The 106,626-nt window shown below is 40.6% G+C and overlaps 1 protein-coding gene across 3 annotated transcripts; it reads left to right on the forward strand.

The window, feature by feature from the left end:
- The first annotated feature begins 7,844 nt into the window (after nucleotides 1-7,844).
- RPGR (retinitis pigmentosa GTPase regulator) lies at nucleotides 7,845-105,987 on the forward strand. Of its 3 annotated transcripts, XM_045002727.1 has the most exons (18): nucleotides 7,845-7,889; nucleotides 14,204-14,300; nucleotides 14,741-14,866; nucleotides 22,406-22,498; nucleotides 26,021-26,083; nucleotides 30,478-30,636; nucleotides 31,847-31,996; nucleotides 41,237-41,395; nucleotides 48,258-48,413; nucleotides 48,930-49,054; nucleotides 50,214-50,396; nucleotides 57,946-58,132; nucleotides 58,977-59,086; nucleotides 63,274-63,339; nucleotides 94,989-95,183; nucleotides 95,648-95,687; nucleotides 99,460-99,566; nucleotides 103,466-105,987. In XM_045002727.1, exons 4-18 carry the CDS (start codon nucleotides 22,423-22,425, stop codon nucleotides 103,691-103,693), a joined length of 2,004 nt encoding a protein of 667 aa, XP_044858662.1. In that variant the 5' UTR covers nucleotides 7,845-7,889; nucleotides 14,204-14,300; nucleotides 14,741-14,866; nucleotides 22,406-22,422; the 3' UTR covers nucleotides 103,694-105,987. The 3 variants fall into 3 exon arrangements, with proteins under 3 accessions (XP_044858662.1, XP_044858660.1, XP_044858661.1); XM_045002725.1 differs by lacking the exon at nucleotides 14,204-14,300 and having other exon boundaries at nucleotides 7,856-7,889; XM_045002726.1 differs by lacking the exon at nucleotides 14,204-14,300 and having other exon boundaries at nucleotides 7,856-7,889; nucleotides 103,481-105,987.
- Nucleotides 105,988-106,626: the final 639 nt, after the last annotated feature.

Consider the following 106,626-nt stretch of genomic DNA (forward strand, 5'->3'; position numbering starts at 1 on the left):
TGTTGTCCTCCTTTTCAGCCTGTTTGCCCAGAAAACAAGGGCTAGCTCTGAGACTGTTTTAAAAAATGTTTTCTTTTATTCATTCAACCTTGGAATCAAAAGCTACTTCCTTTTAATGTTCCCAATTTCATCCCTTTCATAAGCTGTTTTTGGCATCTGACGTACCCTCTTTACTTTGTTAAGTAAGTCAAGTTGCAAAGTAACTTGTGTTCATTTATTTGCTTAGTTGAACCTTTGATTCATGGGCGGCGGGTACAGTAGGCCAGGGGAAGCCTCCCCTGGAGCTGCTGCAGCTGCCGGACCCTCGATTGTGAGGTTTTGGGGGGATGTTTTTGATTTATTATGCCTCATGGACTCCAAGGAGATTACTGATGAACCCAGGAAGCTGAATAGCAAATATTGCATCCTCAGCCACCCTGGAACCTGCATGGGACATATCAAAAGCTTCTTCCGGACATTAGAGACACTTTTCCCCAGGCAGCTTGGGGTCTGGGGAGGGCAGGGAGGGAGGTGCAGCTGCAGCTGGCCCGGGATTCCTCCGGGGGGAGGTGGAGGTTTGGGCCTTCGGCTGGCCCGGGGCTCCCCTGGACAGGGGGGCTCTGACCGTGGGGTGAGGGTGCAGGGGGTCTCAGGGTTCTAGTCGTGGGGAGGGCGGCATGTGGGCAGAAGAGGCGGAGCTAGGACTAGCCTCCCAGAAGGGGGACTCCACCCACCGCCCATGCTTTGATTGCTTTTTCTCATTTCACCAATGCATCCCATATGTTTTAATCAAGAAATTCCCCACCCTAAAAATATTCAAAATGTTATGAGATGTGGCATGTTTCAGGTGTCTCTGAGGATATTTGTACTGTTTCTTTAAAATGTGCAGTCTGTGTGAGGTGCGGGAGTGGGAATGATTCTAGGCAGAAGCTTGAGAGAGAGAAGATACTGTTTTCCTTATTCTAATAATTCTTCTGATTCATGGAGGCTGTGGAAAAAGACTCCTTCTCTGATTCTGTACCATTGTTGCATGACGTTTATGGTCATGGAGCTATTCTGTAATAATTTATAAATACTATATGTTGACCTGGTTATTGTGATGTTTACTATATGAATAGATTGGTTCAGTTTATTGGGGGCTGTAAGGAAAAACAAGCAGAAAGGAAAAAGAATGACTCAAGATAAGCCACCCCTCAGCAAACACTTGAGAAGTAAAAGACAACACCTGGTTTTTTAGCTTTAAAGATTTTACTTCTCCCTAGTCAACCTGCAAAACTATGTTTGTCCTGAAGGACCAAAGCTCAGGAATTCAGAAGAACAAAAAAAACCTCTGGCAGTTTACAAAGGATCTCTCTCTCTCTCTCTCTCTCTCTCTCTCTCTCTCAAAAGAAGGGAATAGTTGTTCAATGAGTTGTTTGGAGACCAGACTAAGGTGCAGGCACCTGCAGGAGTGTCTGAAGAAGTTAGGCTTTCCTAGGCTACCGTCGGGATAGCAGGGGTTTAGGGTAAGGTAGACGTGTGTATACTAAAAAGCCTTTATCTCTACATACAGTATTTTGTTCCTACACATAAAATAAATACTACTTTGGTTTTTAGAAGACTGCCTGATCCTTGTGTACCACTGATCACACACTCCCAAAGTGTGCCAAACTCTGCTGGATCTGCTGAGCAAGAAGAGTTGATAAACAAGGTAATGTAGCCCAGGTCAGAGGCTAAGAGAGGGATAATTATGGAATTCCGTCTGCGATAGGTAAAGGCATAAGGCCTGACAACTGAGGGGGAGCACTCAGAGACCAGGGAAGGGAAAGAGGTGCAGCTAGCCCTGCAAATGTGACTATAGCCACAACTTCATGAAGCAGATATCTGGATTTAGCAGGCCTAATTCTCTTCTCACAGCATTGACTTCAGTGGTGTTACTATTGATTTACACTGGTGTTAGAGGAGGAGAATCAGGCCAGGTGATTCCAGAAGATGACTGAAGAAAGCTTTACATACCCTACACATTTTCTCACTTGTGATAGGTTTGTGAAATGCAATATTTTATTACTCACAGATTATACTACTCTCTTTACAATCACCAGTAAGAGAGCTAGTTATCATCATATTACTCTAAATGTCTTCTGCCAAAGGTTACATTGTATCACTGGTTATGGGAATGTCCCCTTATTCATATCTTCTGGACTCAAATCCACAAACGTTATTTGGCCATAGATTGAGAAATTCTGTCATGCTCTAGAGGGACAAAGCAGCCCTAAAGTTGACTTATTTGGCCTCTGGAGGATTGCTCCTCGCAGCAGAATTCTCAGGTGTCTCGGAACCACCACAGGAGCTTCTATGCCACACACATCCTGGCCACCAATTCAGGGAGTGTGTCTTGGGGAAAAGAGGCCTGGCTAGGGTACACCTGCTTTCTGGTGATCCTCGGATACCAAAATAGCCTTGTGTACCATTGGGAGTGACATACTTTAGAGCAGTCCTGGGACTGGTCTAATTTATTTTGAGATCTGGACTGGTGGTCTGATGGCCCCAGGATTAGACGTGAACCAGAGGGACCATTGTGTCCCTTCTGCTTGGCAGTGCCGAGTGCTCCTCAGCTGTGGTTTAGGATCTGGTCCTATAGGTCAGAAACACTCAAGCTAAGGAAATATTTCAGTAAACAGAAATGGAGGCTGAGACCCAGGGCCGGCCCTCAACATTTTGGCACCTGAGGCAGGGAGCTCAAATGACACGCTCATGCCTCCTTGCTTGGGCCAAAACTTTGAAAGATGTCAATTCTGCCGCCTTCCTGTTCTACTCCTCTCAAGGTACTGCTCTGCTACCTACCCCAATAAAGGAGAACTAACGACCCAGGGAGAGTTTGAGAAGGGAGCTTACTAGGTAAAGGGAAGGCAACAATTGTCCAGAGCTCCTGGGCAGAAGGATCTGGTGGGATAGGAACCTGTTGAGGGCTAAGTCTCAGCTGAGGGGCATGCAGGAACCAGGAGCCTACTGGGTAAGAAGCCCCAGCTAAGAGGATTGTAAAGGATTGTGAGCCTGGAGGGAAAGCTTTGAAAGGGGAAACTGAGGCAGCACCTGGGCCTGAAGCTGGACAAGGGAAGCCTTGCTATAGATGTTAAATTCAAAACTGATAAAAAGCAGAAAAAAGTCCGCACAATGCATCTTAGATTGTGGAACTCATTGCCACAAGAAGCCACTGAAGCCAAGCACTTAGCGAATTTCAAAATGGATTTGGTACTTCTATGGGCACCAAGTATATCCAGTTATGGTTGTTGCTGCAAACAAATTTGGGAAGAGGTATTAAACCTTATCCTTCAGGGTTGAAACCAATCCCTAACTATTAGCAATTAGGATGAAACCTAATGTATGGGACAGACTATCCTACTATGAGATTCTTGCACCTATTTCTGAAGCATCTGGTGCTGACTGCTGTTGGATACAGGATAGGGTAGTAGATAGACCTAAGGCTTGATCCAGTCGTCCAGTTCCTATGTAGGAGAGTGGGAGGACTCATTAGGTTTTTATCTGCATTGTTTGACCACTGGAAGTTATGGGGTAGCTCGGTGGTGTAGGGAAATCCCTGGATTAGTGGCTTTCAGAATTTGTTGATGGTTCACTAACTAAATGACTTACCAAACAACTTTACCAGTTAAAGCGCAAACACACATGCAGGTCAAATTGGCAATCACAATGGTAATGAGCCTTTTCAGAACATTTTGCCAGTAAAGAGACTCTGATGCAATCTTCTCTTGATGCTGATCATCTATGGTGGCCTTTAACCTTAGTCTCATCTCAAGCTCTTTCCATCTATGGAATGCTCTCTGGTGATTTGCTACCTTCTCATGGCATGCCACATTTCTAGCCAGATTTTTCCAGTCCTTTGTTCCTGTAGAACCCAATGTGGCTGGAACATTAGACTGGAAAAGTTTGCAACAAAAACAGTATGCAGCATTCTGGCCATAAACCATGGCCTCTCCACTTTGTCACCATTGGGGATTTCACGCCAGTAACGTGTTGGATGGAAACTTCAATTTTCATTGTCTTTGGGGAACATGAAGCTTTTTACTTGCTGTGGCCCTTGCAGTACAAGGAAGTCCCTCAGTCTACTGCTCAAATGGGTCCACAGTCCTGGATCACCTAGACTTAAGGAACTAAACTCAGCAGCAGCAGTTTCTTGCATTTCCACCACACTCTTCTCTGATCTACACTTTTCTTCAGGAATGTGCATGTTTACATCCATTTGAGATGGAGATATGGATGCTGCAGTTGCTGCCAGGCCACGTGCACTCTGACTAACTGGAAGATCAGGCATCTCCTCACCACTGACATCCTCACTGGGGCTGGAAGGCTCACCGTGAACATTTGTGTCTATGTATCTCAGGAAGGCTCCTTCCTGCTTAAATAGAAAAGCTTCCTGTGCTTTCTTTCTTTTTCTGAATGCTGCCTCAGAGGGGAGTTTTCTTCTCTCACTCATGACTGCTGTTCTGTGCCAGCTGTAGTGGCTCTCAACACTTAATTGAAGGGGACAAATAAGCAGGCTGGTAGCAGGGCCTGAGTGAGGGAACATCTCAGCGTCTTAAAGGCCTAACTGGCTCCTACTACTTCAGTTGACTGCCTGTTCTCCTCAAGTGGGTTAAGGGAAGCAGCAGGAAACAGGAAGCTCCCTGAGAATCTGGTGTTAATCAGTCCAGGCTCCTGGGGTGCTAGAGAGGTACATAAGAGGCTCCTCCTCCTCTATCCCCCTACAGCTCCTGCTGCTTTCTGTTATTCTCTCTTACCTTTTCTCCTGCCTGCCTGTTGTGTCTCTTCTTCCTCCAGCACAGCACTCCACATCTCTGTGCATCTAGAGTAGAGAGAATACATATGCACCAGCAGCAGACACAATTTCCCACACTCTGGGTCCTAGTGGCCTGCCCCCCGCACAGTCTGGCACCTGAGGCCTCAGTTCGCCTCATGGTAAGGTTAGCCTTGCTGAGACTCATCAACAGAAGTAGCATTGACTGATAGAATAATAACCTAATTAGAGACTGAGTGACAATGATGAATGAAATACGGGAAGTTGGCCTCAATGGAGAATGTCTTTGCTTTAAAGCTTGAGTCATGTGTAAAAGTAGCTCAGCTGCCATCAAAAGTCATGGAGCATGGAAAAGTGCAAGACATCCTCATCAACTGCTCCCCCTTCTCCTTGCTTGTTGACTTCTTGCTGTAAGTAATCTTGTTCCAAGAAAACTGCTAATTCTACAGCTGTCATACATGTCAGGGGGAAGCTGATGATTGAAGAACGTGGGCAACTCTGAAAGTGTTCAGAGACTCTTCTGATGCATGTGATGGAGCTATTTAACTAAAATCAAAAGTGGGAGAGAGTATTTGTTAAAAATGTAAGTGTGGAAAAAAACCCTATCATAACCTATTCTGCTACAAGTTGTCTCTAAAGTACCTTTCCATTTTGTTTTCACTCAATTTTTAGTGTTGCTGAGACTGAAAATTGACATCTTAACAGTTGGAAAAGTAAATCTTTCTCACTTAATGTACAAGCTTAATATTTGAGAATAACGGGAAAATAAAGCTTCAAATGAGCAATCTGGCTAGATTGGAAACACCTTTTATAAAATATGAGCTCAGAACCAATGGGCAAAACTAAGGCTACGTCTTCATTGTGCACCTTACAGCAGCAGAGGAGAGCTCTAAATAAAACCATCCCCAATGAGGGGTAGTAGCTTTGTTGGCAGGAGAATGTCTCCCGCTGACATAATACTGTCCACACCAAGGCTTTTTGTCAGTAAAACTTCTGTCAGTCAGGAGTGTGTTTTTTCACACCCTTGACCGACAAAAGTTTTACTGACGAAAGTGCAGCATAGACATAGCCTCAGATGCATCTAGCTGCTACAACCTGAAAACATGTTTGGTTAGTGTTAGTGATTGGACTAGCAATTTACTATTGCTTTGTGCTCATTTTGCATAAGGACGAAATAACTGCCCAGACTGCAAAACTGTGGAGAATCAGGCCCAATGATTCCAAATTAAGCCATTGACCCAGCAATAACTTATATGCACATGAGCACTCAATTGAATTCAAAAGGGTTTACTCATATGCGTAAAGAAGTTAAGCATGTGTGTAAACTTTGCAGGGTTGGACCTATGACTGTGAAAAATACTTATTGTGAATCCAAAACCTATGGAAATCTGAAACATTTGTGAAATGTCAGGGAGGGAGAGGGGAGCGAAGCATTCCATAAATGTGACCAAAACCTGTCCTTGTGTTTGAGCAAAACCTTCACATTTGTGAAATTTCAAATGCTGAAATTTCCTTACAAAGAAGATCAAATGACTGGACAAAAGTGTGCAATTGTGCATGTGCCAAAATGGCTATATTGCAACTGTTTTTCAAAAAGGAACTTATGACATGCAACCCATAAATTTTACAAGTACTTTTTTGAAAGACTGAAAATCGTTGGCTATTTTCACTTAGCCCTCCTGTCTTCAAATTCTGTTTCTCCAGTACCAGGCCTTGAATTGGGCCAAGCCATGCAAGGTTGGCAACTGCATTTTTCCTTTTTGGGGGGTAACCTCTTACTTACTGTTTTTTATAAAATGAAAGCTGGAAAATGTTATTAGTCCATACGGTTGCAGAGAAATGATGCAGTGAAATATGCCTACAGCTCCAGAGATACCGAAACACTAGCTATGAGAGTTGTAAACTACTAAATGAGATGTCAACTCAGGTGCCCAAGCTTGAAGACGTAAATGTCCACATGCTTAACTCTTCCACTGCTGTCCAAGCATACATGAAAGGAGAGGGAGGATCATATTATGAATCTACTATGGCTCAGTTTGGTGCCAAAAATGGTGGATGTGTGGGAGATTACCACCACCCTTTTTATACCAGTCTGATTAGACGTGTGAAAAAAGCCATATGGGAAGGATAAAACCAAGGAGTGCATCCCATCAGTGGGAGATAATCTCTTAGGATTTGTCTACACAGCAAAGAAAAACCCAGAGCTGCCACGACTTGGGCTCAGGCTGTGGGGCTGTTTCATTGCTGTGTAGACTTCTGGACTGGTGGGAGAGTCCCAGAGCTCAGGACCCAGCCTGGAAATTTATACAGTAATGAAACTGCCCAAACCCTGTTAGCCCAAGTTGGCTGACAAGGCATGGGCCAGCTGCGGGTTTTTCTTTGCTGCTCTGCACAGTTAATATGGGTGATGGTACCTGGGTCTGATCACCTGGTAACATGTGTTACTGTGCCATCCCTGTTTCTGCACTGCCCCAGTGTGTGGCTGGGGCCATGTGCCAGGGCTCTGTGTACAGAGATGTTCTGAGTGGGATTCTTTCCCAGTTGATAGCCCCCCCTTTTTTTTTTTTTGCTCCGCCAGCAGATCCCTCCCTCCATGTGTCCCGATATCCTCTGATCTGGTCACCCTAATCAGCCCTGGCGTTATCCCCCGGCACGCATACAGCACAAGGGCAGGCCGCAGCCCCAGTTAAAGTGGAGCCCGGCTCCTAACTCCCCTGCGGGGTGACGGAGCCAGCCAGGGCTGCACCGCCGCAGCTCAGGGCCGGGGGCTGCTGTGTGCAGGGCGGAGCGAGGTTTGGGCAGGCACGTGGCTGGGAGCCGGGGCTCACGGGGCAGCCCAGACCTCCCCTCAGAGCCCAGCAGGGCAGAGAACCCTGCAGCCGGCCCCGCCCCCAAACCCCGCCTCGCCCCCAGCCCCCGGGCCGGTGCCCAAAGCCGGACAGTCCGGGAGCCCCCGGCCCGAGCCCAGCGCCGGCCGGCAGGGGGCGCGCGCGGCTCTCCGTGGCCGGGCCCCGCCTCCCGTTGCTAGTGGCAGGAGGTTTGTTTACTTCCGGGACCCTCCCCCCCCCCAGCGCCGGAGCCCGAGCCGCCATGGGGGAGGCGGAGGAGCCGGTGCCCGGTGAGTCTCCCGGGTCCCTGGGGGTGCGGGTCCCTCGCCCGCCCGCTCGCTCGCTGTGACCCAGCCGGGGGGGGGGGGCGCGGGCTGAGTGTGTCCCCCGGCGGGGCAGGGGCGAGCTGCCCCCCCCGCCCGGAACACGGGCAGCCTCCGGGTGAGCAAAGTGCCCGGGCCCCGGATTTCTCCTGCAGGCGGGGCTGCTCCGTCCCGTGCCCGGCGTGTGTGTCGCGCCCCTCCCGCCCGGGTGCCTGCGCCGCTGGGCTTCAACCCCCCCCCCCCATCCCCCCGGCTTCCCCGGGGCTGCGGTGTCTGAGTATTTCCGCGGAAGGATCCCGACTCCCGTGTACGGGCTGCCCGGGGCGCTGCGGGGCGGGTACAACAATGACACACACCCACCCACCCAGACACCCACACACACCCCCGGGGCGCTGCGGGGAGAGCCCGGCTCAGGCCCAGCTGTTCTCCCGCCCCGGGGCGTTCGCGGGTGGAACGTTGGTACTTTTCTTTGGCCAACCTGCAGGCTCTTGTTAGAAGTTAGTGATACCTCATTGCTGCATGTTTGGTTTTTACCTTTTGCAATTTGGGCCACACAGTGTCCTCTTGAGAGCTAGTAAGAATTGTAGCCCCTATTATAGGTGGTTCATTTTTATCCTAACTAGTGATATCCGTCTAGGTTTATCGGTTTTAATGCTACAGATCATAAGATAACTTCTGGCTGAGGTTAGATGCAAGTGCCCCTTCCCCCATCATAGTAGCACACAATTATATGGATTTAGTTTTCTAATGCTTTTTTCTGAGATGCATCACACTCACCTCTGTTGAAGAAAGGTATCAGCCCCGGCTGACCATTGAGCCCTCCGGGTATGGTGTTCCTTATGTAATTCCATATAAAGCTGTTTATTCTATGGGTTTTTTTCCCTGGGTAAATAAAATAAAGTGTCTGTTGCAGAGCAACTGCTGTCGTACAAAATGTGTTTAGAAAAGAAAAAAATAAGTTAGGCAAAGAAAATATTGTCCCTGGAAACTAATAAAACATATTTAAAATCTTATCCTGGCAATTTTCCAGCTGGTAAAGAATGTGGCTTAGTCTATGACATTTTATAATAATGTCAATTGGAGCTAAAATATCTGAGTAATCTTGCTATGTGTTAAGAACATAACAACGGCCGTACTGGGTCAGACCAATGGTCCATCTAGCCCAGTATTCTGTCTTCTGACAGTGACCAATGCCAGGTGCCCCAGAGGGAATGAACAGAACAGGTAATCATCAATTGTTCCATCCCCTGTTGCCCATTCCCAGCTTCTGTCAAACACGTCAGAGCATAGTTTAGCATCCCTGCCCATGCTGCCTAATAGCCATTGATGGACTTATCCTCAATGAACTCATCTAGTTATTTCTGAACCCTGTTTTAGTATTACAAGTTGTATTGTTATCCTGGGAAATATTATGAAGATATTTACTAAATTGCTAAATTTAGCATTGAATAAGTTTTCAAAGTATGTGTTTTATGATGTGATTACCTGATGCAGTGCAAATTGTGACTACCTCTGCCTTTTTTGTGTGTACTGAATTGAGAATACAGTAAAAGCTGTTTTATCTGGTGCCATGCCTCCTTCTAGGAGCAGCCAGGACAGGTTGCCACTTGCGGGGAGCCGCCCGAGATGAGCACCCCCCTGGATCCAGCACCCTGCATCCTCTCCCGTATCCCAACCTGCTGTCCCGAGCCCCCTTCTGCACCCAAACTCCCTCCCAGAGCCTGTGCCCCGCACCCCCGCTTGCACCCAAACTCCCTTCCTCTTAGTTAACCATCATTTTTTACTTACTGGCACCACCCGTTCCCCCAAGATGCTGGGGAAAAAAAAACTTTTACTGTATATATATATATTTTCAGCCATAGGGCTCTTAACAGAACAAAATATGCTACTATTCAGCTTGGCAAACACCTCTGCCCTGATATTAATGTCAAGGGAATCACTCTAAGCCAGGGGTGGCCAACCTGTGGTTCTTCAGAAGTTAATATGCGTCTCCTTGTATAGGCACTGACTCTGGGGCTGGCGCTATAGGCACCAGCTTTCCAATGTGCCGGGGAGTGCTCACTGCTCAACCCCTGGCTCTGCCACAGGCCCTGCCCCCACTCCACCCCTTCCCATACCCTCTCCTGAGCCTGACATGCCTTCTCTCCTCCCAAGCGTCCTGCACACAAGGAAACAGCTGATCGGGAGGTGCAGGGAGGGAGGGGGAGGCGCTAATTGGCAGGGCTGCTGGTGGGTGGGAGGCGCTGGGAGCGGGAGGGCAGGGAGCTGATGGGGGGCTGCTGACATATTACTGTGGCTCTTTGGCAATGTACATTGGTAAATTCTGGCTCCTTCTCAGGCTTGGTTGGCCGCCCCTGGTCTAAGCATATCCAAATGACATGGAAAATGGACACCTCTCTGTAGGGGGACAAAGGCAAAAATTAAGACCACACTTTTGGTTAATATTTATTAGTTTAAGAGTAGCATTGTGGATATAGTAAAAAAAAGATACTTTCAATAGATTCCAAGGCCAGAAGGAGCCATTGTGATCATCTCGTCTGACTTCCTGTATAACACACACTACAGAACTTTCCCAAAATAGTTCCTAGAGCAGGGGTTGGCAACCTTTCAGAAGTGGTGTGCCGAGTCTTCATTTATTCACTCTTTCTTTAAGGTTTCACATGCCAGTAATACATTTTAACATTTTTAGAAGGTCTCTTTCTATAAGCCTATAATGTATAACTAAACTATTGTTGTATGTAAAGTAAATATGGTTTTTAAAATGTTTAAGAAGCTTCATTTAAAATTAAATTAAAATGCAGAGCCCCCTGGACCGGTGGCCAGGATCCGGGTAGTGTGAGTGCCACTGAAAATCAGCTTGCGTGCCACCTTTGGCACTCATGCCATAGGTTGCCTACCCCTGTCCTAGAGCATATCTTTTAGAAAAACATTCAGTCTTGATTTAAAAACGGCAAGTGATGGAGAGTCCACCAGGACCCTGGGTGAATTGTTTCAATGGTTAATTACTCTCACTGTTAAATTTATTCCAGTCTGAATTTGTCTAGCTTCAACTTCCAACCATTAATCATGTTATCCCTTTCTCTGCTAGATTGAAGACCCCATTATAAAATGTTTATTCCCCAGGTAGATACTTATTGACTGTAATCAAATCACCCTTAGCCTTTTCTTTGTTAAGTTGAACAGAGTGAGCTCTTTGAGTCTATCACTATAAGGCATGATTTCTGATCCTTTAATCATTCTTGTGATTCTTCTCAAAACCCTCTCCAATTCATCAACATCCTTCTTGAATTGTGGGTACCAGAAATGGACATAGTATTCCAGCAGCAGTCGAACCAGTGCCAAATATAGAGGTAAAATAACCTCTCTGTTCCTACTCAAAATCCCCTTATTTATGCATTCTAAAATTGTATTAGCCGTTTTGGACACATCATCACCCTGGGAGCTCACATTCTGCTGGTTGTCCACCAGAACCCCCCCATCTTTTTCAGAGTCATTGCTTCCCATGATAGAGCCTCCCATTCTGTACCTGTGGCCTACATTCTTTGTTCCTGGGGATATACATTAGTTGTATTAAAATGCTTATTGTTTGCTTGTCCCCAGTTGACCAAGCGCTCCAGATTGCTCAGAATCAGTGACCTATCTTCTTCATTATTTACCATCCAATTGTTGTCATCTGTATACTTACCAGTGATGATTTTATGGTTTCTTCCAGGTCATTGATACAAATGTTAAATAGCACAAGGCCAAGAACCGATCCCGCTAGAAACACACCCGCTCTATGATGATTCCCTGTTTACAATCAGATTTTGAGACCTAGTAGTTAGCCATTTTTAATCCATTTAATGTATCTTGTTAATTTTATATCATTCTAGTTTTTTAATCAAAATTTTGTGTTGTACCAAGTCAAATGCCTTACAGAAATCTGTCTGTTACACCAAAACTATTTTTATCAACCAAATTTGTAATCTCATAAAGAAAATCTCAAATTAATCTGACAGGATCTATTTTCCATAAACCCATATTGATTTGCATTAAGTATGTTACCCTCCTTATTTCTTTATTAGAGACCTGTATCAGCCATTTCACTATCATGCCTGGGATTGATGTCATGTTGACAGGCCTATAATTACTCGGGTAATCCCGTTTATGTTTTTAAAATCTGACATATTAACTTTCTTCCAGTCTTCTGGAACTTCCCCAGAGCTCCAAGATGTATTAAAAATCAACATTAACAGTTCAGCAAGCTCCTCAGCCAACTCTTGGATACAAGTTATCTAGACCAGCTGTTTTAAAAATGTATGATTTTAGTAGGTTCTGTCTAGCATCCTCCAGAGATACTAGTGGAATGGGGAGAGTGTTGTCATGATACGATGAAACTATATCATCTGTTTTTTCCTCAAATACAGAGCAGAAATACTTATTGAACACTTCTGCCTTTTTTGCATTATTGATAATTCTACTGTTTCAATCTTGTAATGGACCAATACCATTGTCAGAATTCTTTTTGTTCTTAATATATTTTAAAAAAACTCCTCCTTATTAGCCTTAACTCTGCAGGCCATAGATTTCTCCTTGTGTACCTTTGCTTCCCTTATCAGCTTTATGCAGTTCCTTACTTCTGATTTATATTTATTACCATCAGCTTCCCAGTTCTTCCATTTGATTTATACTTAATTTTTTTTTATAGCTGCCTTCACTTCCTGTCTAAACCTGGTCATTTTTTAAATCAGTATGGCCTTCTTCCTCAATTGGTGGCTTTTTTGGGCCTCTCGTAAAGTGTTCTTAAATGATTCCCAATTATCATTCACATTTTTTTGATTAAATTCATCCTCCCAATTGATTTGGCTCATAATTGTTTTCAACTTTGTGAAACTGGCCCTATTAAAGTACCAAGTATATATATTACTGGTCTGAACTTTATTCTGTTGGAACATTATCATTGTGATCAAGTCATGATCACTTGTATCTAAGCTACCATAAATTTTTAGTTCTGTGATCAGTTCCTCTTTATTCTATTTAGACAAAGTCTAATAAAGAATTCCCCCATGTTGGGTGCAACAGTTTTTGAATCAGGAAATTGTCATCTATAATTAAGGCTAAGATTATGTCACGGAAGTCACGTATTCTGTGACATTTTCTGCTTCTGTCCTGGGGCAGTTGGGGCTGAAGATGTCAGCTGGTGGGGGCCCTGGCGCTCTGAGCCACTATGGGTGGTGGGCCCCTGCAGATCCCAGCCGTCAGGGGACGGGACTCAGAGCTCCAATCTGCTGCAGGTAATGGGGCCGCTGGAGCTCTGAGCTGCCAGCGATGGTGGAGCTGTCAGTTGCAGTGGAGGTGGGTACTGGACCCCCTTCCCCCTTTTTTCATTCTCCTGCACTAATGCTAGTTTTCAGTAGAGAAAGCTATGAAAATCTCAAAGCTCTGTGGGCAGCAGATGCAGTTCTGGAATGTATCCTGAACAAACTGATGTGTAAAATAAGCACATTCTTCCTAAATGCAGGGAAAACTCCTTTAAGAAGACTTTAAATGTTGAGCATTAGAAATTGAAGCTAAGAAACAAAGTTGGGAATGTTGGGGGGAAATAGCACAATAGAAAGAAATGCAGCATTACAGTTGTTTATTAATTTTCAATGTAACCAATATCTCTAGAACTATATGACAGTATTTTACAGGAACAGTCATGAATATTACTTCATCCATTACTGTATGTATATGTGTGTATAGGCATGAGGGGTATGTGGTTTTGTATGTATAGGGCTTTCACCTTTCAAATCAATGAAAATTCTTTTTGCGGAAGAATGGTATAATGGTTAAAGCACAGGACTCACAGTTAGGAGATCTGAGTTCTGGTCCTGGTTCTTGGCTTTGTCACAGTCTTCCTGCATGATGTTGGGCAAATCCTTCAATTTAAATGTCCATTTCCCCACCTGTACTATGAGGATAATGTATTTATTTCAAATTCAAAGGTTATGGTAAGAGCTTAATTCATAACTGTTTATAAAGCATTTTGAGATACTCTAATATATTGCACTTTGAGAGTGCCTTCTATTTATTTAAAAGGTTTAAAAAAGCACTTATGCTACATGATTTTAACACAATAAACTTGAGACTTTTGCTCTTCGAAGTGGGAAGAATTGTGAGTGTTAGAAATAAAGATCTCTAGGGTTGGATTTTTGAAGATCATAATTTTAAAATGCAAGTGGGTTTTGGCAGCCCTTGTTTTCAAGGGCTGAGAGTCTTGCTTTTAGGGGGCAATTTTTAGAGCAAATGTATCTTTTCAGATGAGTGAGGAAGAGTGGTCAGATTTGGAGCCTGTCAACCTTTTCAGTCTCTCTGTCTAATCCAATTTGGAAAACCTGTTTGAATTCAAGTGTAAACGTAAGTGAGATTTTTTTTTTTTTTGGTCTCAACCTGCTTTCAGGATGAGCTTTTTGTGTTTTACTTTTTTGTGTCAAATTTTTCCTTTTTTTTAAGCCCTCTTACATGTGGCAATATTGCTGTATTTCTTAGAGGATAGTGGTAAAGGACAAAAGAACTTGATTATATTCTTAAAGCAAAATATATCTACATCTGTATCTAATCTATTAGCAAAGCCCATGAGACTAGGAAGGAATGGAGGGAAGAAAATGTGATCCTAAAAATGGTAGCCTTGAGGAAGCTGACTGAGAGAAACCACCAGAGCTTGAAGAGAATTAAAGAAATATAAAAAGACAGTGGAAAATAAAAAGGATGCTTAGATTAATGGGAAGTTACTATTTTGGATAAATGAGGTATAACTAATTTGCACTAATACTGAAACTGTCTTATTTATGTTTTAGAATCAGGTGCTGTTTTCACATTTGGAAAAAGCAAATTTGCAGAAAATATTCCTAGCAAGTTTTGGTTTAAAAATGACAAGCCTTTGTATATATCATGTGGAGATGAACATACTGCTATTGTTACAGGTTAGTATCAACACAGCTTAAAGAACATGTTTTGTAATACATGGCTTGTAAATGTATGGTTTAGTATCATGTCTGTGGTAGTATTATAAAAAACAATCCCCTCCTCCCGTTCTTTGAAGGAGTGCCTTCATTTCCATTGAAGTCACTGGGAATTAAATTCTGAGCACACTAAACAGGAGATGCCTGGTGCCCCATGTGAGTGCGTCTTTAGTGCAAAATGACAGCATCGGATCAAAATAAGAACATAAGAATGACCATACTGGGTCAGTCCAATGTTCCATCTAGCCTGGTATCCTGAGCAGATGTTTTCGGAGAACTATCCGCAATGGTCCCAAGATCTCTTTCATGGGCGGTAACAACTGATTTATACCCCCTTATTTTGTATGTATAGCTGGGATTATGTTTTCCAATATGCATTATTTTGCATTTATCAACATTGAATTTCATCTGCCATTTTGTTTCCCAGTCACCCATTTAATGAGATCTCTTTGTAACTCTTTGGTCAACTTTGGACTTAACTATCTTGAGTAATTCTGTATCATCTGCAAACTTTGCCATCTCACTGTTTACCCCTTTTTCCAGATCAATTATGAATATGTTGAACAGCACAGGTCCCAGTATGTATCCTTGAGGGACCAGCTGTTTATCTCTCTCCACCATGAAAACATACCATTTATTCCGACCCTTTGTATTCTGACTTTTAACCAGTTACTGATCAGTGAGAAGACCTTCTCCCCAGCTATCAAAATGATTTTGATCAACTTGAAAAAGAACACTGAGACTGACAGTATCTAATAACTATTCTTAAATAGAGAAAATTTATGTAGTGGAAATAATCAGGACTTGAAATGAAAATGAACCTGGAGGGTTCTTATTTATTTGAGAAGCAATGCTGAATGCAATTAGCAAAGGTCAATAGGAATCCTTGTCTGAAACTTAATGTTCAAGATGGTATATGTCTAAAATTAAAACTTTTTGGAGTTATAAATTATGTGTGAATGGAAAATAGCCCTACAAATCAACCCCAAAACATTTTAATAAATGCTACTACTGTACAGTAAATTACAACAACCACACAGAAGAAGTTTTGATGAAGCATAGTAAACACACTTTTAATAAAAATCTCATTTTTGTTTCTTTGAAATGCTAGTAGCAGTAACCAAAAAAGAACTAGAGTCCTGTTTGAACTAATGCAAGAGAGACTAGTTTAGTTGGTGATCATGTCATTAAATATATTGGCAGTTCATCTCATGTAAATGCCAGCATTAAAAAAAATAGGAAATGGAATTTTGATACAAAAAGTCCATGATGTATTTTCAGAGTGGGTTTTTATTCTGAGGTAGAATTCTCCCCATCTGCCACTCTAGGACATTTGAAATAGGTGTTCCCCCTTTTTACTTCTATGTTGCTTAAATGTTTACTTGTTATATAGGTGTTTGAGGATATCCTGTCTGTCCCCATGCTAGACTGCTTATAGTTTGCATGTGGGGAAATTGGGATTTGTGAAAAACAAGTGTTTTAACAATTAAAATGCTTTTATGCTTTTATAACACACTGCAAAATGTGTTGTGGTGAAAAACAAAAGCGTTTACTGCACAGCAGGGTTTTTCCAGTCTAACTTCAGAGAAAGTGATACTGCAATTTAATTATACTTGACCAAAACTTCAAAGTATTTTTTCAGGCTGTGGAAGTTTTATTAAATAGTTTCTATTTACCACTTAACATTTCTGATAAGCTAAACTTTTATTTTTATTCTTCTCTAACTTTATTGGCAAGACATTACATTAGGAAAGGGTGGCCATTACCAAAAAAAAATCCCTTCCCAACAGTTGTTTTTGGAGTTTGTATGTTAAGAATTATGTAGGTTTTAAAACTCTACAGTGATGTTACAAACATTTAGTTTTTAAAAATTTTTTAATATAGAATAAGTGCTTTTGCTATGGTATTTCAAAAATGAAAACTGACCGACTTATGCACTTTGAAATAGTCAGAGTTTCTGTAACCCGAACATAAGAATGGCCGTACCGGGTCAGACCAAAGGTCCATCTAGCCCAGTATCTGTCTACCGACAGTGGCCAATGCCAGGTGCCCCAGAGGGAGTGAACCTAACAGGCAATGATCAAGTGATCTCTCTCCTGCCATCCATCTCCATCCTCTGACGAACAGAGGCTAGGGACACCATTCTTACCCATCCTAGCTAATAGCCATTTATGGACTTAGCCACCATGAATTTATCCAGTCCCCTTTTAAACATTGTTATAGTCCTAGCCTTCACAACCTCCTCAGGTAAGGAGTTCCACAAGTTGACTGTGCGCTGCGTGAAGAAGAACTTCCTTTTATTTGTTTTAAACCTGCTGCCTATTAATTTCATTTGGTGACCCCTAGTTCTTGTATTATGGGAATAAGTAAATAACTTTTCCTTATCCACTTTCTCAACATCACTCATGATTTTATATACATCTATCATATCCCCCCTTAGTCTTCTCTTTTCCAAGCTGAAGAGTCCTAGCCTCTTTAATCTTTCCTCATATGGGACCCTCTCTAAACCCCTAATCATTTTAGTTGCCCTTTTCTGAACCTTTTCTAGTGCTAGAATATCTTTTTTGAGGTGAGGAGACCACATCTGTACACAGTATTCAAGATGTGGGCGTACCATGGATTTATATAAGGGCAATAATATATTCTCAGTCTTATTTTCTATCCCCTTTTTAATTATTCCTAACATCCTGTTTGCTTTTTTGACCGCCTCTGCACACTGCGTGGACATCTTCAGAGAACTATCCACGATGACTCCAAGATCTTTTTCCTGACTCGTTGTAGCTAAATTAGCCCCCATCATGTTGTATGTATAGTTGGGGTTATTTTTTCCAATGTGCATTACTTTACATTTATCCACATTAAATTTCATTTGCCATTTTGTTGCCCAATCACTTAGTTTTGTGAGATCTTTTTGAAGTTCTTCACAATCTGCTTTGGTCTTAACTATCTTGAGCAGTTTAGTATCATCTGCAAACTTTGCCACCTCACTGTTTACCCCTTTCTCCAGATCATTTATGAATAAATTGAATAGGATTGGTCCTAGGACTGACCCTTGGGGAACACCACTAGTTACCCCTCTCCATTCTGAGAATTTACCATTAATTCCTACCCTTTGTTCCCTGTCCTTTAACCAGTTCTCAATCCATGAAAGGACCTTTCCTTTTATCCCATGACAGCTTAATTTACGTAAGAGCCTTTGGTGAGGGACCTTGTCAAAGGCTTTCTGGAAATCTAAGTACACTATCTCCACCGGATCCCCCTTGTCCACATGTTTGTTGACCCCTTCAAAGAACTCTAATAGATTAGTAAGACACGATTTCCCTTTACAGAAACCATGTTGACTATTGCTCAACAGTTTGTTTTTCTACGTGTCTGACAATTTTATTCTTAACTATTGTTTCGAATAATTTGCCCGGTACCGACATTAGACTTACCGGTCTGTAATTGCCGGGATCACCCCTAGAGCCCTTTTAAAATATTGGCGTTACATTAGCTAACTTCCAGTCATTGGGTACCGAAGCAGATTTAAAGGACAGGTTACAAACCTTAGTTAATAGTTCCGCAACTTCACATTTGAGTTCTTTCAGAACTCTTGGGTGAATGCCATCTGGTCCCGGTGACTTGTTAATGTTGAGTTTATCAGTTAATTCCAAAACCTCCTCTAGTGACACTTCAATCTGTGACAGTTCCTCAGATCTGTCACCTACAAAAGCCAGCTCAGGTTTGGGAATCTCCCTAACATCCTCAGCCGTGAAGACTGAAGCAAAGAATCCATTTAGTTTCTCCGCAATGACTTTATCGTCTTTAAGCGCTCCTTTGGTATTTTGATCGTCAAGGGGCCCCACTGGTTGTTTAGCAGGCTTCCTGCTTCTGATGTACTTAAAAAACATTTTGTTATTACCTTTAGAGTTTTTGGCTAGCCGTTCTTCAAACTCCTCTTTGGCTTTTCTTATTACACTCTTGCACTTAAGTTGGCAGTGTTTGTGCTCCTTTCTATTTGCCTCACTAGGATTTGACTTCCACCTTTTAAAGGAAGTCTTTTTATTTCTCACTGCTTCTTTTACATGGTTGTTAAGCCACGGTGGCTCTTTTTTAGTTCTTTTACTGTTTTTCTTAATTTGGGGTATACATTGAAGTTGGGCCTCTATTATGATGTCTTTAAAAAGGGCCCATGCAACTTGCAGGGATTTCACTTTAGTCACTGTACCTTTTAACTTTTGCCTAACTAACCCCCTCATTTTTGTATAGTTCCCCCTTTTGAAATTAAATGCCACAGTGTTGGGCAGTTGAGGTGTTCTTCCAACCACAGGGATGTTGAATGTTATTGTATTATGGTCACTATTTCCAAGCGGTCCTGCTATAGTCACCTCTTGGACCAGCTCCTGTGCTCCACTCAGGATTAAATCTAGAGTTGCCTCTCCCCTTGTGGGTTCCCGTACCAGCTGCTCCATGAAGCAGTCATTTAAAGTATCGAGAAATTTTATCTCTGCATTTCGTCCTGAAGTGAAATGTTCCCAGTCAATATGGGGATAATTGAAATCCCCCACTATTACTGGGTTCTTAATTTTGATAGCCTCTCTAATTTCCCTTAGCATTTCATCATCACTATTACTGTCCTGGTCAGGTGGTCGATAATAGATCCCTAATGTTATATTTTTACTAGAGCATGAAATTTCTATCCATAGAGATTCTATGGAACATGTAGATTCGCTTAAGATTTTTACTTCATTTGAATCTACAGTTTCTTTCACATATTAGTGCCACTCCTCCCCCTGCACGACCTGTTCTGTCCTTCCGATATATTTTGTACCCCGGAATGATTGTGTCCCATTGATTGCTCTCAGTCCACCAGGTTTCTGTGATGCCTATTATATCAATATCCTCCTTTATCACAAGGCACTCTAGTTCACCCATCTTATTATTTAGACTTCTGCCATTTGTGTACAAGCACTTTAAAAACTTGTCCCTGTGTATTAGCCTGCCTTTTTCTGATGTGCCAGATTCTTTTTTATGTGACTGTTTATCATCTGATCCGGCCCTTACATTATCCTCTTCCGTCCTCTGCTCCTGACTATAACCTGGAGATTCTCTATCATCAGACTCTCCCCTAAGAAAAGTCTGTGTCCGATCCACACGCTCCTCTGCAGCGGTCGGCTTTCCCCCATCTCCTAGTTTAAAAACTGCTCTACAACCTTCTTAATGTTTAGTGCCAGCAGTCTGGTTCCACTTTGGTTTAGGTGGAGCCCATCTCTCCTGTATAGGCTCCTCCCATCCCAGAAGTTTCCCCAGTTCCTAATGAACGTGAACCCCTCCTCTCTACACCATTGTCTCATCCACGCATTGAGACTCTGAAGCTCTGCCTGCCTACCTGGCCCTGCGCGTGGAACTGGAAGCATTTCTGATAATGCCACCAAACTCAGAACCTTGACTGGGGAACCAGATTGTTGAAGCACAAAACAGCTACAAGTTAGGTGGGTGTACATGCGGGATCATGGGTGTGTGCAGTGCTGGTTTTAACAGTCAAGGCGGCTAAGGCAGCTGAAAAGTCAGTTGACATGGCCATTCTCTGATGAACCCCCTGCTGTAAGAGCTTTGTGGAGCTTCAGCAGGGGAGTGCACTCTGCTCCTCCTATTGGGAAGCACTGTGAATGAGTTGTGGAAGCACTGCCTTTTCCTCATCGGAGTGAACTTCTTCTGGAGGGTATGTCTACACAGCAGCTAGAAGGTATGATTCACAGCTCAGATAGACATACATTCACTAGCTTTGCTTGAGCCAGCATGCTAAAAATAGCACTGTGGCTGCAGTGGCAAGGGTAGCAGCTTGGACTAGCCACCTGATTACAGTCCTCCCTGACCCCTGGATATGTACTCATGCAGCTAGCAAGAGCCACTGTCGGTGCCATCAGAGCCACGCTGCTATTTTAAGCATGCTAGCTCCAGCAGAGCTTGTACATGTATGTCCACTTGAGAGGACATACATGCTGTGTAAACATACCCTCGCAGCTGCTGTGTAGACATACCCTCGTATACAAGGAACTTTGCTAGAGCAGGTATTGCAATTTACACCTTGCTATGCCAACTTAGCTAAATTTGGTTGATGGTATTACACAAGATCACCATTTAAAAAAAATAAATGTTATAAGCACTGAGAAAACAGTCAAATGCAGCTGTTTGATCTTCTATGTGTCTGAAAAGGATGACGTTAGGTTTTTCAAATTGTTGATCTGCTACACTTCTACCCTCAATCTATGGATCTCCTGTATGAAATCACTTGTGTATTTGTAATGATTGAGCCCATAAAGTTAATAAGAAACTCATTCTTGAAAAATGTGATTCTGGCATTACTTCTTAGCTAAGTTTTGTAGTATAGTTTTTACATTGTAGGCTTACAGAACTGTCTGAATGTATGAGGTTTTTAATGTATCCCACCGTAAATATTACATCCAGATGCTAAATCTAATTCACAGGAGAACGCACTCTTCTGGGAACAAGGTATACAGCAGACACATGTTCAAGGAGAAAGCCGCACAATATGTGGCCATATTTATAGAAGTTAAATACAAACAATGTTCTGCAAAAGTTCACATTTGGAAAATCCCTCCCACAGGCCAAATTGTGCACATACATCTGTAGAAATCACAGGGAAAATTTTGACACACACACAAGACCAAACCCAGACAAAACAAACAACCCTCCATCCCCAAACAACCTCTTCCAGTGCTTTAATAGGGCCAGAATCTGGACATTGTATAAAATATACAAAATGCAGGCATGCAAATGTGGAAGGAGTATATGCACCCTATTCTGACTTTCGTCAGTCACTTGCACAGATTACTCATTTTCCTATCTAGAATTATCTGCTTGTTCATGTGTCCATACTGTTGCTGTGTAAATAGATGCAGGGAGACCATGTTTCCTGATCCATAGGTCCTCTTATGTGTCCTCTTCTGAGTGCAGGGTTTCTGGTAGATCTCTGTGTACAGTGCCCTGTTAAAATTTGGCTGATATTACTGAAGAGATCTGCCAAAAAAAAAATATCATAAAAAGTGTAGAATATGGCCTTAAAAATGCTTTCACAACTGCCAGTTTGTCTCAATTGTCCACATCCTAAAAAGTGTCTGAGACTGTTTTGTCATGGATAACAAAGCAAACTGTTTTGTTATGGAGAAAGCTGTTTTTTTAAGCTATTCTCACTACTAGCCGTGGCTGACCAACTACAGAGCAAGCCTGTGATATTAATTTGTAGAAAAAAGTCAATTCCGTCTATGTGTATTGTAATTGACTATATTTTTGAAAATAGTCTGTTAGTTAAATATTAAATAGTTTTAAACAATTTCATTGTAAAATAAAGAATATTTAACTTCTCTCATAATTTTCCTTACAAAAAGCTTTAATAATTGTGTGCCATGAGTTGATGGCCATCCTTAATTATGATCTGCTGTAAAGTTGCTGTATATTCAAACACGTTTATGCGTTCCCACTGATGTCTTTATTTTGCAGGAAATGGTAAACTTTACATGTTTGGCAGCAATAACTGGGGCCAGTTAGGACTAGGAACAAAGAATACTATCAACAAGCCAACTTGTGTAAAAGGTTTGTCTAATTTTCTTCTTTGGCTTTTTGATAGATGGCTTGAATGAAAAAGTGATTTATAGTATCAATTTCCAAATTAAATACAAGGTCCCTATTTGATCTTCTGTCACCTCACGATTCTAGGTCTTGGGGAGTTTGAGGACTACTCAAGATACACAGAATCCGATCTTTTTGGATACCCATTAAGAATTCCCATTCAGTGTCATCTCTTTCTGACCAACTTCATTCCATATGCAGGGAAGTTATTGGACTGTTGATCGCTGAAGTGCTGTTTGGTGCATAGACACCGAGACAAAGTATCATTATATGTATGCATTGTTGTAGCCATGTTGGTCCCAGGATATTAGAGGGACAAAGCAAGTGAGGTAATATTTTTCATGGGACCAACTTCTGTTGGTGAGAGAGGCAAGCTTTCAACCTTACATAGAGCTCTTCCTCAGGTCTGAAGTTGGTCCAATAAAAGATACAACCTTACCTACCTTGTATCTCTAATATCATTTTGTGTAACCTTCTGCCAATGCAGCAAAGAGTCCTGTGGCACCTTATAGACTAACAGACGTATTGGAGCATGAGCTTTCGTGGGTGAATACCCACTTCGTCAGATGCATGTAGTGGCAATGCAACCCCTAGCAGAGAGACTGTCTCACTATCCATCCTACTACTTTTTGAGTAAATATGAGAAATACCTGAAGGTGTCCCAAAAAAGCAGAGCCATTAATGGATTCACCCACATCCACTACACACATCATTAAATAAAGAAGGAATGAAATAAGTACCCATGCTTGTTTACAGATTATGGAATTTGTCATTCCATTACAAACTCTTACAGTTTCTCCCAGCCAGCTCTACCTTCTCTAACAGATCAATAATTCTTTCCCCATCAAAAAAATTATTCTCTCAATTCACCCCATTATTATCAGTACATCATTCTCAACCATCAAATGAATTAACTCTCTTGCTCTCTGTCATCAGATTTGTTCAGTTGCCCATCATCAAATACAAGTTATTCAGCCTGTTCAAACCCATTTAATCCAGGAATAAATTAATTCTGCCCCAAACATCTTTCCAGAGCCCTTTGCTGCTTCTGTCCTCTCCTTCTACCTGTTTCAGGCTGATGACAGAGGGGGGAGCAGGATCACTGGGATCTTCACCTCCTTAGTCAACAGCCATGTGAGGATATGGGGTTGATTCTTGCCTTGGCTAAGATAGAGTGGGAGCTCTCCCGTTGCTTCTTCTCTCAGACTGTGGCAGGCAATGGAGAGAGCGAGGAGATCTCAGAACAGAGCTCCTTCTTTCAGGAAGGGGGGAGGGCTGGGAGTAGGGCTGGGCAGGACAGTTTTTTCACTCTCCTTGGTAGTGGCCAGCTGTGGAAAGGACAGATGTGACTCCAACATGGTGATAGTTGGCTGTGGAATGGGATGGCAACAATTCCCTGCTCAAGTCCTGCTTGGGGCCAAGCAGCAGTAGTAGCATGTTGCTGTTGCAATCCTGAGAGAGTGCCTTCTTGGGCTTGCTGAGGAGCAGATGATCCTTGTGGGGCAGTGAGGGTAAACTCTATCAGTAATGCCAAAACCGTCAGCTATGTTATGCATCATGCATCTGATGAAGTGGGTTCTAGCCCACAAAAGCTTATGCCCAGATAAATTTGTTAGTCTCTAAGGTGCCACAAGGACTCCTCATTGTTTTAGCTATGTTACAGGCACTGCATAGCAGAGCTGATATACTGTGAGGTGCCATACACCTGGTTGCCATGGGGATACTCCTGGCCTTACAGGCTATAGATGGCACGCAGCAGAGGGAGGCGGTACATATGGGGAGAATCCAGGCTTCTCAAGAGCTATTTCAGATAATCTCCATACCTAAAAGAGGCAGAATCTGGGGTTCTCTGCATATGCTCTGTGATCTCACAATACAGTACTTCCATTTTTTTCCAGGTGCAGCAGCAAGTAAAAGGGCTTGGAAGAGCATGTTGATTTTTGAGTACAGTAGAACCTCAGAGTTACGAGCACCTTGGGAATGGAGGTTGTTTGTAACTCTGAAATGTTCATAATTCTGAACAAAACATTGTTCTTTCAAAAGTTTAAAACTGAACATTGACTTAATACTGCTTGAAACTTTACTAGGCAGATAAAAAATGCTGCTTTCCCTTTTTTATTAGTAGTTTACTTTGGACACAGTACTGTACTGTATTTGCATTTTTTAAATTTTTTTGGTCTCTGCTGCTGCCTGATTGTGTACTCCCAGTTCAAAATGAGGTTGTGTGGTTGACTGGTCAGTTCGTAACTCTGAGGTTCTTCTGTATGGTGTTGGTGGGTGTTGGGCAGGATGGAAAAGAATCCAGAGCAGGGAGGATTTGTTTGTGGGGGACAGTTCTAAACCCGGGTGGCTGGTGGGAGAGGGTTCCCAGTTGAGGGGGTAAGTCTGAGCGGTGGAGTGACTGGGTAGAAAGTGGAAGGGCTGTCAGTCTGGTAGGATGGGGATGTTTTGGAGCTGGTGGAGGTTGAGAAGGGTCTGAAAAAGGAGGGAGATGCCCTAGGTTGGTAGGATTGAGGGCTGGGGGATATAAAATCAATTTGTGAATGGGTGTGTGGACAAGGTAGTGAGAAACAGTAAGAAGGATAGTAGGGTAAGTGGTAAATAGGTTGTAGGGGCAGAAATTGGGAAGTAGAGAGAAGGTGAGAGGTCACACAGGGATAAATATTTTTCTCTATTTCTGAAACAGGGAGGAGTTACTAAAGGAGAGTGAATGCCCCTTTTTCTTCCCTCTTTTCTACCAAAACACTTCCCCATGGCAAGCCCCCCCCACCGTCCAGTTTTTCACTTCAAAAGCACTAGGGAGGGAGAGAGGAGGAATGTGGGTGTGCGTGGGCGCAAACGGACGGTGGTGGGTGTAGAGGGAGGTTGCTACCTGCAGCCACACTGCTTATTCTGGGCACTAGCCCACAGTATGCTTGCTACTAACAGCTGGTGATTACACTGGTTAATGTGACCAGTTGAGAGGGTGATGCAGAACATGACAGCCAGGGGGAGAAAAGAACAATAGAGAATTAATATGTGGGGGTGAAAAGGTAGGGTAGTAGGAGGCAACAGAATTGGGTGATTATAAGGACACAAAATGGCGGGAGAAGGAAAATAGTGGGTTAGTAACATCATTTAAGTACTGAAAATTGGAGCAAATGCCACCCATATTGTTGCCAGTTCAACTTGCTGCAGTCTACTGAGGGTAAGATGTGGTATCTGGTTGACTGTGGTATATCAGCGTTCATGCAGTTAATATAAATGACAGCTACAAACATTTGAGGAATCTTTCTATTTTTGTTTACCCAGGGGTGATTTTGATTGACACATTCTTATGAAATAAAGAGAAATGTTAGGTTAAAGTGTTCAGTTTATATTGTAACTTTACCTGCTGCTGGTAAAAATATGAAAAGAGCAGATGGCTATATGCAGATTGCAAAGTGTTGTTTAACAAATGTAACTATCAACTTGTTTGTAAACATATTCTCTGACTTTAATTCATAGCTTTAAAACCAGAAAAAGTTAAACTTGCTGCTTGCGGGAGAAACCACACTTTAGTTTACACAGGTATGTAATCTACATTATTTACATACTAGGGAAATATTTAAGGCAAAATTCTGCCCTGGGTTTCATGCATAGTTCTAATTCTATAATGGGAGCCCCCTATGTACATCTAGGGGAAAAATATGGCAGTGAAAATTCAACCACCTGTCATGTATTCTGTGCTCTGAATTCCTGAAATAGCTTTTCCATGCCATGGTGTTTATAAAGGAATTGTATATAGGAATTGGCAAACAATAGAATTACCTCCTGCCTGATTTTGATGTGAGGGTAACACTTTTGTATAACTTCAGAAAAGGTCTGGATATACAGCACATAACCTTTAGAACCCTCTTCTAGTCTTCCTAAAAGGCAATATGCTCTGTCTCCCACTATTGGGTTTGAGAAATTAGTTTGCTAAGCTTTAGAAGTTGGCACTTTCATTTTACAGCGATAATATACAAGGATTGATATGTTTTTAAAATTTGTAGAAAGGAACTACCCTCTATATGGCACCAGTGTTTGGAGCCTACAGTGATATGAAGAGAGTGGTTGATTTACTAAGGTTTTAATATATGTGTGAACTCAGGCTATAGTAAATTATTCTTACAATATAACACAACACTTTAATAAGGATTGACTATATCAAATTGAACAAGGTACAGATTTACAACTTGAAACAGGTATTGTGGCTGGATAATTTTTATGACCACCATTAACATTTGTCGTTATGCATGTTAAAATAATATTAAGGGTAATTAAAATTCATGCTTCAGGGCACAAGCTAATTAACCCTGGGTTAAGAAAGAAATTCTTTCCCCTGCCCTTTTTGTGGTGTTGTACACCTGGAAGCATCTATTTATCTATCTTGGGTACTTATATGGCCCCATCACCATAGTACCTGAGTACCTCACAAACTTTAATGTATTTATCCATCACAACACCCCTGTGAGATAGGGAAGTGCTGTTATCTCTGTTTGACAGCTGGGGAAATGAGACACTGCGAGGCTAAGTGACTTGCCCAAGGTGTCACAGGAAGTCATGGTAAAGCAGGGAATTGAACCCATGTTTCAAGTTCTAGCCTAGTGCCCTAACCACTAGACCATCCTCCCTCTTCTGGAGCTTCTTTGCCTTCTTCTGAAGTATAAGGTGCTGTCGATGTCCAGTGGGAAGATAATAGTGCATCTAGTCCAGTGGTTCAGACTGGTATGACAGATCCTATATACTGTAACTGTTTTGCGATGTATTTGAAAGAAATGAGAACTATAATCTAAAACCTTCTTGTTACAATTCTCATTTGATAAAGTGTTAGAACATGTACAGTAATTGTACATGAGATTTTGTTTTTTTGAAATTTTACAATACAGAAAAAATTTGCAACACTAGAAGCACGATACATACTGTAGCTATGACTATAGTAATTGATTAAAAGTGCTGCGTATGAGCTAAGTAGTATTAAAGCAAGAATATATCTATACAGTATTTTTTCCAAGGTAGTGGTGTAGTGAGGGGTAACCTAGAGGTTCCATCTCTCACCTCCTTCAGATCCACCTTCCAGATTCTCTTCAGCTGTGATGCTTACCAGAAATTAGCTAGATTGGCTAAGTCAGAAACAAAATCAATGGGACTTGTGTTCCTAAGACACGTGGCTGCTTTTGAAAATTCCACGTATGCGTACCTAAATTTGGGTTTAGGAACCTAACATTAGGGTCCAGATTTTTAAGAATTTTGGTCTCTAAATGCATAACAATTCATAATAACAAAACAAAAAGCCTCGCAAACCCCATCACCTATTACTTTTAAATTATTCAGATCCAGGGTAAAGCAATTAAAGAAAACACTTTTAAAAAATTATTAAATTGGACTGAATATTTGTACAACTAATTTGAAGAATTGTGCTATTGTAACTTTACATTAACATTTATAATGAACTAAATTAAGCTTTTTAAACAAAATACCACTACTAGTGGGCTCTCATTTGAATTTTACAAAACTGCTATATGCACACAAAAAAACCCTGACAAAAATTTCAAAATTTTAAGGCTTTGATCCTGCAAATCCTTAAGTGTGTATATTACTTTGCTTTATGAATTGTCCCTCTGATTTCATTTGGACTACTCATATGCTTCAAGTTAAGCACAGGCATAAATGTTGCAACATCAGGGGCTAAAACTGTATTTTGAATAATTTCTCTTAGGCCTGGTCTACATTAGGGTGGGGGGTCGAACTAAGGTACGCGACTTCAGCTACGCGAATAGCGTAGCTGAAGTCGAACTACCTTAGTTCGAACTTCTTACCTGTCCAGATGCCGCGGGATCGAAGTCCGCGGCTCCCCCGTCGACTCCGCCACCGCCGTTCGTGGTGGTGGAGTTCCGGAGTCAACGGGAGTGCGTTCGGAGTTCGAACTATCGCGTCTAGTTCGAACTCCGAGAAGTCGAACGCTACGCGTCGACCCGGCAGGTAAGTATAGACCTACCCTAAGTGGCATAAAATCTTTGTCACTTCAAGACAAAATTGCAACATTGTTAACCCTGGCACAAATTATTTAGTCTTTCAGTACATTAATGGTGTTATTGTTAACTGTTATGTGCACAGAGATCAAAATTCTTAAAAAGTAGGAGCCTAATACTAGGTTCCTAAACCTACATGTGGGCACATATGTGTGGGATTTTCTAAAGCACCAAAGTGCCTTAGGAGCTCAAGTCATGTTGACTTCAAACAGCCTGGAAAAGCATTTCAGCTGTCTTGTCTTGTCTTGTCTTGTGGAGGTTCAACATATTGGAAGAGGGTGCCTGGAAATATAGCCTGGGCTATCTGCTTGTCGATTTTGTGGTTTTCTTCCACTAAAAATGTTAGTGAGGCCCTGGGCTAATCTCTTTCGTCACACGTGAGCATTTTAAATATTAAACTCTTTAGTAGAAGAAACATAAAATCCTAATTAAAATAATTTCAGAAGCTAAAGAAACAAGTACACCTCTAACCCGCTATAACGCGACCTGATATAACACGGGTTCGTGTATAGCGCGGTAGCAGCGGGGCTCTGGCGGCGCTTTAAAGGGTCTGGGGTTCCGGCTGCTGGCCATGCCTCCCCCTTTGCCTCCAGTTTTGTCACACTTGCTTATTATGTTTTGTCTTAAAGTAGCTTGTAGGCTATTGAGGCAAAGACTGTGTTTCTATGTGTGCACATAGCACCTACTACAATGGGCCCCCAAAACTGGAGTGTTTTGTTATCACAATGCAAATTAATAAGAAACCAGTCATACAACTTAATTCATTAACTAAATAGCATATATTTTGATAGCATATATTTTCCCAGTTATTTGTAAATGCACTGACCAATAGTCCATGGCTGTATACCAAGTGATATGTTAAACCTCTTTGTAATGCTGCTTCTATATACAAACATAATTTTATTAAATTTTAAAATCCAATAAAAATTGCTTAGGTGAAGTTCAGCTGTAGGAAGAGTCCAGCATAAAGCCTGTGCACCACTTAAGCCCTTGACATAGAGTTTATCTGGGACTTAAGGATGGCAAAGGTCTTGAATAGCTCTCTGCATAAAGCTGAATTTTACCTGTAGTGATTTGTAGTCTTCAAAGGAATTTGGCCTGCTGCAAAATTAGGGTAAAACATTTCTCTTGTATTACTCAGTTGGAATATTCCTTGGGATTCCTGTGTAACACCTGAGTTATTTTCATATACTTTGTAACATCTGAGTTTTTCAGTTTTGTTTCAGAGCAGATCAGATTCTCTTGATATCCTTCGTGTGTTTTACATTTTTAATGTAGTGTGTCTTGAGGGAGAACTAAATTATAAACTGTTTTTTTTAACCTTTATGTACAAGCAGCAGTCCAACTGGGAAATGTAAAACTCTCTTTTTATGTACCTATATGATAGAGAAACAAAATCAGATGACCAGAATTGAAGAAAACATTCAGAGGTGACAAACTTCACCCTAATTTTAGCTAGTTACCAAAAGGCTTTTTTTTTCCCAGTTTTCCATTTATCTATAAGTTGCCTTTGGTAACCTGGACTTTCTAGCAATTACTCAGTCTGCAGACATTTTTAAGTCAAGGCTCTTCCAAGGTGCTTTCATGTCTCTTGAGCTCTAAAAGAACTACGGAGTATGTAGAGTTCCTTCACTTTTGACATCTCCCCAAGCAGAGGGAAAACCCAGCCTTCTCTAGATGCATGTGTATTCTAAAATGGAAAGGAAGACTGTTAGAACTTCCCCATCCAAAAATGCCCAGGAACGTTTTCTCGGGACATACAGCAGCAACTCATAATATCAATGTTAGAATATTTTAGGAAAGCTTAGCACAGCTTTTTTGCAATACTTTTTCTATAGAAAGAAATTGAGCTCAAACTTTCTGATTTGCTGTCAGTTACTCTACATATTACATGTGCTTTTCTATGTGCAGAACGAGGACATGTATATGCTGCTGGAGGTAACAGTGAAGGGCAGTTGGGATTAGGTGACACAGAGGAAAGAAGCACGTTTCATCTAATTAGTTTTTTTACCAACCAGTACAAGATCAAACAGCTGGCAGCTGGATCTTACACATCAGCAGCACTAACCGGTGAGAGCAACAGCTAATAACAAATCCCTATACCGTGAAAAGGTAACAAACATGTTAACAACATAGTTTATCCTTTGACAGCCCCATTGACCCTAATGGAAGCCTTACACCATGATCATTCGCTTTTGAAAAGCAGTAATTAGCAGTGGAGACTTGATAAGTCCATGTGGTGGTAGAAAGGCTCTTCTCGGATTTGCGAAGCAGCCCTACGTAGTTTTAGTTCCAAATACTGCTCCCCAGGAACTGCTGCAGCTAGAGAGGTTTTATGCAGAGCTAGCTTCCCCCAACTTGGAATTGCTGTACAGAGAAGGCTGGATGGTGGCTGAAGATTATTGTATCGTTTCTTTGCCTCAGCCACTCCTTGTTGCTGACATGGGTCTCTGTGCAGATGAGACTGTGTCTGAGACAAATAGGAGAACAGCTTCTCTAGTCGGCATGAGGGAGACAAATTCAGTTGGGGTGAGTGGGAGAGGGATAGGAGAAAGCAGGGGAAAAAGAAGAGAATCAGTGGGGTGAGTGGAAAAGCTGGGATAGAGAATCAGTTTGGAGGAAGGAGAAATGGGAATCCTATTGATGAAGCAAGTGGAGACATGCCATCCTGAAGTTACTAATAGGATAGTGGTACGGGTTTTTGCACCCACTTTGCCAGTCTTTAAATCACGATTTGAGGACTTCAGTCGCTCTGACATTGGTCAGGGGGTTGATACAGGAGTGGGTGGATGAGTTTCTGTGGCCTGCGTTGTGCAGGAGGTCAGACTAGACGATCACAACGGTCCCTTCTGACCTTAAAGTCTATGACTCTGTGATAGGAATAAGCCTAACATCCATAACATTCCCCAGAATGTGTGTACACAGACCACCAGCAACTTGGGAGTCTGCCATCCTCCAGTCATATCGCTTACTGGAGAAACGTGTCTGGAAATAAATGTTAAATATTGCCATCTCTGGTCTAATATTACCTGGTCACTAAATATGCCATGGCACATTTCAGAAGATTGTGAGGGATGGGATGCCTTGGTATCCCTGGCCCCATGCTTTGCTATGTGTTGAGTGCAAGTTGATAGCTTCCTTATACTTCAGCAATGGTTATGTTTTAGCAGTGTCATATAGAGTGTGTGAACTGCCTATGGATGGAAGCCACAAGTAAATGTAAATATTATTGTTAGCCCAGCTTTGGTTTTAAATCTGACTTTCTGCTACTTTATTTTAGAGGATGGACAGCTTTTCGTGTGGGGTGACAATTCTGAAGGTCAGATTGGCCTGGCTGGTGAAGCCAGTGTGTGTGTACCTTGTCAAGTGGATGTTGGAAAGCCTGTTTCCTGGATCTCCTGTGGATATTACCATTCTGCTTTGGTAACAAGTAAGATAATGATATACTGTGTAATAGAGCTAACTAAACCAATGGGCCTCAAATTGTGGTCCTTATTTTCATCTGCTAAATTGTATTAAAAATAGCTAACAACACATTAAATACTTCCCTAATGATTATGCCACGGGTACATTATATGATCACAAATATAAAGGAAAATTGTCTGTACACTTGTGAATTAGAGGTAAGTCTCGCAGGGACAATCTCTCTAAAATTTGCTCCATGATGTGAAATGATTTGGGAAACTGATGTATTTTGTTCCATGATTCTTTATTGTAACTGAATTAATACTACAATGGGAAAACAAATTACAGTGAATGTTAGTGTGTGGACAGTGTTATGGAAAAGGGTATAATGCTGAATGAATGTCTTGTCGCACTGATTTTGTTTTAGTGAGACATATGACAAATGCCTTAGGCGAATTCGATTTCTATTTTGTACCATAATCCAGCATCTCAGAGACTATTCATATTTGCTCATGTGAACTGACCCTCTTCTCTTCTGCCTTTACCTCCCTTCCCCCCAAAATGCAAATCTTGAATAGGCACCTGTCACACATTTTTCAGGAAAATGCATCTTTCCTGCTAATTTGCTGCCTTAATTGTCAAGGTTTGATGCTATATATTTGAATTTCTGGGGCAAACTGAACATATGCTGTATAAAGTAGAAATGTCTTGAGGGAAAGAGTTCTATGTATGGCTGTTTACAATTAAAAAAAAGTTAAATATTTTTAGAAAGCATGCTGAAAATGGACATCTGGAATTTTATCAAAGCACCATCAAAAGATTTAACAGGGAGCATAATATATTAAAAGCAATAATCCATCCATGAAAACCCATAATTCTTGCAGAGAATTATGAAGACATGTGCAGCTCAAAGGAGGCAAAGAAGGGAGGAATCTGCAAAGACTGTTAAGATCTGTGTTTTTTTCAGGGAAATAATGACAGTTAATATACAGATAATTTTTACTGTGCAGGATTTGGGCTAGGAGGCACTCTGACATTTCTATAGCTCATTTCCCCTCTCTCCTCCCCTCCCCAAAATCACATTTCCTGATTTGAGTGAATTTTAAAATTAAGATGGGCAACTATTTATTCTCATCAAATGTGTGGACCCCAAATAATACTAAGTCTTTAATCTTACCTCAGTCCAAATAGAGTACTAAAGACTTCAATAGATCAGTAATTTTGGATTACAGAGCTTTTAACAGGCATCCAGAAACTACATCTGGTGCTTTACTCAACCTGCTTGATAAACGACAGATTTCTACAGATAACATCTGTGTGCGTCCCTGAGAGTATGCCACAAACAGAATGAAAGCATTCAGTGACTATAAAGAATATGTAGTAGGGTGTTCTGCCTATAATATGCAACTTTGTATTAATGATGCTTTCTTAAAATAAATAGGTTAAATGCTTATTATTGACCAAGAAGTTTAGCAGCCATTAAATATTCTTCAGCTTCTGAGCACCACAATCTACAAGTAGATGTGTACGTTAAAAAAACCCAGCTCTTCCGGGCCATAGCGAGACAGTAGTATACTAAAAACTTGATGAACAGATGGTTTTTGATAGCTTACTATGATATGGAGCCAAAAATTGAATTGCTAATTTGGCCACAGTAGAATTTAGTAGCAACTATAATCCAAACTTTTTAGCCTTGTGACAATTTAACCCAGGAGAGAGGTTTGAGAGATACTTGCACATACTTAATAGTCCTAGCTGTCAGACTTCATAGACTTCCTCAGCGTGGAAGTACTAGATCAAGGTGTTGGGCCCATGGAAAAATATGTAACTTTTTTTTTTATTTGAGTGTTTTAGCAATTACACTATATCCCTCTTCAGATATCTATCTGGTGTCAAAGAAGGTTCATGTTAACTTAATAGATTAAATTCTACCATGTGGGTAAGTGGGCCCTACTGAGGTCAAGAAGAGCTTTGTGCACATTTGTGAGAGCAGAATATGGCCAAAAGTGTGTAGTAATAAATCTTTTGAGCTTTGGTCTAGCCACTAGCACTGATAGGTCTTCTCCATATGCAGATCAGCCAGAAAGATGGCCAGTTACTTTCTTTGTAGTCTTTGGTCATTGGCTGCTCTCCTTTTCTCCCACTCTCAATTTTTTTCTCTTGTTTCACTGAGGAGAAGCAGCAAAGATGGCTTTTAGTCCTATTTGGACTTTTTCTGTAGTGTGTTTGCTGGCTTTTCTTTTTCTTTCTTTCTGCCCTTTCAGCGGTAGGACTAAAATTTCATATATATTTTTGTGATGACACTGTTCAGGGTTATATCTATTAGGTTCTCTTGTCAAATCTATAACCAGGCCTTTTGTCAAGGAGGTGCTTCTGGGAATAGATGGAAGACATGGCCTACCTCTGCAGTGCAGATACCCCCTCTGCACAAGAATGGGCTGAGGGGAATGATGTGCCTGCCCACTGCCCTGGTCCCCTGTGCAGAAATGGATCCTCTGAGTCAAAGGAGAATTTGAATGATGTTTTGGATTAGAACTCTCCTTGTGCTTTCCCCTTGCTAGAAGCAGGTAAGACAGACTCTCAAGCCCCCACAATGGCATCCTTGCTACAAATGATTCTTTGATTGACATTGTAGCAGGATGGACCCCTGCTCCAGCCGTGAGGGGTTTAAAAGCGGCCTGGCAGGGCTTGAGAGCTGCTGCTCTAGGCTGGGCTGGGCTGATTGGGGAAGTGGCTGCAGCTGGGGCCACACCCCAAACTGAGCCACAGGCCTTATAAGAAGGCCAGGGAAGCCAGAAGCCAGGACAGTCTTCCTCTGCCTGAAGAGGAAGAAGGGCCTGGCTGCAGGGGCTATAGGCAAGGTACCTAGGATGAAGCAGGGCTGGGGAAAGGCTGAGGAGCTGGGGAGCTCCAGCCTAGAAAGCCCCAGGCTGTGGCCTAGCGAAGGGCCAACAGGTACTGGGAGGTTGCAGAGGGCAGCCCAGAGGTAGGCCAAGGCAGCAGGTCCAAACCCTCCTTGCCAGTGATGAGTAGGCTAATACTGCAGTCTGCCCCAGAGTGTGGGGCTAGACAATGACTGGCAGTAGCCAAATACTGAGGCAAGGTGGGGATAGAGGGTGGGGGACTCCCTTAGAGGGGACACCCAGAGAGAAAGGGGGTTACTGCTAGGGGGCAGCACCCCCATGTAAAAGGGCACCGGGTCCAGGGAGGGACACGGGGGCCAGAGGACAGGCGGATCACCGGCCTGCAGAGGGCGCTCCAGTGCTGGACAGAGCTAATTCCCGGAGTCACCAGCAGGAGGCGCCGCAGGGGTGAGTCCGACCCGTCTACAGACATAGATAGAAACCTTTGGAGAAGCCCCTCTAAAGAGTGCTTTGCAGGTTCCCATGGGTCCCTTTCATGTGTGTTCCTTATTTTCATGGAACTGTTTTCAGCGACGCTCGGAAGCCCTCACTTCACCAAGCTCCTTCATAGACTTCTGCTGTGTGAGAGGTGCTATTATTTGATCCAGAAGTACAGCCTTCAAAATCACTTAGGAAGTTCAGAGGGAAGGAATTTTCATGTCATGTCACATATCCCTTAAAGTTGTGCCAATAGTGGAAGTAGAAGTGGAGACTGTGCTCTCTCTTCTCAAATGATTCCAAAAAGGAAAAGAGTATTCTTAACTGCAAATGATACAGGAGATAAATTCCTGAAGGGAGTCCTCAGGTACATCCCTGGCTAGGTCCGTGAGCACTATCTTGGCTACAGAAATGTAGGAAGCCTGACCGTTGTTGCTCTCTCCCCCTGTCCCTGCTCCATGAATGTCTCTAGCAGCATGCACCAAATCTTTTTTTGTTCCATTAGGACCACTAACTTCCCAAAAGCTTGTTGTGGGGAAGAGTCAAGACATGTCATCAGTTTTCCCCCCAGTTATTATCCAAATGTTGGAATTTGAGAAGTTTTGACCAGCTCTGTTTGAATAAAAATATAGAAGGGTTATTAGTATGTAGACTGTCTCCTCTGCTTCCAGACCATGCATGGAATGGCTGTCCGCATAAGAATACTCCCTGTGTAGAAGCTCAGCTTCCCAAAGAATTCTGAAACTTCACTAACAATTTTCTGGTTGCTCTTGGGCACATAGGGTTTGCGTATGCTCACAGCAAATGTTGTTGATTCCTCTGTCATACTGCAAGAGACCTCTCTAGCCACATCAGAGCCTTAGCACATACCTCAAGGTCCATCCTTTCCAAATACACTTTCAGATACTGAGTTCCTTTCCATCTAGCTATTTCAGCTGATTTGGGCTGCAGTAAATGCTTCAGCTCCTCTGGATCAACATGTGTGGAATCCTGGGGCTACTGGCTCTGTAAACATAATTCCTATGTTGTCTTCCCTGGCCTACCTTCCTGGTGCCTATTCTCTATTGGCTTATGTGGGTTGGCATGAAGATCCCCCTCCTAACCTCTCTCAGTGAGAGAGAGAGAAGTTTTCCCTTTTCATTTCTATGATAGGCCCGTCTGGGCCAGGGTTTAGTAGGACAGAGGGCCCTTCACATTAGGGAGAATTTTACCTTTTGGGGGAAAAACTGAGAGAGATTGGAAAAGCTGAGTAAATAATCATATTAGATGGAAGCATTATGGATCGGACTTGCCGAATATCTAAACTTAATATGTTTGTAAAACTGTACTCAAATCACCTGACTTTGGAGCCTTGTAGGACTTCTTATGTTTATTTGAAAGTTATGCTTCAGCATTTCCTAAACTGTTTTTCTCAAGAGGGTCTCCTTAATGTATTCACAAATTTACTGTAGTAATTGGGGCTATCTTTCTTAGCTGGATTATGATGTTTAGAAAAGAAATTGAATAAGCTTGGTTAGTTTGGGAAGTCAATGGAAGACTGACCACTTGAATCTATAACTCCATTAATTAGGATTGTGAGCAGGTTAATAGATATGGTGCACTGATATTTTTCCAGATTTATGAAAAATGGATGCTGAATTTTAAAGAGAATGCTTTAGCTTCTTTTGAGAGAGAATCTCATGTGCAGCTCTAGTAGTCAGTAGCTCACTGACTTGATTGTAGAAATAAATGAGAGACGCTTAAATATATATGCATAAAAATGATGACTTTTGTTTTGCAACATTTGCAGCCATTGATGTACTCTTTTCTTTCTCTACTTTCTCCCCAAAACACTGGGGCCTCTCTGAGAATCCTTAACAGAATCCCAAAGTAAGAGCCTGGTGCTGCAGCCTCTTTTGTATCAGTCTGACCCGTTGCAAAAAGCGTTAGATTATCTAATGGATTTACAGAAACTTTAGGAATGGTATGCTATCAAGGTTACAGTTTTCACATTATCTTTGTTATGGAGGCACTGGTTGTGATTCCATAGTTAAGGTAGTGATCCATTTTGCACTTAACGCAGGGATTCAACTCTGTTTTACATGTGTTCTCCTCAAACTTACAACACTTACTTTTTGAGTACCGAATTTTCTGAGGATATACTAATAAATCCATTAGTTTTTTGATTCAGATTAATTAAACTGGGTTCTTTATGAAATTTAGCATCTGGCCCTGTCTTTTTTGTCCCAAAGGATCTTAGCAACAGAATAACACACGCTTCAAACTTTTCGTATAGTTAAAATTAATTGATATCTTGTGCATAGGCTGTATTTGAAGAAATTAGATTGTAATTAAGTTATTAATGATAGGCTACAGACAGTCCCAAGTCAACAGCCCAGGTAACGCTTAAGTGGAGCTGTTGTGACATCAATGGTAACTCAACCAGTTGCCACCCTTCCTCTACAGCTAATTTACATTCAGCATTTTTACTGGTGGTAATTACTCAGTAGTGTGAAGGAGGCTGAGAGAGTTGTATAAAATTGGCAGATTTAGTCCAGTGATCATTGCTCTTTAAAGGTTCTGTAGCTGCCAGCTGTCTTATATGTCAGTTGGTTGACCTGATGGCACTGCTGCCTTGTCTCCACTGCACATTGAGGAAGTACTGCTGAGGAAGCGGGAGGCAGGAGTGTAGGAGAAGCCATTAAAGCAGAGTGTCATCGGGAATTGATCTAGCACTGATTTTTTTGTTAACACAGCCTTCTAAATACCTAAATCAGTTGCACATTAAGGGCCAGATTCACCAGAACACTTCAGCTGCATTGTGCTGCTCTGGGGAGAGAAACTTAACTGGTCAGTGCACTCTGGCTGCTTTGCTGTACCAATGAATGTGTCCTAAGTTAAAATTTAAATGATTTAAGGTTAATACTACATATGTTCGGATCATTAGAAATATTGAATATTAGCATTGGTTGGGGATTTCTTTTTTAGTACTCGTGTGGACACTCTTCAGGGAAATTGCCAGACAAAAAACTGCTTTAAAATGGAACAAAGATTGAGAAGAAATATCAGTAATTTAGGGGTAAACAAACAGTGTTTCAGTATGTTGTAATTATCCCTTAAATCAGCAATATAAACCAGGAATTTCAGTGTTAACTGTATTTTTTTTTAAGTGTACCTTTATGTTAAAGTAAGAAATTCCCAGTTAAGGCATGCAAACAACCTTATATTTGCCCTGTACCAGCACTATAAAGGAGGAAAAAAGTGAAGAAAAAAACATGCCTTGAAAAATCATTTGTGTATCCTGTGCAAGATCCAGGCAGATTTGCAGTTGGCGGAGTGCATGGACTGTTCCCCAGTTACTTCCTCCAAGGAGGTGGTGGCAGGAAGAAATGCTGCATATTGTACGAGCTTCTGGTGACATTCAGCTTCTCTGACTAATCTACTCCTTCTCCTGGGATAGGAAGCTCTGTGCTATCCTTTGTCATCCACTAACTGCTGTTGACACAATCTAGCCCCAAATAACTAAAAACCAAAATTCCACAAAATTAAACATTGGCTCAGCAGAAAAACAGAATGGGCCAAATTCAGCCCTGGGCAATTCAGATGATTTAAATAGAATTACCTCAGCAATTAATTTGAGCCACAGCTCTATACACTCAGTGCGTGTTTTACCGGAGTAAAAGCTGAATAAGGATTTGATAAAGGGAAGAGGGAAATGGAATGCATGCAACACAAATTCCTTGCTTTTGCCTATTCTGCCCATTTAGGTTTCATTGACTTCAGTAGGCTTTGGAACTGGTTTGATTTTATTTACCTTGCTTTTTAATGATTTTATTCACACCCATTTGCTTTGTACAAGTGTGTGTGTAGGCTTAACTACCTGTTTCTATTTTGAGTTTGAGTATGTGATTATTTTTAATTCCTTCTTATTTTCAATTTCTGTCCTCTAGACTTATTTGGTTTTGGCATGGTTGTTGCCCTTAGGACCTCAAAATCCAAATGACAGAGATGGGGAAAGGGATAAACATGAAGGAAGGATTCTAATGTAAAATTACTTGGGCCATATAAGGAAATATATTGTTATATACTATGCAGTTACTTATGGGCTCACGTTTTGGAGTCTGATTTGTGTGTATCAAGAGCGTTTAAAATGTAGTTTTAGGAAAGTGTGTTTGAATTCATAGCATTTGGATATGATCCTTTAAACATTTGCTGTGTGTATTAGTACTGCCTCTTAATTCTATAAATGTGGTTTGTTAATGCTTAAGTTTATTGGGCTATAATTATGCAAAATTAGTATATCTCAGAAATGTACTCTAGATAGATATCTATAATTATGCTTCAATAATGGGACAGTTGCCCAGTGTTTTAAGTAATGGCTACAGCCACATAATTAACACGTTTCCCTGAGCACCCAGCTCTTAGTCTAAACATTTTTTGTCTTGGGTTTGTTTCATATGAGAGATTTACTTATCCTTTTGCTTTGGTAAATCCAGCTGTGATTAAAAAACAAAATCAAATTGTTTCTTAGAGGATGTATGGAGATGTAAGTAATTCTTTCTTTCTGCTTCATTGGAAAGTTTCCTTTTGACTTAAATAGGTTTTGGGTCAAACCCCTAGTCAGTAAACTTTCATAATCCTTAGCTGTTATATAGCATTTTTATCCATAGAAATCCATAGAAATGCTTTAAAAAGGGGAAAGGAAGTTTCATTGTCCTCACTTTACGGTTGCAGAAACAGCCACAGAGTGCTGAATAACCCAGCTGGTCAGTGCAGAGCTGGGAATAGAACCCAGGCCTCTTGATTCCTGTTATTTACAACTGACTTAATGCCTATTGCTTTTACAGTTTGCCAGAGCACCATCATGGAGTAATTCTAACTGTGGCTTTAAAAAAAAAAATTACTGCATTCAGCTGCTTCAGGTATAGAGGGAGTTTCAATGTGAACATCAGTTCTAAGGAGCAACTCAAGTACTATGGAAAATGTTTCTACAGACCTCTTTCAGGCTTGGTGGAGACCCATAGCTATGTCCTTGGAGCTTCACCCAGAAACCAAAGTTTTCTCCTACTTGACCTAGCTTTTATCTAGGATAGCAGAATGCTAACAGAGCTTTAGGAACAGAAAATCAGATCGGAATTTAAAGCCTGGCACATCGGTAGACAGTAACTTGAAATGTTTAACTCTTCTATCTATATAATAGAAGGGTAAACAGATGGCCAGATTAGATAACTCAGACTGACGTAAAAAACAAAGGTGGAAACTGAAAAGTGTTAAAACAAAGGAAAGTCTTTTATAAAAGCATGGATTGCTGTATTTAGGATTGAACAGATTGGGAACCTGGTGCCCGTAAAACTGAGTCTGGGTGCCTGGGAAGGATTTTCTTTTATTTAACTGCTGGGCTGACCTGAAAGCTGTTATGTAATACTGAGGTGGAGAAATCTCTTCTGATGGAGATAATGCCATGGTGAACCTTGGAGCACTTGATATAGTGCCATGTATTTCTAGTTTTCAGGACAATGGTTCTTTTCTTGTTATGTAGCTCATTAACAAACCTTTTTACAATACTTGCACTGCTTTCCTATTTTTTCCCCTCACTCTCCATCGGAGGAGAGCATGGACTTTCAAACAAAACATGTATCCCATTAGTAGGGCCAGTCTTTATTAAGACCCCTGCAAGCAACTCCAATTGACTTAAATAGTGACTAGAATGGGAATTGTGATGCATTGACACCTCTCAGAATCAAGTATTGTTTTGGTTTTCTTTTTGACAGGCTCCTTATATAGGGAAATGTTAAAACTCTCATTTTGTTTGATTTATAATTTAAAACAAAAGTCCAAAAAGCAATGGGTACTTTACAAATCATGAAAGAATGAGAAAATAACTGGGCCCAGCTCTGCCTTTTAGTGAAGTACTATGAATCCTGCTCTGTTTTGTATTTCCACAGGAGATGGTGAGCTCTACACTTTTGGAGAGCCTGAGAATGGGAAGCTAGGCTTGGCGCCTGAACAACTGAAAAACAGTAGGGTTCCACAGCTTGTTCCTGGAATTTTGGAAAGGGTTAATAAGGTAGCTTGTGGTGGAGGACATACAGTGGCACTTACAGGTATGAAAACGAGTTGGCTTTTCTCAGATCCTGTAATTAAAAGAATCACTTTGCTTGAGAGAGCAAACACTCTTCTGAAATGTCAGACAATGCTTAGAGAAACTTTTCTTCTATCTTATTACATTGAAAATGAAATCTGTTTTTTCCATGAGTTCTACAAGAAAGCCTCCCCTTGTGAAATTTTAAATGACCTTGAATATGTGTTAATTAGTGAGTCACTTTTCTGACTATAATCACTCTTTAATGGCTATAAATAAAAATGTATGATCTATTGGGAAAAATACAGGACTGGGATCCACGAACTGATTATTTCTAATCTACTCCTGCAGGAATTCTGCACATCTGCAGATATTCAGAATTTGTGTATCCTAAAGAATTTTTTTTCTGCCAAAGAAGTGCTGCAGTTCCACCTTTTTTCCACCAGAGGCCGCTGTGGTGCCACACCCGCCTGCTGTTTTTTTGCTGCTAGGTGGTGGGCCACCACAATAGCCTCTGGTGGGTGAAAGCTGGAACTGCAGCACTTTGGCAGACGTATTTTCTGCAGGAAAAAAAATTCTGCAGGATATGTGAATTCTGAATATCTGCAGATGTGCAGAATTCCTGCAGGAGTAGATTAGAAATAATCAGTTCGTGGATCCCAGTTCTGTATTTTTCCCAATAGATCATACATTTTTCTTTATAGCCATTAAAGAGTGATTATAGTCAGAAAAGTGACTTGCCCAGAACTGCAGCACTTCTGGGGCAGAATTCTGTGCATGCCCAGTATTGCAGAATTCACCCAGTAGTAGAAGTTCATCACAGCACCCTGCCCGCAGAACCAGGTTAGGACAGAGTGAGGGAAACGGGCCTGCTGGGGAGGGTCTGTGTGTGTCACAGACTGGGGTTCAGAATAGCTAGTGGTGGGGGAAAGACTGGAGACTTAGTGGGCTGACAGAATTGAGCCTGGCGACAGGCAGGGGGGCTGCAGGGACAAATGAGGATAGGGGGAGGCTGCAGAGACCCATGCAGATTTGCCTGCCTGAATGGGAGAGGCTTGGGTTCAGCCAGGGTCTCATGGGAGAGGCTGCCCAACTCCCTAACAATCCCGCCCCACCCCAAAAAAACCCTGTTCCATATTTCTTACACCATACCCAGCAATCCTTCAGGTTCACTCCAGACTCCTTCCCTTTCCCTCAGCTCCTCCGTTACCCCTGACTCCCCCAAGCCTTTGCACTGCTTCTGACAGTTCTATATTGTAATTTAAATGAATTACTCAAAGTTCTGTATTAATATGCCTAGTAAGGAATCTATTTGTCAAAAAAAAATTATCAGAATCTTTTTTGGTCTGTATTGTTACAGACATACTTGATGACATATATTTTGAAATAAATTACCAAAATAATTGAAACTGGCATGATTATATTGGGTTGTTTTGACAAAATGTGCAGAATTTTAAAATATTGTGTGCAGAATTTTAAAATTTTGGGCACAGAATTCCCCCAGGAATACCAATCCTAGCTCCAATACTGTGGCTTTAGGCAAGGTACTTAATGTCTCTGCCTCCATATATCTGATACTATTATATAATACCTCATAGGGATTTTGTGAGACTGTATTAGTTGTTTGTACAGTGCTATATAGTCTAATAAACTATTAGTGGGCTATTGCTAAGCTAGCATTTCAAAGAGAAAAATGACACTACTAGCTCTTCACTTTCATATTTCTAACTTGGCATTTTTATTATTTTTGTTTACTGGGTTTATCTCTCTTTATTACTGAGCTTTTAAATTAGATTGGTTAATGATTCTTCTATTTATACTTTAGCTCAATCCTGCAGATATTCCATCACCTGGGTGGAGCAGGAAGCTTCTTGAGTGAATAGGACCAATGCCATCAGTTTACGCAGAATCTAAGCTTTTAGCTAAAACAAAAGAAAAGTAATATTCTGTCTCACAAACTCATTGACTTTAAGGTCAGACGGGACCATTGTGACCTAGTCTAACCCACCCATTCCTGTAATAGATCTCTATCCTCTGGCTGAGTTACTGAAGTCCTCAAATCAAGGTTTGACTTCAGGTTACAGAGAATCCACCTTTTACACTAGTTTAAACCTGCAAGTGACTCATGCCCCATGCTGCAGAGGAAGGCTAACCCCCCCCAGGGTGTCTGCCAATTTGACCCAGGGGGAAATTCCTTTCCAACCCCAAATATGGCAACTAGTTAGATACTGAGCACATGGGCAAAACCCATCAGACAGATACTTGGGAAAGAATTGTCTGTAGTAACTCAGAGCTCTCCCCATCTAGTGTCCCATCACCAGCCACTGGAGATATTTGCTGCTAGCAGTTGCAGATGGGCTACATGTCCTTGTAGGCAGTCTCATCATACCATCCCCTCCATATATTTATCAAGCTCAGTCTTGAAGCCAGTTAGGTTTTTTGTTCTCACTGCTTCCCTTGGAAGGCTGTTTCAGAACTTCACTTCTCTGATGGTTAGAAACCTTCACCTAATTTCGAGCCTAAGCTTGTTGATAGCCAGTTTATATCCATTTGTTCTTGTGTCCATATTGATACTTGACTTAAATAACTCTTCTCCCTCCCTCTTATTTATCCCTCTGATGTATTTATAGAGAGCAATCATATCTCCCCTTAACCTTCTTTTGGTTAGGCTAAACAAGCCAACAAGCTGTTTGAGTCTCCTCTCATAAGGTAGGTTTTCCATTCCTTGGATCATCCTAGTAGCCCTTCTCTGCACCTTTTCCAGTTTGAATTAATCTTTCCTAAATGATCTGGGAAACCTGGAATATCGTGTGCAATTCTGATGAGGTCTCACCAGTGCCTTGTACAATGGTACTAACACTTCTCCGTCTCTACTGGAAGTACCTCACCTGATGCATCCTAAGACTGCATTAGCCTTTTTCATGGCCGCATCACATTGACGGCTCATAGTTATCCTGTGATCAACCAGTAACCCAGGTCTTTCTCCTCTGTCGTTTCTAATTGATACGCCCCCAGCTTATAACAAAAATTTCTGTTGCTTAGTCTCCAAAGGCAGGATGTTGCACTTTGCACTATTAAATTTCATCCCATTTCTGTTAGTTCAGTTTGCAAGGTCATCCAGATCTTCTTGTATAACTCATCTTGTCTCTGATTGTGATAAAAAAGCTTTAAGAACATGAAGCAAGAATGACAGGCACAGCAGCTGTGAAGCTGTGTGTGAGCAGATACTATTGGTGCACTGTTTAGCATGAAGGGACAGATCCTGTTATCTCACCCCACTGGCAGGCTAAGTAGGGCCCAGATCACTCCTGATACTCCATGAATGCAGATAACTGCCTTCTACTACCTATTTCTGAGGCCTGCCTCCTCAGGCTCAGGATGGGGAGAGCAGAAGTGACCAAACTCCTTATTCTCTACTCTTATTGTCAACTGTGATGCTGTTCTTTTTAGAAGTTGAGCAAATAGAACAGATTTTATTGAAGTTCTTACTGCCTATAGATGATACCCAGTCAAGCAAACAAAACATTCTGTGAAGCCAGAATATACTATGGTTCAAGAAGCAAGCAAGGAAAAAAGGAATTGGGCAATATAATTAACTGAAGTCAGCTGCCCAAAATGATCTGGGAAAAATTAGTTTTCCTGAGGAAAGGAGAAAATTAAGGCAATATGCAGAGCTCATTTTCAAAGATCTCCTGAAATTCAAAGATGAGGAGGCAAATGGGAATTATAGGCTAATCTGGATAGGGAAGGGATATTTGTAATATTTGAGCTCTCTCATTATGTAAACACACTGTTGGAATGTGCCTGCATGCTTCACACCAAACCTGGGTCCTTCTAGAAATCTCTAGCCATTGGGGAATGCTTGGATCTCATCTTGAGCCACGGAGCACTCCTATAAGGAATCATGTCCCCCCTACACCCTTATTTCCTCTATTCACCATCACAGCAAATCAAAAATGTGAAAGCTATCTGGACTCTTTGGCTACAGCTGCTTCATCTGTAATCGCAGCTACCACTTTGAGGTGAGACTTGGAGGAAGTGTTCTGCTATATCTATTGACATATATACAAAGGTGGAGATATGAATAAGGTGATAGAGAAGAAGAAAGATTGAAGTCCTTGGTCATTTGCCAAACCGCCCGCCTTTTTAAAGAAAAATATTTCATATATCACAAATCCTCTCAACTTGCTCCAAAGCCAGACTGACAAGAAGAAATCTTAAACCTTATTTTGGCTCGAAAAAATCTAAAACCCTATTGTTAGAAGCACAGTTATGCTGCTTGTACCTTTGGGCCTTTTTCTGCTGTCAAAGAGAATGCTTGAGTCCTAACTCAAATTATCTTGAACTTATCCCATTTTACTAAGTTTTGGAGGGGGCCATCTTTATTCTGTTGTGGTGGCATGGAATGAAATCATGTCCAACAGTAAGTGCTCAAGATAGTTTGGAACAGTTTTGCTATGCCTTTGCACTCTTGCCACCAAAACTTCCTCCCTTTCTCATCCTTTTACAGGGAGCCCTTTCATGAGAAACTGCTGAGAGGGATGTAGTCATAACCCTTCTCTATCTCGAGTAGAGTAACAGAAGTGGTTCCTCAGTAGTATCAGAGACAGAGATGCTGTTCCCAATACTTCCTGAGCCCTAATGGTTTTTGTTTGGTTGGGGTTTTTGGGAAGTATCTTCTATTATAGGCTCAAGCACTCTGAAAATTCAAAATAGTGGCCTTGGCCTCAATAATTGCATTACAAATCTAAGGGATGGTTTGCCTGACCCTCTTGTTTCTATGTATTCCATAAAGACGGCTCACTGAAAATGCCTTCTTTTCTGTGTTGGAGAGGATCTTTACCTGTATTTGATTTTTCTTTTGCATCCTTAGTCTTTAGCAAATGTCTTACTGTGTTGGCAACTCACTTGAGAAAGCTGTGCATTCTTTTTTTCTCATTCCATGTCAACTGACTACTGAAAGTACAGATGTTCAGAGAGGCTTAAAATGCCTTAGAGAAGAGTATGTTCCATACCTTGGTTTAGACTTAGCAAACAATCTGATAAACATCCAACTTCACTTAAACGCGTTATGTTCATCAGAGCAAGGATGACAAAGGTCTGTTTGTCTCCAGAGAAATTTCAAGACATATTTGAATGTTCCTAAGGCTATTAGAATTTATGGCGTCATGCATCCTGGGAAATCCATTTGCCAAATTGAGGGTGAGACTTCAGTTCTGGCTAAAGAAAGTATCTGCTTCAAGAACAATCTGTATTCATATCTGGGAAGTCTAGGTATCTGTCAGTTATTTTTCTGTTAATTGGAATTAAGGGATCTCTTTCTGATTTCTTATTTTACTTTCCTTGTTAGCAATCCCTTTCTGGATATTTTTCCTAGCACTGAATCTTCCAGCAGAGGGAGCTTTAATATTAAATTTAGTAGGAAGATAATTTTACAAAATATTTTGCATACTTAAAAAAAAGTCTTGCTCTTTATATTTCACGGTCTTTTGATTTTGCAGAAGTGACCCTTAAAACTGTTTTAAAAGAGCGATGATGGGAAAAGATATCCTGTAAGCAGAAATACCTTTTTTTTTTTTCAGCTTTGTGTTACAAGGCCTGATCCTGTATTTTTTGTTGATCTGAAGTTGCAATTAAAGTCAATGAATATGTTGGGCTAGTAATGCCAGGTCTGCTCCACTTCTATTTTCTTCCCATCCCGTTTCTTCTCCCACAAGAGAGACAAGATAAAGGTGGGAGAGTGGTTGGGAGATAGCGCTGGAGTAAATGTAATATGTGATTTGTGTTTAAATGTGTACCAGTTTATTGCTCCTCAGAGAATGCATCAAAAAAGCATTCAGTTACTGTACATAGATGGCTGGTGTGACGGCCTGGCATCCTCCGCAGGAGTGGGAGGAGCTTGTGCTTCTCCTGCTTTTGGTGCTATGGCGTGGTGTCTACCTCCATGGGTAGGAGGCATTCCTGCCCTGGTGCTGCAGTCTGGCTTCTACCCCACAAGTGGGAGGAGCACCTACTCCTCCTGCTGGTATACAGTGTGACTTCTACTTAAGTTTGATTTCCTGTGGGAGTACAATGTACATTCAGACATATTCACTTCTATTCAGAAGTCTTGAGTTCTCTCTTCCTTTTGGTAGCGAGATGTGGAGCTCCTTTACTTCCACTTAAAAAATCGTCAGATATTTTCAACATATGCAAACATAAAAGTATTTCAAAATACTTTTATTTAGCTGCTGAATGTAACCTTGCCATCTGAATGACCTTGATTCTTGAACAGAGAGAAACATTCTAAAAGCAAATGTTCCTGACACCTGCTGGTGGTTGTATGGATATTGAATATGAAGAGGAAAATTTAAGCTTGGAGTTTCCAGATACATTGCAATAACAACATTGTCAGTGTTTTTAATATTTCAGCAATACCAGACCTGCAAAGATTTGGATCATCGTACATAATAGATTTTTATATGTGGCAAGAAGTTCAAGACTAGGCTATTGAAGAAGAAAATATACATAATGAATTCTTTTAATAATTGTGGGCTTGTGTTGATCTCAGCTGTAACATATAACATTGTATAATTTTCATTGGCTGATTTTGACATGTGCATTTAGTCAATAGCTTATTTTGTAAATACGCCATGAAACAAAATATGTAGCAGCTTGTACCAGTTTATTTTCTGTATGTTTAGTTAAATCTCTCGGAGGGAGGGTGGTTTTTCATTTCATGTTCCTTTTGATTTTTCTCTTTCGTTGTGATTGCACTTTATGAATTGATAAAACATAAAACTTTTTTCATAAAGTTGGAATGTGATTTTATTTCTGTTTTGCCAGTAGTGGGGAGATTATAATTATAACTAACTGTTTGTTTACTTTCCATGTACAATTTTCAGAAACAGATGTATACACCTTTGGCCTTGGACAATATGGGCAACTTGGACATGGTACATTTATTTTTGAAACCTCGGTACCAAAGGCAGTGGAACATCTGAAGAGGCATAAAATATGTAACATTGCATGTGGGGAAAATCATACAGCTGTAATAGCAGGTATGTATGCTGAAACTTCTGAAATATACTTAAAATTATAATGTATTATCATTTATTATATGGATTTTTTTATTATAAAATGAGCACAGTGAGGAACAAACATGCAGATTTAATATAAGGTTAAGTGACTGCCCAAGGCCATCCAGCGGTCAGCGGAAGAGCCAGATTAGAATTTAGGAATTCTGTTTTTGACTTTCCGTATATACTTATTCCTGTAGACCACACCACTTCTTAAGGAAGTTGTAGCATGAATCTCAGTTTTGCTATAATTGTATTTTTTCTTAGTATTTTATTTTTTGGTTACCTCGACTACCAATCCCAGTCAATACTTTTGTCTGAAAATGTATTTATCTTCTGGACCATATTCAGCAGTTTAAAAATCATACAAGTCTTTGTTCAGATTTGATTTTTGAAAATGAAATATACCTTGCTTTCAAAATATATTTAATTCTACTCTTATAACAATTTTGTCATGTGCTTTTAATGCACCTTCTACATGTTTCTTTTTCCATGTAGACAATGGCCTTATGTTTACTTTTGGAGATGGACGACATGGCAAGTTAGGACTTGGAGAAGAGAATTTTACTAATCAGTTCATACCCACCTTATGTTCTAATTTCTTGAAGTTTGCAGTCTATTTGGTAAGGCTTTGCTTTGTTCTCTTTTTTCAAACTTTAAATGCTTATACTTTATAAACATATCTTATTAAGGGAAATCTGACAGTTTAAAACCATATTTATAATATTTCCTTATAGTATTTTATTAACACTGTAGATTAATACTGAAAGAATGTTAAAATGTTTTGTTTTATTTACTGCTTCCCATTCTGCTGCTTCACTTCCTGCTCTGTGATCAGTTTGGACCATAAAAATAGACTAGTCAGTTTTTCTTTCAGATTGTTGTGCACTTCCACAACACTGCAATGTTTAGGTTGCAAACACTTCAAAGGAATCTATACATTTCAAACAAAAAACTTTTTAACGTTTTGGTAGTTTTAGTTTTAGGAATAGCCTTCCGTTCCAATGTGTGGACCTAAACCACCTGGGGTATATTGCTTTAATATCAAAGATTATTTATAATGTAGGTTATTTACAAAAGTTTAATAAAATGAAAATGTATTAGTTTTTTAATCCAAACATGATGAGAAAAGAGAGGCAATATTGTTCTTTTAGGTTATTGTTTTAGTCTTCCTGCTGGTATTGAAGAAAATTGCAGTAATGCTAGCTCCAAACATTCAGAAATTGAGTCAGGCCCCAAAAGATCAATTAAACAAAACAAAACAAAAAAAAACCATTTTGGGTTCTTTTTATTTGCTTCTGTTTTTAACTTGGGTCATATTTTCAAGCTTTGCTCTACAACTATGAGGGATAGAAACTTTTTTTAAAAAAAGAAAGCTGAGATTCTCATGTAATAACTTGTCTCCCAGACTGGCTAGGGCTCTAGATAAAACATCTGATATTATGAGACTTGTGGTAGTTTGCAAGAGATGGTAACATTGTGTATATGTCATATTGGCTAACACCAAATTTATTTACTAAACTCCTTTGAAAATTGATGCAGAATTTGTTGCTTGTTTCTAGAGAGTTGGCTAGTTTTATTCTGTTTTACAATATATTGTACTTAAAAAGTTTCAATCCATTATATATTTTATAAACATCAGTGATTACAGTTTGTACTTTAACATACTGAAGTCTGTAACTAAGTGTGGAGCAAAGCATTTGGAGCTTCTAACATGTTTCTTAGTCCTTGGTCCAGAAGATGAATGCAGGTCAATGAGATCCTTTTGTGTTTACACTGTAGGTTGCTTGTGGTGGCTGTCACATGCTCGTTTTTGCCACTCCAAGGCCTAAAGGGTCTGAAGAAATACATGAAGATTTACGTGAAAACTGTTTGGCTGCTACTATCTCTAAACTGGGTGGTGATTCATTAGTAACTAACACCTTGCAGAGAACGTTCTCGGCTCGAATGCGACGGAGAGAGAGGGTAAATTCAGAGCTAACTATTTCTGACATTTATTAAGTTTCCATGATTTTTTACAGGAAAAGAGACTTTTAAAAAAAATTTAAATTATAGCTTACACTCACCGGATAAATATCCCTCTTTGAAATAAATGTTTGTATTTCAAGGTGGTTCTTTGAGTAATGTTCCTGTGAGTGCTCCACTTCAGGTGTGCCTGCACCCTGTACCTTTAATTAGAGATTTTGGTAACAGTGCCTATTCAGGTGCCCCACACATCCTTGTGCCTTGCAGCAAGGCTATATGGGGCTGTGCAGACAAACTGCCCTCAGTTCCTTCTCAACTGCCTTCAGCCTGAGACAGTGTCTACTGTGTGCCTGTTCTCTTTATTATTCAGCAGTTAGTTAGTTAGTATGTAGTTAATTATTTTATAGTGTTTGTAGTTCCCTTTTTTCTTTTCCTTTCTCTTAAAAAAATTGATGTAAAATCTTTCCCTATTTAGAGGTCATTTTTTTGTTATTTTGCTTGGGTAATCCAGGTTCCACAGGATTTAAAAGGTGACTCTCTTGCTGCGAGGCTGTCCCAATCAGGCATTCTCAGTGCCTTTGTTGTTTGTGAGATACCCATATTCCCAGTAAGTGCATAATCTAAACTTCCTTCAACAATAGATCCTGAAAAAATAGGGAGATCAAGTTTAAGCTCCTGATGATGGAGCAAGTGTTAAAACTGGCTTCAGATCCAGGGCGGAAGACCACCCTGTATACAGATCTCCCAGAACAGCTTGTGCCCCATCCACATCAATATCCTGGTCACTGGAGGTTGATAGAGATGGAGGCATTATCATTGCACTGATTGCATCTATGGCACCAAAGACCTCAGCAAAGGTAGCTTTGACATCTGCCTCTATTCAGAAAGAGATAAAGAGTAAATGTCTGAGAAAGCCTTCTTGTGCACCAGTGACCGAGACTATGTAGACTTCAGGTCCCCAGGAGAGTATCATGCGGGGTCCAAGTGATTCTGGTACTGCAAAGACAGGGCAGACAGCTTCAAGGAGTCAGTCCTCAAAGACAGACTCAGTACCGAAATCAGGTATCATACCCAGAGCTATAGACACTCTTCTGAGAAGAATTTTAGTCTCATCCTTGAACATCAGTTGGTACTGGCCACTTGGAAGTCTGTGGTACTAAAGATGGCTTGACTGGTGTAATTAGAGTCTACTCATTCCCATGCCAAGCACTTGGTGCCAGCTACATCAGTACCAAAGCCATCCTCCACAGGTTCTTGCTTGTGCCTGTCGTTGATGCCATAGGTACCTCAAGAATTTAGATACTCTAAGGATCTTCTCGTATCTTCAGAGTCAGAATCTCCTCTGCTAACTGGTACCGGGGGTTTACCCTCATCAAGATTTACTTGGTCACTGACCCCATCCATCATCTAGAATATCATACTCACCCTCATTTACAACACAAGCAGAACAGTTATTTTCCCTCCTCCCCCGCTTGGATATGTTGAAGAGGACTCCTCAGACTCTCTAATTTCATAACAGGCTTCCCCCATCTACTCTAGAACACATTGCTGCCTCTTCTCCCCTGAGGCATTGGAGGAGGATAGACCTCAAAGGACACTCATGTGGCAAGAAGAGAGATGGTTGCCTCCACCTATCCCATATGCCCCCCCACCAGTGGCCTTGTTGGGAGCTATGGGCATTCTGTCAACAATTTTGTGATGAAGTTATCACACCACCGAAGGAAGCAAAGAAGAGTACATTCCCCAACCACCTGTGGCACCATGAATGCCAGAGGAGGGAACCTTCATGGAGTTGGAATCAAGGGCAGACAAGGAGGTAACACCTCTTACAAATATTTTCTTCTCATCATCTGAAGAAGTTGTGATGCCTCCACCATCTTCTCTGGCAGATGACTTCAGGTAGTTACAGGAACTGATGAAATTGCTGACACACAGTTCAGGAGTCACACCTTAAACTCCTACATATTTTACCTATGTCAACATTCTTGAAGATTGCCATTCTGGTCAACAAAGCTCTTATGGAACCCGCGAAGACCGTTTGGCAAACACCAGCTACCGCACTGCTTATCCGCAAGAAGGTGGATTAAAAAGTATTATGTCCCTTCCGGGAAATCATAATTTCTATTTTCTCACCTAGTGCCAAATTCTCTGGTAATGAAGTCTGTTAATGAATGGGGCAAACAATATATCTCAAAGTCCACCCCATACAGCAGGGACTACAAGAAGTGCTATCTTTTTGGCCATAAATCTTGAGCCACACTTCATTTTAGAATAGTGAACCATCAGGTGCTCATGGCGAAGTATGCCTATTTGAATTACAACAAATTTAATTCCTTTATTGATCATCTGCCAAAGAAACATCATGACCAATTTAAGGTTATTATTCAAGAGGTTCAGCTCCTGGCAAAGACATTGCTCCAGGTCTCCTTGGATGCTTCAGATACTGTGGCACAGTCTGAGAAAAGTGTCCTTGGCTGCAGCTGTTGTAAGGCTTCCCAAGAGAGGTCCAGAGTACCATTGAGGACCTTCCCTTTGATATTCACAAGCTCTTTTCAGACTCAATGGATACATCTTTCCACATTTTAAAGGACTCAAAAGCCATGCTGAGATCCTGATTTATTCGCCTGTAAATAAGAGGAGATTTAGTTAGGTCTCAGAGGGCACAAAGATCATTCCCAGCCCCCAATTCAACTTACCATAGATCATCTGAGCCCCTGTCCAGGAAACCAAGATTTGTGACTCTTGACCTACAAGACACGTTTTCTTGTCACTATTCACCTTTCATACAAGAAGTTTCTTCATTTTCTAATCAACAACAAACACTTACCAATATCACATACTCCCTTTCAGGCTATCTTCTGCTTAAGGGTATTCTCAAAGATTCTGGTGGTAGTTGCCACCCACCTACGTCGTCTGGGTGTAATCATTTCCCGGTATCTGGACGATTTGTTGATTGAGGCAGATCTTATCAGGAAGTTTTGGTGGTTGTAAAAATGATGTGTTCTCTGTTCCACAGCCTGGGCCTTCAACTCAACCTCAAAGTCTGTTTTGACTCCAGTACAGTATCTAGACATCATAGGCGCTGCCTGGATGCAGTGACAGGCAGAACATGCATCTCTTCCAGCAGATATCTCGCGCTGAGTCTTATCTCAAGGATTCACAGCAGTCCTCAAGTAACAGTAAGAGATTGTCATCAACTGCTGGGGCACACATCAGTTTGCATCTTTGTAATGCAATATGCCAGATTACATTTCCGAGGTCTCTCTGGATGGCTTTGAATGGTTTACAAATCAAGCAAGCACATTCTAAGCAGGTTAGTGTCTGTTCCCCAGTTGGTTCTATGGTCACTCAACTGATTGAAGGACCTGACCAAAACCTGCACAGGTGTTGCATTCTTTCAGCACCCTCCTACCATAATGATAATGTCAGATGATTCAGTGTTGGGTAAGGGGATACATCTGGGACCTCAGAAGATACAGGGCCAATGGTCACTACACGAGCAGCTCCTCCTCATCAATTGTCTGGAATTGAGAGTGGTCAAAATTTACACCTCTAATCAGAGCCAAGTCAGTAAAGATAATGACAGACTGTGTGGAATACGTGTACTATATCAACCGTCAGGGAGGAGCACATTTCCCATCTCTGTGCTGAAGTGATCAAAACCTTGGCATTGGTGCATAGCCAACAGATAGGAATGAAACTGCAATGACTCCCTGGTATTCAGAATACCATGGTAGATGACCTCAGCAGAGATTTCTTCCTAAATTACTATTAGTAACTGGACTCTTGAGTCCTTGACACAGCATTCATAGCTTGAGGGTTCCCAGAGGTTCATCTGTTTGCAACAGCAGCCAATGCAAAATGCATCGAGTATTGCTCCAGAGGGGTCTCAGTCCCCAGTCCATAGGAGACACTTTTTTCATTTCATGGACAAGGGGTCTTCTCTACGCTTATCCACGGACACTGTTGTTGTTGGTTCTCAACAAGGTCACACAAGATCAGGCCAGGTTAATAGTGCTTGCACCAGCGTTATTGAGACAAGTTTGGGATCCCTGTCTAATTAGACTCGGCTCTCGGCTCCATAGCATCTTCTAGTCAGTTCTCATCTGCCGACTCAGCATGCCAGTTAAACACTTCACCCCAACCTGCAGATTCTGAGGCTCCAAGTATGGTTCCTCAAAGGTTCTCTGAGGTAGAGATATCCTGTTCATCATAAGTACAACATGTTTGATTAGATCAGTGTTCTTCATTGCAAGGCCTGTGAGCCAGTGGTGGCTCCCATCAACCCTAAGTGCAGCTTGCTATAAATAGTCATGCAGCAGCTCTAAAGGGCCATGCAGCAGGGACCTGGAGAGGAGAGAGCTGGGGGTGGGCAGGAACTGGGGAGGGGAGCAAGTTGGGGCTTGCAGGGCTGCTGTGGGCCTCTCCCCCGGCCCCGGAGCTCCCTGCTGCCAGAGGAGAGAGAGGGGCCCCTCCCCCAGAGCTCTGGGCTGCCTGCCGGCAGGGAGAGAGAGACCCCCTCCCCTGGAGCTCTGTGCTGCCTGCTGGCAGGGGGAAGAGAGGCCCCTTCCCTGGAGCTAGGTGTTGTCAGAAGGGAGAGGGCTGGAGGGAGTCCTCTTGCCTCAGTTCCAGGGCAGTCTACCCACGCCTCAAACTCCTCATCCTCGGCCCCACCTCAGAGCCCGCATGCCCAGCCAGAGCCCTCAGACCCCCCAACCCTCTGCCCCAGCCCTGAGTCCCCTCCTGCACCTTGAGCCCCTTATCCCCAGCCCCACCCTGCAGCTCTCACCCCCAGCCAGAGGGGTGAAAAGAAAACAGAGGAATAAATTGACCAACGAACATTTGGACTGCCTTACTAGGATTGCGATGACAGTTTACAAATACTGCATAAACAAAGTCAAGGAGGAACAGGCACACTTTCGCTCATCCAGTTTTTAAAGTAAGTTTTGCATTATTCTGCTCTTAAAAAGTTTACTCGAGTGGCTCTGTAAGATTACATCATCTAGGAGTAGGAAGCAATGTGTTAATTTAGTAGTTGATGTGGCTCTCACATTGAAGGTTTTTTGCCAAAGTGGCCCCCACTTCAAAAATAGTGAGGAGCACTGTATTAGATAGTAGAAAAAAATCTACAAGAAATACTTACCTCCTGAAATGAAAATAGCATCTTTGGTGTAACATTAAGATCTCACTGACTCACTCTTCTCTTCCCATGGTATTGGATTTCCTGTTTGAATTGAAAACTTCAGGATTTTCTGTGAATTCCATTAGGGTCCACTTAGCTTCAATAACAGCTTTTCACTTTATCCATAGCGGTTTTTTTCAGTCTTCACTCACGCAATCATGGCAAGATTCCTAGGAGGTCTATCGGATCTCTCTCCCTCAAATCAGAGATATTAGTCCCAGCTGGGACCTGAATCTAGTTCTTAATTGCCTCATGAAACATCCTTTTGAGCCACTAGCTGTGTGTTCTTTATTAAATTTATCAATTAAAGTAGCTTTTCTGGTGGCCATCATGTCTGCCTTCAGGGTTGGAGAATTGAGGGCTTTAATGGCAGACTCCCCATTTATGGTATTCACCAGAGACAAAGTGTGCTGTGGCCCCTTCCAAGATTTTTACCAAAGGTGTCATCAGAATTTCATATTAAACTATTTATCTCCTTTCCCTCCCCCCAAACCACATCAGAGTCAGGAAGCTATACTCTATATCCTAAATGTTAGGGGGATATTAGCCTTTTATCTAGCTAGGACCGGGCTGTTAGATCTAGATTGTTTGTATCCACGGCAGACAAACAGGGCATTGATAACCTTCTGTTTCAAAATTACCAAAGTGGATCTCCGGCTGTATTAAGGTCTGTTACAACCAAACTCAGGTTCAGCCTCCTTCGAGAGAGATAACACATTCCATAAGAGCACTATATAAAATCTGTAGCCTTACTTAAAGTCATACCAGTTGCAGAGATCTGTAGAACATCAACATAGTCCTTTGTTCATACTTTTTCTAACCATTATGCCTTCATTCCTGCTGCAAGATCAGATGCTGCAGTAGACAATGCAGTTCTTTCCTCTGCTGTTAACCTCCCGCCTCCTTATGGGGTGCTGCTTGGGAGTCACCCGAAGTGGAGCATTCACCGGAACACTAATTGAAGGAGGAGAGGTTATTCACCCTGTGTAGTAACTGGAGTTCTTTCAGATGTGTGTCCCTGTAAGTGCTCCACTAGCTGCTCTCCTTCCCTTCTGCTTCGACGTCTCCCTGATGGGACTTTATGGTAGAGAAGGAACTGAGGGTGATTCACTTGTGCAGCCCCATATATCCTGCATGTGGGGCAGAAGGATGTGTAGGACGCATGTGCAGGCTGAATGGGCATTGCAACCAAAATCTCCAGTCAAAGGTGCAGGATGCAGGCACATCTGACATGGAGCACCCACAGTGACACACATCTGGAAGAACTCCAGTTACTGCACAAGATGAGTAAATTCTCCTTACTTGATGATGGGGGAAAAAATGGGTAATTGTCCTGTTTTGCTTTTTTATGATCTGTAGAGGCCTGAAATTTAACAATGTGTAAGAGCCTGCTGCTTTTTGTTCCTCTTTTAGAGTTATCAGGAATGTCAAATCTCACCTTCCTGTTTTTCCAGAGGCTTCCCTTGGAGGCCCCTGAGAAGTAAATTAGGAGATCTTGGCTGTTTATCTAATGTGTGAGTTAAATTGGTGTTTGGTTTTTGTTTTGTTCCTCTTAAGTAATAAGGTTTTGCTTCCTTGATATCTGTGGTGTCATAAAACCACCAGTTCTCCAGTTGTCCACAGTGTCTTATGTGGGGGGCGGGGGAACAGTGTAGAGAACATTTGAATTTATAATGTAAAAACCAGGAAAAGAAAAAGGGGATGACTTCAACATTGGGGAAGAGAAACTTTTCAGGCCTGCTTTATACATCATGAAGAAACAGGAAATCACACAAGCCCATTTTTCTTCAGAAACCAGCTTCCAAGCTTTGTTTATGCTAAGCTCTGATGCTATTATTATGTATCATGTAATGAAACATACTATAATATTTCTACAGATTCTTACATTTGAAATGAGTGTAGAAATGTGTGAACTTTGGAATTTTGACCTGTTCAAATAACCGTTAGTTTAATATTAAAAAGATATATCCCTTGAAGGCCATTGTGCCCTTTTGATACCTTCTGCATTTTGAAATCTAGTTTCCATTCTACAGAATGTAGATAAATACAAAATAAAGGGGAAATATTCTATTTACCTAAATTGTGGATTAAATAAACTCTCATTCTTTTAAAATCGTAATAGAAGCTCTTTTTTATTGTTGCTTATTTTAAGATATTGAACAATTATTTGAATATTGTGTGGAAAGCATCAGCTTACTATACCTGTTTTTTTAGGACTGTAAATAATTGAAGAGTACAAACAGCTTTTATCATACTTAATTACTGTATTTTCCTCTAGCAAATACTGTAATTAAAGACTGAGAAAGTGATTTTCTCTTATCGGTCTCAGAATGTGCTCAACACTTTCTTTAAAAAAATTTTCTTAAGGAAAAATCTCCAGAACAGTTTTGTCGAATGGTGCGAACGTTACCTCCATTGGGAGAAGGCTCCCTAAAACCTTCTTTACGTGCTGCCAGCAACACTGTCCCACTCAGTTTACCAACAACAAACCATCCTGATGTAACGGAAGTGAATACAAATAAAGTGATTGACTCTACTGTGGACTGTAAAACAGGTGAAACATAATGTTTCTGTTCGTTGCTGTCTTCCAAGCCTACATATATACTGTTTGTACTTATGTGAGAGAACCACTCATTTGAAGATTGAGGACCTTCACAATTTGCAACTGAGCACTACACCTGGGTCTCAACCCAGTGTTTGCTGGCCAGACTCTGAGAGAACACAAAAACAAAGGCTGGAAAGTAGCGCTGGGGAATCTGTTCCTCCCCAGCCCTTTTGTGGAAAAGATGTTTAAGGATTTTGCAAGGAGGGTTAATGGAAAGAAAAAACAACTGCTATTGTTTACCTATAGTTCCTGCTATTTAAAGACCTCAAACATGCATGCATTTAGCCTCACAACAGCCTTGTAAAGTAGGTAATTGTTATCTTCATTTTATAAATAAGGAAACTGCCGCACAGAATGATTAAGTGACACTACAAGTGTCCGTGGCAGAACTAGGAAGAGAACCTGGGTCTTTCCTAATTCTGTACCTTAACCACAAGACTGTTTCTTCCTTGGAAATTAAAAAGCACAATATTACTAAAAGGCTTACCCAAAAGGAACTTTGCTCCAGATGACTCTTTTGCATTGAAAATCTGCAAATACGAGCTGAGACCTGCAATGCCCTAGGATGCATTGTTCTGCTAGACTTCATCCTGGTCTTAACCTAAACTAATGTGGAGGAGCTGCCACCTAGGGTTTGGGGATGGGGCATGTCAGAGAGCTAAGGCACCATCTATATAAGGAGAATAATACTTCCCTACCACATAAGGGTGATGTTTGGCTTACTATATATCACCTGCTCCAATTTATTGTACTTATTGTTTATATTGTATATTTTCTTGTTTTTATTTTTAAGAGGATCGGAAGCAGGAAAAAGATAAACCTGAAGAAAGTACCACGGAGGAAGATTCAGATAAGGAAAGTGATGACAGAAACCTTGGAAACACAACTGATGTTCTAAATATGGTAAAATACCCACTACTAAAATTGTGGCTTAGCAATCATTTTGAGGGAAAACATAGCAGTAACATTTTTTTGTGATATGGCTGTAATAAAAGTAGTCACCATACCTTGGTACCCCCAAGTTCTAGGGGCTCCCTTTATGCCAGCACAGACCCCAGTCTGGGGCATCTGTTATTACAAGGACCTTTATGTCCTTGGCATGTTTGAGTAAGTGGACTCCACCTCTTTGTTTTTCCTCCTCAGAGAATAGGACTTTTCATGTTTCCCAGGATGGACAATAGGTATTTTTTTCTTGAATATTAATAATCACAATCCAAATTATAATTGTGTTTAAACCAGATATCATTAATTCAAGAAAGAGAGAAGAAATAGATAAAAACAAAAAATAAAATGGTAGCATGAATTTTATTCTCATCTAAGCAAGAACTGCACAGAGTCCTGCTAAAATGTACTAGCCATCTTAGTTGCAAAGGTTGAAGGTTGGTAGTGATAACCATACTCACTGATGTCTGTACGTGCACCTCTTGCTTTTTCTTTGTTTCCTAATTGATTCATCATAGGAGCCTGTCACGGGGCGCCGCCCTCATAGCTAGACTGCTGCCTCCTCCTGGTCATGCTGGGGATTAGCTCAAGGCCAACACCCACGTCCCCACCCCAGGTCTGCACACTGGCAATCTGTCTCTGCTCCTGCCTACAGCTCCTTTCTTAGCTTCCAGACCTGCAGCATCCTCTTTGCAACTCAGCCCTCCAGCCATGTCATCCCCTTTCACGTGGGGGGTGGGTTGGGTATCTCTGTCCAATTGTCCAGCCACTTCCCCAGTGGCAAGTGAGGGGGACAGAAACCTGTCTGCTACTCCAGGAACCCGGTGAATAGCAGCCTCCTGCTGCTCCTCTGTAACCTCTGTCAGTGCTGCTCTATTTCCCTGGTCAGTTTCCCCATGGCCACAGCCCTTTCTTCGCCCTCATGTCTGGGCACTCAGCTGCTCAGTCCCAATAGCCAGCCACTGCTCTGTCCAAGGTGCTTACAGTTCTCTCAGCCTTCCAGGGATGCAGTCCTTACTCCCTGGGCTCCCAGCAAAAAGTGCCCCTATTCTGTCCTGCAGCTCCTTTTTATCTGAGCCTGCCAGCCTGGATTGGTTGCACCTGGCAACTCCTCCCTGATTGGCCTTGCTTCATGCAGTTTCCCTGGGCCACGCAGAGGACCCCTCCATTGCTCTGCCCCGGGCGGGGCCTGGTTAACCCCTTCTATGCCTGTGTGGGGTAGGCACCCCATCACAGCGCCCATAAGGCTGTTGCTTTTGCATATATCTGAAAAATTTTGTGACCCTGATGACAGGAAGAAACTGTTTTATAGTCAGCTCATCATTCTTCCTGTTCAAACACTCCCACCTTATCGAGACACGTAACCATCCCTCTTTTACCAGGACAGTCTTGGTTTTTCATATGAAGTCCCTTAATCCTGAGGACTACTGTAGAGATGCTTGAAATGTGCTGATCTCTCATTTCATCATTGAAAATATTTGGATATTTTTATTACAAAAAGTTTGTTCAAGTGGTATTGGTATAAAATATTTTGTGTACCACTAATTCTCATCACACAGTGAGTGTTTCATGCTGCCATTGTTCAAGGCTACAGCATATCATAATTTGTCATGTGACATTACTATGCAGAGGGAAGACTCAGAGGATTCTGCCTATTTTATTATTTATTTATATAATTTAATTATATATATATGCTCCTGGCACAGCTGTTTTGATATAGGTGGAGGAGATTAAAGAAAGGATCCCAAATATGGAGCATTTGAGTATTTCACAACCCTAAAATGTTGCTATAATTTTGGGGGGGGGGGAGGGCAGGGGGGAGGGGTTTTAAACAATTTTTAATGTATCACCAACATATCTTTCCTATCCTATTTCTCAGCCCCATCCATTGTTTAGGAACTGGTGAATTCAGATCAGCATTATGGAGAGGCAATAGTGTAGTGTTTTTACTTCAGTGGGACTTAAGCATATGTTTAAGTGCTGTGTTGAATTGGTGCCATAGTGAACATAATGTATCTATGTTCCCAAATGTGCTTTGGTTGATGCAGTGTTTTGCAGGAGCCATCATTAGTTTGGCCAGAGTTCCTTGCTAATTTAATCATTTACATTTTTAAAAAATGTGTCATTTTTTCTTTTTTGTATGTAAATGATATTTAAAAAATAAAATAAAAAATGTTCCCCAAAGTGATCCACAGATAATATTTTGGGAATTTCTTCTGTAAAAGCAAATTAGATATAGAAGCAATGGAATAAGAGAGAGAGCTTTATTTTTTTTTTAAAATGAAACAAAAAACTTCCCTGAAATATACCATATTTGTAAAAGAATGGTGAAAATACTCCATACATATTTGGTGTAAAAATTGCCAAATATACAAATTAAAATAGGTCTTCAAGAATTTACTAACACATGAAGAAATCTGTTTTTAATATCTTGCATTCATCATGTACTGTCTGTATGCCAGGCATATTTTCACTTTTTTTGTGTTTTTTGTTTTTGTTTTTTGCATACTGTGTTATGACAAATTCAGAAGTGCCTTTCTGTTAATAGACTGATATAGAAATAGTAGAAATATATTTTTAAATAGCTGTTTAAAAAGATATCTGTTTCAGGAAAATGTATCAAGATGGAAATAGAAGTGATTATTCTTCCTGGCGCTAAATTATCTGTTTACAGAACAGCGACTCCAATTCTAAATGGCAGCAATGACTGTTTTTTGTAGGCTTTGGTGGTGTTTTTTTGATGGTGTTAGTAGAAGGAATATGTGGGTATTTATATTTTTTAAAAACTCTCTTAGAAACTAAAATGTTGTTGGTTCAGGGGAAAATCAGCAGTTCTGTACATAGTTCTGATCATGGGATTAGGTGTTAGTTACTGCCATTCAATTGGAGATTGATCTTGTTGCAGCGGTGACAGATTTTCTTTCTAAAAGAGAATTGATTGTGACCGTGGGAGAAACTGAGGATCCCCCTCCCCGCCACTTTCATATTTAAGTGAAAAAGGCACTACACTAGTAGTCAGAACTCTGTGATGCATGGAGTGGGGCTTCAAAGTGTACTTGTAGATGGTTACAGAATGGCGAACTGTTGGCTCATTAAAAGCTGAATTGGACGGTTTGCTAAAAATGGTAATTTTACAGTCTTTTTCCTCAAGCCGTGTGCGTAGTGGTAGTAAGATGTTCACATATTTCATGATATCATGCTGTAGCTGTTTTGGACCCTGACACTGCCTCAGTTTCCCCTCTGTGGTGTTCTCAAAACTGCATTGTGACTCTTGGAAGTCAAATAAATGTGCAGGTTAATTTAGTAAAACATCACAGTTGAAATTGCAGCTTTCATCTTAAATGAAAACATGTCTTTCTCTGACTCAACTGTTTCTCCAGATCCTTGTTATTCTCAACAGTTCTTTAGCAAAACCCAGGTCTTGCTGCCTGGCATTTCCTCACACCTTTTATTATTATTATTATTATTATTTTATTATTCTTATTATCTCAGAAAGTGCTATCTTACTACTGTCTGCAAGACAGTGTCGTGGTATAAGCTCCCATAGCTCAATCTTTGCTCTTCTTTTAGCTGCATTAGAATTTTGAATGATTGCGAAATTAATATCCTATTCTGTAGTTTCTTAGATGTATAGGACTTGAGTGTTTCCTGGCCGAGATTTTTAAAAGTGTATGTCTGAAATTAGGCTCCTAAGTCGATGGCCTGAATTTTCAAATACGCTTAGCATCCAGGAATTCACAGTGAAAAACAGTGGGAGCTGTGGAGTGCTCAAGTCATTTAAAATTAAGCCACTAATTTGGAAGTCTAACTTTAGGCACCCTTTTTTTTTTTATACAAAAGGTGTCCCCTCGATCCTAGGATCACTTGAATGAGCCCAGTGTGAATATACTGGAGACCTGTTAAATATCATCTTGTAGCTTATTATTTTTAAATGGTCTGAAGAATTTAATTTACATAATTGAACAATAGAATACATTTCTTCACAGCATTTTCAATTACAATTTAATTGACAGGCTTAATGTTTGGGAAATATTTTTAGATCCTCTGAAGAAACCTATTAAATGTAAATAAGGTATAATTCTTATTTAACTCACGTTTATTAATTAGCTTACATTTCATTCTTTAATTTGTATCCCCATTCTTTTCAGACACATATGATGAGACTGAATCCCAGTGACCAATCCTTAAAATTATCACCAGTTCAAAAACAAAAGGTACTGTCATTAATCATGTTTGAAATGTAGAAAATGTATAACTCTTTTCATAGGGCATCATCTTTCTTTCCTTTCTCTTTTTTGCTCCTAATTCTCATAAAGTAAACTTCAATTTCTATAGACTACTTCCTACATAAAACTTTTAGGCCTGGATCCTGCAAATGGCTCCACTGGGTAGATCCCTGAGTTTACAAGGAAATCACTGGGGCTCTTTGCAGATGCAAGGGTCTGTCTGCTTGGAGCAGTTTGAGATGAGACATTATAATATTACTGCAATTGAAGGGGCAGTATACTGTAACTTGCATTATGCATTTTGTAACGCATAGTAATGATAACTTGCCATTTACTTGATTGCTGATACTAGAATATTTGGATTAAAATCCAGGTCAATATATATGTAAAGTAACCATGTTTACAAAATGCTGGATGTAATTTTACAGTAAAATGTAATGAATCACTGGGCAATAATACGTTTATCCCGTTATAAAGTTGAGACTTCTGTCTTACCATCCTGTATTAATTTTAAAGGGATAACAGAATTTTGATATTAGGGGTACATTAATATCAGCTCATAATCTTATTTCAAAATTGATTACACAGAATATGATTGATAAATGGAGTATATACAAAGAAAATGTTAAATTTAAGCCAAAAAAGACAAAGTAGCTTTAGATCAGTAGTAAATACACTGACCCCAGAATCAGGAGAGTGCATTTAGCCTGTTCAATAAGTGTTTCATTCTTTAAACAGTTATGTATTATTTACATTAATTTTATTTGGAATATCCGTATTTTATGCCATTTTTTAGTCCTATCATACAAATCTTTTCTTACTCAGATGTGTCTGTAGTCTTTTCCATTTGTTCTCATTTAATTTGTTCTTAATGTTTTCCTTCTTTCTTTTTAATTTTCTGCTTCTCATGTGGAATAGAAGAACAATAAAAATGTGAAACTGAAAAGTGATGGTAAGGGTGGGTTGAAAAAGACTGATCTTAATTTCATGCAGGAGGGTTCAAAATCAACTGATGGTTCTTTGCAAAAGCAGTCTTTAAATTCAGTGTCTCTTGGAAATGGTTCAGATCTAGAATGCAGTGATTATCATGCCTTTGTGGGGAAAATTAAGGCTAATAAAAAGCATATAAAAGATAAACTAGAACAGGCATACACTATTAGCAGACTGAAGTCTGATGTTCAGCAAACTGTTAAACATCAGCTCAAATTAGTGAAAAGGAAGAAAGACTATGCAGAAAATCTTAAACCTAGAAAACAAGACACATCTTACGGTCTTTCCAGTGATAAGACTAAAGAATTATGTTTTTCCACTGAAAAGTTAAAAAAAGCTATTAAATCTAAGCACTCCCCTGCTGCAGCCAGGAACAAACCAGTGACCATTTCAGTAACTGCACAAAACCAAAAACCTGTTAAACAAGAAAGTAAAGATGCAGTGGATGAAGTTAGAACATCTGACAAATATGGAGAAATATATGTCCGGGGGGAAGAAAGTAATGAAGAACAGACAGAACTTAAGAAAAAGGAGAGATTCATTAAACAAATAGCAGTATCTGTGTCGTCATCTTCAAGTGAGGAAGGCAGTAATGATTTTGCAAAATATGTACTCCAGAGGAGAAAAATGCACAAGGATCGTTATAAAGACACAGGAAAACAGAAGCAAATAGAAGTAGTAGAAAATGTGAATGATTTAGAAGAAAGAGATACTGAGACAGAAGAAGAGCAGGATACAAATAAACAAAGAGAGAGTGCAGAAGAGACCAATATAAAAAGCCCGAGTGAAGAGAAAACAAAAGTGAAGAGGTTTGATGATAAACCTGATGAGGCCCCACAGCGAGATGCTAAGTATAAAAAATTTAATCAGACAGAGAAGAGTGAAGAAAGTGAAATGGGAGTGAAAGAGGGTGAAAGTGAAAAGGAGAACCAGGATGAAAAAATTAATAGTGAAGTAGAATCTGGAGAGGAGGAAGATGAAAACGAGGTTAGAAAAGATGATGATGATGATGATACTTCAATAGTAAGAGATGGAGATGAAGAGGAGAAAGGTCATGGAGAAGAAAGTGAAAAAGCTGCATCACCTTCCACTTCATACTGTGATCATGAGAGAAAGGCAAAGGCTGAAGAGAATCATCACAGAAGAGGCGCAGAAGAGAGAAGTCAAGAGGGTAATTTTAAAGAGGAAGAAACAATGAGCCAGGGAGAAGTGGAGAAGAAAGATGAAGAGATGGTAGAAGGAGGAAAGGAGGGTAAATGTAAGGAGGAGCGGAGTGAAGACACAGAAATGGAGGCTGAGAGTGAGCGTGGAGAGGAGGATGAAGAGGAAGAGGATGAAGACGATGAAAGGGAGGAAGAGGGTGGTGAAGGGGAGGGAGAAGAGGAAGAAGAGGCAGAGGAGGATGAAGAAGAGAGGGAAGTAGAATGGGAAGATGAGGGAGAGGATGAAGGGGAGGGGGAAGATGAGGGAGAGGATGAAGGGGAGGGGGAAGATGAGGGAGAGGATGAAGGGGAGGGGGAAGATGAGGGAGAGGATGAAGGGGAGGGGGAAGAAGAACAGGGGGAGGATGAAGGGGAGGGGGAAGAAGAACAGGGGGAGGATGAAGGGGAGGGGGAAGAAGAACAGGGGGAGGATGAAGAAGAAGAAGAGGGCGAGGATGAAGAAGAAGAAGAGGGCGAGGATGAAGAAGAGGGGGAGGATGATGAAGAAGAAGAGGGTGAGGATGAAGAAGAAGAAGAAGAGGGCGAGGAAGAGGGGGAGGAGGAAAATGAAGAAGAGAGGGAGGATGAGGGGGAAGAAGGGGAGGAAGAAGAGAATGTTGGAGAAAAAATAAAAGAAAATAAACATCTGCAAAGGCATAATAAAAACAGAAAGCAGGAGAAGAAAGGAAGTGCTGTACAGAGCTCTAAACAGAAAGTAAAGACAAAACAACATGTAGTGAATGGATTACACAATTCAGAACAATTTTGGAACAATGTGCTACCTCATTATTTGACACTAAAATAGTACAGAATTCTGGAGATTTACTTCAAACAGATTCATTCAGGATATTGTTGTGCCATACCAAGTTTATTTAGCTATAATCCTTTTTTTTTTAAGTGATTTAAAAAAAAATTCATACAATAAATGTATTATACTAACACCAAGTGCCAGTTTCCTAAAGGGCTACAGAAAACATTAAGAGTTTGGTGACTTTTATCAGACCAAATTATCAGATGTAAATTCTGGTGAAATCTCTTTCATCTTTACTGTGTAAAACACTATTAAAGTTGCAGAAAGTGATTCCCTGGGAGACTAAGCATTTGCTTGACACAAATTTTGTCATAATTTTAGGATGATGGCACGAATTATGTGTTGTAACAATGTAATTTTAATTGCCTTTTTAATCAGATTTCTGGAGCTGAAACATTTAGTTTTGATTATGGGGTAACTAACATGTTGATGTGCCTTTATATGAATGGAATATCAATAAATCAGAAAAATTCAGTTTTGAGAACTATATCACCACTGTGTTCTTTTCCTCTTAATTTCTACTAGGCCAATGTATTAATTTGTTCTTATAGACGAATAGTTTGTTAGAAAATGCCAGATAAGTCTAAGAAAGGACAGTGTGCCAGTATGTGGTCAGTACTTGGTTTCTGTAAACTGAGGCCTTGATGTTTCAGAAGGACTTCAGCTTAGTCTCTGATTCTGGTGCCAACATGCAATTGTGTCCTACAAAAAATGAACACAAAATCAGGGGCCTCTGAAAATCTGGCCCCAAATGTATTGTCGTTAGAGTACATTCAGTTAGTGACTATTTAATTATTAGAGGCAATTCACCTCAGATCCATACAGAGCCATGAAATGTTTCTTCATTCTTATTTACTTGTTGAGCATTGTTAATGTACTCTGGGCCATACAATACAGAGAAGACATAGTCCCTGCCTCACGGAGCTCATCAGATAGGTAACCCAGAACCCCAAGGTAACAAAGGACTGGGAATTTGGATCGCAAAGGTCTTGATCCTGAAAACACACAAATGCTTAATTTTACTGCCATGAGTAATTCCAAGTGGGACTTCTCACAGTACTAAAGTTAAGCATGTGTGTAACTGTTTGCAGATTCGGGGCCTAAGTGATGAATGGAAGATGTAGTAAGTCAAGAATCTAGATGAAATAGAATGGAAATTGGCATAAAAGATCTAAATGGCTGAAAAGACAATTTTTTGGAATTTGTAAAAGATTTGGTGTTCCCCTAAACTCTAAATAACCAAAGTTCCCCCTTTTTCAATTTTTAAAACTCTTAGCAAAGAATTTTTAAAGGATTTGCACTATGTTTGTCATGGTGTGTCTGGTGAGGGGAAGGGGAAAATGGGTGATTTTTGTTATCCAGCATTTTCGTTAGTACTTGCATACCATATTGGTGGCTGCTATAGGAAACTCTAAAGTAGACAAATCTCTGTTGACCAGCCTGTGGAGTAGTCTTGACAGTCTCTGAAGAGAGTTCCTTCAACCTCTCTTTCAAAATAAGAACAAGAGGAAAAAGAAGAAATTAGGGAGAGGGATAGCTCAGTGGTTTGAGCATTGGCCTGCTAAACACAAGGTTGTGAGTTCAATCCTTGAGGGAGCTACTTAGGGATCTGGGGCAAAATCAGTACTTGGTCCTGCTAGTGAAGGCAGGGGGCTGGACTCAATGACCAGTTCTAGGAGATAGGATATCTTTGTTTATTATTATTATTATTATTATTTATAAACTGTGCAGGGAGAAATTAACTGATGTCAAGCAGTAAAAATGTTAATTAGTACTTGTATTGAGGTTATGAAACTTTTTTTAAAAAAATGTTGTTTTGTAACATCTTGGTATTAAAATATTTTAATTAACTGTCTCCAGAATTTATTTTCAAAAAAGGCTGTAGTAAGTTAGTAATAAGAACATAAGGACGGCCATACTGGGTCAGACCAAAGGTCCATCTAGCCCAGTATCCTGTCTTTTGACAGTGGCCAATGCCAGGTGCCCCAGAGGGAATGAACAGAACAGGTAATCATCAAGTGATCCATTCCCTGTTGCCCATTCCCAGCTTCTGGGAGGCTTTGTCTCCCAGGGATACCATCCCTGCCATTCTGACTAATAGCCATTGATTGACCTGTCCTTCATGAAAATCACCAAACACCATAGATCTTAATCAGCTATACTATTTGTTCTCCTGTTTTTCAGTCATTCATTCATTCCTTTTCACAAGCTTCAGAAGATATTTTCACTAGTAATAATGTGAGTTTGTCCAATGACTTTCACAACCTAATTAGTTTTATGGCTTAGACTTTTGCCTCTGAAAACATAACCCTTGTACATTTCTGAATTTTCTAGATTGTGCTGTTCAAGGTAATCCTCAAAATGAAATGAACTTCAAATGCAACTGTTTCTAGCTCAGGTGCATACATAATGTTGATCTGTAGACCTTATTGGTTTGATATCAGTGTGTGTAAATCTTGGAAAAGGGGTGCATGTATGCATTCTGACACCAAAGCAGAGTGGCCTGTGTAAACAGTATGTATATTGCACAACAGAACTGGTTGAGGAACTGAAAACAGACTTTTCTAATGATGGAGTTTAATTTATATGGCTTAAGTGCTGCAAAAGAACTGAACTGTTATGAAAATACTTAGATACATTACTAAGTTGATCAGTCCTAGGGCTCCTGGAGTATTGCTGTGATTTAATTAAGGGTAATGTTGAAAAGAGATTTGTATAGGACTGAAACTGTTGTCCTTAGACTGAACACCTGGCATAGTTATGACAAACCCTAATCGTTTCCTTTCAGGCCGCTGACTATATGTGCTGTTTCTGGTGATAGATACAAGTCTTCTTTAGTTTAGGCGATGAGCTATTGCTTTTGAGACCAATGATCTCTCGTCCAAATCCAAGCAGGGACTGATTCTTCACTGACAGCTAGAACATTGCTTTCAAGCCACAGCCTGTGTAAGTGGAGTCCCCTTGTTGAAGTGGGGAGCACAGTTCTCTACATCCATTAGGAAGGAGTAGTGCTTGGCCCCGCCCCTTCCCAAAGCTTCCAGAGGGAGAAGGGAAGCTAAGTCTTGGCCTCATCTCCTCCCTGGTTTGGGGAACTGCAAGAGCAAACAGTCTCTTCTCCTTGGAGTGCAGGGATTACTATTGTGAATGGCCTTTGTACAGCCATGCGGTGGGAGGGGGAGCTTCTTTCTGACCAACCGTCATCTGGGCCTGACAGAGCGAAGAGACTGATTTAATATTGCTATGTGGATCACTCCTTTTGTAGGGGGATAAGCACATTACAGCTGCAGCACTACTAAGGGTCTTCCAAGGAATTGTTTCATAAACTGCATAATACACCAACATTACTGGGCTCTTGTGGGACATCTAACTTCATTAACATAACTGGAACTGACACCTATTCAGCCCTGCTCAAATTTTCATACCATCATTCAGTTGTATAGTACTTCCCTGGCAATACTATGCTAGTTCAGTCTGGGTTAAATATTCCTTAGCAGATGCACAAAGATTTATGTGTGGGACTTAAACAGCACTGGAACAGTACTTCTGAAATCCTCTTTAGTAGACTGAACATTTTGAAATAAATGTCACCCCTTCATACTTCCAAACTTCTTTGAATTTGATGAAAGTAAGTTTTGGCATGACTTTATCTGAAAATGCCAATATACATAAACATAGTCATTTATTCAGAAAGTTCTACCTTTTAATAAACTTTACAGTCAATGCTGATTACCAAAAACATGGAGAATGTCTTACAGACTAGAGAAGATGTTTATATATTTTATTCATTTCAGCTTTTCTCATTTATGGAGGCAAATCGCTATCCCTTAGGAAAGCGGTTCTCAACCAGGGGCACACTGGCGGGGCTGCAAGCAGGTTTAAGGGAGTCCCCCCAGATAAACCAGTGAGCAGGACCAGCATTAGACTCAAGGTAGAAAGCTGAAGCCCAAGACACATGGGGCTGAAGCCAAAGCCCAAGCAACTCAGCTTTGCAGGGCCCCTGTGGTGTGGGGCCACAGACAGTTGCCCTGCTTGCTACCCCTTAACGCCAGCCCTGGTTTTTAATCTACTGGATGTGCAGAAAAACAGCTGTTGTGGCACAGGCGGGCCATGGAGGTTTTTATAACATGTTGTGGGGGCCTCAGAAAGAAAAAGGTTGAGAACCCCTGCCATAGAAGGCATTTTAAAATATCAGCTTCCCCATTTTAGGTGGCTGTAGGATGCCATATTGGGGCCTTCTGTGCTGCTGTCCTTTTCAACATAGACACCATGGTCCAGTTTATGTGCTGCGCCAGGCAATGGGGCTGTCTTGGGTTTGTCTACACTGCAGCGGGGAGTGAGTCTCCCAGCCCGGGTAGATGGGCTCGTGCTAGTGGGGCTCTAGCTAGCATGCTAAAAGTAGCAGTGTGGGCATTGCCACGCGGGCTCTCAAGACTGAGATTGAGCCCCACCCTTAACAGCCACATTGCCATTTTTAATGTGCTAGCTGAGCTCATACATTAGGCTGGGGAGGTGTGCTTCCAACTCCAATGTGGACATACCCTAACTACAACCCCTCCACCAGGTCTGAGGGGAATTCATAGGAACTGGCTATACCAGCTGTGTGTCAACTGAGAGCTCCCACACGACTAGGGAACTCTTAGCTGGCCAGATCTGATTGCTCTCTGGCCTTTTCACATTGTTTAGGTAGTGCAAATGAGCAAGAACACAACCAAGTTGCTAGCTCCTTAAGTCCACCCAGACCCCTTTTTTATATTCCCAGACAAAAATCTACATTAACACAGAGTTGAGGTGCGGAGTACATATCAGTAACTTAAGGGTAAAAAGATTACAGGGATGTTTTAATTCGCTGCAAATCAAGCATTGCAAATCCAGAAAATTCAGAGTTTAATATAAACTTAAAAGAAATCCAACCTTCCTAAAGATTGGTAATGCACAGTTAAGGAATCCAGGCAGGGTTAACTTTGCCCTGTGTTGATGCCATGAAGTAACCATAGAGTTATGATTAGTGTATAATAGAGTTTGTAGTCCTAGACTAGATTAAATTGGTTTTTAATGAGACAGTAAATTTTTTCCTCATGGCGTCACTTCAGGGTGGAATTAAAAAGACATAGGGTGCTAAACTTTTTAAAGGAACCATTTTAAAATTAATTTTAACTCATGAACTAATAGATTAACTTGCAAATTCTTAAAAAAACTATTTTGTGCCCAAAGAGTAAATGTTGTAATTTTGAAGAGGATATGCTGTATTTTTCATATGTAACAAAGTAGTTTAATTCCCATTCTTAAGAGAAAAACTCAGCCTTTACTATGGAATCATGAGCAGTGCTTCTGTGATGTGTCACTTGGACAACTGTCACTGACACAGGATAGACTCCACTGAGTATGCTCAAGGTATTGTTTATTGAGGAACATAAACAAGTTTGTGTGTAAAATTGTTAGTAAATGGCCCAAGAAGGTTCTTAACTTTTTCTCTTTTCTCTATTAATTTAGCAAAAAAAGAAAAATTGGTGATGAATGGGCCTTTAAAAATAATCTTTTTAAAACAGAAAATTGTTTTTCTGGGTTTTTTTTAGTTTTTCTTTTTTTAAAAAATCGCTCTTGGCTGAAAAATTGTAGCTAGCTTTAGTTTCTGTTTCAATCAGGAATTTAAAATAACTCTTTGGGCTCCTCAGCCCACATAACACAACATTCCTCACCCTCAGAATTGCCAACAGTTTATACATTTATAAACTTCTAATTTTTAAATTAAACAGAACTTTATTTTTGTTGGTTCAACATGTGAATAAAACTTAGTTATTCTTGGATAAGCACATAAGAATAGTAAGTACAGTTTGTACTTTGTTTTTCCTACTGCAAGAATATTTTGAGAACCATTATTTAAATACAAAAGAGAGAGAACAAAGGCTGAGCATCTTATTGACTCACTTTGCTTTTTTTCTAGGGCTGTCAAGTAATTACAAAAATTAAACAGGATCAATCGCGCGATTAAAAAAAAATTAATCGTGAGATTAATTGCACTGTTAATAGAAAACCATTTATTTCAGTATTTTGGATGTTTTCTACATTTTCAAATATATTGATTTGAGTTATAACATGAATGCAAAGTGTACAGTGCTCACGTTATATTTATTTTTTATTACAAATATTTGCACTGTAAAAACAAATATTTTTCAATTCACTTAATAAAAGTGCTGTAGTGCAATTTCTTTATCATGAAAGTTGAACTTACAAATGTAGAATTATGTTTTATTTTTGAATGCAGGTTTTTTGGTACAAAGTAAAACTTTAGAGCCTACAAGTCTACACAGTCCTATTTCTTATTCAGCCAATTTCTCGGGCAAACAAGTTTGTTTACATTTGGGGGAGATAATACTGCCCCCTTCTTGTTCACAATGTCCCCTGAAAATGAGAATAAGTGTTCTCATGGCACTGTTGTAGCCAGCACTGCAAGATATTTCCATGCCAGATGTGCTAAAGATTCGTATATCCCTTCTTGCTTCAACCACCATTTCAGAAGATTTGTGTCCATGCTGATGACAGGTTCTGCTCGATAACAATCCAAAGCAGTGCAGAGCGATGCATGTTCATTTTTATCATCTGAGACAGATGCCACCAGCAGATTTTCTTTTTTGGTGGTTCAGGTTCTGTAGTTTCTGCATCGGAGTGTTGCTCTTTTAAGACTTCTGAAAGCATGCTCCACATCTCATCCCTCTCAGATTTTGGAAGGCACTTCAGATTTTTAAACCTTGGGTTGAGTGCTGTAGCTATCTTTAGAAATCTCACATTGGTACTTTCTTTGCATTTTTGTCAAATTTGCAGTGAAAGTGTTCTTAAAACGAACAGCACGTGCTGGGTCATCATCCGAGACTGCTATAACATGAAATATATGGCAAAATGAGGGTAAAACACAGAGCAGGAGACATGCAATTCTCCCTCAGGAGTTCAGTCACAAATGTATTTAATGCATTATTTTTTTAACGAGCATCATCAGCATGGAAGCATGTCCTCTGGAATGGTGGCTGAAGCATGAAGGGGCATATGAATGTTTAGCATATCTGGCATGTAAATACCTTGCAATACTGGCTACAAAAATCCCATGCTAATGCCTGTTCTCACTTTCAGGTGACATTGTAAATAAGAAGTGGGCAGCATTATCTCCCATAAATGTAAACATACTTGTTTGTGTTAGTGATTGGCTGAACAAGAAGCAGGACTGAGTGGACTTGTAGGATCTAAAGTTTTTTATTGTTTTTTGAGTGCAGTTATGTACCAAAAAACCCCCTACATTTACACGATAAAGAGATTGCACTACAATACTTGTATGAGGTGAATTGAAAAATAGTTTCTTTTGTTTATCATTTTTACAGTGCAAATATTTGTAATAAAAAATAAGACGAGCAGTGTTAACTTTGTATTCTGTGTTGTAATTGAAAACAATATATTTGAAAATGTAGAAAAACATCTAAAATATTTAGTAAATTTCAGTTGGTATTCTATTGTTTAACAATGCGATTAAAACTGATTAATCACGATTAATTTTTTAATCGTGATCAATTTTTTTGAGTTAATCACATGAGTTAACTGTGATTGACAGTTGTACTTTTTTCATTACTTTAATTTTCATAAACAAGCCAGATAATTGTCTTATGATGGCCTTACATCTGTCTTTTAAAGTTATCGTGATATCCCACTTCTTAGCCTTGTATAGTCTACTCCAACCTCTTTCTGGGTTGCTTTACTCATGAGAAGTCTGTAGATAAAGTTGCTTTTTCTTTTAAAGAAAGAAATCAGTCAAAGACTGGGTAATTTTCACAGTAAATGACACTGTTAACCAATGACAGACAAACCCACAATAAAAACTTCTAAAATGGCATATGCAAGCATTTATATGTATCAAGGTTAATGTGACTGATAGTGATAGATAGCTTTAGTTAGATTAAAGTTGGGATTTCCAAAGGAGCCCAACCCCCATTAATGCTCATTGAAGCTCCTTTGAAATCCCAGTCTGAATAAGCTTCACTTTCCATAGAGATTTTTACTTGAAATCACAACCTGCATTTGGGAGGTTTGAAGAACATGCTGCTTCAAAATCCTCTGGAGGTACAGTGACTGACTCTCCCAGAATTCTTCATGTGGCTTTAGGGAGAGTACATGATGGAATGGCAGCTTGATCACCTTTTGCAAGCATTCCATGTATACGGTCCCCCTGACTTTGTGTCAGGTCAACGCCACGGGCCAGAACTATCCTGGAGCACTATCTTTATGGCTGATTACTGTCACTTTCTTCCCTTCCTAACTTATGTAGGCCCATACTCTGGCCCACAAACTTCTCCTGTGGTGCAATATGAGAACTTCAAATGATGTAATGTTACATGCGAAGTATTCTATTTCCATGACGCAATAAGAAAGAATTTCAGCATTTCTTTTGGCTTTGTGCCAAGATTTAAGATGTCAGCACTAAAATGGTGTTTTATCATGTATAGCTTGATGTTTGCTGTATATTGATGGTTATATATAGGAAACCTAAATAATAAGAGACTGTGGTAATATGAAAATATGTAATTTGAAGCTGTAAATATGTTCTGAACTATTCATTCTGATTTTAACAGAATTTGTGGCATTATTTCTAATTTTAGAATAAAATATCAAAGAAAAGCATCCTGACATCTGTTTACCATACTGCTGGTACACTGGAAATGCACCTAGAGTCTGATTCTGCATCCACTGAAGTCAATGACAACATTGCCATTGACTTAATTTGGTACAGGATCGACCCCCATATATAGCAAATCGCATGAACATCTAACAATCTGGTCAGTTGTGAGATCTGCACAGAAGCTGATGTACACTAAGAGACTCTCTTTTGAAACTCATTTCTAGCAGTGCAGTGCAAATATATGAACGTTTGGGATCGTGGCAGTATGTAAGCAACTGAGCCAAATGTTTTGATTGTGCAATTTGGAAATCTCCAGTGTCATCCTGAGTTACATTTTGCAATATGTTCTTGATTTGGAGAAGCTCGCTGAGCCCAGAATATGATTGTACACTTAAACCTAGGCTTTTGTATGTGAAAATATTTGGATGAGGTATGGGTATTTTTGTTTCAGAAAAACTAATTTGTACTGCTGAGAACTTCATAGACTATTATTAATCTATATAGCAAAAAGACAAAAGTATTCTTGATCACTGTTTCATTTAGAGATTTGTAACTGTGCCCATTGCATCCTTATTTAGGAAGCTTATGCTCAGGATCCCAAGGCTGAGTCCATCATCTTTTATATCCTTGCAACTGTTTAGAGTAAAGAACCCTTAGGTAAAATCCAGGGATCTGGAGTGGAATTTTCAAACACACCTCAGATACTTAACAACAACAAAAATTTCAAGAACCCATTCCTTGTGGTTGGAGATCTAGATATCAGACTTCTGAATAACCAGAATCTTATACTGAACCCTGAAGATCGGCATACTCCCTCATGGAGAAAGATTAGGCATGTTTGCCCTCAATTGTGATTGCTTTCCCACCTATGAGCCCTCCACTGCCATACTGTGTCCAAGCTTATGTAAGGCTTTATAGACTATCCAATATCCTGAACTGCACCTGGAAATGGACAAGTAGCAAATGCAGAGCATAGAGTATTCATTACATACTCAATATGTAACTGCTACCCTACTAAAGTGATGATCCTCTGTGGTCCACACTCCTAGCTTCCAGGTGCTTATCAAAGGTAGCTTCAAATAGGACACATTGTATTAATCCAAAAAATCCTGTGGTTGGAAGGGCATGGATCTCTATGACGTTGGAGAGGAATGTTCACCACTTCCAGATCAACTGTGGATAATAAAAGGCACTTTGTAATAGTATCATGTGGCAATCCAGGAGCGGGCATGGATCCCGTATGAGCTCAGAATTGTGAACCACTGTGGCAGAGGTTGGATATATTTTTTAAAAAATTTATTAGAGGTTTAAAGAATGTATTTGGGTTTTATCACGCAGCTGCCTAAGGCTCGACTCATCTGACACATCTTAAAACAACAGAATTTAAAATCGGATACATTTATTGTCCTCTCTGCAATAAAATCGGAGTATATACCGGATGGCAGAGTGCAGAGGGAAGGCAAACTAGATTTTAGAGTAGTCCATTTAAACATCCAAGGCAGAATTTTTAAAGGTGCCTGTGTGATTTAGGAACTTGCATCCAGTTGGAAGTCAATAGGACTTGTGCTCCTAAGTATGTGAGGTGTGTTTGAAAATTCCTCTCCAGATCCCTGGATTTTACCTAAGAGTTCTTTACTCTAAACGGTTCCCAGGATATAAAAGACAATGGACTCAGCCTTGGGATCCTGAGCCTTCAGTGGTTTGGGAGGAATCCTTCCTTTTGTGTCTCAGTAATATCAAACGAGGAATCATCTCCAAGAAAGTCAGCCTGGTGGGAAGGATGTTTAGGAGTGATCTGAAGGAACTGTGGCATCCCTTCTGCTGTGTGTGGAGGTCTGTGAGTCTGTAGAATCTGCATTTGGAAGAAGGGCCCTCTTAAAGGATAGAGGCAAAAGTTGCCCAGATCATATCTTTGGGCTCAGACAAGGTAGCACCTGCACAGCTTGTGGGGTGGAGGGATGACACTAGAAAGAGGAAACTAGAGCTATGGCTACAAAGGCCAAACAAGGTGGATGCCTGGGAATGCGGGGGGACTTGGAAGGTACCATGTGACTGGTACCATGTGAGCTGTTCAGTGGGATCCCACAAAGCACAATGTGAGAACAGGCACAATTCAAGTTTATTTAAAAATGCCAGCAGGAGTGTAGAAAGAAATCACCAATAGAGAAGAACTGTTTGTGCGCACGCGCATGTGCGACAAAAGGTATAGCAATGAAGTAGTTCAGCAGGAGGACAGGCTCACTATAATAGGGCTCACTGCTTGGGGAATCCACACTATAGGCTGGCTGGAGGAGGAAATGTGGCTGTGGCAGGAATTGAGTTGAAAGCACAGAGTCTTGAGGGGCTTGCAATATTCCAGGCAGGGAAGGAAAAGAGTCCCAGCCTTATCTCCGTGACAGATTGGAGGGGATGCTACTAGACTACTGGTTGTTGGGGTCTCTACTTGAAGCAAGGATTTATTGGGAGAGCTTACATCTCTGCTGCCTGTTCTCTTCTCCTTTTCCTTTCAGCGTGGCTCTTTCATCCTTCTTGTCTTCCTTGTCTATTGTTGGAGAGTTGGAATAAAAGAAAGACAAAGAAAAATGAGAGAGCTGGATATGACTAATGCGGCAAAATGTCTGTTTCCAGGCCCAAAGAGCAGGGAGGGAGAAAACGGGGGGGGGTGGGGGGAAACGCATGGACTGGGGTTTACATACAGAGCTGCCGGATCTTTCGCCCAGTTTCTTGGTGGGCAAAATCATGAAGGAGTTTGTCCTATACTGGCAGTCTCTGTCTATAGGATAGAAGATGAGGGATGTACAATAATATTATCACCATCTTCAAGCAATTCACAGGACTCGTCATAATTTACTGCAAAAATTGCAATGATTGCATTGTTGGAGGTAAAGGCTGCTCAATCTTGCTCTGAATTACTGTAAAAAGAATGGGAAGTGCTTGGATACAGATCCAGGCACACAACCAGAAAGAAAAACTCCCACATAGCCAGGTCCCTTACAGGGTTGCTCAGAAGATTTAATCTCATCTCTGGAAGCAGATATAGAAACTAAAACCCTAAAGGTTTTTAACTACACTGAATGGATTGATAGGTTCATTTTTAAAACATCTGACCTCTAGTAGCCAGCTGAAAGAATAATTGATTATTTGCTTTGGCCACTCAGCACTTGAAACACCATAAAGAGGCCTCACGTTCATAAAGTGTTGAGCACTCATCCATTGAAAATCAGACCTTTAAGAGGTTTCATCTTAGATACAAAAAAAACGGAGGCACCCAAAATCACTAATCACTTTGAAAATTTAGTCCAGAATATCTAATGTTTAGAAAAAGGTGAAAGGAATAATAATTTCTCTGTTTCCAAGGCATGATACCACTGAAAACATTTCATCTGTCCACCACTCAGTTGAGAAATTTGTGGAAGCGGCATGGCATACACTTGTTGTTTAAAGCTTCCTTCTTTAAGCATTTGGAAAAGGTATACAAATTACAGCCAGAAACCTGGGCTAATGTTCCTAAAAGAGTCTCTCCAGAGACTATTAGCATTCATAATTAATTTCCTTTGCATCATATTTTTCAGAGATTCACTAAGTGGTTGATATCATAAGTGTACTATGATTTGATAGTCAAACTCGGATAGACTATTTATTTTTGTGTCTGGGGCTGCTTTTGGTATGACTTCCCAAATGACTGAAGATTAAAAGATATTTACATTACTACCTAACGTGGTCTGGAAGAAGTGAGAGTGTTAAGTTTGTTGTATGATGCTTTGCAAAACTCCTTAAAACTGACTTTAGATTCTACAGCTTTCCATTTTAGGGAGAAGATTAGTTAAGCCTGAGCCCATCTAAATTGAATCTGATTGCTTTTTCCAAACAGCCTGCTTCCTTTCAGAAGATGCAGTTTTGTATATTAAGGGCATAGCCTACCTGACCTATTTCTGATGCTAACTTGCCCTGGGAATATGTAAATAAAAATCTTTCAGATTTGATGGTAATCCTCTGGATCCACTGTTGGCAGAAAAGATGTTAATGTTCACTTAGATTGCTTGTAAAATAAAAGAGATTAGGCAGATACTTAAAACAAACACTAATATAAACAACTATAGTTATTAAACAATTATAAAAGTACAGTAGTTGTGTAATCTTTGCTTGGACAAGATGGCATAGACTTGGCCTTCCTTGTGGAGAGTCACAGCAGCAATCGTCATAGGACGAACTGTATTACCATATAGCAACAGCTTGGTCCAATACATATGTCCCTGCTCCCCACCCAGAGTAAAAGCTCAAGACAAAGCACTGATATAAGGAATAATTACCCATTTCAGATTTGTCAATCAGTTCCAAAGGTTACTTTAATCTGAGACCCACGGTAAAAGAAGAGACACTGCAGGATAAATGTTTCCAGATACTAAAAAAACCCTGATATTAGAAGGAAGTAAAAAGTAATTGGATAGGTATTGTAAAACACAAATGTACAATTAAAATGTAGATAGAATAGTGCTGGATTATTTATCAAATTAGTATTTAGTGTTAAGTATAATATGTGTTAAAGGAGTTAGTTTCCAATAAGGGAGGTGAATAGTAGATGATGCTTATGAATTTACTGTATCCTTAGCTGTACCTGTGAGGGGACAGCAGACAGGTTAATATACTTTGTAATTAGCATGATTTGTGTTTCTCCATGTATTAATGTTATGGGTAAAATTTTCAGAAGTGCCTAAGATTTAAGATCCTAAGTCCCATATTCAGAAGTGACATAGGAACATAAATCCCACTGAGTGACTTTTGGAAATGGGACTTATGTTCCTATGTCTCTTAGGCAATTTTGGAATCTTACCCTATGGCGAGTATATGTTTGTATGTAACAGATACCATCTATGCCAGGCAGCCTTGACTGATGGTCTGACAACTTGTCTGTCTCCTTTACCTCAGTTGTCCTGGGCTCTGCAACTGTAAGTCTGCCAAACTGGATTAGCACCCAGATGCCCCAAACAAATCAAAGCTCCAGTGTGCTGCCCACTGTAGAAACACATAAGGAGAAATATGCCTTGAAGAGTTTATACTATAATGTTGGACAAGTTGTGATAAGTGGGCATTCCAAACAGTTGGAGGGAATGGAGAAAGAATAACAGAGATTACAGAGATCGGAACATGTAGTTTGGACTATGGCTGCATGAATAGCAGTGTGCACCCAAAGTGCTGTGGTGTAATTGCCCTTTGTGGATGCTCTGGGCATGAATGAAAAAGTTCCTAGTTTGCATTAATGTAGTCCTGTTTGAAGAGGACTGTGTTAATGTGAACTAGGAACCTTTTCATTCACGCCCACAGGGTTCACCTGAGGGAGTTACAGCACAGCACTTGGGTGCAACACTGCTGCCCCCATAGTCCAAACTGCATGGGAATGTAAACATAGCATTTAATAAAACATTGCGAGCACAATCAGCAGGTTTCAGATAATGCTTTATATAATCTTTTAGTAAAATAAAATGAATCATTTGAATAAAAGTGATTAATTTTACTCAAAGTTTCTCTCTTAAGCAAGAATTAGTAATTGTTCCCTAAATTTTACTATCAGAACTCTCTTTAAAGAACTCAGTGGGGCTTTTGCGTCCATAAAAACATAGAAGGAAGTCCTATCTTGACAGCTATCTTAATAACCTATAGCTGAAAGAATAAGCTGTTAAATCCATCAGAGTGCTTAACTCATGCTTTTACGTAGTTTTGTCATCAAACTCTGTGAACAGCTTTTTCTGTGGTGGATGCTGAAACTGTGGTGAAACTAACTAATAGCTGAAACTAACAAAGTTACTATATTAATAGTTAGAAATTTAAATTAGGCTCTCAGTTTTAAGATGTTAAGCTTGCACTGTTGCTCAGTAAGAGATTACCAGACGTATTTATTAGCACTGCTTAGAGCTTAGGAAAGCAGTACCTCCAGTCATCACATTAAGTAATCCAAGATCAGAGCAATGAGCACAATAGTATTCAAGAAATGTTTTACAGATCAAGACATTCACACATATCTAACCCCCTCAGGGTTAACCGTGGTCATATAAATATTTTTTAAATGGCTGTCCTTGTCCACACTCAAGGCAAAGTCATATTTAATTACTCTTGGAAGGATTAGATTTTTATGTGTATATGTCAGTAAATGTTAATTTCACCATACTTACACAAACTGATGAAAAAATACTTCCATCAATAATAATAGAAATTTACAAATAGGCAAAGTAAGAAGAATGCTGCTTGAGAACTTACCAGCGTTTGAGTTAAGGATATTTACTTTGTATATTTTGACATGATATTTGTTTTGACAGTTATAAAGCTGTCACTTTTTGATAATTTCCCACAACTGTGAAAATTTCAACTGATAAAAATAAAAAGTGAAACCTATAATTTTGCACAACTATGAAAATTTAAATGGATAAAAATTAAAAATGTTTAAAAATAAACATTGATATTATCCATCAAAATTATTTTTAAAATGAATTCTACCAAACTTCTATTTAATATTCTTAGAACAAGTGTTATCATATTTTAATTAGCATGATGCATTTTCCCCATAGAGACAAGCCCCCAGAGGGCAAAATCCTGTCCTTGCCATCTCTGAGGTACACTGGAGAGAACAACAAAATGTTCGCGAAGTGGAAGATTCCTGTGAAGTCCTGCCTCAGCAGGGTCAGATGGTCTATGGCAGGGGTCCCCAACACGGTGCCCACGGGTGCCATGGCACCTAAATGTGCCCGCCGACGAGCATCCGCCGAAATGCTGCCAAATTTCGGCGGCATTTCGGTGCCAGACGAAAAAGGTTGGGGACCACTGGTCTATGGCAATGCACTCTGTAGCACCCCTCACCCCTGCGCATAAAACGATTAGTGTTCATTTTCCTTCATACCTTATGATGAAGGCAGCATTCACCCTGGCTGTGCATCCATGTCAGCTTGTACGCATGGGGCCTATCAGCTGCTCTGTCTGGGTACCCCACCAAGTACTTAGGGTCTTACTAGGTATATATTCTGCCCAGCTGCTGCATGAGAGTGCTGTGGGTGTCTCTAAAACTCTCAACCTGTCCACGCTCACAATGCACCTGTGCAAGAGGCCATGACTTCTCAGTATTTATGAAGCTTTAAAAGAGGTTTATTGCCCTGCAAATCGGTGGGGAGGGGGGATCTGACCTGTAAAAGTCTCTCAAGAACCATGAGCCTATTGGCCACATCCTAACTAGAGTATAGCATAAGCCCAAATCCTTCAGTTTGCTTGAGCTGTACTCTGCACAGGACCCAAGGTGTGTGTGTTAGGGGTGGAAAGAGCAACGGTAGCTTTATACCACCACTCACCTCCCCTGTCCCAGGGGCTGCTGGGTTGGTTTGGCTCCTTGATGTAATTTAGAGCAGCCAGCTTTAAATATGCTGCTCGTAAAGACCTATTGCGGTCTGTTACACTGGACTGTGAATGCCAGATTGTTGGGGATGTTCTGGCTGCATCCCCTCCTACCACACACTCTTGGAAGAAGACAGAGAGGAGCTCTGCCAGCTCTACATTCACCCACAGTTTGGTAATCTCCAACCAATTAAGGGAAACTTTCTGGCCCTTTTTGCACCACCCAGGTAGCTCACAGGGGAGCCCTATTGCAAGGCAGGGTCTGACTCATTGTATCTAGCTTCTGATTTCTTTAAAAGGTGAAACCTTAAGTTAAAAGCCTGATATTAAAAAGGTGACATTTAAGTTTGCAGATCATTCTTAATAAACTGGAGGTAAACAATGACTAATTTATCTGCTATGTGAAATTGTAAAACAAATACAGCTGCATAAACATCTCTAAAGAACAATCTTTAAAACTGCAGAGTAGCCAAAACATTTAGAACTAGATTACTTTTCAAACATTTCATATCACCCAGGGATAGTGTGCATGACAAAGCAGAATCCACTGTATACTTCTGCCTTTTAGAAATTTTGCAGGCACAGATGATTTTCTGTCTGCAAAGCCTTTTGCTTCATATAATGCTGGGAATCTGTATCCACAAATATACTTGCTTTTCCTTCGATTGACTTGTGTCTTTAAGTGTGAAATAGCACAGTAATTGGTAAACTTTTCTGAATTGTTGACTTTGAAGGTAATGTTGTTGGAGATTGTTGGGACTGAGCCTGTACAGCACAGGCAGAGTGTTTGCACACCTTAGGTGATGAGCTGGACAGTAGTGAGGGAACCTGTACCTCCATTATTGAGAGGGCGGCTGAGTAGCTGCCAACTTATTCCTGCTTATTAGGAGGAGCGGCGCCATAGAAAGAGCACATAGCTAAGTGCCTCATTCTCAATCTCCTTTGTCAGTCTTCTCCATGGTAATTGTGAAGAGACCAGATCTTTGCTCTGAGCCTAAGCTTAGAACCAGCCCTCAGGAAGAAATCCCCAGAATTCTCTGCTTCTAGGTGGCACGCAAAACAAACTTCGGGGCCCCTGTGTAGCAGAGCTTTCACAGGATTTTAAAAAGATTTTCAACTAAATGTCTCAGTTTCCTCATTGATTTCAAAGTTTTTCTTCTTAAAACTGTAAACTTAAAAAAAAAAAAAAACCTTGACTTTCTGAGGAGGATTTGAAGGATAGTACCTCTCCTCCTGCTTCAGAAATGGTAGGCACATACAGCAAGTCCCAGGAACTGAGCTCTCAGCTGGTGTATGGCAAAGGCCATGTGGAGACAGTTCAGCAGGCTGCATTAAAACTTGGCTTTTAGTCAATGTGTGGTTGAGGCCTATGTAAAGAGAGAGAAACAACCACATGAAAATTCCCTTCACTGAGACCAAACCAGAATGAGTGGCATGGAACTGGGGCTAAATTTTATTTCAAAGTCCCTCTGCATTTTCTCTAGGCATGAGACCCCATTCCCACAGCTTTTAGAGCAAGCAGGATAGTTTCACCTGAGCCTCCTGAATCTTGGCAGAAGGCAAAAGTTCTCCCTGTAGTGAGCAGGATAAAGAAATTCCTGCTCCCAGCCTGGCAAGGTCCACACTGAGGTGGTTGAGAAGGCCACAAGGTATTTTCCCTTCCCACAAACTGTTTTACCTGTATGACCTTAGCTGCTATGAAAGGTGCTGAAGAGTCATTTGTCACCAGGAGATCCAGATCACTCCCCACTTAGCCTAGATCCTGCAGCAGGGAATATAGAGTGAAGAATTTTAGATCACCTTTCCTGGAAGATGGACCTACCACCTTTCCTTCCAGCCTCCAGGGGTGTGACATGAGGTCATAAAGCGGCTACTCTTTTCCTTTAGGGAGACATGCAGGATATATGCCTGGAGACTGTCCTTTCAATCTCCTTGGTAACTCTTCTCCTCACAGTCCCCCCCCCCCCTTTTTCATGGTTTTGGCTCAGGGTCTGGTGAAGAATGTTGTTCACAGTCTTAAAACCTCCCATGAGAGAGTCTGCCCTCTAGAGCCTCTAAAGAGAAGGACACATCTCTAGAGTTGGGGTTATGAACAAGATATCGGTGTCTTAACTAAGCTTCCCAGAAGTAAGCATGAATGGGAGGCCTAACTTTGTAGGTTAAACCAAATTAAATTAAAACACAAAAATTAAAAAACCCACTTTGCAAAGTTGAAGAACACTGTAATTCTTCACTTGGTTTATGAGGGTGTCATTGAGACCTACTTATAGGTAAGGACGAAGAGGTCTTCATTAATCTGCCTAAGATTAAGCCTGCTGCAGCCTTCTTAGTAAAGGGCATGGTCATACCAGCCAAGAGAGTACTTCTGTCAAACCCACAGACAGAAGAATAAGATCATCACTCAGGCTAAACGTGGATACAGTAGCCTGAGAATATTGGCTGTAGTGTGGAGGTCTGTGCTCAACTGGAAGGCCATTGTGTGCGTGCATAAACACCTGCCTCCCATCCCAACCTTTCCAAAACCCACCACAAAGAATGTGCTTTAAACTAGGCTTCCCTAGCAGCTTTTTCAGTGCATGATGTCTCACCTGATTCTGACTTGCTGTATATTCAGAACTTCCAAAGATGTGTCTCAGGAACAACTGTGGCTCCACTTGCTGAAATTGGAATTGTGTGCTAGCATCTAGTATCCTTTCAAATATTTTGTTGGTAAGCTCTTTGGGAAGCACTGAGACGAAGCAGTCCCTGGGGCTTTAGAGAAGGGGAAAAGTCTCTCCTTTCTTCCAGTGAGAGAATCTTCAAACTATCTTTTTTCAACAGGTTTTCCCTTTGAGACTGCTGTCATTCTAGGTTCTAGCATAGAGATTACAAAATTGGAGGAGATCTCTACTGCTTTTCCTGAGAGTTGGAAGACCCTATCTGGGATTCTCTGGAAAACCATCCAATCCCAACAGCTTCCCTTGATTTTTTGGCTTCCCATGTTTGGGTAGACCCCCCTGTCTGAGGGGCACCTCCCTGTAAGCCCTCATCTGGGAGTGAACTGCCTCAGAAAATGGAGGTTGAGATAATCAGGGAAGGCTATTCAATTTAACTCATGCAATGTCCTACAGACAAGTTTATTCTTTTCCCCACAGTAAATTAAAATAAACCAACACTATCAACAAGACCCTTCATGGCATCAGAAGATGAAGGATGCAGTGATTCATCTCCTAGCTGTGGAACAATGGAATCAATTTGTTGGAGGGACACATATTTTGGAAAGGGCACAAGATTCTTTGTGGTACAAAGAGAAACAGAGACATGCAGACCACTTTAGATCTCAGGTCTGTCAATGAGTCCATAAGGAGAGTAATATTCTAGGTGGAAATACTAAAATTAATTATACATTATTTTCCCAAAACCTCAGAATATGAAAATAAACCTCCTGGAGAGATACTGGAGATACTTCAGCATCTGCTATAAGAAGTATTTTCAATAGAGTACTCCCTTTTGGTTTGTAACTTCTACATGGGTATTCATAAATACCATATCATCCCTCCCTTCAAGTGAAAGGAATATCCTTGTCTGAACTGCCTTTTCATCATGTTACACAGAGCTCAGCAGCCATCACTAAAAGCCTTCAGAAACATTCCTTTGCGCGAACAAGTGGAAGGGCCAATTATGGCCTTTACAAAACTCTAGTATCTAAGTTATTGTCCAAAGCAATAGTTATTTCAAAAGAGAGAGGGAGGAAGATAGTGTCTAATTTGCAAACATGAGCATACCCTCTCCTCAGAGAAAATCTCTGACTTGGCTCCTGAGCTAGTTGGTCTCGTATGTATACCGAGCACAATTCTTGCAATTCTTACTATTACTTAACAGCTGTGTGGTATTAGGTCCAGAGAAACATAGAAGCAAAGTATAGATACCAGACTCCATGTAGGGGGAACATATCTGGACACTTATATGACTTGGAGGGTTGGGATGTGGCTCAAGGAGGTGACATGGAGTATAACTTTTCTCATGCTATGGACCATCAAGCACCATCTCCATTTTCAGCTGATGATTCTTCAGAAACATAGCGTGTACTTGCCTGCTAAGAAGGCAGAAAACCTTCAGGACTGCTGAGAGAAGTAGTCTAGTTCATATCCTATGCAGAAGCTGTTGCTCTACTCCTCAAGATTCTACACCAAGAAGGAAAGTCATGGTCAGTTGGCTCAGGAAGACAAGCTTAGAACCTTTCGGTGCATCACATGCCAGGTTGGAAGCCTACTGATGAACCTATTTGCCTGCTAAAACCAAAAAAGGTAATACATGAAGAAGAGACACTCAAAAGTAGAGGCTATGGTTCCCATCTCAGAGGAGTGAAGTTCTAGAACAGGCTTCAAGACTGAGATTGATACGTTTATGGAGGCAGTGGTATGATGAGACTGCGTACAATAGCATGTAGCTGATCTGCGACTGCTAGCAGCAAATATATCCAGTGGCTGGTGACAGGGCACTAGCTGGGGAGGGCTCTGAGTTACTACAGATAATTCTTTCCTAGGTGTCTGGATGGTGGGTCTTGTCCACATGCTCAGGGTCTAACTGATCGCCATATTTGGGGTTGGGAAGGAATTTTCCCCCAATCAGATTGGCAGAGACCCTTTGGGGTTTTTGCCTTCCTCTGCCGCATTGTGGCACAGGTCACTTGCAGGTTTAAACTAGTGTAAATGGAGGATTCTCTGTAACTTGAAGTCTTTAAATCATGATTTGAGCACTTCAGTAACTCAGCCAGAAGCTAGGGGTCTATTACAGAAGGGAATGGGTGAGGTTCAGTGGCCTGTAACGTGCAGGAGACCAGACTAGATAAATGATCATGATGGTCCCTTCTGACCTTAAAGTCTATGATCTATAAGTCTATGGCATAGACTCTATGCCATCCCCACTCTACCCCCTACTGAGAGTAATGATTTTAAAGAAGTTTGTGAAGGAACAGACCTTGGTGATCATAATCACCTTCCCATTAGCTTTCAGGTCTTGGTTCACAGACCTGATTTAGATGCAACTGGAATCTCCTCTCAGATTCCTAACACAGACATAAGAACATAAGAACAGCTGTACTGTGTCAGACCAAAGGTCCATCCAGCCCAGCATCCTGTCTACCGACAGTGGGCAATGCCAGGTGACCCAGAGGGAGTGAACCCAACAGGCAATGATCAAGTGATCTCAAAGCATAGTGCAACAGGGACCTATCCTGAAACTTAGAGGAAAGAATTACAGTCACTCATTCTAAGAAGGTGAATAAACACCCTCCTAGCCACTTGGAGGAAATTCTGAAATGATGTCTATGTCTCACTTGAGGTTTAGATGTTGGAGTTATAAGGAGTATACATCAGAGCAAAGTCAGCTGAAGCAAAGAATGTTCTGGTGTTGTTTCAAGATGGCCTGACCATGGGGTTCAAGGCCAACACATTTTGGAAAGACAGGTCACTGACTGCAGGAATTTTGCACTGTAATAAACCCATTGGAATCTCTCATCACCGTCACATAACAGAGCTCTGAGGACCATTACTCTTATCAGTCCTCTGGCAATATGCAGATTCTGGGCTATATGCAGATTCTTGATCTGTGGGCTACAAGTCCTAATAAAACCACTTTTTCAGCTACACAGTTGGTAGGTCTCTTCCTCTTCTCAATTAAAGTATTTTGCCTACTGCATTGCCACCTTCTTGTCCAAGTGGGTTTTGGAGCTTGCCATGCTGTCAATGAAACCCCAGTTACATATTCTGCCAAAGGCAGTAGTCCTGTGAACTAACCAGGCATCCATCCCCAAGACCACACCAATCTTTTGCATTCAATAGGAAGTGGTATTGTTGCCTTTCTGATTGAATACAAACATCCTGAGGAAGTAGAAATGCATAAGTTAGATGTGAACAGAGCCTACAGAGGAATAAAGGTATATATAGCAAAGGCATTCAAAGCATCAGGTACAGCCCCTCTCATTACTATGCACTCTGAAAAAAGCGGCAATTTTGTGGGCAAAGAGATTACACATTTTATGAGAAGGAGAGTCCATAAGGCTACTGCAGGGTCATGTGTTCACAATTGCTCCAACACTCTAGGGCTGACATCCTCACCTGTGCTGGTGCAGTGTTTGGTAGAAGGGTGTTACTGAATGGGATGCCCCAACAATCTTGGAAGTTTCTTCTCAGTTCTGAATGGGTAAATTGAATCCTCCCTTCCTTACTACGGATGATTTACTGCTTTCTGCGTCCCGTTGTGAAGAGTGTCTGACATGGAGGGGAGTGAGAAAGGGAAAATTCTGCCTTACCTGTGAATTTTTGTCCTAGGACCCTTTATGGGAGATAGTACAATCCTCTGAGTGAGGGTCAGACTGTGTCCGGGGTTGCACCCTCCTCCCCTCTGGCTATTGCTCAATTGTTAAGTAGTTTGAAAGGAAAGGGGGTTCCCCCAGGAAATCTCTCGATTTCATGTCAAGGCTGACATGTTGAGCTAAATAATAATTTTAAACTTTTACATAATTTAGTATTTGGAAGTTATGAGTCTGGAGAGTTCTTCCTGAGGGCTGGTCCTAAGCCTAGACTCAGAGCAAGGTCTGGCCTGCCTCTGGTTTCCATGGAGACTGGGAACACCCCAGTGTGAAATCTGGCTGACATGGAGCGTCCTAGAATGAAAATTCAGAGGTAAGACAGAATTTTCCCGTTTGAGTGCTGACGATCACACTGTGACACTCCCCAGGGGTGCTCAGGGTTTTGAGGCACCTCAGCACCATCTGCCCTTAGCATGAGGGCATCTTGTCTGTGCCTGCTGTGTGGCTCAGCTCCCTGAAACCACAAGCCTGTAGTGGCTTCTGCAGTGCGCTCTCTCTCTCTCTTGCTGTGGACAGGTTAGTGAAAGGCACACATCAGCTCCCGAGCCCTCCGAGCATTCCTGGTAGTGTCCAGCCCCTTGTCCACTGGACACTCACAGTATTATCTGTCCCACTGTTCGCAAAGGAACAGTATGCAGCAGCTCATAAGATTCAACTCAACCACTTTGTTTAACATTACAGCACTCTGATATATTCAGTATGAAAACAAGGTAAGTTTATTGTCAAAGAACAAAGTTTCAAGTGGTAGCAAGTGAGAATACTGGAAACAAACAGTTACATATAAAACAAAATCATAACATGCTTCCTGGAGACTAACCTTAACTAACACACCATCACCGGTTCATTCACCTGCACGTCCACCAATGTAATATACGCCATCATATGCCAGCAATGCCCCTCTGCTATGTACATCAGCCAAACTGGACAGTCTCTAAAGAAAAGGATAAATGGACACAAATCAGATATCAGGAATGGTAATATTAAAAAACCTGTAGGAGAACACTTCAACCTCCCTGGCCACACAATAGCAGATCTTAAGGTGGCCATCCTGCAGCAAAAAAACTTCAGGACCAGACTTCAAAGAGAAACTGCTGAGCTCCAATTCATCTGCAAATTTGACACCATCAGCTCAGGATTAAACAAAGACTGTGAATAGCTTGCCAACTACAGAACCAGTTTCTCCTCCCTTGGTTTTCACTCAACTGCCAGAACAGGGCCTCATCCTCCCTGATTGAACTAACCTCGTTATCTCTAGCTTGCTTCTTGCTTGCATATATAAACCTACCCCTGGAAATTTCCACTACTTGCGTCCGAAGAAGTGGGTATTCACCCACAAAAGCTCATGCTGCAAAACGTCTGTTAGTCTATAAGGTGCCACAGGATTCTTTGCTGCTTAACTAACAGGTTTACCTCCTGTCTAAAGAAGCTATGTCACCCGCAGTTACTATCCAATGTTTTCATCCAAGCTTATTTGAAGCCCCTCTTTCATTAAGAGAACGTGCTGTCCGTTTATTTCCTAGATGAAGGATTATAGGGTGTCTTTTTTTGTACTTTAAAGAGAGTCCAACAGCCTTCGATGTGCACTTCAAGATAGGGTTCCGTCCCCAGCTGTTTGCTTCTTGTTACTTGTCTTTCTCTGAAGTTCTTACAATCTTCCATTAGCATTCTGTTCAGACTGGTGGGAGGGACCCATTCTGAATTATACAATACTTAATTTACATGTAAACAGCTACCTAGATAAACTTTGCTTGTCTGACAGCAAACTTGTTTTTCACCTTTGCTGGTGGCCAGTCCCAAGACACAGAGTTTAAGAACATAATTTTCTGAGTGTGTAGATGATTCCTTACACAACATCCGCACATGCATTTTGCAATTATATTAATGATCAGTGTGACACTGACTTTTATTTGAGACTTCACATGACAAACTTTGAACTAGAATGTACATGCCAGACCCAAGAGATCCCCATAATCCTTGTGCACCCTCTTGCTAGTTGGAATTAAGAGGTTGGTGGGTCACACACACTTAATGCAGTAACTCCTGAGACATGCCCATTTTCCACCTATGACCCACCTTCCTTTTTAAAAAAAAACAACAAAAACGTTGTGCTCTGAAGACCAAGGGAGTAGGCCCATCAGGGCTTTAATCTTCTATGCAGTTTGGAGAGGACTAGGTTTATTGGAAGAAATTTACCCTTGTGAAATGGACCAGCACAAGACCTATGAACTACTTAATTCCTCAAAATAGCACTAAAGTGGGACTTAAGTGCTGCATAGGCCTTTTGCTGGCCCATTGCACGGTGATGTATTTCACCCTTACTGATGTATAGATTCATAGATTTTTAAGGCCAAAAGAGACCATTATGACCATCTAGTCATACCCTCCACACAAGGCATGGAATTTCACTCATGAAGTTCTGCATCAAGTCCATAACATCTGGTTGAGGTGGAGCATACCTTTTAGAAAACCATCTAGTCTTGTGCATATGTGTAATCTCCTCCCACATATGCACTGGAGTACAATCACTGGAGTACACTTATGCAGTGTACAAGCACTTGCAGATCCAGGCCTGCATGTGTACCATACTAAAGATAAATAACATAGCAATTTTACAGAACTGTGAGATGAAAACATTTCCAGTATTTTATCTGTAAATTCCCCCCCCCCCCCCGAGCTGGCCTGAAAAAGGCAGCTTTTGCTGAACCCTTAGTATTTTTTTCCGTTGCTTTATAGATGCTTGAATAAATAAGGATATAGAAATTAAGCTGGTGTGTAAGAGACTGTTATTTGTAACTTGATGATTAATAAAAAGCAACAAAGAGTCCTGTGGCACCTTATAGACTAACAGATGTATTGGAGCATAAACTTTCGTGGGTGAATACCCACTTCATCAGACGCACATTCCTCAGTAAAGACAAAAAAATTCAACAACAAAATCATACCTTTCTGAAACCTCTTGTCACTCTTCCCATATTTGTTCCAAAAGCCAGCAGGCATGATTCTTGCTGGCAGCGTGTCAACATTCTCAAACTGATGACTGCCCACTCTGTAAGTCTCCTGTGGAATTCACAGTTGGCTCTCCATTTGCAGTCTGCACAGGAAACCTGACAATGATATGTGAGTTTGCAAGACCCAATAGTAATATAAAAATATTACTTGGGGTCGGTCCTGCTTTGAGCAGGGGGTTGGACTAGATGACCTCCTGAGGTCTCTTCCAACCCTAATCTTATATGATTCTATTATAATTTAGGCAAAACAAAGTATTGCATCTGTGGGCAATGGCTTTCACAGTACTTGATGGATAGGTGAACTATAGCAAATCACTTGGATTGCTTGTGATTCCTTTTCTTTTTTCAAGGTTGTGTATGGGGATGTTTTTTCATTGCCTGCAGTGAAGACTGTTCTTATAGAACTAAATAAAACTGCAGTGAAATCGGTTGGAGGGAGCAAACGGGGAGGGAATCTCAGTGAAGGCAACACTGCAGATTTTATGTTGGCAGAGTGAGCTGCAGTGCCCATTACAAACTCCATAGATCCCCAAAGGCAAGGTCCATCCACATCAGCAGAAGCTCCCCTGCATTTCCCCTGTCTTCCTTGTAGTACACTTACAATACTGCTGTACTACTACCAAGGATTCTTCCTGGCCGTGACTTCCCATGACCACTGCTTAAATTTCATTCCTCAACAGAGATGGGGCTCAGTAGGAAAGTTAATACACTCCCAAGCTGCATTTCCCTTTCCAGCTAATCTCTGTGGGATCAGTGTGGGGATGATGTGTGTCCATACAGTCCAGCTTCCACCCTATACTCACTCCCTGCTCGGAAGGCAAAGTGGCATCTGCATGGTCTAGAGAGTGAGGGGGTTGCTGCTACAGAAGTGACTCCTGCCCCTCCCACCCCCTCGATGTGAAAGTGGAGAGATCCATGTGTGGATCATGGGGGCTATAGACTAGGCTATAGACATTAAGTTGACAAGCTCTGTCAGGTCATGAACACCACCACTTTAAAAAAGGCGGAATTATGCTGCTGGAAACTTACATTTGCTGTGCTTTGAAATAGTGAAACATGCAATTAGATAACATGTAAACCTGGCATATCCAAGCTTAGGATTTTATCATTGTTTAAAGGGAGCTGGCCTGATTCTGCCCTTAGATACATATGCATGCATTGACTTAAGTGCAAGCTGCATATGTGTATGGAAGGTAGTGTTTTCAGCCTGGGGACAAGTCTCTGGGGGCGGGAGGGCACTAGACTAGCCAATAAAAAGTGAAGCAGTGGAAGTGTGGAAAGATGCATGAAGTTCGATCCACTCTGATTGCTCTCTGCAAACATGCTGCTGTGGGTAAAGTGGTGGGCAGCTTCCTGAAATCTACCTACCCTTCCTGCTCCTGCAGCAGCCTCAAATACACCTGCTCATAAGAGCAACTCATCCAGGAAGGCGCTCATCAGCTCAAGCATTTGTGTCCACCTTCATGAAATACAGCATGGCTGCAAGATCCCGTGCCCCAGCCCCACAGAACCACCGATGAATGGCCATTGCCCTGAGCAGCAAGTATCCTGAGTGGGCACAGTGAGCTACTACCAGAGTGTAGCCAAAAAGGAGAGGAGGAAAAAACCAGAGAGAATGGACAGAAAATAGGAGAGACAGCAACTATGCCTATGCATGAAGTGAGGGGCTACCAGGTGAGGAGGGCCCATCCACCAACCAATCAAAACAAGGCATAAAAAAAACATAATAAAAGCTAGGAACCACTGATTTGAGTTACAATTGGGATCATTCTGTTATGTTCAATAGCTCAATGAATGTTTCTGTGAAATATTGCTGGGAATATCTAAATGTACTATAACAATGGTAGCTAAACAACCATACAGTGCAAGGATGTAATACCATCTATGTTCTCTGGTGAAATGATAAACTGAGAACAGAGCTCCGCTGATTTGTCATTAGAAGTCCAAGCTAGAATTTTAGATTAGGCTGTTATATGTTCATTGTAGATTTGCAATAGGAGAGACAATGTTTCTGTTTTTTTTTTAAAAATTACATTTCATGTTATCAAAACTGTATAACTAGCACAGCAAAGGTGATTGGACTAAATGATGTCATGTAAATCATACAATTTACTCTCTTGCTTTCTTTGTAACAGCTTTCACAGAGACATGTTCTTTGATGCAGATTGGTTTTTCATAATACTTCATGGTTATCGCAAAAAACAAAAATGGTATTTGTAGAAAAGCCTAGATATATTAAGGTGCTATACTAGGTTGAGATCAAATATAGGGAATCAGAGCATTCCATTTGCTGTGACTTTAGTGTTTGAATCAACCTGAGAGGAGGAGGTGACCCTGTTTACAAGAGGGTTGAAGAGTTTCTTAAGAAAACTACTCAACAACTGGCAGAGCAGGCTTCTGTGTCTCAGGAAGAGAGCTGAGCAAAGAGCCCAGAAAAACTGCAGCAGTAGCAGGACCAACTTCTCCACCGTTTCCCTGGAGAGGAGCAGCAGATTGAAAGTCCACAGGCTACAGTATGCAGTGCAACAGTTGCACCAGCCCAAAAGGCTTGGTTTTCCAGAGGCTCTGAGTACTCACCACTCAAACTGAAGTCAACAGGAGCTGAGGAAACCCAGCATTTCTGGAAATCAGGTCCTGATAATTCTGGGAGTAGAGCACAGATCATTTGACTCTGTCCTGCACCTTAACTATTGCACCTAGTTCATTAGCATTGTAATTACTTCTCAACTCTTCAGCTGTTAACTGGCCATCAATAATTAATTTGTATAATAAAGGACATGTTTGAATCAACTCTCTGAAAAATAAACGTGGTATTTAACAAGTTCCTTTTATTAAAGTGTTGGAAGCATTACCGATGTCATTATTCACACAGATATCAAATAAAAAGAATTAACCAGGATTTCCAAAAAAGCGTTCACATTCATTCATTGTTTTTCTGTTATAAGGGGACATGTTGTTCGTTAGAAAAAGGCTATTACTGGCCACAGCTCCAGAATTAAGGCTGAGTTGAGTTTGTACTTAAAGCAGGTATTAAAATAAGACTCCAAGGTCAGAGCCTAAATAAGGACTCATAATACTCTGAAATAAAATGCTTTTGTCTTTTCATATTTTCAGCTGCCTGTGAAGGGAACAGTTAGATCCAGAGTATCCGAATCCATTCTAGTATGAGGCATAGAGCTGTTGTAGGGTACTGGTTACTAGTGCTGCAGAAAAACGTTTTACTTTTTTTTCCATTTTGTCACAGGATCAAAAAACTTCTGAAGATGAAGAGACTGATGATGATGATGATGATGAAGAAATAACAGACAAAGAGGAGGAGGAGGAGGGGGAAGAGGAGGGAGGCAGCAATGATGATGGGAAAGTGCATGAAAAGGAGGAACATGACAGTAAAACACCTGAGGGAGAAAGGAGCAATAACACCACTGCAGAAACTACAGAGGTAAAGCATGCACTTCTTTTAAATTGTTGTACTGTGAAGAAATTAACTGTATAATTCCTTATAACATGCATGCTGTTAAATTGAAAACTTACCCTCTGTGTTTGAGTCCAAGTTAGTTTTTCATTCGTATGTGGTTTTAATAGCAATAGGGGTGCAGTTATAATTCAGTTATTTTATTTTGTAGCCAAAAGAAATATTCTGGAATGCTTTGTCTAAATAAATATATTTCCTATTTTTTTAAGATTAGCTACTAAAAAAATAACATGCCTGTTCATCTATCTTATTTCATCTTTTACCAATTAAGTAATACCTACAATGGTACTATATTTTTTCAGGAATTATACTAATATAACAATGTATTTTTTTAAATACAATGAATTTCACATGCTGCAGTTAAATATAGTTTTTTTAAAGGCTTTGAAAGTACAGTATACAGATTTAATTATTTTATGTATTATTTATAGGAAGAGAAGACCACCCAAGAAGAGAAAATACTTCAGCAAGGTACAAAAAACATCCATTCAGAATCTAACCATTACAGCTCTTCTAAATACAAACTACACATTTTACCTGGCAACATTTATATATGTATCTAGGTTATATAAATGTTAAATAATGCAGACACTTTGTAAGACATACAAAGCAATGCTCTAAAGCCAGCAACACAGCAAAGTTATCAATTTTATTTGACTCCAAGAATGAAATCTTCCCCCCCCCCCCCAAGATATTTTCGGGTGTGTAGAAGGGGAAGCTTATCATAGTGGCATGCTCCTTGCAGGAATATTCTGTATTTTTTTACATGCTTGTTGCCACAGGCAGACCATTAAAGGAGAAATCATCAAAGTTCTGGCTCACAGGTGGCAAACTCATTGTAGTGGCTCTAGTGGTATCTGTGCTGACTGTTTGGCACAGGGAACTTGTTGCCATATGTTTCTTGTCTCACCTTGTGGGGATGCTGTGTCACTCCCTTAGCTGACTGTATACTTTTGATGGGAGGGAGCACTAGAGAGCTTCACACACTGACTTCTTCAGGTGCCCTTCTAGTAACTAGTATGCATGAAACTGTATGGGGAATACTCAGAAACAAAGGAAGAAATGAAATCTATATGATTATGAAAACTGTAGGGTCTGATTAGCTGCCTGCCTTCATTACCACACTAGGGAAAAAGACAGGCTGCCAGTCATGGATTAATTAAAATGTTATTTCAAAATTCTTGAAAAGATTATGGGTAACATTTTCAAAAGCACCTGAATGACCTAGGAACCTGAGTTCCACTTTCAAGAGTAAAATTTTTCAAAAGCCCCTGTATGCTTTTGCACTCATAAGTCTAGCATACCATCAGTTTCCTCAGATGAGGAGAGTTATTCCACTCCTACTGTCTGCTGAAATATAGTAACTGAACACTGCCAATTTTACATCTGCAAGAGACATTACTGAAGCCAAATCTATTAGTTGTGCAGTGTTCTGGGCCAACTACAGGGAACTGATTGCAGAGATAGCAGTTAGGACTGGGGGGTTGCTGCACTGTTGTAATGGTTCTGCTGGAAAAAAGCAACAGGGAGGAAATTACAGTTCCACTTGACATTTTGCTCATCTCTGGGAATTCTGGGAAATTCCACTTGCGGTGGTGCCCACCTCCACTTTACAATAGTAGTGAAGAGAGAATCCATGAGTAGTCCAGAAGACTGACCAGTATAAGTTTATTACCCGGTCCCTCAGTGTGGAGAGGACAACACACATGTTCCTGAGCAGATTTCCCTTTACACTTCAAAGAACACACTGTTTAGATAAAAACTGTAAAACAGATTTATTAACCACAGAAAGATAGATTTTAAGTGTTTATAAGTAATAGCATACAGATCAAAGTTGGTAACCTAAGAAATAAAACAAATTTGCAATCTGAGTTCTATTAACTAGACAGGATTTCTAGCAGTATCTCACCCTGATAGTACAAGCAGTTTACAGATATTCCATACATAGGTTAGAACGCCTTTCCAGCCTGGGACAACCCTCCCCCATTCAAAGTCTTTTTCTTCCCGACCTGCTTCCAGGTGTTGAGTTGTGGGAATGAAGCCAAATGATGATGTCACTCCCCCCTTTTATGGCTTCTTCCAGCTTGCTGGAAAGATCCTTTGCTGTGATGGGAGTCAAACAGTCTCCATTGTGTATATGCCATCTCAGAGAGGTTTCCATTGTATAGTTCTTGGGGTAATCCTTAAGAGTGCATGTATTCCCCTTAGTGGGCCATCAGCACTATCTGGCTTCTTCATTGTTGTACCTGAAAGGCTGCTTGTGGGTGTTCACAACCTCACAACATATATTTCAGTAGCACATACATAGTAAACTTCACATACAATGATAGCACATACAATGCAACAGGATATTAATGCCCAGCAGATCAAGACTTTTAAAATGATACCCCACAAGGCATACTTTGTGCAAAACACATCATAAGTATATCACCATGGTAGATGGCGGGTGCTAGGATGTTAAGCACAATACCTTGTGTGGAGGGATCCTTATCTCCTGATTGCTTAGCATCATATTTGAATCATCAGGCTCCCCTTCCAGCTGGTTCTCAGGCTCCAGGACACACTCCTTTAAGTTCTTGGTGCGTGGGCTGTTCTCACCTTCCTGCAGACATTAATAAACCAAGAAACTGACTTAATTGGTATACCTCATCAGGTGAAATCCTAGCCCCATTTAAGTAAATGGCAAAACTCCCATTGACTTCAGTGGGACCAGGATTTCCCCTAAGTCTTCAAGAAAGGGGCAGACAATGCTGCAGCATTCCAGATGCACTTTTCCTGCACCTTATTGTACCAGACCACCTGCCCCTTCATCACCAGCCCCTAGCATTGCATGGCATTTTGCAAAAGGGCCAATTCATAAGCCTTTTCACCACTTGGATGTAGCCCACTGTAAGTAGGAATCTATTTTCCTACCATCACCACTGAAAGAGATAACCATCTCAGATGAAATTTGGAATTGTTGGTTAGTATGCAGCAAGGTTGATATAGTGAGCTGTGGCAAACCCCGGACAAATGGCTACAAAGGGAGGAGTAGTAGTAATTAGTCCTGGGGGTTAAAAGGCCTCTCCCAATCCACTGAGGAGAGATAACCAGGGGGAAATAAGGTTCAGCTGGAACAGGGGTTACCAGGGAATTAATTAGGTTCAGTTGGCTCCAACTGCTGGAGACCTTTTTAAACCCTCCCTGGCATGGAAGCCAGGGGGGGTGGAGAGAAAAAAAAAAAAAAAAAAAGAAGCAGGGAAGCTGCTAGCAAGTTAGGTGCAGTAAGGAAGGCTGTGCTCTGTCCCCAGAAGGGGAGTAAACAAGCACAAGGGATTGACTGAGGGAAGGATTAGCCAGACCCTGTGCTACCTAGAAGGATTTGCTTTGCCCAAGCCTGTATCTCCAAGGCTAAAAAGGACTGAGCCTGCCGAGGAGAAGGTACTTTGCCACAGAGCCTAAAGCTTTATTACAGGTTTGAGAACATCAGGGAAGATTATGCTGTTCTTTGGAAAGATACTAGAATGTACAAGTTGGAATGCAAAAAAGGCGAGCCTTCTCTCTCCCCCCCCCCCCCAACTTCTGGAATAAAAAATGATTATTGCCTTGATGGAAATCAGTGATACATCATTAAGTAACACATCACTCCATCTAATTACAAAGAAGCTAGGGCATCTCTGTCCAATATTGTGGACAGTAGGTAGCCCAGAACAGATCTTTAAATATTTTCCCAACCCCCAATAAATCTGGGGTTCTTTGATTCTAGCAGGGGGATTTATATCATTAAGGCTGGCACTAGAGGGCAATTTGGACATAGAATTCATCTCGATTTTTGTATCTCTTTCTGTATTGTTGCTACAGAACAAAGACTCATGCTGAAATACAACTCTTGCACGAGGAATCACTCTGTGCTGGTTAGGATATGTTTTCTAAATTCATGTGCAATACACTCTGTCTTCTGTTAACCATACGCAGTTGTAGGTGGATTAGTCAAAATATTTTACATATTTACCAATGCCCTTGGTATTAATCCTGCTTTTGAAAATCAAACATCTGGGGCATAGTAAACCAATATAAATGGAAATGAGAAAAATAAAAACAGAATTGTTCAGGTTTGGCTGGCATCAAGTTGAACTGAATATTTTATTCTGTCCCATTTTAGATGCAGAACTAATTTGTGTGTCTGAGTGTTAAAAATAATTAAAAGCACAGATCTCTTTTTGCAGTGGTGAAAAAAAGTTTAATATGTCTTGTGTTGTTTTAGAGAGAGAAAATACCCCCGACACTCATCCTGAGAACAATTCTTCAGGGGCAATTTTGGAAAGTGGTGATGATAGAATATCTGGAGGAATACTTGGAAGGACTAAAAAGGTAAACCACCTGAGTTTTCAGTTCTGTGTAATATGACTAATAATAATAATAGTGGTGAGCAGTTACTGAAATTTTTGATCCTTGTCCACACAAGTGAGCCCCATCTTCATAACTGACTGAAAAGCCCCAGTTAATATCCCTTTGTATGTGCCAGCTACTGTTGAAGAGTATCCATTATTGTGGATCATTCTTGGAATTGCAGAGGGCCTGAGAACCTTACTCACATTCAACAGTAACTTATTGCATGAGTGATTCCATTGACTCCAATATGCAGATAGAGAGGATAAGCCATCATGTGAAAGCATTATGAGCCATGGCACCATAATGGAAGCAAGGCAAGAGGTTGAGACAGGGGAAATATCCAGACTTGGACTACTGATGTCTGGCTTATCTCTTAAGTGTCCTACATTTCCTGTACATCTCACTTGTTTAGATAGTTCCCTTTTTGTGTCATACCATCTTGTCATGTTTCTATATGTCCCATTGTGTGTCAGTGGTTTATGCTGCTTTCACACCAGGTTTTCTCTCTTCCTCTAGTTATTCCCTACTGTGACCATATTTTTAGTAGAGCAAGGAGTGAACCAGAGGCTAATCAGAGGAAGAGTGGACCTGATGGCATGTGAACAGCCTTAGGAATACTCAGGGTGGAGGTGGGGGTTCAGCACAATACGACTGGTGAAGAGCTTCTGGGTACGTCTACATGTGAGCCTCCCAACCCGGGTTCAATAGATTCGGACTTGCAGAGCTCATGCTACTGCACTAAAAATAGCTGTGTAGACTGTGCTTGAAGTTGCGGCTTAGGCTGGATCTTGAGCTCTGAAGCCTAGGGAGGGGCCCATGCTCCAACCCAAGACATAACTTCAAAGGGCTGTCTAAACAGTTGTTTTTAGTGCAGTAGCATAAGTCGGAGTGTCTGGACCCCAGGCTGGGACTCTGACTGCCACGGGCTACGTAGACACAATCTGTAGGGGAAAGGACAAGCAAAGGGAAAAGAGCTAAGAGACCAAAGAAGGAAGACAAACGTGGTTTAGAGGGTGCAGAGAGAATACTGTCCCCCATTTCAAAGTCCTGTGTCCTATCTGAAGTGTTGGAAATGTAAAGAAGTCTGAGAAGAAGTAGCCAACACATTTGACATACAATACCTGTTGCTATGGAAACACCCAGGTGAAATCCTGACCCCACTGAACTCAAATGATGGACAAACACCCATTGACTTAAATGGAGCCAGGATTTTATCCCCCATGTTCAAAAATCTTCTCCAAATTAGAAGGTTGTAGAAAACAAGATAATATTATAACCCAGAAATCACACCCTAAAAAGCAGGTATAAAGAAGCATTCTGTTAAAATGTTATTTGAATAAATGTTGTAGTGTTTTCATCAATTTCAACAGCTAGTTTAAATCAGATATAGGATTGTTTTCCTGTACAACTGACAATTAATAAATTAGAGAACCTGTCTAGGATTTGTAGATTAAATTTTTTTTTAAAGGTGCAAATGACGAGCCTGATCCTGCAAACTCTTTCTTACATGATTACTCGTATTGACATGAATGAGACTGTTCTTTGCATAATTAAGAGCTAATCTTTTTCATGGTTTGTGGGGTCTATCACAGATTTAGGATCTGATTCAACTCCTGTTAAAGTCATTGGAAGTCTTTATGATGACTTCAGTGAAAGGCCCATAATTCTTATCTGATCTTATACAACGTACCTCAAGAAGGAAATAATTCACCACTTTGAGTTTTACTGAGATGAAAACATACGGAGTGGATATCCATAGAGTTCTTTACAGAGGGGACCACCTTACATGGAGCCTTGTAGGGTTGGAATTCAAATGCTCAGTCATTCAAGGTACTGAGCACTCTGTCCCCAATCCAGCAAAGCATTTAAATACGCACTTAAAATTAAGCACATGAGTAGTCCCATTAACTTCAAAGTCTGTTGTCATTGACTTCATTAGGACTACACACATACTTAAAATTAAGTATATAACTAAATGGTTTGCCTTTGTTCATGACATATGTTTGCAGGATCTGGTTTTAAATTCTTAATAGGGCTGTCAAGTGATTAAAAAAATTAATCGCAATTAATCACACTGTTAAACAATAATAGAATACCATTATATTTAAATATTTTTGGATGTTTTCCACATTTTCAAATACATTGATTTCAATTACAACACAGAATGCAAAGTGTACAGTGCTCACTTTATATTTATTTTTATTACCAATATTTGCACTGTAAAAACAAAAGAAGTAGTATTTTTCAGTTCACCTAATACAAGTACTGTAGTGCAATCTCTTTATCACAAAAGTTGAACTTACAAGTATAGAATTATGTACAAAAAATAACTGGATTAAAAAATAACACAATGTAAAACTTTAGAGCCTACGAGTCCAGTCAGTCCTACTTCTTGTTCAGCCACTCGCTCAGACAAACAAGTTTGTTTACATTTGCAGGAGATAATGCTCCTTGTTTACAATGTCACCTGAAAGTGAGAACAGGCGTTCACATGGCAGTGTTGTAGCCGGTGTTGCAAGATATTTACGTGCCAGATGCACTAAAGATTCATATGTCCCTCGTGCTTCAACCACCATTCCAGAGGACTTGCATCCATGCTGATGATGGGTTATGCTCAATAATGGTCCAAAGCAATGCAGACCGACGCATGTTCATTTTCATCATCTGAGTCAGATACCACCAGCAGAAGGTTGCTTTTCTTTTTTGATGGTTTAGGTTCTGTAGTTTTGCTATTAGAGTGTTGCTCTTTTAAGACTTCTGAAAGCATGCTCCGCACCTCATTCCTCTCAGATTCTTAAGCCTTGGGTCGAGTGCTGTAGCTATCTTTAGAAATTTCACATTGGTACCTTCTTTGTGTGTTGTCAAATCTGCAATGAAAGTGTTCTTAAAATGAACAGCATCTGCTGGGTCATCGTCCGAGACTGCAATAACATGAAATATATGGCAGAATGCAGGTAAAACAGAGCAGGAGACATACAGTTCTCCCTCAAGGAGTTCAGTCACAAATTTAATTAAGGCATTATTTTTTTAACTAGCGTCATCAGCCTGGAAGCATGTCCTCTGGAATGGTGGCTGAAGTGTGAGGGGGCATATGAATGTTTAGCGTATCTGGCACATAAATACCTTGTAATGCCTGCTACAATAGTTCCATGCGAACGCCTGTTCTCACTTTCAGGTGACATTGTAAATAAGAAGCGGGAAGCATTATCTCCCGTAAAGGTAAATAAACTTGTTTGTCTTAGCAATTGACTGAACAAGAAGTAGGACTGAGTGGACATGTATGATCTAAAGTTTTACATTGTTTTGTTCTTGAGTGCAGTTATGTAACAAAAAAAAAATCTATATTTATACGCTGCACTTTCACCATAAAGAGATTGTACTACAGTACTTGTATGAGGTGAATTGAAAAAAATAATAATATAAAGTAAGCACTGTACACTTTGTATTCTGTGTTGTAATTGAAATCAATATATTTGAAAATGTAGAAAAACATCCAAAAATATTTAATAAATTTCAATTGTTTAACAGTGCGATTAAAACTCTGATAGCAATTTTTTTTAATCGTGATTAATTTTTTGAGCTCTAATTCTTAAAACTGAAAAAATATTACACATTTAATTTATTTTTCATCATTTATGCTGTTTGTTTACTTCTTGCAATTTGCTGAGTTTGGTCTCCGTAAACAAACTTGTGTTGTTCATCAGTGTAAGCTCAGTTTCATTTTCTGATGTGTTTTTTATTGTTTATTTTACCAAACATAACTGTGTGGCCTAAGATCATTTGAGAGTGCAACTTTTAACTTGTGTGCAGGCTTTTTTGTACATCTTGAAAATCACTATTAATTGTCTAGGGGGGTAATATATCATCTTTTATTTTAGTTTTCTCTGTTTAAGCGAAAGTCGTTGACGAGTCAGAAAAATGTACATAACAGCAATGAAGGTAAATCTGAAAAGCCACTCCAAAGTGAAAAGGATAAAGGAAAGGAAGCAGGCTTATCTGGCGATGACAGGAAAGACGAAAACCAAAATCACACGAGGGAGAATCCTAAGGAAACCACAACTAACCAGGGCAGAAAGACCAAGTCCTCTACTTGTGTAATACTGTAATGCTGTCAGAATATATATTTGACAGGCTGCAAGCACATGTTGCAATTTATACTTGAAAACAATTATGACTTATTATTACTGATGACAGATTTTTAAAAAATAATTAAGTTGTTTGCCTTGGTTTTGGACTTGAAGACCATGGTTTTGGTATTTATTTCTTTTGATAATTTTAGTAATTGAAACTGATGAGCTTATCAGAATGTTACTGAAGTGTTGTGGCCTTAACTGTTCAGTGTTGTAATAAAAATATATTTTTGTATGTGAAAAGTTGGATTCAGGCATTTTAATAATTTTTGCTAAATAATTGTATTCTATGCTTCAATCTACATGGTACCACGTACAGTCTGATATGGTGCAAAGCTGTAAATAGCTACTGTAGTGTATTATTTGGTTCAGCAAAATAGCTAGGAATATTTAGAAATGAACATTAAGAAAGGTATTGAGCCACTTAGAAATCATCTGTCTTGTTCCATTTTGAAATAGAAAAATAGCAATAAAACTCAAAAGTATTTAAAAATATAGGCCCTGATTCAGCAAGGTACTGTAAGCATGTGCCTAGCTTTATGAATATGTACAGTTCCAGTGAAGTCAATGAGATGCCTAACTGCAAGTAATGTGTAATGTGCTTATGTACCTGGCCAAATCAGGGCCTGCAGAAACACCACTCATTTTTGAGAGATGCTGAGTGCCTTCAACTCTTGTTGAAATCAGTGAGAGTTGTTGAGGGAATTGCCTCTACATAGAATCAAGCCAACAGCAGGGCAGAATGAAATCAATTGTCAATATTCCCATTTTATCATTTCACTGGGAGCCTGTTCCTGCATGCTTGAGCACCCAAATCTTCACTGTACTTTAGTGGAGGTTTTGTTAACATACAAGCTACAGCATCTGAGACCCTTAATTATGATCACATATGGTGGACATCTTGAAGTAAGCAAGACTTTATATTTAGTAAAATAAATAAATTGATCATATAGACAAAGCTACTAAGATATTCATCCTTATAGAGCAGCTGATGCCTTGTGGAAAAACTTTGAAAAGCATTCTGTAGTAGTAAGAAATCATTTGAGTTTATGTATAATTTTCTGTATTTTTCTTCCTTTTCATTTTATGAAGGACATTTGCAGGAAAACATTTTCATCATTAACAGTTCATGTGTTGCAGCTGCCTGCTTTCCACCTGGAGTTAATATCCTCTGTTTGGGACATCTGAATGAATTACTATGGGAAATATTGATGTTGCAAACAGATCATTATAGGCTAAATCCCTCTTGTTTTTCTCAGGCAAGTACTTTCAGGAGCTTCAGTGGCTCTGCTCTAAGGGAGGAGAAGGGATTTGGCCCTCTCTCAGGTGGGGATTATGCAGAAGGAGCAAGTGAATGCTTCAGCCAATTTCCAGACGCATGAGTGGGATGCAAATGTTTTTTTTCTTTCAGAATTTGTCATTTTTATTTGTTGTTTACATTTCTTATATTTAACACACAGTTCTAATTACCAAATTCATAAAAAGACAAGATTCCTTAAAATTCAGCTGCAAATAAATAAGAAATAAGGATGTATTTTATTAATAAATGTTAAAACACATCCTGTCCTGTGATTAATCTGATCCCAGGATTGTGTTTTCGTGTTCAAAAGTTGTTAGTTATTAACCAAAGATAAACATATAAAGTACAACATATAATATAAAACCAGAATTGTGGCCAAATTGAATCCTTTTCAAAATATTTCATAAGAGACAAGCTGATCTTTAAAAAAACAACTAGGAAAAAGTTATTTAATTTCACTGACTTGTGCACACTTTTGAATCTGCCTTTGGCCCAACGTCACCTCTGATTTATCTTTTTTTCCTAGTTTCAGGGCTGCTTAGGCTTTATATAACCCTGTCACAAGTAACTAGGGCTGTTCTTAACCTAGAAATTGGTCCAACTGAATGCTTCGTCCATATAAATATGGCAAATACCCAAATACTTTAATGGAGCCTCCTCTGGACTGCAGTAAGTAGCATCATATTAAAAGCCTGCATTGTGTGTCATCCTTTTCCAGAGTTAATTAAGATCCTGACCTTTTGTTCTGCTATTTTTCCATGTGACAGCTTTGAGTTCTACAGATGTACATTAAATATGTTGTTTTCTTTCTAGCAAAATACATGGTATTTACTGTTTTCCTCTTTTTCTCAGTGGACATTTGACTTCTGTTCTGCTTGGATCCTAGTCTGAATAGGAAAAAATCTTGGAGGAGGAGTGATAAACTAAATGGTTTCCTTCAGTGAGTTGAAATTAGTTTTACATTTTTAAAGGGGGCTGGAATTGATCCCAAAGGAAGGTACCCTAAGGACTGTTTCTTTTTTTAAAAGTGTGAGTTCAGTTAGTGAAGAGTAATTCTCTTAAATATGATGTTACTCTAGAAGGGGAGGTTTTCTTAAAGCTATTGACACAGCAAAACACACTTGGAAGAACATTCTATTGTGATCCAATTACTTTGTATAGCATATTTTTTTCTATTCCCTTTTGCCCTTCCAAGTACAGTTACATGAAAACGGGATGTTTGCTGCCACAAAAGTCAAGACTCTAACAGGCAGTGTGCACTGATTAAAAATAAATGATTTTTCATCTTTAATAATACCACATTGTATAGTTTACTGCACGATAAAAAGGCTATTGTTCATTAAAAGGTATTTTGTCAGCTAAATAATAGCAGAAGGTTCCATCATAGAAATGATTTGGAGCACTGCTTTTGTTTTTTACCATTTACCCTTATTTTCCAAAGCTAAGTATTTCAGCATAAATCACTATTCCTGGATTACATAGTCCTGGTTCATGCCAGTGGGATGGCTCTTTAAACTTCTTTTTTTTTTTTTCTAAAACTTGCCATCAAAATTACCACGCAGTGGAGGTTGTGTGCTCCGCGAGTATAACTATAGCACCTCAATATTTA

Source organism: Mauremys mutica, chromosome 1 (genome assembly GCF_020497125.1).
Source record: "Mauremys mutica isolate MM-2020 ecotype Southern chromosome 1, ASM2049712v1, whole genome shotgun sequence".
Classification (NCBI taxonomy): Eukaryota; Metazoa; Chordata; order Testudines; family Geoemydidae; genus Mauremys; species Mauremys mutica.

Coding starts and splice junctions, on each gene's coding strand:
- RPGR (XM_045002725.1), top strand. CDS start 7,862: ATGGGGGAGGCGGAGGAGCCGGTGCCCG. Junction 31,997..41,236: donor CCATTCTGCTTTGGTAACAA/GTAAGATAATGA, acceptor GTATTTCCACAG/GAGATGGTGAGCTCTACACT. Junction 50,397..57,945: donor GAATGCGACGGAGAGAGAGG/GTAAATTCAGAG, acceptor AATTTTCTTAAG/GAAAAATCTCCAGAACAGTT.